Consider the following 125,232-nt stretch of genomic DNA (forward strand, 5'->3'; position numbering starts at 1 on the left):
TCATCTTTTCAGACTTGCTACAGTAGCAAAAAAATATGGGCATCACCAGAATGAACAGCATGAAAAAAATAAGGAATACAGAGTGTACACTATTAAGGAAGCACGCGGTGTTCATCATAGTGAAGCATGATCAACATCAGAGCATAAATAACGAAAAAGTGATAAACAGCATGAACAAAACAAGGCATGCATAGTGGATCGTATTCAAAGCCGATGCACTCACACGGCACCAAAATCAAAGCAAAGTATAGGCACACAGTCATATTTCACTGTAAGTTTGGTTATCATAAACTGTAACCATAGGAAACTACAACTCTAGCAATAACAGATCTTTGTAATAACTTAAACCAGAACACTAATGCCCTCCCTTGTGGCTAAATAACTCTCCTGATACATTCAGGCTCTGATAAATATGGTGGGTAGTTAGGATATCCTTGGCTCTGATACCATGTTGAATTGGCGCAACTACTCAAGCCTCTTGGGCTGTGTTCACGTATATATGGAGGTGTACAGCAGAAAGATATACATGACATGCAACAGCAATGCCGTGATTAGCAGGGGCGCAACCCCATGCCCAAGAGAATCAAGGGCGCAACCCAGGCCAGGCCCATGTAAAAAAAATGTAAACAAATAGCCCACATGCAGCCCTTGCCTACGGCCACCAGTATGCCTCTCCTATCTTCTCTGCATAATGAAAAGATATCACGCCGCGTCGCCCTTCCCTTTTATGGGTCCTTCGACCAGCCAATCCAATGATTCAACCACTAAGCAAACGTATTCTACTGTATCAATCCAAGGAAAGGAGTGCAAAAGAAACTTCAGACATCCATGGTCACTTCGAACAATGAAACATCTAATGAAGGAACTGGTGGTCACCAAATAGATTATTACAATCCCATTTGCAAACAGAAGTCGCACACATTACGTAGTTCTATCATAGAAGGTTTTTCATCCGGAAAGATAGGAGAACCAGGACCAAGTTTTCAAGAGTAACCCCATTAGCCAACAGAAGGCGCACACATTATATTCTTCATTCATCAGACATTTTCATCAACGCGCACTGCAGACGGCGCACGGAGATCTCCACCAGCCACACCGCCACAGGTTCGGCACTGCAGTTACGAATCATGAGATAGTTCAGGCATCAGTTGGACATGCAAATTCAGCAACAGGAATCAGAACACTGCTGGTAAACTCTACCCTTCAACATCATGCATCACGGCTCCAAACGAAACATTGAAACAAGGCATTGTGGTAAACAGTATATGCAGGGAACAAGCTTTCAGTTTGTTCAGTGGTCAAAACAAATACAGTTTGATGCTGCATGAACCAGTTGCACAAACAAGATATAGAGGTGCACGTATGTATACAAAATACTTGTGTTAAGCTACATGCATGGATCATCCATTTCATAGAAAACAATATATATAGTTCTTCAGAGATGTCAGATGAGGCTAACTAATCCAGTCGAGCAAACTAAGTATTATTCAGAGACATTGTCAAATCTGGTCATGGTTGCAAAATCTTCGCAAACAAATCAAGGCACGAGATGGGAAAAGATTTCAAATACCATCTCTGTTCCATCAGAAGCTGGGTTAGGAGATCTTCCGTTCACAGTGCCAGCTCCACAGGTCTCACACTGTAAAGCACACATCAGGAATTACATTATATTTTAGGAATCAGGTTCAAGCTCCAAGTTAGAATTACATACAAAAGGAAAGAAAAAGCAAGAAATCAGACAGATTTACTAACAGTCTGCTGATTGCCCCCAGCATTGTCATTAAGCTGGTCTCGACCACAAGCGCATACAACTCTCAAGCATTGCAAAGTTTACATCACTGCAGGGTTAGGCTAGTTTGATGATATAATCCACGAGATCTTTGAAAAAAAACTAATGGATATACAGACCTTTGGGTACGCACACACCCTGGGCCAGATGATCACAAGCACCACCAGTATAATTACAGTAACTGGCCACACAATGGAGGCACTAACATCTGCATGGACAAAGGTGACGAGGCCACTCATGATGATAAGGGACATCATCTCCCCAAGCAAGAAGCCGGCCGCGAAGCTAAGTAGACGCTGCCTTCTCTTGACAGCCATTGCAGCAGCCAGCCCAGCCAGGCCAGCAGGAAACAAGGAGTAAGGAATTGCAATCAGGAACTTCCTCAGAGCAGTGTGCTTTGCGCCATTTGCCAAAGGATCTTGGCCCTGGGTATTGCATAGCATATTTATCATACCCAAGAGTGTAGTAGTAGCCAACGGTACGATGTTATCCTTGAGGCTCTGTTGGAAAGCCAATCAGTCAGTTAAACAGTAATGGAATTGGCTGATATCAATCTAAGAGTGCATGGTCATGGAGCGAACGAACAGCAATCTGGCATTATCTAACAAAAGTGTTACCTCCTTGTCCAAAAGAGGAAAAAGGGAAACTTGGTCTTCCCTCTCCAGCGTTTCATCTTTTCAGACTTGCTACAGTAGCAAAAAAACATGGGCATCACCAGAATGAACAGCATGAAAAAAAATAAGGAATACAGAGTGTACACTATTAAGGAAGCACGCGGTGTTCATCATAGTGAAGCATGACCAACATCAGAGCATAAATAACGGAAAAGTGATAAACAGCATGAACAAAACAAGGCATGCACAGTGGATCGTATTCAAAGCCGATGCACTCAGACGCCATAAATATCGAAGCAAAGTATAGGCACACAGTCATATTTCACTGTAAGTTTGGTTATCATAAACAGTAACCATAGGAAACTACAACTCTAGCAATAACAGATCTTTGTAATAACTTAAACCAGAACACTAATGCCCTCCCTTCTGGCTAAATAACTGTCCTGATACATTCAGGCCGATCAACAAATCATCATGAACCAGCATATTTATCTAAACTTCAAATAGTTTACCCGAGGTAGATCAACCAAAATGGTCAATTCAAAAAGCATTAAGATAAAGCCACTGGACACAGCCAGCACACTTTTAGGATCGAAGGGATGCAGACAACTCATTGGCCTGTTCAGACAAATCTTGGCCTGAACAAGAACCAGTATGCAAAATTCGCAAACCTGCTCCATTGCCAACTTGAACCGTGTCACCACCGTGGTATTGCTCACGCATGGTAAGGCGATCAAGATCGCTCGTTATGTAGTCCGTGGCGCCTGTCTCACTGTACCAATTAGGATCCACCTGGTACGAGTGTGAAGATGCCACGGCCACTGATGGCCCTTCTTCCTGGTACGATTCATCCATCCGATAGCAGCATTTGATGGCGGTGTGGCCGACTATGCCGCAGATTTGGCACGTGGGCCGAGAGGCGTTGTCGTGGCGAGGACCAAGCCCAGGGGCGCCGCCACGAGAACGACCTCAACGACTACGGTGACCACGACCACGGTCACCACGATTGTGGCCGCCACGGCCCGCGTAGTGCGCGGAAGCACCGAACTGCAGTTGCGTGTCCGCCTGGTGTTGGAGACGACGAGCCTCGAAGGCAACAAGGTGCACGAACACTTCATCGAGGGAGAGGGCCTCACTCTTGGTCGTCATGGAGGTGATGAAGGGATCATACTCGGCCGGAAGACCTGCAAGCAAATAAGCAAGCACCTCGTCCTCGCGAAGTGGAGAGCCGGCGGCAGCGAGCTCGTTGGCGAGCCCCGTGATCTTGCGGAAGAAGTCAGCAGCAGAAAGGTCGCGCTTTTTGGAAGTCGCGAGTTCGACACGGATTTGCACCATGTGCGCCTTCGTGGACGAAGCGAATTTCGTTTGGAGGGAGTCCTAGACCTCCTTAGAAGATTGGGCAACGATGACGTCCCGAAGAACATCCTCGGTCATGGAAGAGAGGAGGCCACTGAGCAGTTGCTGGTCCAGATTGTACCAGCGCTCGTACTCCGGATTGGGTACTGTTCCGGCACCGGTGGCTGTGGATGCGGTAACCTCTTTGACCGGCGCTGGGTTGGAGCCATCAAGAAACCCCATCATCTTGGAGCTCCGAAGGTAGGGGAGGAACTGAGTACGCCATAGGAGATAATTGAGCTTAGTCTGTCTGATCGTGACGACTTGATGAATTGGAATAGGTGAAGCCATGGAAGATGGAGAAGGAGGAGGAGGAGAAAAAAATATGGTGGGTAGTTAGGATATCCTTGGCTCTGATACCATGTTGAATTGGCGCAACTACTCAAGCCTCTTGGGCTGTGTTCACGTATATATGGAGGTGTACAGCAGAAAGATATACATGACATGCAACAGCAATGCCGTGATTAGCAGGGGCGCAACCCCATGCCCAAGAGAATCAAGGGCGCAACCCAGGCCAAGCCCATGTAAGAAAAATGTAAACAAATAGCCCACATGCAGCCCTTGCCTACGGCCACCAGTATGCCTCTCCTATCTTCTCTGCATAACGAAAAGATATCACGCCGCGTCGCCCTTCCCTTTTATGGGTCCCTTCAACCAGCCAATCCAATGATTCAACCACTAAGCAAACGTATTCTAATGTATCAATCCAAGGAAAGGAGTGCAAAAGAAACTTCAGACATCCATGGTCACTTCGAACAATGAAACATCCAATGAAGGAACTGGTGGTCACCAAATAGATTATTACAATCCCATTTGCAAACAGAAGTCGCACACATTACGTAGTTCTATGATAGAAGGTTTTTCATCCGGAAAGACAGGAGAACCAGAACCAAGTTTTCAGGAGTAACCCCATTAGCCAACAGAAGGCGCACACATTATGTTCTTCATTCGTCAGACATTTTCATCAACGCGCACTGCAGACGGCGCACGGAGATCTCCACCAGCCCACCGCCACGGGTTCGGCACTGCAGTTACGAATCATGAGATAGTTCAGGCATCAGTTGGACATGCAAATTCAGCAACAGGAATCAGAACACTGCTGGTAAACTCTACCCTTCAACATCATGCATCACGGCTCCAAACCAAACATTGAAACAAGGCATTGTGGTAAACAGTATATGCAGGGAACAAGCTTTCAATTTGTTCAGTGGTCAAAACAAATACAGTTTGATGCTGCATGAACCAGTTGCACAAACAAGATACAAAGGTGCACGTATGTATACAAAATACTTGTGTTAAGCTACATGCATGGATCATCCATTTCATAGAAAACAGTATATATAGTTCTTCAGAGATGTCAGATGAGGCTAACTAATCCAGTCGAGCAAACTAAGTATTATTCAGAGACATTGTTAAATTTGATCATGTGGAAGGATCGATGGACCAAGAGGGGGGGGGTGAATTGGGCCTTTTTCAATTTCTAAAACAAGATAAAGCAACCTTAACCTATGCAAAACTAGAAAGGCACCAATTCACCAACCGGATAACTAAACAACCTACACAAGCTAGATAAGATGAAAAGAGATAAAGCCTAGCAAGGTAGAGCTAACTAGTGATCCCTAAATCAAGCACATGAACGAATTGCATGAAAGATAATGCTTGAAAAGGTAAAGTGGACAAGGGACAACCGGATTTTTCCCGTGGTATCGATGTGTTGGCACACACCCCTAATCCACGTTGTGACACTCTCAAAGAGTATTGTCACCTCCCAAGTCACCAAGACGAGGGCGCTCACTAAGAGTCTCCGTTCACCATCCCGGTGTGGTGGAGATCAAGCCACGTACAAATCTTATCTCCGGGCTTCCACAATCCTTGGCAAGCTCCGCGAGAATCACCTCGATCACCAAGATCGCCTAGGTGATGCCAATCACCAAGAGTAACAAGCTAAGGCCTTCACTTGAGCAAGAACCCAATCACCAAGAATGGATGCACACAAGCTTCTCTCTACTCAAGTCCTTAATCTTGCTTCTTGAATGATTGAATGAACAAGTGTATGAAATGTTGAAGCTCAAGGTGGCTCTTGACTATAGTATGTGTGTTTGGATGTTGCCTAGTGTCAAGAGTAGTAGAATGACCCATTGGAGGGGTATATATAGGCAGCTCACACGAATAGAGCCGTTGGAGAAAAAGCTGCCAGAAAAACTGCGTAGCGCCGGTTAATCCGACGTCCCTCCAATAGTCATCGTCGGTTTAACCGGTGAATGTAAAACTCCCCTTTTGAAAAACTAGCCGTTACTGTTTGGGAAGATTAACCGTCGTTGCATCGGTTTAACCGGTGAGTGTAATCATCCATTGATCAACAGAAATACCAAGTCACTGGACAACTGCACCGACGTCAAATTTCAAATAGCGTCGGTTTAACCGGTGAGTCTATTTGTCCAATGATCAACTGAAAACCGAGTCTCTGGACAACTGCACCGACGTCCAATTTCAAATAACGTCGGTTTAACCGGTGTATTGACTTGTCCAGACCAGCTGACCTCGTTTAACCGTCGTATAGAAAACTTGAGGCGTCGGTTAATCCGGTGATAAGAATTTTTCTGGTTTTGTCTTTTCTGACTTGAGTCTTGAATGAAATCCAAATATTTTTGAGATATAAGTTGAGAACCACTTATTTGAGCTTCTAGAAACCTGAGTGACCATTGTGTGCATCCATTTTCAAATGACCATGTCCATGCTCAAGTTACTAAGCCTAAACCCCTCTTAATAGTGCGATCACTACAAAACTATAAAACCTATACTAACCTAAGTGTCCTTCTCAACCTTATGACACTTAGGACTAGAAAGATCCTTAGTCTTGACATGTTATAGAGTTGAATGCCGAGATCGCCTTTTTGAATAATGAAAGTTAGGGGCCTCTTTTGACATATAACCAAATGAGCAATAATGATTTATAAAGCTGCACAAACTCATTAGTCACAATAATGGTTGTCATTAATCACCGAAACATACCTTAAGGGCCTAGATGCTTACAATCTCCCCCTTTTTGGTGATTGATGACAACATAAACATAGATATCGAGAGAGCGAGAAAGATAAGGCACGAATAAACACAAGCAAACTCGAAAAGAAAGGAACCAAACGAAATCCATAGATATGTCTCAAAAGCTCAGCATGCTCAAATGACAAATGTACATATCCATGAACTAACATCAAATATAATACAATAAGAAACATCAAAAGTCAGATCGAGCTCTCTCTAAAGCTACCCTCCCCCTGACTCCCTCTCCCCCTTTGGCATCAAAGCACAAAAAGGCTACTGATCTGAGTGCCGCGGGACGGCGAGGAAGCGATCCGGGTCATCGTCGTCGTCGTCGTCGTCGGACGGTGGATCCTCAGTGACTGCTGGTAGCTGCTGATCTGAAGGACCGGCTGGTGCTGAGCTGACGGGAGGTGTGGCTGTCGTCGAGGCAGTCGTCGAAGCCCTGGTGCTGGCACTGCCTGGGAGAGGGTCCGTGGAAGTAGTAGCCGGCTCAGCAGAAGATGTGTCAACATCTGAAGTGGTGAGTGCTGAAGCTGCCGGCTGTGAAGACTGCTGGGCTAAGGACACCTCTCCGCCTCCCCCTGAAGGTAATGACTGTGGTACTGCGGGGAGGCCAACTGACTGCACCGCTGTGGGTGACTCCTGGAAAAGTGAGGTCGCAGGCAGAGGAGAGAAGATAGGACGACTCGCAGACCCGAGAAGTGCTGACAGTGAGAACATGATCTCCGGGGTCGCAGAAGAAGCTGGAGCAGTGGAGGCCGGAGCTGGTGTAACTGCAAGTGGTGGTGCTCCGGCGCCCTGAAGGCCTGTCTGTCCTGGCTGCTGAGGGGCGAGTCCGGTGTGAGAATATAGCTGTGAAATCATCCCGAACATCGCCATCATGCCCTGCTGCATCTGCTGAAACTGAGCGTCCGTCCTCTGAGAGACTCTGTCAATAAGGCCGACGAAACGCTCCTCAGTAGCAGCTCGCTCTCGAGCGGCCTCCCTCTGGATCTGTGCAAGCTGTGCCTCATGGGCCCTCCTGGCCTCCTCCTGAGCACGACGATCCTCTCTCTGCTGTGTGACCAGCTGCTGTAGGAGTGCTGTGAGCTCAGACGGCTGAGACACCTGAGACTCAGAAACTGTAGCAGTAGCAGCTGTCACTAGAGCTGGCTCTCCTGAACCTCCTGCCTCATGATCATGTCTAGCTGGGGCTGGTGCAGGGAAGTACTCCTCATCCTCGGAGGAGTCTGACTCTAGGTCTGACCAGTGAATCTCATCATCTCCTCCGGGAAGCTGTGCCTCGGCAGCAAGTAATGCCTCGTCCTCCTGGGCCACTCGGGCCTGAACCTCCGGTGACAATCGTGCCATGGCAGCTCTATCAGCCTGCCTGCCTCTCCTCCGGTCCGAAGGTGCTGTCGGTCTGTAGACGGGAAACCATGGGACCTCGTCCTGTCTGTAAACTGCACTGACGGGGGACTCAGCTGGCACAATCATAGAACAAATGAAGCTGATCCAGTGAGCATATGGAAACTGACGCACGACACCCATCCCGTCAGTGATGACATCCTCAATCTCAGCCAAAATGAAGTCAACAATGTCGAACGGCTCATGAGTAAGGATGTGAAGAAGCAGTAGCTGCTGCAGACCTGTGAACCCCTCTGGGTAGCCACTCCTCGAGAGCAAAGTCCTACGGAGTGCCATGTGAACTGCGTAGGCCTCTGGGGTCAGCAGGCTAGGGACTCTGGCGTAGGAAGCAGGGAATGGCTGACGAAAACACTGAGAGATCGCCTCGTGAGAAGGTGCAATCCCGCCAATCATAGCCCTGCGTGGTGGATCTGCATCACCGTAGACCATCTCGTGCAGAGAGACGTCAACAAGGTCAACTCCAAGTATCCCAGCAAGTGTCGCTCTGGACAATCCAAATACCTGCCCCCCAAACATGAAGTGAACAGCTCTGCGCTCTGGGGCTATCCAAGCAGTGGCATAGAAAACTCTGACCCAGTCCTCAATGTATCTGTTCCTCTCAATCGAGAGCAACCTGGGCAGACCTCTGAAGTGCTCAAAGTGCTCGCGGACATCTGCTCCCCCTGCTGCTGTCCTCAGTGAAACCCAGTCAAGTACTCTGTGCGGAAATATCCTGTGGCCCCGCCTCTGGTAGGTCTCGTAGAAACTGGCCTGTAGAAGTGTCCAGAATCTGCGATCGACCCTGCTGTCTCGTGTCACAGGAAACCACTCCTCCTCCTGTACACTCCACCTGAGCCTCTTGACCTTCGCCGCATTGGCCTTGGTCAAGTTCTGGAGCAGTACGCCTGGCTCCAGACGCACGACAGTGTCCATGCGGAACACTGCGCGCTCGGCCGCTAGGGCCTCGGCTCGTCGAGCTGCTGCTGCTGCTGCTGTGGACCTGCGAGGCTCCTGTGGCTGGTGGCCTCCTCGCGTCCTAGGTCCGGTGCGACGCTCGGTCGCAGGTGAAGTCTCCTCTGGGGACGTCTGCCGGGTGCGGCCAGAACGTCGTAGAGCTGGTGACTGCTGTGTGGCCTGCCCCTGAGACTGCTCGGACTGGTCTGTCGCTGACTCTGACTCGGACTCTGCCGCTGAAGCTGACTGTGCTGACTCTGCTGCTGCTGCTGCTGCTCTGGTGGCCCTGGCTCCTCTGACTCTGCCCATGCCTCTGCCTCTGCCTCTGCCCCTGGCAGCTGGATCTCTGATCGCGAACGGACGAGCACGGCCAGATGCCTGCTCCTCGGCGGCCTTAGCCACCATCTCGGCCCTCTCGGCCTCTCTAGCTGCGCGAGTCCGCTTGCGCGCGGGCTCCTCAACCACGATCTCCTTACCCTTCCTCTTGTCACGACCCATCTCGATCACACAAGACGCGGCGCTGCGAACTGAGGCTAGCGAAAGGCAACCCGGCGTGAAGGCGGTGCAATGCGGCGGCGCGTGTGCGGCAGAAGAAGCGGTGGAGCAGTGCTTGCTGGTGCGGTGGCGTGCCAGTGGCGGCGGTGCGGTCGCAATGTGGTCGGCGCGCGGGCACGGCTGGGCGCGAGCGGCAGACGGCGGCGGCGCGGGCGCGGCTGGGCGCGAGCGGCAGACGGCGGCGGCGCGGGCGCGGCTGGGCGCGAGCGGCAGAAAGCGGCTGCGCACGGGCGGCGCAAGGTGAGGACGACGGCGGTGATGGTGCGAACGGCGAGCGGCGGTGGATGGCGACGGCGGCGGACGGCGACGGCGGTGGACGGCGATGGTGGTGGCGGGAGCGGGTGAAGGCGAGGAGTCGAGCACAACACGAGCGAGAATGAGGTCGTGACCGGTCAAGAGAGGAATATGACATGTGGACCCCGCAGATTTTCTTATCGCCGGTTGATCCGACGCTTAGGTTTTGAACACCGGTTGATTGCGTCGGTGCATTTTACCAGAAATCCTGCCAAATTTGTATCTGTACGCCGGTTGAACCGATGATCTGAAAAGTGAACTCGTCGGTTGAACGATGCAAATAACAGTTGATTTTCAGGTCAAAAACGTGTTCTGTTCATCGGTTGATCCGATGCCTCAAACTTTGCATACGCCGGTTGAACGCCTGAAATGACTGAGCTGTGGCTGACACTTAGTAACGCCGGTTAAACCGATGGTTAGAGATTCATTGGACGTCGGTTTAACCGGTGAACCCAAAAACCCTTTCTCAGCTCACTTTTCTATGCTAAGTCCGATGAACTTATAAGATTCAACTAAACTCAAGTTAATGGACCTGCATAGGCGACTTTACCCCTCAAAATACGATAGCTTAATAACTTAAATAGTTTTTCTTTTCAAAATCAAGGATAAGTCGCAAGAGAGACAAAGCGCCAATTTAAAATGTATGAGCCATGTCATAAGAATATTGAAGGAGGAAAGCTTCAAACCCACAATGACATTGCTCACTAGGCAATAACGCACCTAACACTTTACTCTCTTCACTTCTCATGAATTAAGATCTTGCATGTAAAACAAGTCTTATTTTCATCAAGTGATCTCCTTTGTGACTTTTACGCATGCAATGATAATGCAAATTACAAGCACATGCGAAAGAAAGGTAAACATGAGATGCACAACTATATGACAAGAAATGCATAACGAGAATTTAAGATCTACTTGTCAAGTTTGATCCCACGGAAAGCTTCATCATGACGAGCCTTTCTACAAGCCTAGAGGAAAACAAGTGGACCACCACCTCTAGCTAAACCTTTGCTCATCACTATCTCACCATGGTTAGACAAGTGTCCTATATGTATGCATTTTTCTATATGACATGGCAACTTACATGACGTTTGCCGCATCTAATACATTAAGCTCATTTCTTAGCCTAACAAAGGTACTCTCGTCTAAAGGTTTTGTGAAAATATCCGCCAATTGCTCCTCGGATCTCACACCTTGAAGGGAAATGTCCCCCTTGGCTTCGTGATCACGCAAGAAGTGATGGCGAATATCAATGTGCTTTGTGCGAGAGTGTTGAACCGGATTCTTGGCAATTTTTACGGCACTTTCATTGTCACAAAGGAGTGGAATTCTTCCTAGTTTCACACCAAAGTCCAAAAGGGTTTGCTTCATATATAGAATTTGGGCACAACATGCACCGGCAGCTATATATTCCGCTTCCGCGGTGGACAAAGCCACGGAATTTTGCTTCTTACTCGACCAAGAAACTAGAGAACGCCCAAGCAAATGGCAACCCTCGGAGGTACTCTTGCGATCGACACGGCTTCCGGCAAAATCTGAATCCGAGTATCCCAAGAGATCTAAGCTAGCGCCTTTGGGGTACCACAAGCCTATGCTAGGGGTGTGCTTGAGATACCGAAGGATCCTATTCACAGCCGAAAGATGTGATTCCTTAGGGTTAGCTTGAAAACGGGCACACAAGCACACGCTAAACATTATATCGGGCCTAGATGCGGTAAGGTAAAGCAAAGATCCTATCATAGAGCGATAGAGGGATTGGTCAACCGGTTTACCGTCCACATCCAAGTCGAGATGCCCATTGGTTGCCATGGGTGTCTTGATTGGCTTACATTCATCCATCTTGAACTTCTTCAAGATATCTTTAGTATATTTTTCTTAATAAATGAATGTCCCTTCCTTCATTTGTTTGACTTGAAAACCAAGGAAGAAGGTCAATTCGCCAATCATGGACATCTCGAATTCCCTAGACATCATGGTAGCAAACTCATGGCTTAGTAAATCATTAGTTGAGCCAAAGATAATATCGTCAACATAAATTTGACAAATGAAAAGATCCCCGTTGACGTCTTTTGTGAACAAGGTGGTGTCCACCCTCCCGATCTTGAACCCTTGCATGATTAGGAAGTCACGAAGCCTCTCATACCAAGCCCTTGGAGCTTGTTTGAGCCCATAGAGTGCCTTGTGCAACCTATAAACATGATTAGAATTCCTCGGATCTTCAAACCCGGGAGGTTGCTCAACATAAACAAGTTCGTTAATAAAGCCATTTAAGAACGCACTTTTCACATCCATTTGATATAACTTAATATTATGATGTGAAGAGTAAGCAAGAAAGATGCGGATAGCTTCAAGTCTTGCGACCGGAGCAAAAGTTTCACCGAAATCCAAACCTTCGACTTGAGAAAACCCTTTTGCCACAAGTCTTGCTTTGTTGCGTACCACCACCCCATGTTCATCTTGCTTGTTTCGAAAGACCCACTTTGTGCCGATGATGTTCTTGTCTTTCGGAGGAGCTTCGAGGACCCAAACTTCATTGCGGGTGAAATTGTTCAACTCTTCTTGCATGGCCATCACCCAATCCGAGTCCTCAAGTGCTTCCTCTATGCTAGTGGGTTCAATACAAGAAACAAACGAGTGATGTTCGCAAAATGAAGCATGCTTAGAACGAGTTCTTACTCCTTTGGAAGGACTACCAATGATTTGACCAATTGGATGATCCTTGGAGATGCGACCATGCTTCACTAGCGGTATTTGCGTGGATGCTTGTTGGGGTGGATCATGAGTGACTTGTGCTTGTGGTGGAACATTTTGCTCTTCTTGTTCTTGGACTTGGGGTGTTGGCGTTGACACATTTTCTTGAGGTAGTGGATCAATTTTATCTTGATCTTCATCCACTAGGGGTGCCGTGGAGGTGCTTGGTGTAGATGAGGAAGGTCCTCCCCCTTGATCATTGCCTTCATGCATCTCTTCCGGCTTGATATCCCCAATGGACATCTTCTTCAAGGCTTCTTCAATCTCTTCATCCCCTACATTCTCATAGCCAACAACCTCCTCTTGGGAGCCATTAGATTCATCAAACTCCACATCACATGTTTCTTCAACTAACCCGGAGGTTTGATTGAATACTCTATATGCTTTGGAGTTTGATGCATAACCAAGAAAGAAACCTTCATCACATCTACTTTCAAACTTACCGAGCCTTTTCTTCTTATAAATGAAGCATTTGCAACCAAAGACCCGAAAGTATGATATATTTGGTTTCTTCCCGGTGATGAGCTCATATGGAGTTTTCTTGAGGAGTCGGTGAGGATACACTCGGTTGGATGCATGACACGCCGTGTTGATTGCTTCCGCCCAAAACTTCTCGGACGTGCCATAATCATCCAACATTGCTCTTGCTAGGGTGATGAGTGTCTTATTCTTTCTTTCCACCACACCATTTTGTTGGGGCGTGTAGGTGGCGGAAAACTCATGTTTGACTCCTTCTTCATCGCACCATTCTTCAATCTTCATATTTTTGAACTCGGTGCCGTTGTCACTCCGAATCTTCACGATTGGGGAATTATATTCCCTTTGAGCTTTTCTTGCAAATGTCTTGAAGATTTCCGGAGTTTCACCCTTATCGCCTAGAAACATGACCCAAGTGTAACGTGAAAAATCATCAACGATTACTAGGCAATAGAGGTTACCACCAATGCTCTTGTATGAAGTTGGACCAAAGAGATCCATGTGTAGTAGCTCGAGCGGCTTGGAGGTAGACAACATCGTCTTGATAGGATGATGAGTTGCAACTTGCTTCCCGGCTTGACACGCTTTGCATAGCTTGTTCTTGTCAAAAGTGACGTCCTTTATGCCGGTGATCATCCCTCTCTTGTGGGCTTTCTTGAGGTTGCTCATGCCAATATGAGCAATTCTTCTATGCCAAAGCCACCCAAGAGACGACTTGGTGAAGAGGCAAGTCATGGTGCTTGTTTGCTTTGAAGAGAAATCCACCAAATAAATATTGCCATGCCTAAACCCCGTGAATACCAATGACTTGTCTTTTTCATAAGTCACTACAACACCATTCTTGTCAAAGGTACACGTTAGTCCAAGATCACACAATTGTGCAATAGAAATGAGGTTAAAACTAAGTGCTTCTACAAACAAAACATTTGAAATGGATAAATCTTTTGAGATTGCAATTCTACCCAAACCTAAGACTTTCCCCTTTGAGTTATCACCATAGGTGACATGTTCATGATCGCCGGGGTCTTCAAGTGAGGTGAACATGCTATCATTGCCGGTCATATGTTGAGAGCAACCGCTATCAAGTACCCAATGTTTTCCACCGGCTTTGTAGTTCACCTACACACATGAGAATTTATTTTTGAGTTTTCGGAACCCAAACAAGCTTTGGGCCTTGCACATGTGTGACAAGGGCTTTTGGGACCCAAAGTTGCTCGGGGAGCTTCTTCTTCGACTCCTTAGCAATTTTGCCAATGAACTTGGCCTTCACCTTGCCCTTCACTTTACTCAAGAGAAAATGATTATTTTGAAACATTGATGAGTAATTCTTGGGTAATTTAGGAAGAGGACGTGATGGTAAAGTGCACTCCCTAGTGTGGTGCCCGGTGACTTGGCAATGTTGGCAATATGAACCAACTTCCTTGATGAAGCTTGTCTTGATCTCCGGAGAAGGAGTTGTAGCCATGTTTGGCTCCGGAAATGAACCAAGACCTCTCTTACCATAGTCACGGGCATTGTTGAAGAGAATCTCCTTGTGGATGTATTCTCCCCTTGAGAGTTTCTCCACACTACTCTTGAGGCTTGCCACTTGATCCATCAATTCCTTTTCCCTAGAAGAGGCAAGCTTGGGCACAACATTAGTGGCATATGCATCAATGAGTAGGTCATCACATGAAGTAGAAGAATTGACCTTTTCATTAACAACTTTCTCAAGACTTGGGTCAATTACTTCATAAGCAAATTCAAGTTCTTGATACTTGTGAGCCAACTCCCTATGCTCTTGTTTAAGCTTTTTGTGGCTCTCTTCAACTTGCTTAGCAAGTACAAGTGACTCATTGTGCTTTTTGAGCAAGTCATTGTACTTACTAAGTAAGTCGGAGTGGGCAAGCTCTAACTTAGCATGAGTGCTCTCAAGAACTTTAACTTTGCCCTTTTCCCTCTTGATGACGGATGTGTACTCATTGATGAGGTTAGTAAATTCATTAGGATCAAGCTCTTCATCACTATCATCTTCACTATCTACCTCACATACCTTGGTGTTACCTTTTGCCATGAGGCACATAGGAGGCGGAGGTAGAGATGATTCTTCATTGGTGAGGGCGATGGTGACAATGTCTTCTTCATCACTTGAGTCTTCGCTTGATGAGACATCGGTCACCCATTCTTGTTTCTCCACCAAGAAACTTTTCTTGGTGTGCCCTTTCTTCTTTGGGAAGAGCTTGGTCTTCTTGTCATGGGTCTTCTTCTTCCCAAATCTCTTGTTTTTGTTCTTCCTCTCCTCTTCTTCATCATCGCTTGAATCATGGCGATGCTTACTCTTGTTGTCCTTGCTTCTTTTGTCCGGCTTGGGGCAATTTGGACGGATGTGTCCTTTTTCGCCACAATTGTAGCAAATCTTGTTCTTGACATCCATTGGCCGGAACATTCCCTTCTTGGAGTCAAAGTTGAAACCTTTCTTGTTGATCTTCTCATTCAAGCGTGTGAACTTTCTCATCATGAGAGCAAGTTCTCCATCATCTTCAATATCGGATGAGCTCTCATGATGATCATCTTCTTCATTGCTTGAGCTTGAGTCTTGTTTGACCATCTTGAGCTTGCGGGATTTGTTTGTCTTGGTTTTTAGAGCAATTGACTTGCTTGATGTTGGCTCTTCGGTCATACCAAGAATGCTCATTTCATGAGCGCGAATTTCCCCCACAAGTTCTCCTACTTCCATTGTGGCGAGATCCTCCTTTTGAAGCATAGCATTGATAATGTTATACTTGGGCTTTGGGAGGAGCATGAGGATCTTGCGGTTGATGGATGCACTGTCAATTTTGGATATTTCAAGTGCATTAATGTCCTTGACAATGACGTTTAAGCGAGAATACATATCATTGCAATTTTCATGAGCTAGCATTTTGAAGGAATCATACTTAGCTCTAAACAAGTGATATTTTTGTTCACGAACTTTGGTGGAGCCTTCATGTATTTCAATGAGTTCCTTCCAAATATCACTTGCTAGGTCCATGCCATTAACTCTAGCAAAGACCTCCTCACTAATAGCTTCGAAAATTGCATTTCTAGCTCTAGCATTCCATTTTAATTGGTCGGGGGTGGGTTCTCCGGTGAATCCGACTTTAGTTGCCAACCATACTTCGGGGGCAATCGCATCAAGGTATGCGGCCATGCGAACTTTCCAATAGGCAAAGTTCTTGCCCTCGAAGTGAGGCGGCGAACCACCCATCTTGGCCATAGCTCTAGGCGGTGAAGCCTAATGATCCAAATGAGCAACGAGGCTCTGATACCAATTGGAAGGATCGATGGACCAAGAGGGGGGGGGTGAATTGGGCCTTTTTCAATTTCTAAAACAAGATAAAGCAACCTTAACCTATGCAAAACTAGAAAGGCACCAATTCACCAACCGGATAACTAAACAACCTACACAAGCTAGATAAGATGAAAAGAGATAAAGCCTAGCAAGGTAGAGCTAACTAGTGATCCCTAAATCAAGCACATGAACGAATTGCATGAAAGATAATGCTTGAAAAGGTAAAGTGGACAAGGGACAACCGGATTTTTCCCGTGGTATCGATGTGTTGGCACACACCCCTAATCCACGTTGTGACACTCTCAAAGAGTATTGTCACCTCCCAAGTCACCAAGACGAGGGCGCTCACTAAGAGTCTCCGTTCACCATCCCGGTGTGGTGGAGATCAAGCCACGTACAAATCTTATCTCCGGGCTTCCACAATCCTTGGCAAGCTCCGCGAGAATCACCTCGATCACCAAGATCGCCTAGGTGATGCCAATCACCAAGAGTAACAAGCTAAGGCCTTCACTTGAGCAAGAACCCAATCACCAAGAATGGATGCACACAAGCTTCTCTCTACTCAAGTCCTTAATCTTGCTTCTTGAATGATTGAATGAACAAGTGTATGAAATGTTGAAGCTCAAGGTGGCTCTTGACTATAGTATGTGTGTTTGGATGTTGCCTAGTGTCAAGAGTAGTAGAATGACCCATTGGAGGGGTATATATAGGCAGCTCACACGAATAGAGCCGTTGGAGAAAAAGCTGCCAGAAAAACTGCGTAGCGCCGGTTAATCCGACGTCCCTCCAATAGTCATCGTCGGTTTAACCGGTGAATGTAAAACTCCCCTTTTGAAAAACTAGCCGTTACTGTTTGGGAAGATTAACCGTCGTTGCATCGGTTTAACCGGTGAGTGTAATCATCCATTGATCAACAGAAATACCAAGTCACTGGACAACTGCACCGACGTCAAATTTCAAATAGCGTCGGTTTAACCGGTGAGTCTATTTGTCCAATGATCAACTGAAAACCGAGTCTCTGGACAACTGCACCGACGTCCAATTTCAAATAACGTCGGTTTAACCGGTGTATTGACTTGTCCAGACCAGCTGACCTCGTTTAACCGTCGTATAGAAAACTTGAGGCGTCGGTTAATCCGGTGATAAGGATTTTTCTGGTTTTGTCTTTTCTGACTTGAGTCTTGAATGAAATCCAAATATTTTTGAGATATAAGTTGAGAACCACTTATTTGAGCTTCTAGAAACCTGAGTGACCATTGTGTGCATCCATTTTCAAATGACCATGTCCATGCTCAAGTTACTAAGCCTAAACCCCTCTTAATAGTGCGATCACTACAAAACTATAAAACCTATACTAACCTAAGTGTCCTTCTCAACCTTATGACACTTAGGACTAGAAAGATCCTTAGTCTTGACATGTTATAGAGTTGAATGCCGAGATCGCCTTTTTGAATAATGAAAGTTAGGGGCCTCTTTTGACATATAACCAAATGAGCAATAATGATTTATAAAGCTGCACAAACTCATTAGTCACAATAATGGTTGTCATTAATCACCGAAACATACCTTAAGGGCCTAGATGCTTACATCATGGTTGCAATATCTTCGCAAACAAATCAAGGCACGAGATGGGAAACGATTTTAAATACCATCTCTGTTCCATCAGAAGCTGGGTTAGGAGATCTTTCGTTCACAGTGGCAGCTCCACAGGTCACACAGTGTAAAGCACACATCAGGAATTACATTAAACTTTAGGAATCAGGTTCAAGCTCCAAGTCAGAATTATATACAAAAGGAAAGAAAAAGCAAGAAATCAGACAGATTTACTAACAGTCTGCTGATTGCCCCCAGCATTGTCATTAAGCTGGTCTCGACCACAAGCGCATACAACTCTCAAACCCTGCAATGTTTACATCACTGCAGGGTTAGGCTAGTTTGATGATATAATCCACGAGATCTTCGGAAAAAAACTAATGGATATACAAACCTTTGGGTACGCACACACCCTGGGCCAGATGATCAGAAGCACCACCAGTATAATTGCAGTAACTGGCCACACAATGGAGGCACTAACATCTGCACGGACAAAGGTGACGAGGCCACTCATGATGATAAGGGACATCATCTCCCCAAGCAAGAAGCCAGCTGCGAAGCCAAGTAGACGCTGCCTTCTCTTGACAGCCATTGCAGCAGCCAGCCCAGCCAGCCCAGCAGGAAACAAGGAGTAAGGAATTGCAATCAGGAACTTCGTCAGAGCAGTGTGCTTTGCGCCATTTGCCAAAGGATCTTGGCCCTGGGTATTGCTTAGCATATTTATCATACCCAAGAGTGCAGTAGTAGCCAACGATATGATATTTTCCTTGAGGCTCCGTTGGAAAGCCAATCAGTCAGTTAAACAGTAATGGAATTTGCTGATATCAATCTAAGAGTGCATGGCCATGGAGTGAACGAACAGCAATCTGGCATTATCTAACAAAAGTGTTACCTCCTTGTCCAAAAGAGGAAAAAGGGAAACATGCTCTTCCCTCTCCAGCGTTTCATCTCATCCGACTTGCTACAGAAGCAAAAAAAACATGGGCATCACCAGAATGAACAGCATGAAGAAAACAAGGAATGCAGAGTGTACACTATTACGGAAGCACGCGGTGTTCATCATAGTGAAGCATAACCAACATCAGAGCATAAAAAACGGAAAAGTAATAAACAACATGAACAAAACAAGGCATGCACAGTGGATCGTATTTAAAGCCGATGCACTCACACGCCACCAAAATCAAAGCAAAGTATAGGCACACAGTAAGTTTGGTTATCATAAACTGTAACCATAGGAAACTACAAGTCTAGTAATAACAGATCTTTATAATAACTTAAACCAGAACACTAATGCCCTCCCTTGTGACTAAATAACTCTCGTGATACCTAACTGTATAACTATATTCAGGCCGATCAACAAATCATCATGAACCAGCACATTTATCTAAACTTCAAATAGTTTATCCAAGGTAGATCCAACAAAACGGTCAATTCAAAAAACATTAATATAAAGCCACTGGACACGATTCTTTTTTTTGCAGGTAAAAATTAATTTAATTCATAAGAGACTCAAATCGGAAGCAAAGGAATAGAAAATGAGTGTGGGTGAGGCCTGGGAAGATAGGGAAAGGGTTCACACAAAACGAGGATGGAGCTCTCACCGGCGCTGGTGCGCTCATGGCGTCCAGGGCAAAGAGCGAGGTCGGAGCGCAAGAGCGAGAGGCTGGGATGCCAAGGGTTTGGGTGGAAGAGGAGAAAGGGGTTGGGGAGGGTGGCTATTTATGCCTGGTGCCTGGTGGTGGTGCTCTCTAGGCGACACCAGGCCTAGTAGGCCTCGGCCCTCACGCGATGCTCCATGCGGCCATGCCAGCTGCAAGGGCAGTTGCGTGGGCATGCATGGCGATGCCAGCGGTAATCCCGCGGGTGATCGTGCCGCGGCAGCTTTAGCTGCAAGCCCGAGAACGGGCGACGAACGTCACGGCTGGCGTTGGCCAACTTTAGTTCAAAGCAGCGTTGAACGACTGCATGCAAATTCTCTCTGTGTGTTCCCTACCGTTCTAGTGAAGTTAGGGAGAGAGAAAAAATATGTGGCTTGTAAGATTGTTCGTTCCGCTAACGATCAGAATGCAAAGTAGAGAACTGCCTAGTCCTCACAATTTGTGTGCTGCTGGTAGCCTAGTTGGAGAGACGTACATACTCCAGAAATCTGGATGAAAAGCATCGAAGAGATGGGGTTTGTGATCCATCTACAAGTTCACTTGCAGTTCAAACAAGAATCTGTGATCATATCCATGTACTGGATTTAAATGCCAACAGAAATGAACAGCCAGCAGGCAGCAAATCATTCCCGCCATCACCAACACAGACACAGGCACTCCTCTACGTGCGGTCGCCGGCCGGCTAGGAAGCCAGAGCGCGTGAGCGCGCGCACCGCAGGGCCAGGCCAGGCGGGCGCTTGCTGAGCCGAATAGCCCCCGGCGCGCGCCCTGCGGTGGTTCCGTGGGGAATCCATCTCAGTTGGGGCCAGTAGAACGTAGGATAGCAAGCATCCCCGCCCACCGCATGCGATTCGTGGCAAAAGAAGCAATTCGATCTCGGCTCCACTGCTGCCTTGAGGTTGGGCGCTCCACCACACCGTGCACACGTCCTGAGGACGCACACCACCACTCCACTCCCCGCGCCCGCGGTCGGCGTGCGCGCCATCGCCCGGCGTGTTCGGCCGGGGTGCAAACCGCGCCGTTCCGTCGATCGCCTGCGCCACTCGGGTAACGAACGGGACGCCGGGTGCCTCAGGCTGAGGGGCGCAAAGGTCACGTCACGTGGACGCGCGCACCATATGAGGGATGACCTGATGAGGTCCGGGGCCGGGCTCGCCGAGCGGATCCGAGGGGGCTGCAGCGCGCGGCCGCACGCCAACACGACCTGATGGAAATGGAGGAGGTGCAGGTGCGGCCGCCTGGAGACCGTCACGGCGTCGGCCAGCTTCGGCGATGCAGGCCGCGCCCTTTGCAATGAGCACTGTGGATGCATGGATGGACGCGCGCCCGCCTTCCATTGCTGAATGCTCTTGGAAAGTTTTTTTTCCCCACGAGAACTTGCATGGGCAAGCTCGCTCTTGTGTACAGCTTTTGCAGGGTACCAAAATCTTTTAGCCTGCTAGATAGCCTCGTTCGCTGTGTTGCACGTTAAGTTTGACAGCGTACAAGGCGCTTTAAACGAAATCTTTCTGGCTTCACGTTTTTGCCTATTATAATCTTTGCACGTCAGTTTTATTTTCTTTTAGTAAAAAGAGCTTTGTACTTCTAGTACAGTCTGTGATAAAAACACTAAAAAAGATAAAACTCGACGAGCAGGGAACAACCTCCAAGGGCATTATTTAGAGGTAGAAAATAACCTCAATGCCTACCGAGAAAATCTTTGAACCCCAACTTTATCGGTGAGGGGATTCTTTATTTAAACCTAACTCCCAAAATTTGTTCACACGGGGAGTCAGTCTGAGTTAGCTAAGGTGCTACTAAGAGAGAGCGGATGCATGGTGAGACGGTGATGGAGAAAAACATAAAAAATAAATGTTGAATCAGTTTTGAATATGTCCACGTGCTAGGAGAAAAATAAAAGATTAGAATTGAATGTTATTGTTGGAGTTAAAGCAAATTTTGATACCTTTATAAGATAGATGCAGACCATATTAGTCATTTGATGGCCTTGATTTGAGAGCCTGTCTATACATGAAGCACGTAACGGGCGACCGTCGACCGGGGGACCCACCTAGGGGCGCGGAGGACGCCCTGGGGTTTTGTTGGCGCTCCGCACCGGAGGGCTGCAAGCTCCACGCCAGCTGCAAGGTGGTGCGCTGCCACTGGTGCGTGCCCATGACCCGGCCTCGCGGTGCCAGCGGTGATCTCGGGGCCGATCATGGTGCCGAGGCAGATTTAGCTGCAATCCCGAGAGGGCGGCCGGACGTCATGGCCGGCGTTGGCCAACTTGTCCGCAGCGCTGAGCGGTTGCAAATCGCAGAGGAGAGCATCAGCTGGTTGCAGCATGGTGAAGAGTACCTAGAAGTGCTAATGATACGGGTATACGGGAGACTAAAGCTGCGAAGTCCTTAGAATTTTTGTGGTACCTGTTCTACGGAACAGTGTGTAGGTTGAGAGGTACATGCAATGTTTCTTTCTCCGTTGCCTAATCTTACTGAAAAGAAAATTCAGCCTGTGGTGGTATGTATGGCAAAACTGATGCACAGGACACATGGACAATTGGTTTTGGTTCGGACTCCATGCATCCGGATGAAAAGCGTCAAAGAGATGCGATTTGTCATTTTGTGTTAGATAAACATGTTAGATGAACACATGCTATGTCTCCACAAGTTCACATGCCGTTCAAATAAGAATTTGTGATCCGCGTATATAGAATTATTGGTGCTGATAAAAATTCAAAATTAGGCAACAATGGTTCCTGAAGAAGCCAGCACCAAGACACCAACACAGCTTGGGTTGGTGATGGCTTTTTCCAGGGGTTGCTTCGCATGGTGTGCCGCGTATGCGTGCACGGCCGCTATCCACGCGCCCTGCAGATCTTTCGTCTTCCAGACCGAGCGAGTACACGAGAGCAGAGCACCTAAGGACCAGGAGGCTAGGAGCCTAGGAGGCCGGAGCACGTGAGCGCGCCCACCGCTGCACCGCATGATCAGGTCAGGGCGTCGGGCCGGCGCTCACCGGAGGGCTGCACTTTTGTGATTTCTGCATTTCGCTGTTCCCCCCGTCTCGCCTTCCTCGTGAACATGTTGATTGCGATTCATTTTGACGCCAACTAGCTGAGGCTGAGCCTGGTCAGTTTTAATTAGATAGATGTGTTTTAGTTTGGTTTCCCCCATTTTTGTTCAGACTTGTGAGCTCTGTGTTGGTTCTTCTTTTTTTTTAACTTCCCAGTCAGTCGCATCACTCCTCGGCCACATTGGATTCTCTTGTTCGAGTCAATTCACCCAGGCAAGTGATCGATCAAGATACGGTTGTGGACGCCCAGCAGAAACACGCGACCGAGGAGGCACACGAACGAACATACTGCAGGTATCATCATACGGGTACTACTGCTACTGCTAGATCAACCATATGTTCACTCTTATTCCGATTCCACAGATCAAGTGCCAAATGATACTACTAAGATGCAAAGTACTAGTAGTAACACTACCGATGATGATACTACTCTACTACTGCTGAAGATAAAATAGTGCTCTTGGACTTGGTGATGTCAACTTCGTCCCCTTGAAGTGTGCTTAGACTTCTGGATCGATCCCGCCGCAGATGTTACACTACATAATGCACATAAACACCATAAATTCACAGATAACGAACAGCCTCATGCTAATCCATAATAAGCAATTTCAACCGGAAACTAAATAAATCGCAGATTAGGCCAATCTCAATGGAAATGCTATAGGAGTGTCATGAGCATTAAATAACATGCCACATCAGCAAATTTGCTGATATACCAAAGTTATCTATTAGGAGAGGAGGGAAAGTTTTATGAAATGAGAGAAGAGTATCATCACCATGACACTCCTCCGGCAGAGTTACCAAATCCTCAGTCTGCGATGACACTCCCCACTGACTCGCCTTATAAAGACCTGCTTGTCCCCTTCCCCTGCGTGGACCACCGGAGCTCTCCCCACCCTGGTAGCAGCATCACATGCTAGGCACTAGAGATACCAGAGTCTGAACACAGTTTATACAATGTTGAAAATAATAATGCATACGGAGAAGGTTCTAGAAGAATTTAGAAACGGCAAGATAGAGCAGTTGCCGTGCTTCATGGCAAGATAAGAATTCTTAGAATAAGATATGGCAAGATAAGAGTTCTCTAGAATGAGATATTTAGTATGGTTGGATAAGGATGAGAAAATTCTAGAGTTAGATATTTTATAAAGAAAAGTGTAGAAGTTGCCACATGGCAACACCACAACAACTATGAGCACCTATAAATAGAGGTGTCCCCGCTACCATCTTTCCATACCATGGCATATGAGATCTCAAGTAGGAGGTGGTATGGTAGGCATATAAATAGTAGAATCAATAAATAAAACTGTATAGGACGGTAACACCCAGTAAGCTAATACAGTGACAGTGTGAAATCTAGAAAACTAAGAAAAAATTAATTTAATTCTTTTTTTGCGGGTAAAAATTAATTTAATTCATAAGAGACTCAAATAGGAAGCAAATGAATAGAAAATGAGTGTGGGTGAGGCCTGAGAAGATAGGGAAGGGGTTCACACAAAACAAACACCAGACACTAGTAGGCCAGCCATCGCACATAAAAACCCAAACAAACAAATCGAGTATTTGGCTAAATAGCAAAATAGTTGATAAGAGATACAAACTAAATTATTCCATCAGGAATATCAACATTCAGAAGTTACCCAATAATAGTTGATAAGAAGACGATTTGGATTGTACATAACAAAAACATGAAAATCGGTACAATTTGGCTAAATAGCAGTTTCAAAACTACTATGGACAGTACAAGATCCAACTCATTTGTTATTTCCTTCCTACACAACAATAACTGGTATATAAGTAAAATTTAGGCTAATGCCTAATGCTATCATTTGTCACAATCAAAATTCATGCATAAACATATGCCAGAGTAACAGTACATGCTACAGTCATTGCAAAAGTTACATGAGAACGGCACTGAAGTGTATAAATTTTGTACTATAATTAAGATGAAATGAGTATACAACTGGATGTAAGTTATCTATATACAACTGGATGTAAGTTATCTGGCACTGAAGTGTATAAATTTTGTACTATAATTAACATGCGACGCATATGTAACTAATCCATTAGGAGAGGAGTGTGGGCGACGCGCATGTTAATTATAGTACAAAATTTATACACTTCAGTGCCAGATAACTTACATCCAGTTGTATATAGATAACTTACATCCAGTTGTATACTCATTTCATCTTAATTATAGTACAAAATTTATACACTTCAGTGCCGTTCTCATGTAACTTTTGCAATGACTGTAGCATGTACTGTTACTCTGGCATATGTTTATGCGTGAATTTTGATTGTGACAAATGATAGCATTAGGCATTAGCCTAAATTTTACTTATATACCAGTTATTGTTGTGTAGGAAGGAAATAACAAATGAGTTGGATCTTGTACTGTCCATAGTAGTTTTGAAACTGCTATTTAGCCAAATTGTACCGATTTTCATGTTTTTGTTATGTACAATCCAAATCGTCTTCTTATCAACTATTATTGGGTAACTTCTGAATGTTGATATTCCTGATGGAATAATTTAGTTTGTATCTCTTATCAACTATTTTGCTATTTAGCCAAATACTCGATTTGTTTGTTTGGGTTTTTATGTGCGATGGCTGGCCTACTAGTGTCTGGTGTTTGTTTTGTGTGAACCCCTTCCCTATCTTCTCAGGCCTCACCCACACTCATTTTCTATTCATTTGCTTCCTATTTGAGTCTCTTATGAATTAAATTAATTTTTACCCGCAAAAAAAGAATTAAATTAATTTTTTCTTAGTTTTCTAGATTTCACACTGTCACTGTATTAGCTTACTGGGTGTTACCGTCCTATACAGTTTTATTTATTGATTCTACTATTTATATGCCTACCATACCACCTCCTACTTGAGATCTCATATGCCATGGTATGGAAAGATGGTAGCGGGGACACCTCTATTTATAGGTGCTCATAGTTGTTGTGGTGTTGCCATGTGGCAACTTCTACACTTTTCTTTATAAAATATCTAACTCTAGAATTTTCTCATCCTTATCCAACCATACTAAATATCTCATTCTAGAGAACTCTTATCTTGCCATATCTTATTCTAAGAATTCTTATCTTGCCATGAAGCACGGCAACTGCTCTATCTTGCCGTTTCTAAATTCTTCTAGAACCTTCTCCGTATGCATTATTATTTTCAACATTGTATAAACTGTGTTCAGACTCTGGTATCTCTAGTGCCTAGCATGTGATGCTGCTACCAGGGTGGGGAGAGCTCCGGTGGTCCACGCAGGGGAAGGGGACAAGCAGGTCTTTATAAGGCGAGTCAGTGGGGAGTGTCATCGCAGACTGAGGATTTGGTAACTCTGCCGGAGGAGTGTCATGGTGATGATACTCTTCTCTCATTTCATAAAACTTTCCCTCCTCTCCTAATAGATAACTTTGGTATATCAGCAAATTTGCTGATGTGGCATGTTATTTAATGCTCATGACACTCCTATAGCATTTCCATTGAGATTGGCCTAATCTGCGATTTATTTAGTTTCCGGTTGAAATTGCTTATTATGGATTAGCATGAGGCTGTTCGTTATCTGTGAATTTATGGTGTTTATGTGCATTATGTAGTGTAACATCTGCGGCGGGATCGATCCAGAAGTCTAAGCACACTTCAAGGGGACGAAGTTGACATCACCAAGTCCAAGAGCACTATTTTATCTTCAGCAGTAGTAGAGTAGTATCATCATCGGTAGTGTTACTACTAGTACTTTGCATCTTAGTAGTATCATTTGGCACTTGATCTGTGGAATCGGAATAAGAGTGAACATATGGTTGATCTAGCAGTAGCAGTAGTACCCGTATGATGATACCTGCAGTATGTTCGTTCGTGTGCCTCCTCGGTCGCGTGTTTCTGCTGGGCGTCCACAACCGTATCTTGATCGATCACTTGCCTGGGTGAATTGACTCGAACAAGAGAATCCAATGTGGCCGAGGAGTGATGCGACTGACTGGGAAGTTAAAAAAAAAGAAGAACCAACACAGAGCTCACAAGTCTGAACAAAAATGGGGGAAACCAAACTAAAACACATCTATCTAATTAAAACTGACCAGGCTCAGCCTCAGCTAGTTGGCGTCAAAATGAATCGCAATCAACATGTTCATGAGGAAGGCGAGACGGGGGGAACAGCGAAATGCAGAAATCACAAAAGTGGGGGAGGGCCGAAACCCTAAGCGAGCGCATCTCGCTCGTTTCATTTCGTCTCCAAATCTTTTATTGGGCCGTCCAACGCGAGAAACAAAATCTTACAGAGCGATGAGACGGCCTGCTACGGCCCAACCCGAAACAACAGCCCGAAATATACCATCAGGAATATTTTCCCTTGCAAACCCAGCCCAGAGAGAGACTGCGCATGGCGATGGGCACATGAAAACCCAAACGAACAAATCGAGTCGCGCACGCTCCACACCCACCGCAAGGAAATATCGAATCCCGCATGAATCTGGGGTGAAAACAAGCGGATCGGAGGAACTCCGTCGTCAGCATACCAGAGAACTCGCTCGGGAAAAAGAAAAAGAAAAAGAAAACTCCGAACGCTAAGGGCACAGGCAAAACAAAAGGAGAATGAGGATGGAGCTCTCACCGGCGCCGGTGCGCTCATGGCGTCCAGGGCAAAGAGCGAGGTCGGAGCGCAAGAGCGAGAGGCTGGGATGCCAAGGGTTTGGGGGGAAGAGGAGAAGGGGGTTGGGGAGGGTGGCTATTTATGCCTGGTGCCTGGTGGTGGTGCTCTCTAGACGACGCCGGTGGAGCGCGCCTGGGCAGGGGTAGCTGCTGGAAAAGTTGGCGTGCACGTCCACCGCTGTTCGTACGTACGCGACCGGCTAGGATTGGAGCTCGGCATACGGACCTGCTCTGCTCCATTGCTGGGGGAGGGACTTTACGGCGCGCCCCGCACCCGTTGTCGGTCAAAACCCACCGACGAGTAGCGACAGGCAACACGAGGAGCCGGGAGGCTCCCGGGACTGCTGGTGGGCCCCGGTCCCTCAGTCAATGGCTGGAAATCCGGCACACGTCCTGGCGTCTGGGTTGCTAGGCGTGCCACCTGACCTTGTACCTGATCAGGAAGGTGTTATGTGTTAGTTTCCTGCATGCACAGATATGTGTAAACGTTAGTCCGAGCCGTGATCGGCTCATCGGATGTTTCCCGGTATCGGCTGTAAAGAGCCGATTGTGTTCAGTACTGGATCGGATCTATAAAATAAAGCAAATATATCCGATGGTAATATAAATCTTGCTCTGTAATCGTTAAGCTAATTCAATTTATGATGATTAAAGCTTTCACCACATAATCGGAATGTCCTACGTGTAACTGAGCCTAACAGATACTGAAGGCAACAAAACAACAACCTAAACAGAAGCCTAAGAACCAACTAAAAGCCGATTCCCGGAACAATCCCCTTTTCAAGCTTTTATAAGATACCCAGACTACTGTCGGAACATGCAATCCGTTTGAAGGGCCTAATCATGCAGATATTAAACTAAATCCCCGATTGACAAAAACTAACCATAACAGATTGGATCTACTAAACAAGTATGAAGCAAGGCACTGCCCTTATACCCGAGATCGAGTACATGGGCAGCCGGACGTTTACAGGTAACAAGCAAAGCACAATTAACACATGGAAAAACCGATGTTACTCTATAAACGTTAAGATAACTGGTGTTACCCACCATCTACAATGCTTCAGAACGAGAAACACGAAAAGTAAATAAGTAAGAACGATGCTGCCCCGGGCGTGATCGGGACCGCACGGCGCTTACCCGAGAAACCCTAGAACAGGTGTGGCGATGCGCCGAGAGTTGTTGGTGAATGATTGATTCTCTTATTGTTTTTCCAAGATACATATTTATAGTCCGTAGACTTACCTTTCCTAACAATCCTAACCAAACACGACACAAATCTTAACTATCTATATCTAAACTGTTTAAACAAACATACTATCTAAATACACGGCCAACCTTGGCCCAAAACATCTGCAAATGGTCCGATTCGCAAGCCCATTATACATATCCTTTAAACCCATCTTGCTCTACGGCCCACCTTTCTGGCCCGCCTAAATTATGGCGATAACACATGCCCCCCTGGTTTTGGCAATAATTATTCCGAAACCATTTCCCTTTTAATCGCCTCGTCTCTTCGACTTCCGAAATCCTTACAGGCGCGCCTCCTCAACTTCCAGGGGATGTGACTGCTTTGCATCAGGCTCCTTGGAAACCGTTATGGTGCCGATTCACCTTCCACTTCACCTTTATAAACCTATCCCCGGCAACTTTTCTTAATTGTCTTCTCCCTTGAGACATTAGTAACCACATCTAGCCCGATTTTTCTTCCTCTTGCAATGGCTTCTTCCTCTTCCTCTGCCTCTTCCGCCATCTCCTTTGAATCTGAATCCTTCCGAGAGCCTACTCCGGAATATGATCCGATAGCCGCCTACGAGATCCTTGCCCCCCTGCATTGGGATGCGGGGAATGGGACTTCCAATCTTGGTCAGAGGATGATGAGTCCCTGACCGACGGCGAGGATCTCCTGCTACTCCTCGGTGATGAGCTGGAGGAAGATGACGAAGACGACACATCTTGGGAAGAAGAGCTCTCCTCTTCAGAAGAAAAAGCCGATTCTCCTCAACCGAGGAAGATTCAATAGCAGGAAACTTCCTCCTTAGCGGATCATCAGAAGATGTCAACGAGGACTATGAAGAAACCGAAGACGACGGCAGCTTCACCAGTAGCAGCAGCGGAGATGATGATATTGATGAGAAAAGCAGCGGCGACGATAGCGACGTCAGCTCAGCTCTGCCAACCAAGCATCACAAGACCTCCGGTGTCTACAGGTGGTAAACTGTAGCACCAAGCCGATAGATCGGCTCTAGGAGCAATTGGCTCCCCTTTTATACTTACTCTCTTATGGTAAATAATATCTTCTTTTTAATTGCAACGTCTGTCAAGAACCGATGGCAACGCATCGGTCCCCTTCCTCCAAATATGCCGATCTGGATTCGAACCGGTTCTTAAATTCATTTTATTTTCTGCCTGAATCCAGATCCCTCTCCAAAATAGATCTCTGAAGATTTCCCAAATCCAGGTTACTTTCCAAAACCCCTTTGCTCATCAACCCTAGCCACAAAATTCACCCCTGAGCCTTAGAACACACACTCGATCTTGCGCCGCCAACCCTGGATCCACTCCTCGAGTCCTCAACTTCATCGAGGTTTCCGATGGTGGAGTCTTTGAACACTGACGCAAATGTCTTTGGTCTGAAGGTAAAACTCCGACCTCTGTTAATTTAATGCAGTAATCATAAGATTCCTTGCGCTGTTAAATGACCTTTCTTCGATTACTTTGTCTTTCGCGGGTTTCGTCAGGCTTCCGATATCCTCTTACCGCATCCTTCTTCCCCCAATTCTTTCTGTCTTGGGGCCCGTTCTTACGAGAAGCCCATAGATCTAATTTCTTGCGAGGCTAATCGAATCCCATTTGTGAGCCAAAATATAGATCTAGACTCCTGGTCCGACAGCCTTCGTGCTTGGCCGAATCCTCCCGAGGGCTGGGTAACTTGGTATAACAGAGTGGCGAACACCTACCAGCCTACATGGGAATCCATAGGGATAGCCGATGCTCTGTCTCTATCTCTTTCCCCTCTCGAAAAGGATGAGAACCTTCCGAAGACCATCGGCTATTTTTGGTCCGATGCCTTAAACTGTTTTCTCTTTGGACATAGTCCAATGACTCCAACCCTTCTGGACGTAATGATTATCACTGGTCTAGACATCTCATCAACCTGTCCCTCTGCTTATAGACTATCTGAAAATCCTTTCAAACTGTCTTCCAAAGCAGAGTGCACGAACTGGGGTGCATATTTGAATCAACATCTGAAAACTAAAGGGCCTGTGACAGAGAAGGAACACACAGCCTTCTTGAATCTTTGGCTAGAACACTTCTCTTCTGTGGTCCTTCACTTGCTCCAACCAGGAACTATCTTCCTCTGGCGTATGAGCTGGCCAAAGGTCATATTGCTGGCCTTGATAAATTATTCCTTGGAGAAATTTACAGATACCTTCATCTGATATCCTCAAGCCTCCTTTCCTAGAAAAAACTTAGGACTGGTGGTCCCTGGTGGTTCATCCAGCTGTGGGCCCACCTTTACTTTCAAAATTTCATCCCAAACTTCCCTCCTCTGGCCAACGATTCTTTTCCGAACCAAAGTGGGAGGCAAATCCGATGCACCAGCTTCGGCCAGGCCTTGTACAGTCTCTCTGGCGGCAAGTTGAATCCTTCAGACGCCTCACGATGCATAATGAGAAGGTTCTAGAAGAATTTAGAAATGGCAAGATAGAGGAGTTGCCGTGCTTCATGGCAAGACAAGAATTCTTAGAATAAGATATGGGAAGATAAGAATTCTCTAGAATGAGATATTTAGTATGGTTAGGTAAGGATGAAAAAATTCTAGAACTAGATATTTTGTAAAGAAGAGTGTAGAAGTTGCCATATGGCAACACCACAACACCTATGAGCATCTATAAATAGAGGTGTCCCCCCTACTATCTTTCCATACCATGGCATATGAGATCTCAAGTAGAAGGTGGCATGGTAGCCATATAGTGTAGTTGTGTCATGGTACTCCAGACTCGCACTTCATCTACCTCACCGGCGGTTCTGGTGCTCTGAACTTGCAGGTAAGATGGCCTTCCTCCTCTTCCGGTCTTTCTTTTCTTTCTTTCTCTTCTTTCTTAATTTCTACCTGATTTTCTTGTTTTTATGGCTCTGGCTGGATATGCAGTGCCATTGAGGAACTAGAGCGCCGGTGATGGAGGACGACGAGCACTCCATCAATGATTATATTCATATGATGGGGGGGATGGGTCGAAGATGATGAAGAAGACTTGCTCGTGAGATAGGAGGAGCTCTTCGGCTGCAGTGTTGATGCGCCTATCGACCTTGCTGTTGATTGCGAGGGAGATGGTGCTGTTGCTAATGCCGGTGCTAGTGTTGAGAATACACTGAGAGCACTGGGGCCAAGAGGAACCGGCCATGCACCTCTGACGTCTAGGAAGACTACGAGAAGATCTTCAAGGTGGTGAATGGCAAGAAAGTCCGCGCTAAGTGTCTTCATTGTGGTAAGATCTACTCTGCTCTTTCTACTTTTGGCACTACAACTGTCAAGCGGCATAGGAAAGTATGCTCTGTTAGGAAGCAAAAGTCTCCTTTGTCTCGGTCCTTGATCCAATTCAACTTAGACGGTAGTGTAGGTCACTGGGAGTACAGTCTCAAGGTTGCACGCATACAACTTTATCGTTTGATTGCTAGACTTGATCTTCCTCTAGGTTTTGGTGATTGTGATGCATTTGAAGAATACATTAAAGTTGCACATAACCCTCGGTTTGCTACTGTCTCACGGCAAAACACCACTAGAGATCTTGGAAAGTACTATTCTGATCGCCGTGGTAAAATTATTAAGACTTTGGTTGCTGCTTCCTTTGTTGATTTTACATCTGACATTTGGTCTGGTAATGCCAAGAAAGACTACCTTAGTGGTGGTTGCTCACTTTGTTAGTTCTGATTAGCAATTAGAGAAGAGGATCTTAGGTCGGAGGCTCATTGATATTTCCCACAATGGTGATAACATTGTTGAGCGTGTGCTGTCTGTGTTGGAAGATTTTAGTTTAACTGAAAAAATAGTATCTATTACTTTGGACAACGCATCAGATATGTGCTTGCCATATAATTAATCTTATTGTAAAGTCTGGCTTGAAGAGGCTATCCCCTTACATTGAAGCATTTGGAACAGCAATCTCTTTCTTGAATTCTTCTAACCAGCGCATTGCAGCATACAAAACTTATTGCATTGCTGTCAATCAGCATCTTAGGAAGTTTGCTTTAGATATGGATGTGAGGTGGAACTCGACCTACCTCATGCTTAAGCATCCTATCCCTCATAAGCAGAGCTTTAGTGTGTTTATCCAATCTTACTACCCTAGTTAGGCTGGTGATCCTATGCTACTGACAAACTCACATTGGTATGTTGCTGAACACATCCAGATATTTCTTGAGCTTTTTTATGATTCAACTTGTGCACTATCTGTTGTATATGATCCTACATCTCCATTAATATTGCATCCTATAATTGAGATAGCTGCACACCTAAACATTTATGAAAATGATAACTTGCTTAGATCAGTGGTTGTTCCTATGAAAGATAAATTTCTTAAATATTGGAGGGACATACCTATACTTTACTCAGTTGCATTTATCATGGATCCTAGAGCTAAGGTAAGAGGTTTGAACAAATCAAGCTCTAATTCTGTTATCTAACCTCTCTGGTACCGATTAGTCCCCTTATCTAACTGAGGTAAGAGCTGAACTTTCTACCATGTTTAACAAATGTGATGAGAAGTTCGGTGCAGTGAGAATGCAGAGGCCTTCACAACCAGTGAGTTCTGGTAAGAAAAAATTGCTTGGGGTAAGATTTTTGGTGCTGATACTGCTGGTGCTGGTTCATCCAATTTTGGTTTCGGTAGTTCTTCTTCCACTCCAACCTCTTTGAAATTCTGCAAGTGCATTGCTGCAAGCAGCAACAAGTGGTGTTGGTATTGGTGTTGGTTCTGAACTATCTTCCTACTTGGACAGTGACACTGTAAACTAGTTTGATGATGATTTCAACATCTTGAATTGGTGGCATGAGCATAAACTAACCTATCCAATGCTTTCGATCCTTGCTAAAAATGTTTTGTCTATGCCTGTGTCTATTATATCTTTCGAGTCTGCTTTCAGTCTTACTGGCAGGATCATCGAGGAGCGCCGCCGCCGATTGACTCCTGAAATAGTGGAGATGCTCTCCTGCATCAAGGACTGGGAGGCTGGTGAAGCAAGAGCGCAGCATTCTGTGGAGGACAAGGAACTTGAAGCCTCTTTTGAAGATCTATACCTTGATGGATCCAATGTGTAACTGATTATGTACGTGTTGGTCGGTTGGAAACTTGGAACATCTGAACATTGTAATATTGAAACTTTATATATTGATTGAGCTGTGCTGCACTCTTTTTTCCTATCTAGGTAAAACTCACATCTTGTGAGAACTAGATAGGTTTTTAATGAGGCAGCTATTGCACCAGCTCAAAATTTAAAAATGTGTGTCACTATCTCTATGTGTTTGTGAAAAAAATTAAACTTAGCCGTTTATTCTGATCTGATTAAGTGGTCATTTTGTCTATAGTGCCTGGGTCGGCACTAGCACTATGGGAGGTGTGGTGATAGGCCAGCACGGTACGACTAAACCATCATGCCTAGTCTTGCCGTGCCGATTAGGGTTAGGTCGGATCGTGCCGTGCCGGCCCATTTGACCGTCTATAGGTGGGGGTGGGAAGGGTGGTGCGTCTGCGTGCGCTTCTGCTGATATTTATTGGGTAGGCAGGGCCAGCTAGCTTTTTTTTTTTGAGTAACAGGTAGCTTCATTCATCAGATAATATGGTTAGAATCTTGCTAAGCAGGCTTTCCACGTAGGTCAGGGCTAGCTAGCTGGTGCGGGCTGGCGGACGGGCGCCCGGCCCGTCACCGTCACGGCGCCCGTGGCGACGGGCCTCGCGACGGTTGCATTGCTCCACTGCCGATGGCTAGGAGGCCAGAGCACGTGAGCGCGCGCACCGCATCGGCTCATCAGGCCGCCGCCGGAGGGCTGCAACCGGCAAGCGTGCAACCGCGTCATCCCGTGGCCGTGGCCTTTGCGCGGATGGGGTGCGAGATGCCGCCTACCGGGCTGCGACCCGCGGTGATTCCGGGGGGACCGTGTCGGCAGCTTGGCTCCGCGAACGAGGACGGACGGAGCGGGGGCAAGGCGGTTAGCAGGGTGTCAGGTGAGGTGATACGACGGACGTTACAGCCACGGCGGCGTCTGCCAGCCAGCTTCGGCGATGCCGGCGGCCGTCTGCAAACGCGACGGGACTCGTCAGAACCAGATCGACGTGATGCTCCGTTTGCTACTGCTGCCGGATGATCTTGTACGCTGTCGACTACGGCGCGGCCAGAAAGAAAAAAAAAAGGACAATCATATACAGTTTTGGATCGATTTCATCGAGAGGTTCTGCGCTCATGATCCTTAATTGGAACTGTGATCCAACTGTTTGCTGCGTGGTTAATGAGTTAATCTGAGAGAGAGAGAGAGAGAAATACGTTCAGTAACATTTTCTAGTTGGTGAAGCGAACATCCAGGTGAAAACAGTGAACTGTGACATGGAGAGCCGATGTCAGTTCAGAATTCAGAACTGCTACACTGTACAGCTGTTGGAACGACGTGAACGATTCATATTTTGGTGTACTCTTAAATCTATATGAAGAGAGCATCAATTAAAAGTGCCATAATCTCTGAAACTAGTAACTGTCTCTAGTCTCTACAAGTTTTCAGTCTCTTAGTCTCTACAAGTTTTCAGGCAGTTTAGAACTTCAGATAGGAATTAGGGATCCACACATGAGACAGCTAAAGACAAGTGCACAACTAGCTAGGCAACAACCATTGCTGATAAAATCATTAGTAGTGCACATGAGATTCATAAAGACAACTTCATAGTTAGGTAACAACATTACTGATCTATCACCAGACAACAATACAAATTATGCAGGAATTTTAAGCTACCACTACAGAACTAGACACCATTTTTAACTGATAAAACCAACGCAATTACTTGCATGTAAATCATCTACAGACTCATACAGAACAATGATCAGGCATAACTTTTAGGCGGAGTCAAAATCCTCCCCACCAAAATATTTACGGCAACTCAAGACCAGAAACAGAAAGAGTAAAACAAACATGTCACATCCATCCAAGTTACCATTCCATCACCAGCAAGCAAAATTAACAAGGCAGCCAGAGTACGAAGAAACCATCCGAGATTCCATCACCATTCATCAGATTGAAAGCACAGTTCAACTACATAGACAAGATTAACAAAAAAAAAAGGCAGTGTTCTCCTCGGCCACATTGGATCTCTTGTTCGAGTCACTTCAACCAGGCAAGTGATCGATCAAGACACGGTGGACGCCCAGCAGAAACACGCGACCGAGGAGGCACACGAACGAAGAACATACTGCAGGTATCATCGTACGGGTACTGCTAGACCAACCATCACGTCCGCCCTTCTGGCGATTCCACCGATCAAGTACCAAACGATACTACTAATAAGAGGCAACAGAACTGCGAAGGGTGCACTACTACTGCTACTAATGATGATACTACTCTACTACTACTGCTGAAGCAAAATCGGGAAGACGAGTAGTACTACTGCTGCTGCCGCTACGAGCTCAAGTCAGGCACCGGCGATGGTTGGCGGCCGTCCGGGGAGGCGCCGCGGCTCATCAGTCGAGGGCGATGATGATGGCGACGAAGAGGAAGAAGACGAGCGAGGAGTGGCGGCGCCTCTTGTCTGAGCCGGAGGTAGGCGGCGTGGGCGCAGCGGCCGGCGCCAGCGGCGAGGATGCGGCGGCCGGGCTGGCGGAGATGGCCTTGCCGTGGGCGGCGGTTCCACCTGGCTGCTGCGGCTGGGGAGGCGGGGACGGCTTTTCGCTCGTCGGCGGTGGGGGAGGGGCCTCGCCGTCTGCGCAACAACACAACAAAAACACACAGAAACCAGCACATGCATCAGTTCATCGCTCGCATCGATCAAACAGAGCACGCGAAAAGTTAAAGCGGAAAGTAGCAGGAGCAGAGCGGGTTCGTACGTGCTGGCAGCTTGTGGCGAGGCGCGGGGGGCGGCGGGGCGATGACGGGGACGGTTGCAGGGGGTGACGGACCTGCATGCAAGAGGACAGGAGAGATTAGCGGCGTTAGTCCAAAACTTGCGATAAGTCGCAGATTCAAAAGGCAAACAGCAGAAAATATTTCCACTAAAAAAGCAGGAGATATTTATTGCAGGGGCAGTATCGTCTTTCGGGCAGAAAAGGCATGCGCCCCGGCGCCATTTCGTGAGGGCCAAGAAACCAAACGGCAAGAGAAACTGATGAGCCAAACGGGGTCTTGCCTGAAAGGCTGCAGCGCTGCTGCAGGCTGTGCAGCTGTCTGCTGCAGAGGCCAGAGGGCGGTTGCTCTCTCTGTTCAGAACTCAGAAGGCTCAAACGCAACAACCCTTTTCACGCAGCCGGAACAAGCAGACAAAAACGCAAAAAGGAAGCGGTGAAAAAGCAAAAAGGAAACGCAGCATTTCTAGCATCGCTTGAGCAGTTGAACAGATTCTGAGCAAAAAGCATTAGAAACGGGTCAAATCATCAGGCGATCCCTGGCTAAAAGCCCACACAGATCGAAACCAACGCCTCGAAACCCAGAGAGCTCGCTTCCAGACCAGAACGAAAGGCACAGAGAGATCAGGAAACGCGAGCGCATACGGAGCCACGGGTACATCTGACCCGAAATATGCCCAACTAGTAGTAGCACTCGTGTGATCCGAAAACACATCCAAAATCTGGAAGAGAAAACGCAGTAAAAACGTTCGAACAAACGGGAACAGGACGAACGGGTTCGTCGCCACTGCGGAAGACGAGAACTCGCAACGAAACACCATCACCGAAAAGCGCAACCGCGAACAGCCCAAGAGCCAAACCAGAGAGCAGCAGAACACACCCATCTCGGAAGGCTGAAACCACCATCTCGCAAAACCACCATCTCTCCTAACACACCCATCTCGCGCCAGGCACAGACGCAGATCTAGAGAGAGAGGAGAGACGCGGGCGCTGGTTTCACGTACCCTGGCAGGCGGCGGCGAGGTGGGCTCCCCCGGTGCGCAGCCCCCCGCAGGCGGTGTAGAGCGCGAGGAGGTGGGAGGCGTTGAGGCGGGCGAGGACGAGCTGCGGCTGGGCGGCGACGCGGCAGAGGCAGGGAACGCCGCCGCCGAGGTCGACGGAGGCGACGACCGGCTCGCAGCAGGGCGCCGTGGGCATGTCGGGCATGCAGAAGAGCGTGATCTGGGTGGCGAGGTTGGAGGGCTCGCACGCCGGCTGCGCCCCGGCCCTCGTGGCGGCCGCCGCGGCCAAGGCGAGGAGGCCGAGCAGCAGCGCGAGGCGGCGGAGGGGGCGCTCCATGGGTGGCGGTGGGGGCGGGGGCCTCTCGTTAGGGTTTGGGGGTGGAGGGCTCGGCGCCGGGTGGTGGGAAGGCCCTGGATGGAGAAGGCTGGTGCGAGTGGGGAAGAAGGGGGCGGCTTTTATAGCAAGCGGAAGCAGCCGAGGCGGGTTGGTGCCAGCTGCCGGTGTGGCGTACTGGCGTGGCGAGGGCGGCGTGGTGTGCGTGCGTGCGTGGTGGGCTGGGCTAAGTAGCCGGTGTGAGTCGAGTTCGATTGTGGGTTGGGCCGTTTGATGGGCCCAGACGCTGCTCGGAATCTACGGCCCACTGTGCCTCGTTTGGCTGGGTTTCTTGCTCGGGCTTGCAGCGACGTGACGGCTCGATCGGACTTGTGTTGATCAAGTTGATGGTTCGCCTCGTTTGCCGGACGACACGAGGCTCGCGTCAACCCGGCACGAGTCGTCCAGGTGGATGAGGTGATCGGTACGCGCTTGTTACGTTACGTGGTGGGCTCGGTCTCGATCTCCAGTGGTAGCGTGGTGTCCAAGTCGAATTCGATCCGTCCGTTGCTTCTAATCCTGACGGCGAGGCTCACGCCTCTGCAAACGACGTCGATCCAACCGGAGCATCCGCATGCAGCAGGTCCCACGCACGCACACATGCACGTCCGCGAGCGTAACGGGCGGCGCACGGGCGCGCCGTGGTCGCGCGGGTACATGTCCGGCGACGAAACACATCGGCCGGGCCGCCGCCGTCCGCCGGCATCGACGCCCTCCCCGGCGATATCCAAGCTGATGAGGTCCTGCGCCGCCTCCGCGCGCATTCCCTCGCCAGGTGTCGGTGCGTGTGCGCGCTCTGGCGCGCCCTCATGGACGGCCGCGGCCTCCTCCCGCACGCGCTGCCCCCGCGCGCGTTCCCGGGCTTCTTCGCCAACGCGCGCGTCAAACCGCGGAGGAGACCCGGCCTCGGCTTCGGCTTCCTGCCCCCGCCGGCCTCGCGTCCTCCCGCGCCCGACAGGCTCGCCTTCCTGCGCGCGCACATCCCGCGCGTCGGCGCCGAGGCCGCCGTGCGGCACCAGTGCAACGGCCTCGTGCTCTGCTTCGTGTGCAACCCGACCACGGAGCGGTGGGCGCGCCTGCCGCCCCCGCCGACGTGGTGGCCGCGCGGGCACGAGGGCCTGTTCCTCGCGTTCGACCCGGCGGTGTCGCTGGACTACGAGGTGCTCCTCCTCCCGGTGCCGCCGCCTCGGCAGAGCAACGGCGACGCCGGCCTCCCCGCCGAGGCTCCCAGGCAAGGGCGCGTGACGCTGGGCATGTTCGTGCCGGAATCGTTTGGGAAACAGCAGGAGGCTAATGAGGAGAAGCTGCTGCCTTTGCTCGTGTTCTCGTCGGCTACCAGGCAGTGGACGAAGAGGCTGCTCGCGCCGGGTCGGTGCGCCCCGCCCCGCCTCTTCGACAGGGTGATGCGGCGGCGCAGGCGGAGCGCGGAGGGCGACTCGTGGGTGCGGACGTGGCGGTCGGCCGTGTACTGCCGCGGCGCGCTCTACGTGAACTGCGAGAAGCGCATCCTGGTGGTGCTCCGCAGCTCGTCGGAGGGGACCTACGATATGGTCATGCTCCCGGCCGACGCCGGCGCCGGCGCCGGGCAGGGAGAGCGCTACGCCGCAGGGCACGTCCTGTCGAGCCTCCCCGAAGACTCGACCTTCCCGAGCACCGAGGACGGGGTGCTGCTGCGGTACGCGAGCGTCGACGCGTTCCGGGTCAAAGCATGGGCGCTGCGCGAATCGGCGGGCGATGGCGGCGGGCCGCTGCTGGAGTGGACGCTGACGCACGACATGGACCTCGCGGCGCACGCGCGCATGCTGGACCTGCTACACCACGCGCCGTCCAATTGCGTCCCGCTCGCGGCGGAGGAACCCACTGGCCGCGGCGGCCGCGGCGGCAAGTCCGTGTGGTTCTCCGACGAGGACGGCGAGGAAGCTGCTGGCAATGGTGGCGCGGGGAGATGGGTGCTCCGGGCGGTCGTGGAGCTGGGACGACGCTAGCCTGCTCGACATAGAGATCGGCGAGCACGAGCTCCCCGACGTCGGGGCCGGTGCGCCGTCCCCGTTCTCGGTCCTGGGGTGCCACCCGGACAAGGAGGTGATCTTCCTCGCCGCCGGCGCGTTCCACGTCGTGGCGTACCATCTCGGCAGCGGCAAGGTGCAGTACCTGGGGCGTGATGCCGCCGGGCGACGGTGACCGCCTCGAGAGCGTGCTCCCTTACCGCCTGTGCATCGTCAACGTGCTCCCTCACGATAGCTGGCGAGTCTTCTCCTTGCCTGAGCAGATGTTAATCTTTGCATTGAGTTCCCGCTTGAACTTTTCACGTCAGCATCCATTAGGCCCATTTGCAATTCACGTTGAGCTTTGGCCAATACTCCCTCCGTTTCAAAATATACATCGTTTCAAGAACCATGAAATAAGCACCATAAAATCTAGGTAGCGATCTTTTGTTTACGGATCTAACAGCATCATTGTTGAACTACATGATTGGATATTTGATTAACAAAATATTGCTAGTCAACCAGAGATAATAGTTGAAAATACTTCCAAGTCGAATCTCGTGTGAGCTTGTACGTGGCAAATTTCTATAAGTCTTTATAATCACTGATCAAAACTCTGCATATCAGAAGCTAATAATCTTGCACTTGGAACTAATCCAGTTTAATCCTCATTCATTTTCAGCCTGTTCCCAAGCTTGAAGAGCGCCGTCAAGAGTCGATGATTCACGGTTCGGTAAAGAACTAAAGATGCTAGGATTTCATTCCCACTTTGCCAGGAATAGTAGATAGGTTAATTTGCTGTGTAATTCTAGATTCAGATACTGTATCTTGTCGTGCTGCTTGATGCCAGCACAGAGCATAATATTATACTAATAAAGTTCATTATCAACTATCGATGTTTTTTTTCTAGTCTTTTTTTTATTTTTTTGATGGGATTTTTTATTATTTGTTAGTGATATACTATTTTACAAGTTAAAATGAATGGCGAAGAAAACGTTTCTTACTTGTAGTTGGTTTACCGTGAACTCACCAAGTCACAAGTGCGCGGCCCGTGCGTTCGGCGCTGCCCTCCTGCGCGCGAGGCGAGAGCCCTCTGCACACGCGCGCAGCTGCGCACTGCGCTCCTTCACTTCGTCCCGGGATCCCGGCCAATCCTCCCGGACGCGTTCCCACGAGAGCCGCCTCAGCCTCCCATGCGCGCGCACTGTTCTCGCCTCAACCGCACGAGCTATGCAGCAGCATCAGCCCACGCTTCTTCCGGCAAGGCGGCGCGACGCGCGCTCCACGCGGCGGCGCCCGCTCCCGATCACAGGCAGAGCGGCGGCACGCCGCCCGGGCTCGGTGCGCCCGCCGCGCAGCCCCTCGGGTCAATGTTCGGAGAGGTCCTCCGGCCGGGCGCGCTCGAGCTCGCCGCGGCGATCAGGTCGACCTCGGCGCTCCCGGACGGCGGCCGCGCCCTCGGGAGGTGCCTCCACGGGCTCGCCGTGAAGGCCGGGCGCGTGGCGAGCAGCGCGGCGGTGGCGAAGGCGGTCATGGACATGTACGGTCGGTCGGGAGCCCTCGCGGACGCCCGCCTGCTGTTCGACGAAATGGCGCACCCCGACGCGGTGTGCTGGAACATCCTCATCGCCGCGTCCTCTCGCGGCGGGCCCTTCGACGACGCGTTCGGCCTGTTCAGGTCGATGCTCGCTTGTGGCGCTGCGCAGAGCATGCCGACCGCGGTGACCGTGGCTGTGATTGTTCCGGCGTGCGCCAAGTGGAGGCGTTTGCAGACTGGCAGGAGCGTCCATGGGTACGTGATCAAAACCGGCTTGGAATCAGATACTCTGTGTGGGAATGCTTTGGTGTCTATGTATGCAAAGTGTGGTGGAAGCAGGGCAATGGATGATGCACGCAGAGCATTTTCCTCTATTCGCAGTAAGGATGTTGTTTCTTGGAATTCGATCATTGCAGGGTACATAGAGAACGGGTTATTTCATGAGGCACTTGTGCTGTTCGGCCAGATGATCTCACAGGGATTTCTTCCGAATTATTCAACAGTTGCTAACATTCTTCCCGTGTGCTCATTCACAGAGTTCGGGAGGTATTATGGGAAAGAAGTTCACAGTTTCGTGGTCCGGCATGGTTTGGACATGGATATTTCTGTTTGCAATGCACTGATGACACATTATTCCAGAGTGTTTGAAACAAAGGCTTTGGAGTCTGTATTTTCAAGTATGGATGTGAGGGATATCGTTACTTGGAACACCATTATTGCCGGATATGTGATGAATGGGTATCACTCTAGGGCGCTAGACCTATTTCAGGGGCTTCTGTCCACAGGAATTGCTCCCGATTCTGTTTCTTTTATCAGTCTGCTCACTGCCTGTGCTCAATTATGTGATGTCAAAGCAGGGATTGGGGTTCACGGTTATATCTTTCAAAGGCCAGTGCTTCTTCAAGAAACATCGTTAATGAATGCTCTTGTCACATTCTATAGCCAGTGTGACAGGTTTGATGATGCTTTCCGTGCTTTCACGGGTATTCTGAACAAAGATTTAATATCATGGAATGCAATTCTGTCTGCTTGTGCTAACAGTGAACAGCACATTGAGGAGTTCTTTGGGCTGTTGTGTGAAATGTGCCATCAGTGGGACTCAGTCACAGTCTTGAATGTTATACGGATGAGTGCCTTCAGTGGGATTAAGATGGTTCGTGAAGCTCATGGCTGGTCCCTACGAGTCGGTTACACAGGTGAAACTTCAGTAGCAAATGCTATTCTGGATGCTTATGTGAAGTGTGGCTACTCACAGGATGCAAGTATACTTTTCAGAAACCTTGCTGGGCGAAACATTGTAACTGACAATACAATGATTTCTTGCTACATGAAGAATAAATGTATAGAGGATGCCGAGGTGATCTTCAACCATATGGCTGAGAAAGACTTGACTTCATGGAATCTGATGATCCAGTTGTATGCGGAAAATGACATGGATGATCAAGCGGTCAGTATGTTTAACCACTTGCAGTCTGAAGGATTGAAACCTGATATTGTCAGCATTACAGGCATTCTTGAGGCTTGCATCCATTTGTGCTCTGTACAGCTTGTGAGACAATGCCATACCTACATGCTCAGAGCAACCCTAGAAGACATCCATCTTGAAGGAGCTCTTCTTGATGCATACTCGAAGTGTGGCAACATAACCAATGCATACAACATCTTCCAAGTCAGCCCAAAAAAGGACCTTGTCACATTCACTGCCATGATCGGATGTTATGCGATGCATGGAATGGCAGAAGAAGCAGTAGAGCTGTTCTCTAAAATGCTTAATCTTGACATTAGACCGGACCATGTAGTTCTCACCACACTGCTGTCAGCATGCAGTCATGCTGGGCTAGTTGATGCAGGCATAAAGATTTTCAAGTCCATCAGAGAGATTCACAGAATTGAGCCTACAGCTGAACACTATGCATGTATGGTTGATCTTCTTGCCCGTAACGGACGTCTTCAAGATGCATATATGTTTGCCTTGGATATGCCCCCTCACGCAGTCAATGCGAATGCATGGGGCTCCCTTCTAGGGGCATGCAAGGTCCATGGAGAAGTCGAACTTGGCCAGCTTGCAGCTGATCACTTGTTCGCCATGGAGGCGGGGAACATCGGGAACTACGTCATTATGTCAAACATCTATGCAGCTGATGAGAAATGGGATGGTGTTGAGCATGTCAGGAAACTTATGAAGTCCAAGGATATGAAGAAACCTGCAGGATGCAGCTGGATTGAGGTTGAGAAGACCAGGCATTTATTCATTGCCAGTGATGTTAAGCACCAAGATAGGTCTTGTATCTATGATATGCTAGGAAGTTTGTATCAGCAGATCAAAGATACACAAACGCAGAGCATGACAATGGTACAATCTATGTGACTGCCAATTGCAGTCTTGCAGAAACTAGAAGCGGAGTGCTCTTTATCAAAGATGTGCTCATTGGCTTGCCTGACTCGGGTTGCAAGACTTCCACTTCCTGTCTGCAAATTAGTGATGAAAGTGTGTTTGTCTGACTGAGGTATGCAGTAGCCTAGGCATGTAAATTGATGTGTATGATGCATTCTAGTTTGTCTCCTGACTGCTGGTGCTATTGGTCTGTGCGTGAAACTAATACTTTGTAGTTGTAGGCCTTAATGTTTTGTATTACATCAATACAGTTGTACTAATAAATTCATCCTATTGGCAGAGCCAATAATCAGGATTTACAGTTAGGTCTATTGAGCTTCAGTTGCTTAGAAGGCAATTGTTGTATTCTGTCCAGGAACAGTATGCATCTTCATGTCTTAGCAGATGGTAATTTAATAGCATCCCATGCCATCTTAATAAAGCCTTTCTAAACCCAGGTATAATTAATTTTCATTTTATTCATGAATTTCGTTTCTGGCATTTTGTTATCTTTTATAACTTTAAAATATGTCATAAGTCTGTGCCTGCTTTTACTTAGATCCAGAGGCAATAATGTATTCTGCTCTAAGTAAAATAAAGTTCCTTTTCTCTTGACTGCAATAGGCCTATACCTCACGGTAGTCTCATGCTCATACATGTACGAAAATCCTTCACGTGGCTTATTGTTACCTTTTCCTGTTATCCTTTCTCTCCTACTGATGTAATCTATCATGGTGATTGAAGTAGGATTTAAGCCTTTAACATGAGAGAGATTTGTTTCCTTTTTTAAAACGAGTAAAAAGAAACTTATATGCGCTTTCAATTTGTTTCTTGAGCAGGTTGACTTTTGTATGCATTGGTGAATGAGGCCAAGGTGAATGAGGTTCTAAAGTGAATTTCAAGGTAAATGGGGTTCTTAGAAAGTATAACTTGTGATTTGCTGTTAAAAAAAGTTGACATTTCCTTCATTCCAACCATATAGGTGCATACCGTACACACTTCTCCCCTTGTTGAGGACAAGTTTAGTGTAGCAGTTGTTGGTATTGGCACTTGGCAATGTGTCAATTGTCAACACGGTCAATAGCATCTCCGTGGGCAGACTCTGACCAAAGGAGCCGAAGGTAAAAAAACATTTAGTTTTGAAGGGTTGATTATAATAATTTTCTCCGCATAATGCTCATGGTGACCATTAATTGTCCACGTTCTATTGTTTGTCTTCCACATCAAAAATTTTCATTGTAAATGTTGCCAGTCCTGGTGCCTGAGCCTTCATGTGAATGAAGTTTCTATGGGAAACTTTATCCAATTGCTCCAGAAAGCCACTTCGAGAAATAAGCATGCAGACTCCTGCACCTGCTACGGTTCAGAACTTCCTGCAATTTTGGTAAGAATCTGATTAAACTTCGTTGTGGATTGATTCCTGATTTTTGAATTTGGGGATATATGTTATGGCGTCATTTTTGTGCTATTGTGATGTCTGCGTATCCGTTCCAGGTTCCACTGCTGTTAAATGTTAATCTCAACTCTTAAGGATTCTGGAAATCCCTGACCCAACTAACCGAGTTTTCATTTTCAGGATCAGATTGGAGAGGGGCATCATCGCAATGTGTTTCTTCAGGCCCAAGGTCGAATTGCTCAAGTTTACCATCAACTGCTGGACCCAGTTCAAACAGCAAGCCAAAAGGCAACTTGTTGCGGTCAGTGGTCTGTATGGCTCTCAATAGCTGCTCATCATATTCTGCACTGCTATTAGCACGATATCCTCCCAGTTAAGCGGAAGCAGGAACTAACTGCTGCAGGCTGCGTCGTGAGAAGAGCTGGATGTTTTTAGAAGAAAGAAGGAGCTGGATGTTTGGGAAGGAAGCTGCAGCTGCAGACTGCAGAGCATAGCTCTCGAGAGTCAAAGCATAGCTCTGAAGCCGAACCCACCACAGTCACAACTCACCAACCCAACCAGGGGTCCAGGCTTGCAACCGTGCAGGGCACGCGTTTTTTACCAGAAATACACTGGGCGCCGTCCACGAAATTCCGAGCCCGAACAGGTCACCAACCAAACTCGGGGTCGGCCGGGCGGGGGACCGTTCGGCCGTACTGCTATAATAGCGTCCTCTGCGCCCACGAAGCCGTTCCCCTTCGCGCCGCGCGGAGAAAAAGAGAAGAAAATCGATTCCCCTTTGCTTTGCTCGCCGGAACCTCCGCCGCCCGTTGATGGATTTCGGAAGGACCAAATCCGCCGCCGCCGTAGCACTGCTCAAAGCGACCTCCCGCCCGTCCGGACTGCCCTTCTCGGCCGCCGCCACGCCGTGGTTCCGGGAGCTGTGGGTCAACACCTCCAAATAACGGGTCTCCGAGAGGTACGCTCACTGACTCGATTCGGCTGAATACGCGCTTTTGGAATTTCTGGGGTGGATTGGGATGTTCAATGCGTGTTAATTTTGATGGCCTTGGTGTTAAGCCGGCTTGGTTGCTGTTGACTTTTGCAACCAGTAGGATGTTCATTCGAACTACTTCACCATTTGCTTCTCCAGCATACAAAGATGATTCCGATTCTCCGAATCGTACTGATAACAAGTCCTGATAGTTGTGACAATGGTTAATCCAAACATGGTAGATAGAAGTGGAGCCTGATTGTAATTAATCCCTTTTCAGCTTTCACTCTTCTAAAGCCTAGTATGAGGAGCCTGTGTTGGGTTAAGTGAGCTGACCCTTTTCCCCTGTGTTATTTTAGGAGAACATTGGTGGATTTCTCAACTGGTGGTGGGAAATAAACCGAAGGGACCAGCATCCTTGTGATAGGAATCACAACATTGGGGCCTTCTTCAGTTCACAGTTTTACACTGAAACCAGACTGTTCAAGAAGGCGTCCAACAGTCAAAATGCATAGACAGAAGATCCCAAACTCTGGGTGGGCTGCGTTTGATCGCAAGTGGCGCAACGCAGATGGCAGAGGGGATGAAGGTGGGGCCGATTCTTTTCCAGCCCTCTCAGATTTTGGGGCCCCCGATCCTGCTAGCAGCTCCATTAGAGGAAACAATGGGCCAAAACCAAAGCCTTTTGCTTCAGTGGTTCGCCCTTCTGTTGATTATGCTGCTGTTAGCGATGGGGACAGAAGTAAGCATTCAGCAGATCATGTGGGTATTGTGAATCATGGTGCGAGCACTGCATCTGATAATAAAATTAAGCTGTTGAAAGATGCACATAGTTGGGCTGACAGTAATTTAATCGAGGATATATTGGCAGCTGTGAATAATGATGTCACCCAAGCATCTGATTTGTTGAAAACTATGGTCTCTCCTGACTTGCAGACAGGAGAGGACAGAACATGTGGCCAACTTGCTGCTGAGATGAATAAAACTCATAGTTTACCATCAGAAGATTCTAGAGCAGACAATAGAAAGCCAGATAGCTCACATTTGTTGCCGCTGCCGATGAATTTGTCCTCCATACCTTTGGAGCCTGAATTGGAGGAGCTTGATGATGATTACTTGAACTACCGGAAAGATGCATTGAAGATGATGAGGTATGCTAAACTCATGGTTTGTCAAGTTGTCTGCTCTTAGCAAAGAATTTGATCTCGGTTATGCATAGGAGAAGTGTATCTACTCTTTCTTTATCCACCGGGAGTCACAGGATGATCATGTCTATTTCTACTCATTGCGTATCTGTTAAGCATAGAACCTGCATATGTTCATTTTATTAGTTACTCTTATGGTTCCAAACTTGCTTGAGCATTCAAAGTCATTAATTTGTAATGTATCCTAGATAGAATTTGAGAACCATGAATTATAGGGCTGACTTGAGTCCTTGAAGATTGTTTGGCTACTAAGAATTTGAAGATGGCCATATTTTTATTTAAAGCATAATGGGTATCCTAACTATTTACTGCATTCTTATAGCGGAGGTTTGTACACTTGTTTTTTTTTTGTGATGACCAAAGTCAACTCTTGTCAAGTGAACTAAGGAACCTCTTTCTTTCCTTTTGGTCACAGAGCTGCCACAAAGCATTCCCAGTCCGCCAGTAATGCATTCTTGAGAGGTGATCATGCTGCTGCCAAGGAACTTTCTCTCAGAGCTCAGGAAGAGTGGGTGGCTGCTGAAAAACTGAATAATAAGGCAGCAGAAGAAATATTTCGTCTCAGGAATAGTAGTAACGACATCTGGAAGATAGACATGCATGGTCTTCATGCATCAGAGGCTGTAGCAGTATTGGCGAGGCATCTCTACATGATAGAGTTCCAGCAACCTGGGAATAACTCAACTTCAACTGAGGACTTAGCTAAGTTGGAAGCTGCATATTCTAAATCAACCACTGGTTCAAATGTTGAGCTTACTGCTGAGAAGGTGGTGTTACGGAGACCTAAGCAGGCTATTTTACATGTGATCACAGGTATTATGTTGTTCCTTTATGCATTACTTGCTATTGCATATAGGTGGTGGTTTCATAGCAAAGCTTTAACAGTTTACATTCATAAAATTTTCTTGCCACTATCTTTGGAATTATGATCTGCCAATGTGTAATTTAATGGACGAGAGTATCTCTGTTACAAATAATGTATTTATTTGGTTTGTTTAACACCATAGAAGAGAGAATACTTTATTTCATTTCATTATTAGCAACACAAGCTTTGGTGAGAACTCATTTCTGTTTGCACTTCACACAGGGATCGGCAAACATAGCAAGGGGCAGGCTTCACTGCCTGTTGCAGTTAGGAGCTTCCTTATTGAGAACGGGTAACAGTCTATGCCATTTGTACAACCAAGTATAAGTGTATAACACACAATTATGATTGACAGCTTTCTGTGCTTGCAGGTATCGATTTGATGAGCTGAGGCCTGGTGTTTTTGCTGTTCGCCCCAAATTCCGCCGCCGGTGAACCTGCAGAATCTTTTACAATTGTAACATGATGCATCAGTTGTGCCGGCATAGCTGCTGCCTGTGAAACTAGAATGGCAGGAGGGAATAGCATAAATTCCGGCAATTGTCTATTTATCTTGAATGTTGCAAAGTTGAACATGTATTGATGTTATTTAGTCTCACTGAACTGTAATTTCGTAGTCACTTGAGAAAAGGCACATAATTCGTTTGTAATGTTCTGTAACTGTACAAGTGTACAGCTTGACATGCAACATTGTACCACAGAATTCGGTTGTAATTGTCTGTAACCAGTATTTGGTCACTCTATAGTCTAAGGCTCTGCGCTGGTAAACACTACCTATTGTCACAAGTAACTAGTATACGGCTACTCTTTATCTTCTTTGCAGTATGGCAATAGACACAGAGCTCCAGATCACCTTCTCCGCTCTAATATTTGACGGCGATGTAATGCATCTGTCCTCCAAGCTCCAAGCGTGTGGAGAGAGGAGCTTTGAAAAGGAAATCGAAATGGAATCGAGAAGATAAAGCAGCAGCAGAGCACTTCCTCGCTGCGCAGCTTGCCACGTGGCAGCCGTTTCCACGGCACACCCCTCTCTGATCCTCTGTGGCCTTGGTGCCGCGTGCACGCTTCCATTTTCGTGCAGTCTCGTGGTTCACAAATCACAAATGCCCGTGGCCACAGCGCCACACCCACACCACGGTTAGTTGGGTCGCGGGAGGCGGGACCCAGGCGTCAGTGTCACACCGCACGCTGCCGAAGCCTGCGTGTCTCCTCGGCGCTCGGAGGCTGGTGCGAGCCGGCGGCGCGCGGGCAAGCAAGCGATGGCCTCCCCGGCGGCGGCGACGCGGCACCCTTCCCCCACCGTCCTCCCCTCCGCCCCTCGCCACCCGCTTCGCCTCCGCCGCCGTGTGAGTGCTCGTTGGCCCCCTGTCGCCAGCCCTTGCCACCGCACAGCTACTTGCGGACTTGCCTAGTGTTCGTTTGCGCCGCGTGCTTGTTTTGTGAGCGGTGACTTGGTCCGATTCCATCGGGGGCCTTGTCCTATTCATTCCTGGGATTTTATGTAGAGTCGCGTATTCTGACGGTGGAACTCTGTAATTTCGTTGATGGAATCCCCGTCCAGCGCCGCGGACAGTGGGCGCCCGGCACTGTAGGATCTGAACGCTGCACCTCGTCCTGAAGCAGCGGGAGACGATGGGACATTTAGGGGAACTAGTTTAATATTGATTATCCGGATCTAATTAACATGAAACAGTATAGTTGAATTACATGTTCACTGTGAGTGTTTGATTTGGAGGTTGATTAAGATGGTAACAATAGTTTGGATCAAATGTGCGAATGTGTTTACTGAAGGGCCAAATTGATGGTTTGGATCTTCAGTATATGGCTATATGGTATACACGGAAATCATGATATCTGCTTGTAGCATATACTGACCAGTGGGTCCATAATTCGCCCATTTCTAAGGTTTGGGTCATACTTCAATAATTAGGAGAGAAATGGATATATCACACCGCATGTGTGTGCCTTTAGCATGTGTTACACTTAATGCTGCAAACTGCCCAGGTTATTCATGAATGAGTTTGGTCACTAACGATAAGGTTTATGCCCATTCTGGCATCTGTTTAGTTTCCTTTCTCTGCCTATTTTCTGTTGTGTATAATGTTTGTTCATACTGCTACAGAATTTTATTCTAAAAGTTAAGTTTATTCACTCCAGTGATGTTCGTTTGCAGGGACATCCACCTTTGAAACTGGGCTACCAAACATCACGCTTAAAGGTCAATGCCCTGTTTGGGTGGTTTAGGGGAGACACGACAACACGTGAATTGATCCCTCCTGCTGAATCATATACACTCTCAGGGTCAGCCTCAGAGGTGTTTTGTGTTTCTTGGGTGAAATCTGTTTCCAGGATCTATGCACCTAATTCATGATTACCTTAATCATTACTTTGTTTCAGGACGGTGCAAAACCACGTGAGGTGTCTATTTCTGTTGCTTCTTCTATCATGGACATTCCTGCTGCGGATTGGGATGCCTGTGCGTGTGATCCAGCTGGTCCTGAAGAGTTCAACCCCTTCCTTACCCATGCATTTCTCTCAAGCTTGGAGGAATCTGGTTCTGCAGTGAAGGTATGCACATGAAGCATTACTGTTGATTCCTTGCTGAGAATGGACAGTTGGACACCTCACACTCACAGTGTGATATCTGTGCTAACCCATTTGTAAATTTATTGAAGCATTGATGTGAGTATTTTCCTTTGCCCTGTAGGTTAGTTTTCTTGTTGAATCGTACAATGGCATTTCAGTTTTAATTGTTAAGCACTCAAGCCAACTACAAACATTTGTAATGCTGTGCACATTGTTGTTGACAATAAATTTTCCACATTTAATTGAGAACAGAACAGCGGACCAGATTTGTGCTGCAGTGTTGCCAGACATATTGATGAATCACAAATTTATGTGTTACCTATGACGATTGAGTTGCTTGTTCCATGTGCTTAGCCTGGCCCCCACATGATTAAGTGTGATGCATAATAAGTTACTGTCTTTGTGAAATTTACTCCCGTAGATTGGACAACGATTAGCTGTAGCTTTTGTTCTGTACTAGTATGCATGGTTGCACACTTTATTATCTTATGGACCTCCTTTGAGACCTTACCTCCTCGACTAATTTCAGGAAACAGGTTGGTTACCTTTCCATGTTGTTGCACGGGATGGGACTGGACATATTATAGGTGTTGTTCCACTTTACCTGAAAAGGTTTAACATCATTAACAGAATATCATCTCTTGTTTTCCTTTTATCTTTAACAGAATACTTGCTGTGTACAGTATGCTCCTTTCATCTTATTCAATGGCTGAGCAACAGTAATGTGAACTTGCAGCCATTCTAGAGGAGAGTTTGTGTTTGATCAGTCATGGGCAGAAGCTTACTACAGCTATGGCCTTGAATACTATCCAAAGCTCCAGTCTTGTGTGCCATTTACTCCAGTAACTGGCCAAAGAATATTACTTCGAAGTACACCATACCGAGATCAAGTTTTTGATGCACTAGTCAAAGGTTTGAAGGGCCTGACTACCAAGGTATCAGAGTTAGGATTTTTTTTGCAAGTATTGGTTTGGTAGTAATTTGCTTGAATGCTGAATTATAACAAACATCTTATAATGTATATGTTCTGCTGTTAATCAATTCCACTTCCCCCTTTTTCTTGGGTTGTTTTCTTTTTTAATTGGCGAGTTCGTTGGTGTGTGTTGTACTGAGTGCTGAGGTTCTCTAACCTCTGCACTCCCCCCTTTTTCTTCCTTAAATGAAATGACACGCAGTTCTCCTGTGTTGTTCGAGAAAAAAAAATCAATTCCGCTTCCGCCTATCAGCTCTTTATTTCATATGGCATTGTGATATCCTCTAGGACCCGCCATTTCTTGACTCTTGACTCATTTGTTCTCATTTTGTTTCTCTTGACATGTACAATTTATATCAAGTCTGCTTCATTGAACTAGAAGAACTATGTTGTCTGCTTGCAGCTACAAAGTTCCCAAATCTGCACTAGGTCACTACTGAATTTGTCTGGTGGCAATAAGTCTACGATGAAGTAATTAGAGTTTTCAAGATATGGCTTTCTTTAGAATCATTTCTCTTCATGGTGTTACTGGTTTAAGTTTTTGTATATGTGAAGTAGCAATAACTTTTTAGAGCTGCTATGTTCATTTACTAATAACTTCTGTGTAGCTCTAGAGGAGACAACCTTTGGACGTATTGAACTAATTAAATCTTTTGGTTTCTGCTGCGTTTCAGATGAATGTGTCATCATTGCATATTACTTTTCCATCTGAAGGTGAATTCAGCAAACTGAAGGATAGTGGGCTGTTACAAAGAATTGGGTTGCAATATCACTGGAGAAATCGGAATTACAAAAGGTATGCTAATATAAGATGTGATTACTAGCATTTCCTTATGGATGGTTCAATGCTTGAAGGTGGGACTTCTAAGATATAACCATATTATACTGTAACTTGGGGCCAATGCCCCTTTTAATACTTGGATGGAACATTTAGTTTTTGGTAAAGCTTAATGGATCTACCCACAAACAAACTCACAGCTTGGGTGCATCTACAGTTTCCAGTACATATAACACTAAAGTCCAGTCATTTTTTCTCTTCTTTTCCTTAACCTCACATGTTTCGTAAAAATCATGACACTCGGTTGTTTATATACTCTCTGCCATTTTTTGATGTACTAGTTTATCTTGAAATAATGGTGAGCCAGAAAATTTTAGCATTCTGATTAGACTTTCTTTGTAGGCTATGATGTCTTATTTGCTTATTTTGATTAGTTGCTTCCTGTATGAGCGCCAAAATAAAATGCTTGTCTTGAACAAATTGCTGTAGCTAAGAGAACACATATAAGCTAAAACATATCTAGAGGTGCGTGTACCACCATTTTAAAACAGTGGACTTTCCATGTTGTGAACTTTTTGATGGAATAATTGCGCTGATATATTGATTTTGCAAAACTTTCTGAGTGTACATGCTCTGGTTAACTAGTTTCTTGTAATATCTCTATATGTCTGATACTTTCTGTTAACCCCTTTTTCAGTTTTGATGAGTTTCTGATGGATTTGAAGCAGCCCAAAAGGAAGAATATCAGACAAGAACGTAAAAAGGTTTTCCTCCTTTTTGACTTGTTGATTCAAATGTGATTGTCAATTGAGGATAATTTTTTATAAAATTTGCCAGATTCCTGCTCAAAATTTGCAAATGAAGCGACTTCGTGGAGACGAAATAAAGGTAATTATCAGGCAGAGATAGTTATTTATTGTCACTCCATTCATTTCCTTCCCACCGTCAGATTCTTTCACCAATATTTTATTAGCTTTGTTGCTTTCTGGGCAACTTATAGTTGTTTTCGTTTACATTGCAGGGCAGCCACTGGGACACATTCTATAAATTCTACCGTAACACAACTGATAATCAGTTTGGTTCTGCATTCCTCATTTGATACATAACATTATATGATTCCCTTGGGGTTCTTGAAATGGCTGTCCATCTTCTGTGAGCATTACTATTTTACTATATATCATAGTCCGGCACCATTCTTATTCGCCCACTTTATTAGACATGAATGACTTTGTTAAAGGAATAATATTTTGAGTGTGCTACCGTGTAATAACTAATAAGAACTAAGAGTAATAAAAGCAAGAAAGTAGTAAAAGCAAGTATTGGAGCTTGAAGTTTACTGATAAGCTGCATGTAGCGGCTAACACATAGGCTTCTACCTGGATACGAAGAGATGAAGTTTTAAGAATAATCATAACATAATCACTCACTTTGTGGCACTTCTTTTTGTTCGATAGGTACGGATTGTGTGGAGTTTGTTTGGCAGTAATATTTGCTTGCTGTATTTCCCCTCATAGCTTATTTTTCTTTGCAGCTGGGGCAGACCATACTTGACGAGGGAATTCTTTCATCTCTTAGGAGAAAAGATGGGGGACAATGTGATGCTTATTGTTGCTGAAAATGACGATAAACTTGTTGCTGGTGCTCTTAACCTTATTGGAGGCGATACGCTGTTTGGTCGACTATGGGGATGCCTGCCAGATGCTTATTTTCCCAACTTGCATTTTGAAGCTTGTTATTATCAGGTAATTTGCACGTCTTTGGAACCATATAATCCTGAAAACGCCATTATTTAGTTCGCTTATGGAAATACTCGGTCCAGGCAATTGAAGCAGCCATAGAATTAAACCTGGGTAAGGTGGAGGCAGGTGCTCAGGGAGAGCACAAGATCCAGCGTGGTTACCTCCCAGTGACAACTTACAGCTGCCACTACTTCTCAGATCCTGGTTTTGGGGCAGCTATTGGAAATTTTCTTACACGTGAGACAGCTCAGGTATTTTTTGTGTCAATACTTTCAACCAGTTTCCCGCCAAAACCATGAGCACTGCTGTATCACTGTTCCAATCTATGTATGCCTGACAATAATCTTTTTTTGTTCGCATCTACAACTCTGCCATCTGAGTACATATTATCTGTAGCTAATCAGTGTACCTTTTGCCGTCCAAATGCCAAACTCACTGCAGGTTGAGTACTTCATCTTGCATCCTTAACTGTGAAACTTGGTTTCCTGTTTTCAGGTCAATATGTAGCAATGTGCACAGTATCGTTACCAATGAACTTGCATAGCATTCCTTTTTTCCCACCCCCTATTTGTACACGTCGCACAGCTATGAGTTTTGTGTATGAAAATAATTTGTTGTTACCGTCATCAGCCACACTTTTTGGAGCTAAATGCTAATCAATGTTTGCTGGTGCTCAAAACGTGCACAATATTTTTTCCCCCGGTAGCTAGATGATTTGTTCTATTTGTCCTCCTAGTGATGCGCAAATGCTGATATTACTAGTATGGCATATATCTGATGTCACGCGGATCAAAAATTTAAAAAATGTGAAAATACAGTGTATTCTGATAGATGTTTTGCCTGCCTGCCTTCCTTTTACTGAATAATGCTCTTTTCTTGTGTAAATATCAGGTTAAGCATGTTATTAAGGTCTTACATGATTCTGGTCCATACAAGGATGACATATTGAAAGAATTTGCACCTGAACAAGAGGATAACAAGTAGAACATTGAAAGGACTAGCTGCTCTGCACACTGTATCATAGAACTAGAATCTTGTATAGCGAAGTAGGAAAGTAGGAATACAAAGAGCTGATATTGTTGAAGTCAAAGAACCCCACATCTGTACATTGCTTGGAATGTAAATATTTGAGATTTAAATCTGAAATCATTGCCTCTGAGGTGCCACGTCTGAACTGTTTCCAAGACAGCATGTAGTTCAGATGTGGCATCCAACTCACATCTGCGTATTGGAAATTTTCTTGCACGCGAGACAGCTGTGGTATTTTTGCGTGAATATTTACAACCAGTTTGTAGAAATTATTCCAAAACTATTCCAGTTTGTGGAGTCACTATTAGATGCCGGGCAAGAATCTTTCCTGCTCCTCATTTGCCACTCTGCCATCTGCATAGTATCAGTTGTTAATCAATGTACCTTTCGCCGTCCAAATGCCAAACTCATTGCAGATTGTTGAAGTACCACTACATCTAGCGTCCTTAAATGTGAAGCTTGTTTCTCCTGTTTCCGGTTCAATAGTTGCACACTTGCACTGTTATGGCGTCAAGTCATGATGGCTGATGCGTCTCTGCGGTGCAGATTGACTGCTCTTGTGTGCAGCAGCATCACCAATGAAATCGTAGAGACCAAAGAATTTATTGTTACTTTTTCATCAGTCTCACACTTTCTGCTACTTTACTTTACAGTTGATGCTTTCATTACTAAAATCAGAACATCTTCTCATTTTTTGTGCCATACTGCCAGTATCATGTTAATAATGTCATTAAGGTCCAGCACTCCAGCATGATTCGGGTCGATACAAGAAAAGCATACTGAAAGAATTTGCACCTCAACAAGAGGAAGACTAGAGGATACTAACAGGTAGAACAATGAAATGAAGGGTAATGCAATTCCACAGCTCAATCTTACAGAAGTAATAAACATCATGATCATTGAGTTGGGAGGTACCTATTTCTACCTTTCCCCATCAGAAGGATCTGGTGCTACATCTAGTCAACCTGTGTTGCCCTCTTTCTCATGGGATCCGATCGTCTGAGCTACAAAACCGGTGAGCAGTTGCCATCACCAGGACTAAAGGCAGGAAAAGACGCCCCCCGGTGTCGCATCAGCGTATCACCCCCAAGATCCAGGCCAAAAAGGACGCCAGGCACCTGCTCAGATCGATCACGCACTGCATTTTGATTCTGTACAAGGATACAAGGGGTTCGTTCCTCCTCCCTATGTCTCTCCCACCGAACGAAGGCCACGAAGCAGCCACCATGTCCGGCTCATCGTCAAAACCCCGGTAAGAATCTCAAAGCAAACAATCTACCTAAACTAAGGCTAGCTAAAAATCTCCGCGGCTGTTGGAGCCTGAAAACGTCCAGTGATCGGTGCAGCAGAGGCTGCAGGAGAAGAGCTTTGGGTTTGCATCAGTCTCCTGTTGGGCCCTGCACTGCGGCTGGCCGCTGCTCAGGCGCACCAGAGGGCGAGCGAGCAGCCGCCGCGCGATGACCATCTGTGCAGGAGCTCGCCCACGCACAGCACGGCGTAGACCAACACGACGAGCTTGAGCAGCAGCGGGAAGTACTGCGAGAGCTCCACGCGCGACGAGTGCAGGACCTGGACAGAGAGACGGCAACAATAAGTGAAACCGATCGGCGATCAGCGTCTCTGCAAACTGATTTTTTTTTTATCCTTTTCTCTTGTGCTGTGAAGTGTGAGCCTGTGACGAAGCATCTGGGGCGTGGCAGTGACGTACCATGGCGACTCCGGCGAAGTTCGCGCGCCGTCCCGACGGCGACGCGTCGGCGGCGGAGGGCGGCAGCACCAGCGGCTTCCTCTTGGCCGCGGCGTCGCACTCGCACGGCGGGGAGCCCTTGTTGGGCCTGCCGGTGGAGCAGTTCCGGAGGCGCTGCACGTCCTTGCTCTGCAGGGGCTTCACGATGAAGTCCTCAGCACCAGCGCTCAAGCATCTGTTTCAGAGTGAAAAAAAAATCGTTACAATCTAGTCGCATTGCCTTCAGGATCGTACTACAGTTCTGCTGCGCAATTGATGGCCAAGATCGTGCATGAATGCGCCGAGCAAAGGCGAAATCTTTGTCTCGTCCTGCCGCCGTCCTTGGAGACCCATAATAGGAGAAAGGCCTGTACAGGACTACAGCCTCCAGGTACAGTCACGGGCCGAGTGAATGTCTACTGACTACTGCTCAGGCACCGGGGACACACTACGGCGAGCTTTGTAAGGGCTGGGCTTTAACCCACCGGTACTGTTCGAGCAGGCGCAGGCATTCAGAGGGACCTCAACAAAGGCACCTCTTTTCTTTCTTCCCCTTTTCTCAATGTAACTTTGCACAAGAACTGATTGATGCTGGAAGGAGAGGAGAACAGGAGCTACAAGGCTCACCTGCTGATCCGCTGGGGCTCGTCCTCTGACGACATGACGATCACCGGGATCGGCTTCAGGGGGTTCAGCGCCTGCGAGGTTCGGTTTGCAGCGTGTGAGATCGGCACCGAATGCAGGAATGGAGCAGACACATTACACATACAATGCAGTGACGATTCTGCAGTACCTTGACGGCCTTGAGCAGGTCGTAGCCGGTCATCTCGGGCATGCAGTAGTCGGTGAGCACCATGTCGATGGCCTGCTCCTGCGAAGACGCCACGGGCTTATTAGCTTTAGCCAAAACGTATTACCTACCGGTACATTAAACAACTGTTGGAGGCACAGAAATAAAGGAAAAGGAGGAGCGAAAAGAAAGGTAGGGAAACAAAAGGCAGGGAGGAACAGGATTCCGTTGGAGTCTGTACTGCAGAGTGCAGCGCAGACACCCACACTGTACTGTCCCTACCGTGCCGAGCTTTTACAGGGCAATGAGCAGTCGAGTCAGTGTTAACAGTGCCACTGCCTGTAATGCAGCATCAGGCCACTAATGCTCTATCTTAAGCAGGGCATTATGTTAGGGGAGTAGCAGTAGCAGCAGCACTGAACTAGAACAGGACAGCTTTCTTCAGGCTACGGTCTGTGGCTGTGAGAGGCGGCAGGGTTAATTTTCTTTTCTTTTATTCCTTTGCCCGCCATGAAAAGCGGTGACCTTTTGCTTCCAAAAGAGGGGCGGAGAACAGAAGCCGTCACGCGAGCATGCGCGCACGCGAACGCGTGGCCCGTACGGTACGGCGGGGCGCTGGGCGGCGCGGCGCCGGCCGGCGGGTCGCCGACAGGTGGCGCAGGCGCCCATGCCCGGTGGAGTGCCCGCCACGGGATGGGATGCCGGCCGGGTGCCTTTGCTTCCTGGTAGTTTTAATACTGCCATGCTAATGCTACTACACTATCCGTGTTCTGAAACTGAATTGAGCATGGCGATCGATGTGAGGCCGGGCAGGGTTGGTCGTGTTACCTTGCCGTCCTTGAGGCCGAGGAACTCCATGGCCTTCTTTGCGCTGTCGACGGCGATGACTGCACGGGAAATTGCAGGAGATGTTTAGAGTCTTGCAGAGCAGCAGTGACACCAGCGAATTGAGATACCACGATGAATGAACGGTAAACGGTGACACCAGATGGAAACCAGAAATGAATCGCTCGAACTATGCGATCAATTGCCCGCATAGGAGTTTCAGAGTTCGGAAGCAGAGGAAGCATTATTCGGGTTGGCAGTGCTAGCGAGCGAGGATGAGAATTCAGGGCAAGGTCTGAGCTGAGAGCGGCGGGGGCTGACCGTGGAATGAGCCGGCGCAGGAGGCGCTGCTGAGCAGGAGCTGCGCCACCCGGCGGTCGACGGGGGAGTCGTCCACCAGCAGCACCCTCGTCACCCCCTCCTCCACCTCCACTCCTCCTCCTACTGCCATCTCAACCTCTCCCTGCTCCTCCTCTGCCTCGGCGTCCTCTGCTCTTCCTCCCCAACCGGCGCAGCGGCAGCGAAGGGCAAAAGCTTTCGACTCGTGGCGTGGGTAAGGACGGGGATTGCCGGTCGGGTGCTCTTATAAAGCGTGACGCCACAGGTGACCGGGCGGAAGACACACACACACACACAGAGGCGGGGGGGGGGGTGAGGAAGACGAGGAGGCGGCAACCCTCTGAGGGCTCGCCAGGACAGGGCTCAGGGAGGTTGTAGCATGTGTCAGGCAACAGGCAGGCGTGTCTGTGTGAGCGGGAGACGGGGAGAGAGCCCCGAACCCCAAGACGAAGAAGAGGGAGCGAGGAGAGCGGGGCCCATCCCCGCCCCCGGCCCACCGCCGAGTGGGACCCGCGGGAGTGGTAGCTCGCGGGGCACGGGGATTGCTTTTCCCTCTAGATTTTGCTGTCGGGGAATCTCTCCACACCACTCCACTCCTACGCTTCTCGCTTCTTCCTCTCCCCTCTGTGTTTTTTTTTTCCCTCTCATCATCTTCGTCTCTTTTCTCATTCTCTCTCCATGGCTTCTCTTTCCTTTTCCTCTATCGCCAGAAAGATTACGCGCCAAAAGAAAGGGGAAACAAATAGGAAATCGGCCGCGGGTTGGGCTGATCCTAACCGCTACCGCTGAGGCTGCTGGAGAAGAAATAGAGTTGTCATCTGAGAGTGCGATTTGATTTGATTCGTGGGAGCGGGCGACGGCGACCCCTAGCGTGCGGGCGGGGGGCTTCTTTTCACGGTGGCACGCAGCTAGATATGGCGGGGGACTAGGAAAAAAAAAGGCAGCACGTGGATTCGAATTCGATCCGGCTGCCATTTCAAGCGATCGGAGCGGCCCCGTCCGGCGCTGGTTGATTGATCTGCCCCGGCGCGGCGGCAACTTGCGCCGTGTAAACAAGCATGGTCTCGGGTCCGGGGAGTATGTAAGCATCGTGTGCGGCATTTCCTACGTTGCTTCTTGTATCTTTTTTTCTTCCATCTTCAGATTGTATCTTGATTCTAAGGCACAGCGACTTGCCAAGGGTATGTTTGATTCCTCGAGCGAACCCGTGTGATCTGACGAGATCTTTTGCACGGTTATCTCCTCGCGAAAATGGCCTCGGATTTGAAGATGATCCGGTGCGAGCTATCAAAATGTCCATGGAGATTACGAAGATCGCTCGCTCGGCAGAGGCCATCGCATCGATCCCGCCGTTTTGGATGGTTGTTCCCCTTGTTGGCATCCCCCGGCGGCTGCCTCCCCTGACGCCGGCGTACCTGAACATAGCCGGACTTGATGATACGAGATACGGCGGCAGTGACCGACCACCGCGCCTGCTACGTTTCAATAAGAGGAGGAGCACCGTTTCAATACATGCACCTGCTACGTGCATGGGGGCGCGGCTTCGTTTGATGCAAAGCCTGCCCGTCTGAATACCGAACATCTATCTGTACGGGACCCGCGGGTCTATCCGCTGCGATCGTCAAATACGATTGCGTTGGACGATCACGAGCCAGCGGCGGACCACTTGTTGAGCGTACGGCTCGCGCGGCGTCAACAGCAGCGTGAGATCTGGCCGGGGCTTGCGGCGGTGGCTGCGTCCGCCGTAACTCCGCTACCCTTCGTGCGCAGGCGGACAAGCCGTCGCGGGCAGCCATGCGCGCCGAGACCACGCCGTGCATGCATGCAGGGCCCGGTGACAACAGCAACCTGGAGCGCGTGGCGTCAGCCTCAGCGCTGGCCGAGCGCAGCGATCCCCGAGGCCGCCGCGCGGGGCTCTGATCTGCCCGTAGGCGTACGGCGGCCGGGTTCACGCGTGGCGCTGTATGTACGAGCATGCATGCAAAGACGGGCAGGGCCCCTGCCCGTCCGGCCGTAGGTGCAGCAGCCGCGTCGGCCGCCAGCCGGCGCGGGCAAACGCGGATTGAAGTCGAGGGCCAGGAGAGGAGCGGCGCCGATCGAGGTGTGCGTATCTGGCGGAGGAGCTAGCTCTCGTTTTGTTTGGCTGCGAGCGCGCGGACGCTTGCGGGGGGAGTGGAATCTCCGGCGGCGGCGGCGAGTCGAGCCAGGCGGTACGCGGCGGCGGCCTTGAATGCGTTCTTGCCGCCGATCGCGTGAGCGCGTGGACCGCAGCAACGTTGCTCCTGGGACCATGCATGGAGCAGCGGAACATCTCTGTAGACTTTGTTTGTACCAAGACTGTCGAGTCTCCAAACTGTACAAGAAGGAAAAAAATATCTAAAGATCCAAGGTCTGAATACAAGTTTGTTATTGTTTTATAACAAAAAAAAAACGGAGACGTGGAAGTAGAGGGCGAAGCGGCTTAGCTTCTGAAGCTGCAAGTACGTAGTGCAAGCTGGCTCTCTGTCCTCCTTTAAAACAGGCACTGTTTGTGAAGTTAATAGGGCGGCGGAGGAAATGAGCTGCTCGTGTTTACTATGGCTTTCACGCCCGTCGTGATGGCACTGTTTGCGGCCTAAATAAAAAATACACGAGGAAAATAAAATAATACGTAGTATTCAGGTTTCGCGGTGAGCGCGTGGCTGCCGCTGGCGCTGACTGGACAGATTTGCATACGATCCGGGCGTCAAGGCCGCTGATCCGCTCCGGGATCTCGCCATTCGGCTTCAACGATCGCGGCGGATCTCCCCAACACTGACCGACCGACCCTTTCATCGACGAACCCGTACGTAGGTCGGCCCCGGGCGCGAATCTGCTCGGCAGCCCACAGCGACCATGCCCCCGGCCCCTCGTTCCGCACTGCATCAGTGGCGCTGCTGGCTGCCGATACGCTGGACGGAGTTGCAGTTCCTGTTGGAGCTGACGAGCATGGGATGGATGGAGGGGAGGCAGCGAGGCATGGATTGGCCTGCAAAGAGCTCGATGCGTGTACGACGCCACTGCGGCCGATCCAAGATTTTGGGCCGGCCCCCGGATCGCATGGTTCTCCGAACAGAAATGCGTCACCAGAAAAGAAAAGGAGGTGCCGGCACTGTTAGCGGGGGGCGGAAGATCACGTCGCTGTTCCCGGGATCGTATCGCCGGGCGGCAGGATTTTTCCCGTCAGGAAATCCCGAGAAAACGATCGCGCGTACTACGTGGGATCCGATCCCCTGCAGAGATTTTTCGTTGATGGGGGAGCGGCGGAGGAGGGACAAAAGCAGGCTTGCAAGACGGGCGGGTTTTGCCGCATGCCCGTTGGGCTAACCCGCATAGCTCCGCAAATTAGCCCGCGTAGCTGGAGCGGCATCTTACGGACAGCCCGCGGGGCCCAACGGCGCCGTAGAGCCCCAGCCAGGAGCGAGGCGGAGGAAGAGACGGCGTCCGCTGTTACAGTGCCACACCTTCCGTGCACTATCCATATCCATGGCATCTCATAGCTCCATGGCCGCCGCCACCGGTAGCCGGCGGATCCACTACTGCACAGACCACAGAGGGGTATCAGCAGCACTAATTGTTGTTGGTGACTTGGTGTTCAGTACTAGGAGCAGGAGCAGGAGGACCCATAGTTGAATTGACCTGCATGACTCCATCCAGTATACTCGAGAGATCCTACGAGGAAATGGAGTGCATGCGTCGCGCAGCTTTCTGACGGATGGACACATACACGGTGTCCTCCGCTCCCTCGTCCTCTTCCCAGCATCGCTGGCCCAGACACTGAACAGGGAAGAAGAGCCATGGCCGTGTATTCACAGAGACCGCTAGGTTTCAGATCGTTACCAGCAAGTCCATCGAAACCGATGGAGATGGAGACATGGAGTCCGACGCCACACGGGCACACACGCTCACGATGTGCCGGCTGGCGTCTCTACAGAGAGATTCGAGGAAAGCCACGCTCGCGCCTCGGAGTGGCGGACGGAGTCCAGGCGGGGACAGATTGGTCGCTCGCGCCTCCGGGCACCCCCCGTACAGAGTAGTGGATAGACAGACCCATGGGGTTCGGATCGGAGGAGCGGAGGTCTCTGGCGAGCCGAGCCGAGCCGAGCGTTGATCGGGAGATGGGGAGAAGCGACCAAATTCCAAATCTGCGCGGCTGGCAGGGTGGTACCGGGGGGTGTTCCAAACGCCGGGAGATCTCGGCGAGATCCTTGATGGAACGGAGCGGGTGGATGGCCCGGGCGACCGTCCTGTGCCGCCCGGAGAAGGTGGACACGTCGTCACGGGCCTCGTGGATTCGCTTCTTGTCGTCTCTGTCTCTCCCGCGAGCTCGCCGGACCACCAGGGACCAGTCCGCCACCAACAAGGCCGCCTAGGTTTCCTCTCAAGCATGTAAACAGCGGACTATAAAGTTTAGCGGCAGTTTTATCTAAAAATTATATAGAAAGCTATAACAACGGGTTACAGCGAAAACTAAATTACTTAACGAAATGATAAAATAATCAATAATCACTTTTAAAAATATAATCATTATTGGTCTAACACCAAAAAATAAAATCTAGCATATCTCCTAACTGCCCAACGGTGTCCATGCTACGGTCCATACCATATTCATTTACTTCTATCGGTTCTTTTGATTGTGTCTTTGAGAAATCACACCACTAAAATCTACTTGCACCGTGACATTTAGTGCTACTAAATCCCCACAAAAACCACTTTAGCAAACATTTAGCGCTGTTAAATCTCGTAAAACCCGTTTAGTGGACATAGCGGAGCTAATAGCGGAGTTATTTCCAACATTGCTCTCGCGTCACGGGGCTCAGCAGAGTCAGTTCCAGGTTGGCCCCCTGGTCGTCGTTCGTAGCTAAGGTCACCCTCGTCTTCTAGAATGGGCGCGAGGCACTAACGCTCTCGGCTTAGTGACTTGTTACTGGGAAGTAAACTGTCATTGTGCCTAATCAACAATGAAATCGACCTCAGGAGTACTACAGGCAAACTGTTACCAGTGAGGCTAATTTCCTTAAGTTTGCTGCTAGAGGGCTAGTGGAAGTACTACTCGATCGGGCGGCTCAAACTTTGAGGCGAACTGCTTCGAACTTGATAATTCGTCAGCTGCGTGCCATCTTCCCCCGTGTGTCAGGCCAAAACCGTGCCCCCGATGCAGTAGCGCCGCCGTGTGCCGTTCGTCCGGCACCGTGGTGCCCGTGCGCCGTGCGCGGGCGCGACCGAAGCCGGGCGGCAAAGCCAGCCAGCGTAGCGTACCCCGGCTCGCGTCCTCCCGCGGGCAGGGGAACCCGAGGCCGGTCGCTTGACCCGACCGCGGCGAGCGGCCGCCGGATCTCCTGGCCGGTCGACCCTCTCCTCTCCTCCAGATGCCCCCACGCCACGGCCACGCGCGCGCATTGAAGCGCCGAAAACCGGAGTGGTGGGCTGGGCCACAGACTGCCCGGGATCCGGCGGTACGCTCCGGCGTCGGTGGGGGAAGGCCGGAAGGGGGATCCGGACGCGGCGCGAGCGACCAGCGTACCGGCGGGTTCGGTCCGCGGGGGGCCGCGGGGGGCGTACAGGCACTGCGACCGGCGTACGAGCGGGCACGGAAGCGGAGTCTGGGTGGGTTGGCGCGGCGCGTCCGGGTCGGCGGATCCCCGAGGCGGATCCCGGCGATCTGAGGGCAGGCGCACGCATCAGAGTCAGATCCTTGACGCGGGCTGGCTGGTCTGGTGGCGAGCGAGCGCGCCCCGGCGCGGCGGGTACGGTGGCGCGGCAGCTTTGTCCGGCTCTCCCTGCGCCCTGCCGGCCGGCCCTGCTGCTCCGGGCACGGGGTCCACGAGATCCACTTGGCAGAGCTGCAGTTTATCCCTTTCTGAGCGGTGGTATGTGTATCCGATATCCACGGCGGGCGCCTTGGTTTCAGCTTTTGACGATCTCTTGGGGGAGGTAATTGAAGTGGAGTACGGCGCTGCCACTGTACTGTGCGGTACACATGTCGAAGCGATGCCACATGCCAGCGCCCGGCTCAGCTTGCCCAGCATGCGGACCAGCACCAGCTGATTCTACGCAAAGGAGCACAAGGACTCGCTCGCACGCTCCAGGCGCTGATAAAGCTACAGAAAGAAAGAAACGAACGGGCGAAAATTCACAGAGGAAAAACTACAGTACTTGCCTGAACGGAAAAGCTACAGTACCCGGCTGCACGGTGAACACCCTATCTTTCCTCCCTCTTTTTTTCAAACAAAAAAAAGACACGAAGCACATCGTGATCGAGCACTGCATCTCGAGGTTAATTGAAAACCTCGATATTATCATCAAAAGTGGATAAAAAAGCGAGCTTGCTTTTCTGATCTGATTTATGGCGCCTGGCAGCCTTTTCCTTTCCGTTTGGTGTGATCGATCTTTTGCCGGATACGGTGGCTTTGAGCGTCAGGGAAGAGGCGTGCGTACGCGTTGGCAGTTGCCGGTGTCAATGAAGGTAGGTAGCTGCTGCTGCGCGGCCGCTAGCACCAGGACGCGCGCGGTGCACTTGCTTGCTCAGCGTTTCATCTGTACTGTACGCTTGCAAGAAAAGGTGTACTCCTATTTACTGTCTGTAAGTGAGATTTGTCCACCATAATTATGCAATGGGTTGTTCGTTACAAAAAAAAAATGCAACGTGGTTGGCTTTGTCTGACCATTTATGTTTGTTGCTGCCTTGCATAGCTGCGGTTTTGTTTGTAGGTTGTTCATTACTCCCGGTAGCTACTTGACTTGCTACTGTATTGTAATTTGTTAGTGCTGCAGCCTAGTACGGCTAGGGAAGGAGGCGAGCTCCAATTCCAAGACAGGAAACCGCAAGGATCTTTTGCCTGGCTGCCTGCCCTGGCGTGGAAGGCAAGACAAGCAAGCAAAGCAATGCTGCCCCCCAGTATCAAGCTATCAAAAATCTTCTCACAGGGTAGATGCACTCATGGCCGCATAGATTATAGATACTAGCAACAGAAATGCTACTACTACTCGCATGATGGCCGCGCAGTCTGGTTTGCTCACATGGGCTGTAACCCTGCCAGTGAACCAGCCATTCCCCTGGACCAAGGCCAAGTAAGGGGGCAGAGAAAGAGAACAGACAATACCAAAGCTCAAACATTCTCCACAGACCACAGACACAGAATCTAACTCGACCATGTAAACTAGTACTAAAGTGATGGACGATTGAGGAGCTTGTCATTAAGAAAAAGTTGCCATTAGTGCCATTGCCATGCTGATGCGTGCCACCGCCACAGAGAGAAGAAGAGAAAGAAAATAAATACAAAGAAAAGGGCATGGTCCACTGAGAGCGATGGGTTTCTCAAAAAGAAAAAAAAAAGATACACAAGCTTTTCCGGCAGCAGGTGAGGCACCACCACATGCCGGGATACACAGGGGCAGCAAGCATCATGGTGTCTCCCTTGCCATTGTTCTCCCCCTTTCTGCTCGTGTCTGGTGGGCTGCCTCGCATGAGCCGCTGCCATGTGGGCCAGGCGATGTTTCGGTTGCTGGGTAGACGCCACCGCCGGCGTCGCCGTCGAAGGATCCCGGCGAATTTCCGGGGATCTCGAGAGATCATGGGGGTGTGACAGCAACAAAAACGTTGTCGTCTCTCGCCGGCATGTTGACAGCCGATCCGTTCGCCCTGCAAGCAACGGCGTTTTCGTGGCAGATAAGGTTTCAGACTTTCAGTTTCTAGCTGCATCTTTCTACTTGGAAATCAACATGCTAAGATTTGACAAATTGCGCAGGAAAGTAATGCCATCCGAGTTATTTGCACAAGGTAACAAATTTGACGCTGACGTGAAGTTCAAATTTCAGGGCCCTCTGCTGAAGAAGGTACGAGTGCGTTGGAAGACTGTTGCTGAGAAATTCAGTGAGCACGGACCGCAAAAGTCCGCTGAGTAGCTGATCGGGTGTCAGCACTTTACAGTGAACGCAATCTTATTCAGCGATTTAAAGAATTCTGAGTGCTCCAGAAGAAACAAAAAGGACAAACAAACGGATTACGCTGGACAACAGGGTAAACTCTTTTCCATGTCACAAGCTCCCGATGCAGGCAGATCCTTTCTTTTCCATGTCTAGGAAGTACTAGGAGCTATATAATGGCGTACTGTGCAAAAGGGGAAAAAATGGGAGATCCTTTAGACCTTTCCATTGGCATTGCTCTCCACAAAAAGGTGCCCTAATCGATGCCACATGCATGCATGCGTGCGTGCGTGCCAAGCCCTGCATCGGGGCATCATAAACATACACCAGATTTTTTTTTTCCTTCTAAAAGGGTACCCCTGCTGCTACTACAGAGCATCGAAACCTTTGCCGCTTTGAGATCTCGCCGTTTGACCTGAGCACAATCTCTAGAGATCTCGAAACTGATCCCTCTTTCTTTCCACCCCGTCGATTGTGAACCTGACCTGCTGCAACAACTATACACACGCAGCGCCCACCATGCCCCACCTGTTGCCTGCGAATCACGCTGTGCCAGGGTTTGATGAGGCTGAGCGTACGCGCATGCGAGGCAACGGCGATTAGTAGCAGCCTCAGACAGTGATGGTGGCACGAATTGTGGCTTCAGAGTTCAGAGTTGCAGACGGCGGAACAAGGTGGCGTGGACGCCGGCGCCCTGCCCGCATCCGGCCGTGCCCGTCCGTCGTCACGTACGTCCGTACGCGGGCGCACGGCTCGCCCATGAAAACCTCGGCCACGTACTGGTCGGTGGCAAAGGCGGCACCGCACGGGCCGTGGCGCCGTGCGCGCGGCGACTAGGCCGAGCCCGCAGCCGCGAGGGGGGCCGGGTGGTGGAAGTGGAAAGCACATTGAAGCGCCGAAGAAACGGGCGGGATGGGGCCATCTTTACTCCCCCGGGATCCTGCGCAGCGACGGCAAGCGACGCCGACCGGCGTACGTACGAGCGGGTCCGGCAGCCGGCAGCGGCAGGGCCGCCGTGGGGGGAGCGGGGAGAGATCGCGTCCGAGTCGCCGGATCACCGGCGCCGGGCGGATCGCGAGAAGGATCCGGCGATCTGAGGACAGGCGCATCACACCCATGAGGATTGAGGTCGGTCGATGCCTGCTTGGGGCGCTACTGTGACGGTGCAGCTTTGTTCCCCTGCCGGTGCCGGTCTGTTCCCGTCCGTCCGGCCTGCCCGTCAGGGTTTTCGGGGTCCACAGGATCTATACATGGCAGGATGGCACTTCCTCCTTTTCCTTTTTCCTTTTCTCCACAGGCGTAGATCTTCCGCTGGATCCTGCAACCGGCGACGCCCGCGCCGGCACGCCGTGGCGATCACAAGCAGAGTACGGCGCTGCTGTAACACGCGCCGTGCTCGTCATGTCGAAGGCTCGAAGCAATGGCTGTGCCGGTGCCGGCCGAGATGCTCAGCAGGCATGCGTCGATGATCCCTCTCGCTGGCGATCTTCCGCCGGATCCCGCGCTGCACGGCGTGGGGTGGGGTACCACCTATCGGACCGTACAGCAGGCCTCGTTCGTACGCTCGGCATAGGAAGATTTCCTACCGCGGCTGATGCATGAAGGTTCGAAATCTGCTCCAGTTACATCGTGGTCGAGCACTTGACCTCGAGGTCATTCAGTTGCCGGTACACGGTTATGATTGTCATGTAAAAGGGTAGAATTGCAAAGAATATAGTTCTGTTTGGGATATAAAACAATATATTGAAAGATATTTTTTGACCAAAAAAAGTTGGTCAAGGTAGCCTGGTTGCAATTTTAGTTTTGAATGATGGAATTCAGCAGAACTTTGAAGGAAATGTACTCATCATAACGACCCCTTGGAAAAACCTGCAGTAGGCTCAAACTGGAAGCGAGGAGAAAGAGGAAAAGGACTAATAATATCCTAGTGCCTAAGCTAAGCATGGAGGCCAGCTCCAACTCGAGGACAACAAACTGCCTGGATCTTTTGCTTGGCTGTCTGCCCTCGCGTGGAAGGCAAGGCAAGCAGGCAAATCTTTTTTTATAAAAAACTAGGCAGGCAAGCAAGCAGAGCAATGCTGCAGCCTGATATCAATATACTACTCCGTCCTAAAATATAATATAAAATATTTTGGTTTGTCCTATGTTCAAATTTATAGAAAAAATAATAATATTTTGAGTGTCAAATAAGAATAATCAAATCAAATATAAAATATATTTTTATAATTTATCTATTTAATGCGTTAGATGTTAATATTTTTCTCTATAAATTGATAAAATAAAATGCTTTATATTTTAGAATTGAGGGAGCATCGTCGGCGAAAATCTTCTCAACATAATGTGAACCTGACCCAATGGGCACAAAACATAATCAAAGGTCAGAGCCTCAACACACAGCAGTTTCTCATGCTGATGCATTCCAGATAAGAGAAAAATAAAAGAAGAAAAAAAAACAGATGAAGGGCATGGTCCATTGGCAATGATGGGTTTCTCGGCGAAACAGATGGTCTTTTTGGCAGGCGAAATACCCCGCATGCCGGAACATACAGTAGCAGCATCATGGCGTCTACGGTCTACCCTGTCACTATCCCCCCCCCCCCCCCCCCCCCCGGTGTCCTGGGCCACTGGCGTGTGGTGCCGCGTGTTGCTGCGGTGGTTGGATCGGTGGATGCTGCCGCAGTCGCTGTCGACGGATCCCGGCGAATTTCCGGGGATCTTGAGAGATTGTGGACATGTGACAGCAACAAATACGATGTTTCTTGCCCGCCTTGTGGACAGGGACAGCCGATCCGTAGGCAACGGCAGTTTTTGGGACAGATGTCCTGTCCATCTCTCCTCTGAATGGACACGCCTGCATCTTTTAGCTTGGCAACATGTTGATATACGCACAACAAAGAAGTGAAAAAAATCGAAATTATCTGCACAAGAGAACAAATTTTACAGTGATAGATCATAGATGGACTGATGGCTGCAGGAGCATGATAGCGCATGAAAGGCAGAGCTGAACACAACATGAGAGTACACTGCGAGGTTTCTAGGGCTATTCGTTTCTTACCCTCTAAACTTTAGACCCATCACATCAAAGAAAATCTTACTATTTAGAAGTATTAAATAAAATCTGTTTATAAAACTTTTTGCATAGGGTGCTAATTCGCGAGACAAATTTAATGAGGCTAATTAATCCATAATTTGCCACAGTGATGCTACAGTAACATCCACTAATCATGGACTAATATACCTTATTAGATTCGTCTCGCGAATTAGCACTGGGTTCTGCAATTAGTTTTATAATTAGACTTTATTTAATACTTCTAAATGATAAGATTCTCTTTGATATGACCCCTCTAAACTTTTAAGCCCCAGAAAACGAACGCACCCTTTGTTGAAGTTAGACAGTACCATGAACTACAAAAATCCACTCAGTCGATGGTTGGGGAATCGGCTCTTTACAGCAAATACAGCATTGTTCAATGATTTCAAGATTTTGGAGTACTAGTCTAGAAGGAACAGAAAGGAAAACAAAAGGGCAGACGGGGGAGGCAGATACTGCACAATCCAGCTTCCTTTCCACACAGCTAGCTAGTACAGGCCTAGAGCTACAAGGCAACAGAAAACAAAACATGATGCTGAACGCCTTCCTCAATGTGCCCTGTGGAGATCTGGGAGGAGTCCATGAATATGCTCTGGCATGAACTCGTGCCTCGTCAGGATTCCAATGCAACAATGGGAGGTCTCTGTAACGAGCAAGAAAGAAATTAGTTGCAGGCACAGGTTTGTCAAAAAAAGCATGACTAGTTATGCAACAACATGAACTCAGAAGAATGCCCAGCGCTGCCATGTTTTGATCACTGGAGCAAGACGTGGAGGGAAGGGAACTCACCTCTGGGATCTTCGGCACAACCAAGTCACCAATATGTGCGTCAATCCTATGTCCTCGAAAAGGACGGCGGCCTTTGCAAGTGTCATTTTTCTGCAGCACGAAGCCAGCTCTCACAGGTTTTCACCTTCTCTGTCATGAAGCACTTGCCTTTCAGCAAAACTTCACCGCACCGTCGCTGCAGGCAGGCGCGTCACAGGGAGAGCGAGCGGCCGCCGCCGCCGCCTGACGACCATCTGTGCAGGATCTCGCCCAGGCACAGCACGGCGTACGCCAGCAGGACGAGCTTGACGAGCAGCGGGAAGTACTGCGAGAGCTCCGCGCTCGACGAGTGCAGGATCTGCAGCCACAGCAGCAAAGCGCATGAAGCCGATCAGCGTTGCGCTAAAAAAGATTTCGCCTTCTCGACTTTCTTCTGCAGGTGCGGGCGCAGGTGCCGTACGTACCATCGCGACTCCGGCGAAATGTCCCCGCCGCCCCGATGCCGACGCGGCGCCGCCGGCGGCGTGGTGGCCGGAGGGCGGCGGCGGCGTCCTCTTGGTCGCGGCCTCGCACGGCGCGGAGCCCTTGTTGGGCCTGGCGGTGGAGCAGCTCCGGATGCGCTGCACGTCCTTGCTCTGCAGGGGCTTCACGATGAAGTCCTCGGCGCCAGCGTTCAAGCATCTGTTGTTGTCAGTAACAGAGAGTTAAGAGCTCGCTACGATCTATCGCCTGCCGGGTCGTATGGTTCCATTACACGATCAAGGGTCAAGATTCTGTATGAAATGCACAAATGAAGACGAAATCTCTGTCTGGTACCATCACCGGTCGTCCTTGAGAACTCATAATTAGAGAAATGCAGGTCCAGGACTGCAGTCACAGGATGGGCGAATTTTTACTGAACAACCATGATGATGCATTACAGACAAGATTACTGGCAAACGTTTTCAAGCAGGCATTCAGAGAGAACAGAAAGGCAGCTTTTCCTTTTTATTCAACTGCATCAACTTTGCACAAAAACTGGTACTGAAAAACGGAAGAAACTGAGAAGGACGAGTCACCTGCTGATCCGCTGGGGCTCGTTCTCTGAAGACATGACGACCACTGGTATCGGCTTCAGGAGGTTCATCGCCTGGAAAACACCCGTGAAATTTGCAGTGTGTGAGGATGAGCGCCGCAATTCAGAAAATGCAGTGGTTTGTTGCATGTCAGCATGTGTGCGTACCTTGATGGCCTTGAGAAGCTCATAGCCGGTCATGTCAGGCATGGAGTAGTCGGTGAGCACCATGTCGACGGCCTGCCCCTGCAAAAATGCCCGGTATTTTTAACCACTGTTGGATCGCCTTCAGCGCAGTGATTCCTGCTCAGCACAGAATCGCGTTGGAGTCTGTAGCACCGTCCCTACTCTCCCATCCGGTGCTGAGCTTTTGCAGGACATGAAGGCGAGATGTCACTGGGGCACTGACCCAGACATGCTTCCCCGAATGCAGCACTAACACTATCTTAATCATGACATTTTTTACTATATATTAGAGCGGTGGTGCTACACTAGACAGCTTTTTCTCAGGCTGCTGTGAGACGGCCCCTTTTGGACGCCATGAAAAGTGGTGACCATGTGCTTCAATATGTGTGTGTGTGTGAGAGAGAGAAGTGGAGAACAGAAGCCGTCACGCGTATGGTACGGCGCGCCACCAGGCGCTCGCTCAGTGTGTGGTGCGGTGTAAACTGTAAACCAGCACGGCATGCCAGGTCTGCCTGCTGCTAGTCACAGCAAGGTTGAATTCGTCTTGGCATCAGCTAGCGAGAGAAGCATGCATGATCCCGAAACTGGTTGTGATGAGAGCAGGGGTCTTTACCTTGCCGTCCATGAGGTTGAGGCCGAGGAACTCCATGGCCTTCTTCGCGCTGTCGACGGCGATCACTGGAACAAAATCGGAGCTAGTCAGACCCCAGCAGCAGCGTCAACAAGATAATTCCATCGACTCTGTACTCTGCAATCAGAGCCAGGAAAGAGCAAGAAACTAGTAGAGTGCTACTGTGAGGAGGTTCGTGCTGACCGTGGAAGGAGCCGGCGCAGGAGCTGCTGCTGAGCAGGAGCTGCGCCACCCGGCGGTCGACGGGGGAGTCGTCGACCACCAGCACCCTCGTCACCCCCTCCGCCGCCTCCGCTCTTCCAACCTCCATGTCACTCTCTTCCTCTGTCGCAGTGTCCTCCTCTTTCTCTCTACAATCTGAGCAGCGGCAGCAGCGGCGCAAGCTTCTAGTCGTGGTAGAGGAAGAGGACTGCCGGGTGCTCCTCTTATAAGCTTGACGCCGCACCACGCCACCAGGGAATGAGACGGTGAGGAAGAAGACTAGAGGAGGGAGCGTGCGGGCCCCACTCCCGGGGGAACTGGATCCTCTGACACACAAGTCACCGTGACGTTCCCCCACCGACAACGGGGCCCACAGGCGCGAGCCCACATGTCGGCGACGGAACGTCTCGCGCGGCGCGGGGAGGGAAAGTGCCTTTTGCTCTAGATTTTGCTGTCGGGGAATCTCCCCAGTCCACGCTCCCCTCCCTCCTCCGGTTCTTTTTTCCTCCGCGCTTTTCTCTCTCTCAAATCTTTTCTTTGAAAATACCATTTTCTAAAATCTCCGAGACCCTTTTCCTGGATCGCCCAACAAACAGAAAAATCATGCGTCGAAAAGAAAGTTTCGCTTCTGATTAATCTTAGCCGTTGACGTTGCTGGAAAGGGCCATTTCGATTTCGAGTGACTGATGAAGCGGGGCGATCGATGTGATTCGGTTCGCCGCAGCGGCGATCCTGACATTTTGTTTTCTTGAGGGCTGCTAGATATGGTGGGGTTAGAAAAAGGCAGCACGTGGATCCGATCCTTCATTGCTTCCTTTTGGTTTGTCCCGGCGCCACGACTTGCAACGCGTAACGAACGACGACGATGCAAGCATGGCCGGGGCCAAACGGGGGACGGGGAAAGGAGTAGCACCTTTTTTTGATAAGCATCATTAGCAGTGATTGTGGTATTTTCTGTTCGAGGCACACTCCGGGCGCAAATGCTTGCACACACACACGCAACTTGGTACTTCGTTTTCCCCCTTTATTTACATGTACTAGGAAATATGAATAGCTCCGCTCTCAAAAGCTTTTATGCAAGTACCTAGGCTCGAGTCCCACCACACATGTTGATTTGCTGATGAGTATTTCAAGAAGACTAACTTGAGGTGGCACAACAAAGTAACTTCCTTTGTTATACCCTGTAGACACAGGTTGGTGTATAAGCACTTCTTCGATCTAGTGTAACTGACTATATATGTTGATGTATTTGATGATGCAATGAACAGGCTGAGGTTTTGTTTGGATCCTAGTGCGGGCGTCTAGCCTCTGTCCTGCAGGTATCTACTCCTAGAATAAGTCTTCCAATCGCAGATGCAGTCGCTTCTCGACCCTGGTCGGTGGCGAGCCTATAGCCTTCGACCTCGCCGCCCTAACCTTCTCCTCGCCCCTGCTGCCGGCCGCCGCCCACCGGTGGTCCAACCCCGCGCCGGCCGGTGGCGCTCCCGCGCCGTATCGCCGCCGACGCCGACCTCCTCCTCTAAGGCCAACGGTCATTGGAAAGCCTGGCAACCTCAAACTCTAACCCCCGCCACATCGACCACCACCCCCACCACATCGACCTCGCCCCCCAACCTCCCACCATTTGCCGGCGGCCGCTTCACCCCCTCCCCCCTACCCTAACCATCTCGAGCTCAGAAGGAAGACAAACAGTGCTTGTGGGTCCACCTGCAGCGATGAGGTATCTCCTTGTGCGATAGATCGGCGGCCAGCAGCACCGTGCCATGAATAGATTTCCCCCCTGTCCTTCTACCTCCATTGCTGCTGCATGCATCCATTCATCCGTCTGCGACGGTGTATCCAATGCGCTGCCCGCTGAATCGGACCACGTTACGCTAGCTAGATTTGCTGACACGCACGCGAGTGAGTTTACTCGGCGATACGCTAGCTAGATTTGCTGGCAGCAGGTACGAAGCAGGGGGGGAGAAAGAGAGAGGCGCTCGCTCTGTACGTGAATGGTGGAGCTTCTTCATTCAACCAAAACTTGTTTGAATGAACAGCACGACCGAATCGTTTGCCCCCTGTTCTTTTCGCAAGTCGATGGCTAGAGTCGTACGACGTACAAATGGATCGTGTATCTGAATACGAACGTGACCGATCGCTCAGCACAGCACTGCCCCCAAGATTTTGCCGCGTAGACGTACGGGGCCGGCCCTGGTCGTCGTCGCAGGCCGGCGGTACGAGCGAGCAGCCAGGCAGCCTCGTCGCAGCCCTGACACCGTCTTATCGAGTTTCGTGTGGATAATGACTGGTTATCCTTCCGGTGCATTGCAATGCAAGTCTGTGAAGCGTAGCTGCCGCTGCTGCTTGTTCTTCCGCCTCCTGAAAAAAAAAAATTGGTGGAAGTAGAGGACGAACGGAGATCGATCGATTGCTTGTACGGCTGTACCAATGTACCACCGCAATTCACAAGGCACGGTACCCCGTGTCCTCTGAAAAAAAAACAGGCACTGCCGTAGGCGCTTTGAGTTTTCTAATTAAATTCGTAGTAAAATTTATATATCTAGACATAGCGTACGTTTTGGTGCATAGCATGGCGAAATTTATGAATTTAGAAAAACTAAAATACCTTACGTGATCGATGGACAAGTGACCAGTGGATAGTGTCTTTTCCATCTTCCGAAAAGAAAGCTAGTATCTCATCGCATCTCAAAACAACCGTTAAACTGGATTTCCAAGCCACTGTTAGCCGGCCTCGAGTTAAGAGGCCTCCTAGCTCATGCGGGCATGCATTGCATGCCGACACTCGGTTCGCATATTGGCTTGCATTCAGTGCCTTTTGGCTTTGCCTCATGTCCGCCTACACTCATATGCAAGAGGGGGAAAGAAAAAGGTCATCTAGGCCTTTCTACTGCTTCTGCTCCCCAAAAGACGATGCCCTGAGATACACTGACACAGCATCGATGCCACATGCTCACGCCAGGCCTGCTATCAAAGCCGCGCAGTCATCACAGGGCCTGGAAAGCTTTGAGACCTCGCCAGCCATCACTGACCGGCCGGCCCTCCTTTCGAATTTGACCGGAGTTTCTTTTCTCTTTTTTGATGATGGGCCAAGGGGTTGTTTGGAAGAACTGGTGAGTAGTGAGTGGCCCTGCACTGCAGCCGCGGCGAGGAGATCGGGGGCGTCTGGCCTGGCCCGGGTGTCGTCGTCATCAGGGGTAGGGGCCGGGCTGGGCTTAAACGCCGGGAGATCTCGGCAAGATCCTCGATGGATCGAATAATGGAGCTGCTGGTGGCCGGGCGTCACTGTCCGGGCAGGGAGCTGAGCCCCACGACGCGCGGAGACACGTCGACGACGGTCGTCACGGATCGGATGGATCTGTCCGTTCGTTCGCATGCAGTTGATGGCCAGCCAGCCACTCAGGTAGGTCTCCTGGTCACGTGGCGAGGTTAAGCTCCAGCATGGCCCCTTCTGGTCAGCTCGTGCTCGTGCTCGTGCTGGTCGGTCTTCTTTTACGAGTAGCTAGGGAAACGTATTGCCTACTGCTATATACTGACGCTAGCTCTCGGCCTACCTTGCCTTTACTGTCACCTGCACATGCGCAGTGAACGATCTTGGTAGTCAGACGATACGGTCAGCAAGGAGCAGAAAAAAAAACCAGTACGTGTACGATGGTAGCACGCAGAACTAGCTACTCCTCTCCTGCCACGCCGCCAACAACCTGGCTGGACGCCGTGCCGGGGGCGCGCGGGCGAAGCCGCATTGAAGGGCCGTAAACGGGGGTGGGCCTCAGCCCCCGGGATCCGGGGCTCCTGCGCTGCGCTGCTTGCTTGGGGTCCGTCCGGGATCCCGATCGCGAGGAGGATCCGGCGATCCGTGGACAGCAGGCGCCACACCAGGCCGATGGCTGCTAGGCCCGGCGCGGCGCTGCAGGACTTGGAGTCCGCCGAGATCTCACTGGCAGGTGGGCAGTTTCTATCCGTGTCTTTTGAGGGATCCCGGATCCCCATGACCAGCGGCACGGTCGAGCTCGCCCTCCCGGCGGCGGCGGCGGGGGGCCTCGATCGCGGGGTGGTGCAAGCGCGACGGGGGGGGCCGTCGGATCGCGGGCAGGATACGGGGTCCGGCGGGGGATCGATGGCAGGACCGCCGCCGCAGGAGCAGGAGGAAACGCGGCGGCTTTCAAACAGCCTCCGTCAAGAGAAATTAAAACTCGTACGGCGGCGGCAGGCCTTATTTTGTGCTACCACTGCTTCCTCCCTCGGCTAAAAGCAATATTTTTGGCGAGCGAGCGCCGGGACGCACCGGCGACGAACGAGCGCTGCGGTCTACTAGCGGCGCACGAGCACAACGAATTAGTAGTTGGCAGCGTGTGCGTAGACAATAACTGATGGTGCATGTTGATTAGACGTCTCCTGTTTCTCATGTCTATAAATTTTCATTTCTCGTGTCGAGCTTTTGTGTGCACTTTTCACTTCCCATTCGGGACAACGGGTGCGTAGGAGATAAAATTGGCGGGGATTACTTCAACAAAAAAAAATATTTTCCCTTATATCATGGTGATTATTTAAGAAAGAAACTCACAAATGAACATGTGGTATTTTTTTTTCCTTTGTAATTGGAAGTGAAAGACTGACTCCCAACTTTACACTCCAAATTCAATAAACTCTACTAACATGTTTCAAATATTATACTATAAAATGATCCAAAAAACTTTGAACTCCATACCTCTACTCAAAATTTATGAACTTTCTACTAGCACATTATAAACTTTGTACACCTAGTTTCAAAACTTTGCAACTCCAAACTTTTCACTCCCGTGTCTAGGAATTTTGTACTAGCACATTAAAAACTTTGCACTCCAATATACAAAACTTTATAAATCACATAACTTTTCACTATTTTTTCTTCCAATGAATCGAAAACTTCATATAAATAACAGCTCTAGGCACTTTGTAACAGCCCATCTCAAACTTTGTGCTCTGTAGGTCCAAAACTTTATAAGCACATGTTAAAAACTTTTAACTAATTTTTATTTAAGGGTGAATCAAAAACTTCATATATAGTGCTTAAATACATATATACGTCTCTAACTTTAAAATCATAAATGTTATAAACTATAAATCCATAATTCTAGACTTGAAAACATATATTCAAAGCATTTTGAAACTAAACTTTTTCGCATCCAATAGTCTTATAGTCATGTAGGGTTATATCTGTCGTACAACACTAAAAAAGTAAAACAAATACTGTAATTGCTTTTTATGATTCGGAGCAATATTGTAAAATATACGTTTTGCAAATAAAAACATGCCGCTTCATAAAAAGTTGGGTTTCAGTGGAAGAATTTTCACCGTTTTTTAAAAGGAATTGTACTACTCGTTGGGACTCGTAGTGTTTCCTAGATTTCTAGCTAGGGTACTAGATTTCTAGCAAGTAGTGTTTGGTTGCTACTTCCTAGTTCCTACAACTAGGCTAGGTGGTCAGCTCTGAGACAAGAAACCGCAAGGATCTTTTGCTCACCTGCCTGCCCTCGCGTGAAAGGCAAGGCAATGCAATACAAAAGGATTGTGTGTTGCCTCCCATATCAACATACTATCAATATCATCATCAACAAAAATCTTTTTCGCGGAGTAGCTGCGGACATGCTCGTGTAGGATGTGTAGGAGCTCATTGGGCAGCAGTCTCAGGCTCTCAGCATGATGGCCTAGTCCTGTTTGCGCACATGGGCTGTAACCCTGCAACTGAACCAGCAGCCATCAGCCCATAAACAAAGGCACAATGACAATGGATACAGAGCAAACCAAATCAAAGCCCAAAAAGTCAGTGCAGACACAGAATTTCCATCCAATAATTAAAACCTACTCCCGCCATCTCATAAAAAGTGCAATCCTATGTTTAAAAAAAAATCCTACAAAGAGCGCAAATCTCTAGACTGGATCTCAACAACCTACCTACCTAATTAAGCGATCAAATTTGATTTGCATACCAAAACTAACCACATGTAGCAAACAAATAAGGGCATTTGAGTCTTTTCACGCCACCACTATTGTATCTACGAATAATTAGAATTGCACTCTTCATGGGATGGAGGGAATACTACTTAAGCCGATAAAGAGTTTGTTGAATTAAATTTCTTGGTGCAACCGGCATGCTGTGCAAGATGCAACCCGCACAGAAAACACCAAAAAAGGCCATGGCTGGTCCATGGTCTCAATAAAAAAAGGGCATTTTGGGCAGCTGAGACGCCACATGCCAGAATATACAGGGGCAGCATCATGGCGCCCACCTGTCACTGTCCTCAGGACCCATTCTGTTCGTGTCCAGGGCCACTGGCATGTGGGGCCGCGTGATGCTTTGGTAGTTGATAGATACTGTAGGTGCCACCGGGGGCCGCTGTGGAAGGATCCCGGCAAATTTCCGGGGATCTCCAGAGATCGGAGACGTGATAGCAACAAGTACGATGCCGTCCCTCGCCGGCATGTCGACAGCCGACCCGTTTGCTCTACATGCAACAACATTTTCGTGGCAGATAGGGTTTTCTTTAACAAGCCACAAATTAAGGTTTGAACTTTAGCCAATTCTCTTCAAGTACTTGTAACTCTGGAGATCAACATGCCAGTTAACATGCACAACACAGTACTTAAAACTCCGAATTATCTGCACAAAAAAGACTAACAGAAATTGACAGTTGTTAGGGCAGAACTAAGCGCCCTCTGCTCCGTGCAGGAGCGTGAGAAGCAGGGCCGGGCCAGATGGGTGTGCTGCCTGCACGACGGAACAGGCTCCCACGCCCAGCACTTTTGCATGATTTCAGTTTAGCTTAGCACATGCTTCCTGCTAAAAAACAAACCAGGTATGGTAATTTTACTATCTCTACTGAATTCTTATCTACCCCCTCCGGACCGATTTCTAAGACGCACGGAGAAGAATCCCATACCAAAACAAGATAAACTCAAGCATTAACTTTCATCGTTTCCACACCTCATTCATTTTGCATGCCCATGCAGGCATGCAGTGCGACTCCATTTTCCACACTACTATCTTGCCAGGTTACTGTTGTAAATCTACAAGATGATGGGCTGCAAAAATCCATTCAATTGCTGATGTGAGGGATCAGCTCTTTACAACGAATACAATATTATTCCACAGTTTTAAGATTTTGGAGTACTCCGTAAAAAATACAAAAGGGCAAACAAAATGCCAGGTGGGGGCACCAAATATTGCGCAAGGCAGCTTTCTCTGCATACAGCTAAGCTACAAGGCAAGAAATAGCAAACAAACATATACTGAATGCTTCCTTAGTGTGACTTGTGGAGGTTCGGGAACACCCCGTGAATGTGCTCCGGCATGAAATCGTGCCTCGTCAGGATCCCAACGATAGGTGGTCTCTGCAATGAAACAAAATAGAAATTAGTTACCGGCGTTAAGTTTGACGAAAAAATTCGACGGGTTGTGCTACAGCATGGACTCAAATGTCAGGCCCCTTCCAAATTTTTGGCAGTCAAGAGTGAAGCGTGGAGAAAGAGAGCTCACCCCTGGGGTCTTCGGCACAACCAACAGGTGTCTCAATCCTAGTGCCCGGAAAAGGACTGCAGCCTTCGCAAGTGACATGGTCTCAACCACCGTGTACGGTGAGGTATTTGTAATTGGATGGAGATCAACATACATATCCATTTCCTCGTCTGTGAAATCCAGGTCCTCGATCTTCAAACCTTTTCCAGACCCAGCCTTGGCAAAATCAAAGGCACCAAACTTTTTTAGCACGAAGCTACCGCTGGTTTTCACCTTATCTTTCATGAAGCCCTTGCCTTTCAGCAGGACCAGCAGATGGGACCTAAGCACGAGTCCAACGAGCTCTGGAGCCTCTGATAGGGGTGGCTCATCCACCACTGGAAATCCATTGTGGCCTGTGATCCTCAACGCCTGAACAATGTTCCCCACTCTCTCAACGCCTGAAAAGGAGATCAGTGGCCCGGATACAACATCACCAGCAACCAAGTGCCTCATGTAGGGTTCGGCATGAGCCTCCAGGAATGGCATGCCTTTCATCACTATGATCTGGTCATAAACTCCTTTGTTGAAGCTGTCGGCTATAGTCTTCGATATCAGAAGAACGAGCATGACCAACGGGAGCATAAGGAGGTCATTTGTGAGCTCCAGAAGTATCACACAAACTGAGACGGTCATCCTCATTGTTCCACCGAGGAAAGATGCCGCACCGAGAAGTGCAAAGAGTCCAGGATCAAGGTCTGATATTGGACCAAGAAGCGTCCCCACTATGCGCCCATATGTAGCCCCAGCAAGTATAACAGGGATGAAAAGACCAGATGGGACAGCAATACCGTATGTCACAAGACCAAGGCAGTAAATGGCAGTGAAGAAGACAAACAGAGTGGACATGTGGAATTCTTTCTCGGTGCCACTGCTGAACAGATTGCGGATGGCATCGTCATTTGTGTTGAAGAAAAGTGATGCAAGACCGTTGTAGTGACCTGGTGGGCACTGAAAATTCTTATAATTCCCAGAGCGTCCAATGGTGGGGCATTGCTCCATGGCATCAGCTGGGCACGGAGTGCATGGAGCGAGCCAAGGGAGCCCATAGGAGCATGCTGATGTGATAATCGATATTGTGATTGTAAGAAGGATCTTGTATGGAGCACCTTTCCTGCAGGCAGACAACCAGTGGGAATAATGTAAATGACATTGCATCTTGAAGGAAAATTTGAGAGCGTAAACTAAATGCACACGATGGATTCCATACTCATTGATAAAACTGTAGGCGCGGAGAATCCTATCCAAGAGAAAGTTGAACAAGCCTCCAAATACCCCTCCGATGATCCCAAGAACAATAATTGCAATGATATCTTGGGTACTGTAAGTAGGTATCGTTGCGCTAAGATCAAACATAATCAACCCTCCTTGACCAAAGAGACCACATTTTCCACTACGGCAGAACCCGATCAGGCCCCTCAATACAACAGCAACAACAGCAGTTGTAAAGAATGTTCTCCACAGGAGAGCACTTCGCCACCTGAAAAATGGAGGAGAGAGCCCTTTAGCCATGGGCAAAAGCTGGATAAGAAAATGCAGCAAAATAATGTCCACATCACCCATCTACTGCAGTTGCAATCAGATTCGTCCATTCTCAAACAGTTCTCCAGTCAGTGTACTAACCCAATGTAAACTATGATGATTCCTACCTACAAGATGTGCCAATATGGTGGAAGTCATATCTCTATGGGATACAGCTACTGCAATTGTGATCAAGATCTGCATTTTTTTGCTTGGTCCTTGGTGATGAGGTTCTTATAAATCCAAGGGCATATGGCAAGATTATAGTGCCTCCTAAAATATGAGTTAACAATTGCAACGAGAGAAAAGAGATTATACCAAGATGCTGCTTCCTCAAGAGCAAAGAGCACACCGCCAACAGGTGCACGGAATGCTGCTGCAACTCCAGCAGCAGACCCACAAGTAATCAAATCCCGCCTATCTCTATCGTTCTTAAAATATCTGAGCCAGTTACATGTAAGATGGTACTTGCGTGACCCCCCTTGACCAAGCAAGTTTGCAATGCATGCTCCTGTATGTACCATCGGACCTTCCTTTCCAAGTACAAAACCAGCTGAAACTCCAAGTATTGAACCAAATATCTGCAGAGATATAGAAGTTTTTCAGAGCTTGTTCTACTCTAACAACAATTAGACAAACATGTGCTCATGACTCATGATAGAACTAGTACGTGTCAGCCACAAACACAATGATTCTGAACATTATCGGTCATAAACACTATAAGCTGTACTAAATTCTAATGGAAAATTTCGGCCTATAAGCATAACGAATTGTTAACTATCCAAAGTAACAGACTCCCTTTGGCAACACATATCTAAAGAAATACTAACAACGACACTCTTTTGAATTTGTTGTAGCTCAAGGTAGTATGGCTGCTCTCCAAGCAAAACATAGTTTGCCTGTCGATTCAGCTTCATAATGGCCTAGTAGTCCTTGAATGGGAATTTTACAACATTTTTCAAGGGTGCTTCATGAGCTGTAATGCAAATGATAGAAAATAGTAATTCAAGTTAGCTCTAAAAGTTAATATAGGAAAGAAATGGTCGGAGAGTAAGAAATCAAACATAAACGATCGAAGAGTAAGAAATAAAAAATTGTTTCCCTGTAAAAAAAATCTCCAACATGGCTGCATGTATTTCATGCTGAGCTGGACTTTACCTTCACAAAGAGTGTACTAGGAGCTAGTATAGCGTAAGCATCAATTCCGTTAAGGTATGCTTTAACTTCAGGGATACCAGACCCAGCAGCAGCAGGAGCTATGTAAGCGCAGATTGCTGCAGCACTGGCTGCCAAGACTAAATTGCAGCCTCCATATGCCAGAAAGGCTGTGAAGTACCTGCACTGGAAGCAACAAACCATTTACGCTTCACATTATTTAATTGAACCCCTTCTTTGTTATTAATATAAATCTGGCAAATATCTTGCCAGTTTTATGTTTCAAAAAACATTATTTAATTGATGTAAGCCAGATAAACCTTATGCAAGTTGGTCTCTGTGTTTTACACTGAATTGATGACAGGTTATGTAGAGCAGCTGGGGGAACCAACTAACTTTTTTCAGCGAATCAAACTAACTTCTAGTAAATTGTAAAATGCAAAAGCACCAGAGTGAAGCTTTACCTCTTCTTGAGCATTAGATCACCTGTGAGCAACAGTTTGAACCCAGCAATGTTTTCAACCGCAAGGTTGTTGAAGAAGCCAACAAGTCCCGTACACAAGCCAATGAGAAGAACTAAAGACCATTTCAGAACAATATACTGGAATATTTGCTTCTTCTTTCTTGATCTCCAATCTTGCTTGATAAGGTCGTTTTCCACAATTCTAAAACATGCAATTGAAGAATTCTAGACCGTAAGTAATAATCTTGCTAAAGTTTACAGAATTTTTTTTAGGAATCTACAGTCTGCAATTTACTTTTGCCAGTTTTAAACCAACTGATGAACTTTAGCAGTCGACATCTTCTAAATTTATTAGCAGATATCCTACTTATGCATGCTGCAGCCCGATTTAAAAGCATATAAGTTCATTACTACTAATTCATACCGGATACCACAAGATTGAAACGTGTTGTTGGTGTGTGTTCTCATATATTTCAAAAGCCACTGGAGCAGTGCACGGTTCAGACCCCAAATAGTTAGTTTATTTCTTCTTCTACACCCCCATACTTTATACTAAGTGTTCATTAAAATATAATATATGCATAATGTGAACTATGGAAGATCCTGCAATGGACGACTTAAAATTCGATGAATTTACCGATAAGCCTCCCTCGACCCTATTCAGTAATACCATCAGCACAAAAAGAACATAATAAACACTATATTGTCATCATGGCTGTATGAATTCTTTAGAAACTTCAACGGAGAAAAGGCCGCATCCGTGATCACACTTTCTTGAAACAATATTTATCAGTTTCTCGTCTTCCCAACGCATCACAAGATCCTAGCTTTCTTCTAGTGGTCGTTCCAAACAATAAACTAATAACAACCATCCCTCGTCAAGATCACCACCATGGTCCTTGAAACACTAAAGATCACACTTTTTTCTCGAATTGGAATCAATCTGCAAAGCTCTCGAGGAGCCGAGAATATGAACGGAGGGGGATACAGACTACAGAGAGTAGAGTGTTTGCGGGGGTAATGAACGTACTCATAGTCGAGGCTCTCGATGGGGCAGACGTTGGCCCCGACGATGGCGATCTGGGAGGTAGTGTTCGTGGTGCGCTTCCGCAGCAGCGGCTCCCGCGGGCCGTCGTCGTCGTACCGCAGCAGCGCCTCCGACGCCGTGTGCGCGCCGCGCCATGCGGCGTCCGTGCTCTCGATGTCGTAGTTGAAGCTGCCGCGCCGCTCCGGCTGCGCCGGCGGCGATTGGTGGGAGGGCGGCAAGTGGTGGCCGTCCATTACTGCGTGGGTGGCGGCGTCGCTGAAGCTGCCTCAGTGACTCTTCCTTCTCCTGCGCCTCTGGCTGCACTACGTGAGGTGCAGAGGAAACCAAAATGGTCAGGAAATAAATTAGACGAAAAAAAGAAAATGGGAAATGGAACCATGTTGAATTGTTTGAGCACAGATTACCCTTGACTTAGCAGTGAAGAATTACTTGTTTTTTCTAAAAAAAACCCCCTGCCTAGTTTTGTGGTGGTTTGGATCAAATCATCAGGATTCAATCCAAATCCAAATTGAATCATCAGTGTAGAGCAAATCTAATTTGACATAACCTTTCTGAATTCTTGGAGTCGTGTTGGTCTGCATTTCTAACTCTAGCTCTAGTACCTAGGAATCTAAACACAGGTGGATCAGCATAAAAGTTTTGTGGCGAACTGCTTCAGAGTTTCAGAACCCCAGAGGGCCCTCCTTGTCCCGAGACCGGTGCAGAAGAATCAGGAAAGTGGGAGCAAAGCGATGCGGCAACGCGACAATCAGAGCGCACTGTGCGGGGTCGACCCCGGCCTACCACCTGCCGCCACTTGTCACAGCCAGTCCACCGACCGGCGTGGAATTTCGCTTCCGGTGGTCGCGAAGCGGAGGGAGGGAGTTGATGCCTCATTCCATTGCCTGGCTGCGACTGCGAGAAGAGCCGTGAGCTTTCGCGTGCCCCACATGAAGATGACCCCCGGGTAGCAACATGAAGATGACCCCCGGGTAGCCATGCTCCCCTGTCCTTATCACCTTCATCTATTGGCCACACATTCCGACCAGAATTTTTTCCCCCTCCAGGTGTTCTCCGGAAAGTGAGAAACAAAACAGAATGATTGACGCCTCCGGACCATCGTCGCCGGCGGAAATAGTGCCTGGTTTGGTGGGAGTGGGGCAGGGAGAGCCGCCGCCGCCGCCGTTTCTGCAGGCTCCTGATCGGGAAACGCTTGGGGCGGCACAGAGATGTACTAGTACAGTGCAGGCTCCATGACCCCCGTGCCATTAAGCCGACCCCGCCTAGCGTTCACGTGCCTTGTCGTGATGCCAGCGCCCAGCGGCCGCAGTAATCAGCGTGGTTTCCGTTCGAGATGGATGATGGAAAGAGCAGTGACGCTGACGCGCACGACTCACCTGAGAATCAGTTTCGCTCGACGCAGAAACCTGCTTGCTACCCTGATATTCCTCCTCACTCCGCTTCTTGCCAAGGCAAAAGGCAAATTGCTTTGGTCCAGCGCCACTACATTTACCGAGCAACAACTGGACCAATTCCTTCGTTGATTCTAGCCCAAATCACCAGCGGCTTTCCGGCGCCGGCAGCACACTCTCGTCCACCAAATAAAAAAAATGATTCGAAACGCAAGCCCGGCACTCCGCAACCACTCCCCGTCCAATTCCGATGATCCGGACCACGTGTAAAGTCAATGCAATTCCTCCCGCTCCCACGGCACAAATAATCCGAGAGCCCACATGGCGCGGCGGCAGGCTCGTCCGGCAGCCATTTCCCTGCCTGATCCTGATCCTGATCCTGACCCCGATTCCACTTGGCATTTCGATTGGTAATAAATAGATTTGCTTGGCCTCTCGGAAAGGGGTTGTCAATTCCAGCTGATCTTCTACTTCCTTCCCACAAGTGGACTAGAAGACAAGAGGGGAGGGCTGCCGCGGGGAAAAGGGCACCTCCTAGTTGGTTCCAGAGATTGTTTATTTATCACGCTCGATGCCCGACCACGTGCTCATCCTCTTCCCTCCCTCCCTCCCTCTCTACGGGTTTCGGGTGTGATCAGTCAGATACTCGGATCAGAACGTGCATGATCCCTTGTCCTTTCCCTAGTGCCATTGGAGTGTCCGTGCCCCTCACGTTTCTGCACCAACTCACGTGAACGCCATGAGGCGAAGGGAAATCAACCCAACCCAGTTAATTAGCTGCTCAGCAAATCAACATTTCACTAACTACTTCCTTGATGACGATGGCGATACACAGTGCTAAACTGCCAACCAGCTTGGCCTATATGCGGCCTGTCTGCTGGCAACGATCTAAACCGCAGGAAATGGAAGGGGACGGGACGTACTGCACTCAAAATCTGGCTACCTTATCACTTGATTTTTTTTCATCAGGTTAGAAATTCACTAATCCATTCCACAGCTGAACATCTAGTTGAGCGCCTTCCCACTTATATATTCCACCGCCCTAGTTAAGGTCAACTACTCTACAGCATGGTCTGAGTCCTGGAAAGGAAAATTGAAATTGGTTGCGATCCTGCCGCTACAGGAACAGAACATGATCCTCTGCAGTATCGGCAAAGAGAGAGAGAGAAAAAAAATGCGAGCCGAAACAAGCGCGCAGCGGCTCGGAGCGGTGATTTCGAACGATGGAGCAGCGGGGGTTGGGCGCGCACCTTAGCAGCAGCGATCCCGGCTCGACGGACGAACTGGTCCGGCCGCCACGAGCATGGAAGGAGGCCGAGGGATCAGCCAACCGCCCGGCCCCGGCCGCGCGCTCCCGGGCGGCTCCTCGCTCCCCGCGAGCGAGCGATCGAGATCCTCGCGTCAGCGGAGACTTCCCCGATCGATCCGGGAGCTCCACCCGCTCGCTTGGCCCTCTCCCCGCTCCTCCGGTCGGGCCCGTGCGGCGCCTCGTGACCGGGGCGCAAACCGCCTGGCCGGGTGGGTGGAGAAGCTTCCAAAGAGAAAGGAAGGGGAGAGGGAGAGGAGGAGGAGTGGTTCGAGAGACGGGGGAGGGCGCACGCCTCCCTCGCTTTATAAATGAGACGACCCCCCCTCCATCTCGAGCAAGGCGGGTGGGCCTCTCGCCTCGGGGGGCCGCTGGGCTGGACCGGACGGCGGGGTACGCGCCCAGGCCCACCTGCCAGCGTGCTAGTGATGACGACGTCCAGTCCGGACGGGGGGACACGTGGGGCGCGCCGGTGACCTTGCCAAGCGGACGGCAGAGCCGTGACAGCAACTGCAGGCCAGCTGGTTTCTCTTCTTCTTGTCCAGCGCTTCTTATCCCCACAAATGGTAAGGATAAAAAAAAACACGCTTCTTTTATCGGGTTATTTTTATTTGCGGCTGGCTGGCTGGATACCTCGGTGAGCTAGATCAAAGACGATCGTGCACTCGATCGCCCCTGTGCTGGCCAGCCGACCCCATCCGATCCTTAGGCGAGGGGCATCATCCGACGTGCATCATGTGATCCTGATGCAACGCGCGGCGGCGTGCATCCCGGGGAGGCTGCAACTGTCCTAGCTGGCCCTGACAGCGACCAATGTACCGTAGCATGTGTGGATGTTCAATTTTGCCTCTCTAACGAGGTAATCCCAGGCGAACCAATCACTGCAGAGCATACCGGATACCAACACGCGAGGGGGCGATGCAGAGCAATCGACGCATGTTTCAGAACAAGAGCAGAGCTACACACAGTTAAACAATAAATGTCGCTGCTCCGTTGCACTTGCATATATATACGATTCTTCCTTCACACGCTGTTCATATATATATATATATATATATATATATATGAGAGAGAGAGGGGGACGGCTAACTAATAATGATGATATTTCGGTGTATCTACTCATGCTTACAGCTACTCTTACACGTGTATCTCAGATGTAGAACGTATCTCAGATGTAGAACGTAGGACAGCTGTATATTTCGGTGTCGGCCCTTCCGCGGATCCAACATCGGGTCCTTGTCTTCTCTTTCCCCTTGCACGAGATCCGTCGATCAAGCACCTGAGTCGATCTACACGGCGTGTGATGTGGCTTTCCGTTGACCGCAGTCGCTAGCTAGGGCCCATTCCGCTGCCGCCATTGGCCCAATACGGGATCTTCACTACTCACGAGAAGGGAACCCTCCTAATTTCGATAATTTAGTGCATTCTGATTCAGCCTATGTAGATGCTTAAGTTTTGCTCTAAGATAAGTTATGTTATCGAGGTTGAGTCGATGCGCTACAGCGGTTATTGATTAGAGTTTTTCTGATCATTGTTTGTAATCTTCATGGCGGAGTTAGAACGCAAATCAAGAGGGGATCATGAAGGGCAATGTATTATTACTAATCTGTTGCTTAACGTGCTTATTTTTTAATTTCCAAGTATTGGTTAGTGGCTAGCTGATGGATCTTGCAATTGGCAAAGGGGATCCATGACCCTCTTTGACCTACATGTAGCTTCGCCAGTGTTCATTGGTCCTTTAATCACCCAGGATCCTTATCAATGGGGACGCATATGCTTGTTCTTGGAGTATCTCGTGGCACTCCGTCTGTTGTGGTCTCACACAACAGCATCACTACCATTTATTTTAAAACAATCTTCGTTGAGTTTTTGAAATGTTGCATCTATTTGCAAATTGGTGGGAGCTGCTAGTCATCCCGTGGGGGCGTTTTGGTTGATCAGGGCCACTAGCCTCACAATAGTGATTTCTTTTTTTTGAGAAAGACACCAAAATTGTGTCTCATATCTGATTCGTATCGACGAAAATAATTGGAGGTATAAAAGGACAACTTGACATAAATGACATGAAGAAAATAAAATTACATCAAAGAGTTCTCTGGCCATCTTTTTAGTTCGATTGTTCGTCGTCCACCGGAGCTTAAAAAATGCATTGGAAATGCAGCAAAGGAAAGGGACACCTGCAAACGCCATCACCGCACAAAGCTTTAAAGACTGTAAAAACCACTCGCTGCTTACAACGAGATCTAGCAACCACTGAAAGAACATCGGCAGGGGGAACACCCCAAACAACGCAGGCTTGCAATCCTTCACCACCAAAACAGAGGTTTAAAGAATTCGGATCTTGTCGCAGAACAAATCGAAAGAAGAGGTTGAAGTCGCCATAATAAAAGATAGCCAACTGCATCTCCTGATTGACACACCAACTGCAAAGATCTGGAGAGAACCTTCCATATCTGGCAGAACCAACTCTCACTGGCCCTTCGTCGGCGCCGGATCAGCCCTTGTCGAGGTAGGGAGAGGCCGGAGAGATCTTATTCTACAGCGTCATCGTCGCCACCACCACGCCGATGTCGCTAGAGAACCAAACTTGAAAGAAAACTAAAAGACTGGATCTATGAAGAGGACGGATCCTCGTTTCTCCGCATACCGGCTAGGCCATCGGAAGGATAGAGGAGGGGGACCGAGAGGGCGGCGACGAGAGGGTTTGGCGGCGGTGGCTGTTGCGGCGTAAGAAAAAACAGTTTGTGCCGTTGGTCTTAGGTTGACAGCAAATACTATTACCGGTTCGGGAAAAAATTCTTCTGAGAAAGGAGGCGCTTGGGTTGAGATTCATGTGGTGCATGCAGATGGCAAGACGGTTGCTTATGCTCCGATTCATCATAGATTTAGGTATGTGTTTTAATGAAGTGAACTTTTTAGAGTAGTGTATCTTGTGGGATATCTCGAGTCTTTGGATAGAAGGATTGTTGTGTGTCTATGGTATTCTAGGTTGTCTTATCCAAAGCACCGTGTATAGAAGGTACTAACAGATTAAACACGAAAAATCTCCAAAGTTTTTCTAATGCATTTTCTTTTTTTCGGGTTTATTCATATAATCTAAGGAGAACAATAGTTTATGTTTAACATAACTCTCTCCCATTCGGTTATAAAAAAAAAACAGCTACACCAATCTCACTCCATTATCCGAGACCGTGCCCGCGCCACTGCCGGCATGTGGCCGTGCTCCGCAGGGCCGCCTCGATCGCGCGGCGCGCGCAGATGCATGGTAAGGGCAAGCGGAACAGGCTGCCCGGATGCATGGTGCGCCACTGCACATGGGCCCGTCCGTAGATGCAGCTGCACCACCCCCGACGCCTGCAGGCGATCCCAGATCGGGAGATCGGCACATGGAGACGGCCATGTGACCCCCAAGATGCGCGTACGTACTGCTGTACTAGGATCCGACTAGCTGCTTTGACCAGCTTGCAGTTGCAAGTAAACGTGCGTAGGTTGATCCTCCGGCTGTTGGCATCTGCCGCCAGGACCCGAGAGTACAACATCAACCTGGCACTGCATCCTACTCATGTTCTTTATTTGTTTTTTTTTGTTTTTTTCCCTTTCAGCCGGAGCTTTTGGAAGGCAGGAGAACGAAGCTGGCATCGAGCACGCTTCACCACTGGACGGTGCGAAGTTGTTACCGAGAGTTTCGGTGAAATTGTTGGAGAAAGAAAAATGATGCACGAGGTGCCACGTGTCTCCGTGGTTGTGATCGTGCGTTTCTTCTTGAGCAACCAAAGCCCACAAGATGTTTCGAGGCGCCATCAAGGCCCAAGCTATTACTACTAGGCTTTTCGTGGGCCCGGATCAGCTTCGGACGTGGTTAGCACCCGGCTAGCGCTCCGAACAGACACCGGGTTTTATTATACAGGCACCACCGTATTTAGTCCCGTACCGGAAACTAACCACCAAGGGGGCGGACGCGCTGGCCATACATGCAACTCATGGTGCAGCGTTGAAACATACTTACCTGGACGGGGTCTATGGGCGATCAAAGAGGCTTGTGACCTGGACCAATGGCCTGCATTGCACTTGGCAGGCACGCTGGTCTACCATCTCCCCGGGCGGGAGAGTGGACGTCATAATTTGTGGAAGAGGGGGTACGGCGCGGTCCCTACCCATACAATTCAAGTTTCAAAATTTGTTGAAACATTTGTTATATGCAAGTACAAATACAAAATGTAGTATTTAGAATTTGTTGGAAGTTTGATATTGCTGATTATTTGTTCCCTCGGTTTTTGGGTTCAAGTCGAGCAGGTATCCCACACCATGGAGGATCTGAGGATCTCAATTCCAAGTTTGAATTCACCAAAGATGCAAACAATCATCTGCAGAACATTGCCTGGATCTGGATGTGTACGGCTTCGGTTCAGCACAACAAGATATTTGGTGATGTTGTTGTGTTTGACACCACACCACTCATCGGTTATCTGCACTCGACATGGCCCTTGGAATATGAGTTGGATCGAACAATTATGGAATGCCTTGCCTCCTTGCTTGCGTGCTTCTGAGCGGAGAGAACCAGGAACATTTTGCATGGGCATTTCAGGAAAAAGTTCAGGGTGAAAACTCAAATGTTCCTCACTGGAACTGTTCTCTTTGGCAGCATTTCCTGCTGGCAGGCATTTCTCAACTTCATGAATAGGAAAGCTCCTCAGACGGTTGTCAAAACGTGTGTCTCAAGGAAGCAATTGAAAAGGAACTTCCTAGCACAAAGCATGCCCTCTGCATATGGCTACTTGCAGCCAGGTTGTCATATTGGTTTAATGCAAATCTTGGGGAGTGTTACTACAACGACTGGAAAAATGAATTCGATAGGGTGTATAACATGGACAACACAGCGGCCTTTGATCTTGGGTGGAATGATATGGCGGTTTGATCTAACCATCAGCTACTCTCTATTTACTGTAATGAAAGCGACTCTTGCATTTGTGCCATTTTGGAGTGAAGTTTTTGTGCCATGTGGCTTTTAGCCGTAAGAACCTTCTGGAAAAACATACATCGCACAAGCCGTCTTAGCTCAGTCGGTAGAGCGCACGGCTTTTAACCGTGTGGTCGTGGGTTCGAATCCCACAGACGGCGCCTTGTCCTTTTTTATTTAGTTTTACGTTATTTTTTTCCAGACAATTTCACTACCGCAGCATTTAGCACGGGTACCCTTTTTAAGCCGTTGGTACATTCTCTCTCTCTTGATGATTGGGCAGTGCATTACAAGTCAACGGACACAATAAGATGCTCCATAAATTCGTTTAGCTATTTTTTTTCTTCTTGACCGTTTTTTATTTTGTTTTACTTATCTGTAAATTTTAATTTTTGCCGGATTTGAGTTGAGATGTACTAGTATTGATTTCTGTTGGGAAAGACCAAAAGGCACCTGCAGGCTGCAGAGCAGGAGAAAAAGCTTTATCTTTTTGAAATAAAAGGAAAACTTATGCATGGTGTTTCCTCGCGAAAGAGGAACAGATAGTCCCAATAAAAATGCAATCTGAAGCCTGTTACAGACTAACCGTGCGTACTTCAATAAACTGAACACCAGTGAAGGAAGTTTCCAGCGCAAAATACGATTCACAATGAGAAATTAAAATAAATCGTAGCATGAACACAATCTTCGTCTAATAAATCCTAACAAATCGCGACCAGCTGACTACTCTACCAGAGGAAGCGAAGCATCGACCGCCGCCGCCGCCGCCAATCCGGCGATGCACCGGGGGCTTGACTTGAACCCGACGACCGGGAACGACTTGGTGATGGGCCCGATGTGGACGGTGACCTCGCCGCCGGCCACCTCGACGCCGGTGATGGGCAGCCAGGCGAACAGGACGCGCACGCGCACGCCCTCGAGCCCCGCGACCGCCCCGTGGGACACGGTGCCGGAGAGCTTGATGTCGTAGCCGACGCGGTAGCCCCCCACCTCGACCACGCAGCCGTCGTCGAGGAAGAGCTCGAAGGTGCCGTCGTTGTGGAGGAGGTACCGCCGGGCGGTCTCCGGGAGGAGCGCGCGCGGGAGGCCGAACCGGTCCATCAGCTCCGGCACGGTCGGCGGTTGGTACGGCGCCGCGGCCGAGGTGGAGGCGGCGGGGCCGAGCATCAGCAGGAGGAGGAGGAGGGCGGAGGCTGCGGCAGCCATCGCCATGTTGACCAATTGGAGTTGTGGTGGTTCTTGGTTTTGGGCGTTGCCTCTTGGAAGGATGGGAAAGGTCAGGACAGCTCTTTTACCAGTTGGGTTTAGAAGTGGGAATAAAGATGAGGAATATTCTATTAGGTTGAAAGAAGAGTGAGACATGCAATGTACTACTCCAGATATTTTTTTTAAAGATCAATACTCCATCGGTTCTAGACCGATGAAAAGGAGAACTAATCGAGGTCCCGATCCTGAATATAAACTTTTAAACATAAGTAATTACTTTTGAATATGAGCCTAACAGCACCAGATTATATCAGAAAACTTGCATAGTAACAAAGTAATTGTTGATCAAAGTTGTATCCTATAACAAAATAAAATACATTTTGCATTCTTAGATAGAGTGCGTACTTCATAGTAGTTGTATTTCCAACAAGTTAACTTAAAATTTGGGCAATGTCAAATTGAAGGAAAGAAAACAAAAACAATCGGTCATTGGCGATCCTTCTACATGGATCTGAACGTATTTATCCTTTTCTTCGAATTGTATTTTGACGGACATGTTATTCCAATACAAAACCATCAATAATGTTAAACCTCGCCCTCCTGTCATACCTAGGGGGTGATAAAAGCTCTAAATTTTAGCCTAAATAATATAAGGATTGGATTCTAAAAGGGTTGGGCTCTAATCTTATTCAATTTTAAGCTAAATATATGGGATCATGATCCGTTACCACGCCTAGTCATACCCCACCAGTCCTTCCATCCCCGGCGATGCTCTCCGTGGGCGCTAGATTCATGATCGTATGTACCACCTCAAAAACATGTTTTTCACCTTCACGGCGCTGATCATCATTTACTAAAGAAATACCTATTTTCAAGATACAGGATAATATAAAGTGAGAAGCTAATGTCTTTTTTTTTGACCAAGCTAAACTTTTGTTCAGCCGGAATTCAGGTCGTGTCTCAACCCCAAGTTAAATTTTCCCCTTTTGGCTGTCCGTTTTTTAGAGAATGGTCAAACTTCAAGGCCAAGCGAAATAAGAATAAATTCCATTCGTGGATCTCATTCTAAGTTACGGATGTAGCGCGCTAGTCCAAAATATAATACTCTGCCGAAGAAAAGCACGTTTTAGGGCCCTTTGTGCCATGTGAATCTCACACTTGAAAAATGTTCAAGACTTTCATATGAATTAGTTTAATCTTTTTACATGAATTAGAAAAATAGGACCCGAGTTGCAAATGGGCCTCTTGGACAAGTTGAACTGAACAAAGTCAACTCCATTATTTTTCCCAAGCACTCGTAATTTTCATTGCATCATAGAACTTATAAGTCCAAGCAAAAAAAAATGCATCTGGACCAGTCATCGAATGGCATCTTTGCAACAAAAATCTGGAAAACGGTAGTAGTTTTACAAATGGCCCTTTATCTTCCATCAATTGTTTCATAATGGAAGAACATGATCCAAATTTCTTTCGAAGCAAACTGCTGCTTACACGATCCTAACCGTTCATTTTCAACTCCAGCGCGGACCACAGTCATTCTCAGTAACGTTTTGCTGCAATGGTTGCACAGATTTTTTTTCTTCTGAACAATTATTGGTCACAGATCTTGAGCATGGGTTATGGCACTACCACTACAGCAACCGTGAAATTGCTTCACATGATTCCATTTCCACCCCTGGATTCTCCCAAATTGAAAAAAAACATACTTCCTCCGTCCCAAATTATTACTCGTTTTGATTTTTCTAGATACATGTATTTTAATATACATCCAGATATAACGTATATGTAGAAAAACTATGCACTTAGAGAAATCAAAACAATTGATAATTTGGACAGAGGGGGTAGTTAAAATTTTGTGAAAAAAAGGGACGAAAAATATCCGCTTCTACTAGCAAGCGCAGTGTAGCTCATGCTATCATCTGCTACTGCCCGCAAGGGCAATTTCTTTCTCCCCATCTACACATCAGCAAGATACATAGTTCAGCGATCATCGCCGTGGTCAGTGTGGCCAGCCGACTTAGCTCTTGTAAGCGCCAGCGAGGTAGGCGAGGCAGCCGACGAGGGGCGCGTTGGTGTACGTGGTCGGCTCGGACCGCGCGTAGTCGCTGCGGTCGTCCGGGAACGCGTCGTTCTCGTCCGGCCCGCCGACGACGGCGCCCGTGTGCACGTTGGGGTTGGCCGCGCCGGAGTAGAAGTAGCTCTGGAACCCCTCCTGGCACCCGATGTGGGCCGAGTGGCTGGCCACCGGCGGCAGGGACGACGCCCGGTGGTGGATCCGCTGCGGCCACCGCGCGCCGAAGTTCACCATGTACGACATGCCCTGGGGGTTCACGCCCAGGATGTAGTCCACCTGTTTCTTGGCGAGGGCCCTGAGGGACCTGGGGGTGACGGCGAGGCTCCCGCAGGAGAAGGTGTGCTTGGAGACGGCCATGTACTTGGCGTAGGTGGCGAGCAGGAAGCTGGCCGAGGCCACGTACTGCAGGTTGGCGTAGCCGGACTTGTGCATCAGGCCGCCGGCCGTGTACCGCGTCGTGGAGGACGGCGAGCCGGGCAGGATCCGGCAGAAGAAGTCCTCGGCCTGCTGCCGGAACGGCTCCAGCGTCTTGTCCCCGTTCACCAGAGCTCTCTGCATGCGCGCGTGCAACAATGCGGAATTCAGCAGATGAGCATGCCGCAGCATCTTACGTGTTCGACCCTTGTCCGTGCTCAGACACAGTTGATGGCCAGTGTGGTTTCGCCGTGTTACGTACCCGTGACAGGAGCACGCGCGCTCCGGCGAGCTTGTTGTCCCAGCTGAACATGTCGACGCTGTCGCTCTCGCCCAGGGAGTAGAGGTAGCCGAGGTACGAGGAGTTCTTCGTCGCCCAGAGCAGCCACGCCGACCCCCACAAGAGCTCGTCCTGCACAATCACGCGTTCAGTTAGCTGAGCACGTGCACGTACAGATTCGAGCTCGTGCGAGCGCGTTGCGTTCCGGCTTCCGGGAGCAGATCGACCTTGTAGCCGGAGTAGGACTGGTAGTAGGCGCCGATGTTGCCCCCGACGACGTCGCTGTACTTCCCCTGGTTCCGCACGGCGAACTCCATCACGTCCCGCGCCGCGGCGAGGAGCCTCCGGGAGTAGGCCCGGTCGGCGGCCTTGAACACCATGCTCGCCGCGGCGAGCGCGGCGGCAGTCTCGCCCGCGACGTCGGACCCGGGCGCCGACGCGGACACTGCGTACACGGTCCGGGGCGTGTCCATGTCCTCGGGCCGCTCCCAGCACCGGTGGTCCGCGTCGGGGTCGCCCACGCCGACGTAAAGCGCGCCCGGGGTCTGCGTCGCCGCCTTGAGGAGGTAGTCCGCGCCCCACCGCACGGCGGCGCGCGCGTCGCGCACGCGCGCCCCCATCTTCCCGCCGTGCTCCAGGACGCTCCACGACAGCATGGTCGTGGTGAAGGCCATCGGGAAGCCGAACTTGGCGTTGTCGCCGCCGTCGTAGTACCCGCCGGTGAGGTCGACCTGCCAGTGCCAGCCACGCACGTGTCAGAGCCGGGTATGGTCAACGGAAGTCAGAGCCGCAGGTCAACATGCCGACCATGGTCAAAACAGACACGTCTTCTACAACAGGGAGTATCAGAGGAGTTTGCAGTGCAGCACTGTGGCAACTGTTTAGGCCGGCGTACGTTTGCGGACGAGCCGTCGGAGAGGCCGGAGTTGGACCTCCACGTGACGGCCTGGTCCGGCGGGAGCTGGCCGGACCTCTGCCCCTGGAAGAAGAGTATCGCCTTCCCGAGCGCGTCGGCGTAATCGGGGTGCCCGCCGGCAGCGACATGGCTGGAGCCTGAAAGGAGGGAGAGGACGAGGCCGGCGATAAGCACGAGGCCCCGCGGCGATGATGGCGGCGGCATCGCCCTCGGTCGCGCTGCCGCCAATGCCGCTCGGTTCGACGTGGCGGAGCTCATCGCCATCTTCTCCTCCACCGCGACCGCTTGCGGCGCATGCCAATTTATACGACGTGCTCATCGCCATCTTCTCCTCCACCGCGAAGGCTAATTTGATCTTGCAAATTGCATGGGGCGGCTTTGTTAATGTTATCTCGAGATCGACCTTGCTCCGGGCCGCGCGCGGGTCAGAGCGGCCGATCACCCAAGATTGGGTCCTAGTCCACGGTTGGTCATCATGATGGCGCCTGGATATAGCTCCATTACCAGTGCTTGGAGTATTGTTCTGAAGCTAATCATGCTGCAAGTGAGCTCTGCTGGTTCTATAAACTGCTGCTGCGATCGGGGTACCCGAATTTTCTTTTGGAGGAACGATACCGCAAGAGCATTTAAACGGATGATCTCGTTCGGCGCGACCTCCTCTCGGATCCGGATGGTGCCTCGGAATTTGTGGTCACCGCAGGCGGCGCTTCGGTGTTGGTTGCTTGAGTGCCACGTAAAGGTGCAGGCAGGGCAATGGTGGAATCAGGCAGTGGCAGTTACAGTTACTGGTGATCATGTGGAGGATGGAAGTGCCTGTACGTGATCGGTGATTCTGTCAGTAAACTGGAGGATGCAGTTGCCAAGTAAAAAGGCTTTGAGCGATACCGCAACGCAGGGGACGCTAAATTGGATGTTGTGTGAGTTTGTCGTAGCTGAAGTCCGAAGATTGAGCGATAGGCTAAGGCCCCGTTGGGTTGATGACGGTTAGACTTTAGTCCCATCGTATTAAAAAGAATTTTATCATTTAGAAATTTTAAATAAAATTAGTTTATTTTTTTTTTCACAGATGGATGCTTATTCACGAGACGAATTTAATGAGTCTAATTAATCTATGATTTGCAACAGTGATGCTACAGTAACCATCCGCTAATTATGAATTAACATACCTCATTCGATTCGTCTCGCGAATTACTCTAGAGGTTTTGCCCCAGGTGGTTTTATAATTAAACTTTATTTAATACTCATAAATGATAAGAATATTTTTGATGTGACAGGACTAAAGTTTAGCCTGTAGGAACAGAACCCCCCCTAATTATGAATATGAATGCAAGGTCCGGAGAATAGGAAAACTGGATAGAAGGAAGTCACACCACCTTGTCGAGAGATAGAATGCACACCTTGATCTCACGCATAATCTGGATTCTAAATACTCAATCCGTCTCAAAATAAGTGTAGGATTAGGAGTTGGACGTGAGAATTAAAGAGGAGTAAAAAATAGAGATGGCACATGAAACGAGGAGGGGTAGAGAAAGGGAGAGATAGAGATAGTTGTATTGGAAAGTGAGAATTGTACTTATTTCGGGATAAATTTTGAATCTTCAAATTATATTTATTTTGTCCCACTATATTTATTTTGGGACAGAGGGATTAGTAAATTTCTGCTGCATGACCATGACGTATATAGCTATTACTGAAAAAGAAAGAACTGTGGAACTAAAAAGAAAAGGCAACTGTGGAACTGAAAAAGAAAAAAGAAAACGAAACAAGAGGAAAAAAAGCGTGGACGGTAGGATTCGAACCTACGCGGGCGAAACCCACATGATTTCTAGTCATGCCCAATAACCACTCTGGCACGTTCACGAATTGGTCGATCTTTCTCCATAAATTTATTTATTCGAAAACATCTTCCGGTTGCTGTATGCCTCCCCCAGCTGCTGGCAAGCTGTTGTTGGTCTGTTTATGTTCGCCTCATTTCGTGCATCTCCTGGCTCATTGGGGACCTTCCTAAAAACTCGAGCAAACACGAAGTCAGAGAAGGCGGGCGGGACTGGCCTGTGGTTGTGAGGCTGCGAGTCGCCGACGTCCAAGACTCCAAGCCGTCCTCGCCGTACGTGTGCCAAGCCCCGTCCGCATCAGGAGGCGACACGCGCGCGGCCTAGTGCTGGCAGTGGCCGCACGGACGCGCAGGCCAACCGCGGCTCCACGGCGCTGCGTCCTGCGGCGGACCGGCGGTGTGGCCGGCCACCAGCGACGCGACCGGCTCCGGTGGCCGCCGTGCCATCCGCCACCTGCTCCGCCGGTCTGACTCCGGCTCCAGGCCCGCCGTCTGACATCTCACATCTGTCACGCGCACGGCACTTGCCTACGGATCTAGCTTACCCAGGAAACGAAGAAAGCGGCCGTGCGAAAAACCGCCTCCGTGCGGACAAAGCGTACTCCTCTTCCGAATCGCCCGTTCCCGTCTTCCCCTCGCCACGTCCTGCTCCGTAGTGTTCCGTTCCCCCCTCTCGCGGCTTCTTCTCGCGAACACCACCACCGGCATACTCGCCAGCGCAGCCGCAGCCGCAAGCGCCGTCCATGGAGCCCGCGCCGCTCTCGTCGCTGCAGGAGGAAGGCGAGGGGGATCCCGCCGGGGAGGACTCGTCCGCCTTCTCCCCCGCCGCCGTCCCGCCCCGCCCGGCCACGCAGTGAGCCACCCGCCCCTCCCCCCATTTCTCCCGCGCCGCGCCTCCCGGATCTCCTTCCCTTCCTCCCTGTCCCCTGACTCGGTGCCTCCGCCGCAGCCACTCGCTCCAAAAGTACGCGCCGCTGGACTGGTCCGCCTACTTCGACGAGGAGCGCCGCGTCGCCATCCCCGGCACCGATGACGTGCGTGCGCTTGACGAACAAAATCTCTGGGTGGCTTTCTGTTCCGCACTCCTGCGTTGATGCGTTCTAAATGCTGGGCCGTTTGTTTTGGTTTCTCTTCCCCCTTTTGGGTTTTCTTCCAGGTCTTCAATGTGTACACAGCCGGATCGGAGGGCCCCGTCGTGTTCTGTCTGCACGGAGGCGGCTACTCGGGGTAAGCCCGCGCCACGATGTATCTATCTGTGAATCCTCTACATGTTTGGGTGCTGAATTGCGCTAAAATTCATGCCTTGGGACTTGCTGGAAATGCTTATCACTGAGGTTGATTGGACTGGGTGTAACCTAAGTGGTAGTATTTACTTGTACACTGTAAAGATACTGGTGAGGATATATCGTAAACGAATTTTTAACAAAAACTGCTATTTGTAACATTCAAATTTGTGGGAATCTAGTGCTTCAGGGCTGCATTCGAATAACCCAGTGTGGAGTGCTTGCTTTGTCTAATGAAGGGTTGCGTGCATCTTGCTGAATTTCCAGAGCACGCCTTCTGGAGTTTTTTGTTTGTCCTGGGTGCTACTGAAAATGTAGCAATAGCATCGTCTGCTGCAGTTGTGAAAGTTTTTTGTCGAATTTCGTTTCTGGTTAATGATTAATAGGACGAATGTAGAATGCTGCAATCAAATTGCTTTTGTTCCTGAAAATGTTCGCAATTGATCTTGATTCACGGTAAGGTTCTAATTTCTAAATAGCTAGCTATAGCTGTGTGAGACATGCCGCTGTTAGTGCTGTTGCGTATTTTGGCGTCTTGCCACTGCAAAGACTATTTAAAACCTTGCTTGGTAGGGAAGCATGCGAAGACAAAATTCGCCTTTTATTTCTGCTAATCTTGTAGCGCCTGCACTAATAACTTGACCTTCTTATGCAATTTTACCAGAGCAAAATTGTTTATTAAACAAAGATGTACTTACGTTACTGTGATTATTCTTTGATCTCTTAGGCTTTCATTTGCTCTAGCAGCACGTCAAATGAAGGAAAAAGCCCGTGTTGTTGCCATGGATCTACGGGGACACGGGAAGTCAACAACAAGCAATGATTTGGATTTGTCCATCGAAGTATGCAAACTTGTTTGTTATAATTGATGGTTACAGTCTAATACTTACGAGTTGATGATTGATGGTTACACTTCCATTACTGAAGTTGTTTCATGACTTGTTGCCCACTGCTGGACACAATTTCAGTCTTTAAAAGTGTTTTTTCGCCACTGCAGACTCTTACCAATGATGTCATAGCCGTGATACGTGCCATGTATGGAGATTCACCACCAGCAATTATACTTGTTGGACATAGGTGAGTCAGCATCATGCATTTTCCTCTCTTCATTTTCTTCTGTGCATGCATCCCAGGTTAACAGAAAGTTTTAGCTTGGTATAGCTGAGGCTTTCTAAAAGATATATCAGCTGAGGAGGGAATGGTCCTGAAAAGTTACTTTTCGTCGTTTTGAAACTACCACCAAAACACCATGCTCTTAATCACTTCCAGCTTCATTTACTATTTTTCTGCTTTATAGAACGCCTCTTTTATCTTTTAGCTGTTTATTTAGAATATTTCGACCAATATCTCTAAGTATTCAAAAACCTTTTACATGGAATGCTCGAACTTCCTTTTTAGCATGGGTGGTTCAGTGGCTGTACATGTGGCTGCAAGAAGAGAAATTCGAAATCTTCATGGGCTTGTCGTCATTGATGTTGTTGAGGTTTGTAACAGTTGTTCCTTATGCAGCATCTTACGTTTCTATATAACAATCTTAATCATTGCTGATTTTGGGCGCATTTCCTTTTTAAACAGGGAACAGCAATGGCATCACTGGTTCATATGCAGAAGATCTTATCCAATCGGGCACAGCATTTCCCTAGCATTGAAAAAGCAGTACGTTAATTTTGTCTACATTGTTTCTGATAGGCCTTTCTGGTAACATCAAATAACATGTATAATTGCTCATTACTCTCAGCATCTGAAAAGATATCTTGTTCATCTCCTTAAGCTGAAATGAGTTACTAACAGATAATTTGATTTGTGCACGACATCACAACAAACGTGGAAAGGATGAACAAAAATGAAGAGCAATTGTTGGATGTAACTAAATTCAGTTTTGAATCAATGTCATGTGTGCTAAGCCATGTGATCATAACCATTCTTACTAAGGAAGCAGTAGTTATTAAGCCATGCGATTACAATTGTTCTTACTAAGGCAGCAGGAGATATTGTTAAATTTATCCCCCTACCTTGTTTCTTGTTTGATCAATTTTGAAATTATGCAGATTGAATGGAGTGTCAAAGGTGGGCCATTAAGAAACATTGAGTCTGCTCGTGTGTCCATTCCGTCTACCTTGAAATATGATGAATCACGGGAATGGTGAGCAGTAACTTGCATGGTGTATGTTTGTAGAATTGTGCCTCTCAGGTTTGCCCTTCAAACGTAGTATTGGTTATTTAAGTATACCCGTTGTACTTTGTTTCAGCTATACATATCGCACTCCTCTTGAGCAAACAGAAAAGTACTGGAAAGGATGGTATGCTTTCAATCTGATTATTTTATTTAAAACGTTTCTTTCATTTTAGTAAAATCATTTAGTCTTCTGATGCCTTTTTTTTACTAAATACGCTAATGTTTCTTTGTTAGGTATGAAGGTCTTTCAGACAAGTTCTTATCTTGTCCAGTGCAAAAGATCCTGTTATTAGCTGGCACTGACAGACTGGACAGGTTTATTATTCCTGAGTATTCGAAATTCTCTATTTTCTAGTCCATGTCCATGAGTTTTACCCAACTTCTAAATATTGCCACCTTTTGCTAGTGACATAACTTAGTGTCATTCATCTTTTGCTGCTTCTCAGTTGCAAGTTGCATCAGGATGGGTTGCAAAGCGAGCTCCTGGCATATTCTATGGTTTATAATCTGTTTATTTAAAGAGATTGCATTAGCAATCACATGATTGTGACTGGCAAAATACAGAAATTTCTTGCCAGGCTTGGTCGCAAGAGCTTTTGAATGGCAAATCGGATGGTGGTAATCCACTACCGTAATGCTGCTTTCATTGAAACCAGACCTATTGTAAATTGTTTGTCATGTTCTGAAATGCTTCTTTCATTGGATGTCCAATGCTAATATCCTATTGCCTTCATAGTTAGTACTTTTCTGTAATGTGAAACACCTCCTATAACTCCATGATACACTATGGATGACAAATTGTGTAATGTATTAGTTAATACATTTTGCAGAGCTTTAACAATTGGTCAAATGCAAGGAAAGTTTCAAATGGTGGTGGTTCGGCACACTGGGCATGCCATACAGGTTAGCTCTTAATATGTTCGCATTAAGATATTTTAATATGTGGCGCTTGGGCTAGCTTTTATGGCTAGGGCCTTTTGCGCCATTCTCACCAGTGGTTATTTGTAGAAGCTTGTAATCATCCTGCTCTGCCTTGATGATCTAGGGCCACTTAAAAGAAATTTCTCAGATTCTCTGACATGTTGCTATAGCTGGAATTAGCAACAAAAGGTTCATTTGCTGAGCACTGTTTGTTGTGTTGTGCTATAGTTTGTCAACTTCTTTTCTTTAGAAAGCATTGGTTTTGGTAGTATTTTTAACCAACAAATTACAAAAATTTATGAGTTTTGACACATTATAGAAATCATTATTTTCAGGAAGATGTACCTGAAGAGTTTGCATCGCACATACTGAACTTCATATCTCGCAACAAAATAGGACCTAACGGTGTTGAGGTCAGTAATTAACCCTACCATAATCTCTCATCCTATATTTGATATATGTACAATTTCCCCTCAATTTTTTTTCCTTTCTCCATGCCTTAACCCAATTTTTGGTACTTTTCTTTTCTCAGATACCTGGCCTTATTAAAAAATGGGGACACTAGATGGGATGCACAAGGAACTGTTCCAGTATTGACAATATTTAGAAAAATGATGAGTAGATCTGCCTAAGCTAGGTCTTTTAATATGGAAGAAAAGTTCTGAGATAAAGGTCCGTGATGATCATGCAGGCATGAGCAATCAATCGTTGGTTTCATCATTTGGAGGCGACTCCAGCGTCGCACGAATTGCTTTTTCCGTGACATGTTTTTGCGACGTGTGGGTGCCTTTTGTACTAGGTTTCTTATATGTTTGTAAGTAAAGCTGAGTGGATTATAATGCTTTGCATGAAGTTTCACTCATACCAAGCAGGATAATCTCGTCACGGATAAGCTCATAACATGAATCTTCGCAGGAATAATCTGTGAGACGATAAAAAGAAAGGAATAATCTGTGCCAATAGGGTAAAACCCAAATGAAAACATCGACGGCATGGTTAACAGTTGATTAGCTGAAGATATCCCAAAATGCAAACGAGTTTTACTGATGATATATGTTTTGAGTCTTTAAAAAAAAACGAGTATGTCTATCATCCAGTATGCTTAAACATTTAACACATGGTGAACAATTCAGCTACAAGGTACAAGGTCTACGAACAGCCAAGGCCCTACTTTTCTGCATTTCTGCTCCATGAAACTAATCGGCGTAAACATATTGCATGTATGCAAAACTTAAATAGGTGAATTACTAATGTGCGAACTAGACTTACTGTTGACGATAGACTTCAGCTGCCGAAAACAATGCCAAGTAATTATAGATACCGAAGTATATTGAAGCTAGAAAATCAAATGAATGCGCCGGAGACATCTCTTATCTGCCAAAATGGTGGACATCGCGCTAAAGGATATAAGATCAGTCGTCTTAACTGCCAAAATGGTGGACTTCGCTAGGATATGAGCTCAGTCGAGAGGCTGATAGTACAAGATTTACCTCAATGTACAGAGTAAACTTTCACTAAGGAGCTAATTTACAGGAGTTCTCATGCTACATGAAGATGAAGGGGGAAAAGTAAATACGAGAATGCCATCCCTACTTTAATCTGTTCTACACAAAATTCCGGAGTAAAGTCACAGCTGCAGTTGCAAGACTAAATATGGCCACAGCCAAGGGAAGCAGAACGGGAAACCCCCTCAGTTAGTCCTTGAACAAAAAAGCTGGACATTAAGTCAAAAGGCCATCATAGGATCATGTCACGACTTGCTTGCATCTCAATATGCTCCTGATCACCTATGGCAAAGGTATCAGAAACCGGAAAATAGACCAGAATAACAATACCGACCATGGCAGCAAACATCAGCACAAGGAAGGAGACAAACACAAGAGCCTCATGGACTTCACCAGGCCAAGGAAGAACTGTTAACCCAAGAAGTGTCGCCCGGGGAAGTAATATTCCAGTGGCGACAATCAGCATATATATCCTTCGTCGGAGTCCCTTGTTGATCACCAGAGACAGCATTTGACCACCGACAAACATGACATAGATAGTCAAAATGCTGTAGAATGCCCCAAGGAATATGCTGCTCAACAATGGATATGTGCATGTAATATCGCCGTTGTGGATTGCAGAGGCAGAATACCAGTACTTTGCAATCTTTGATGGTTGATCATCATCTGAAGAAATGTGAGCACCAACGAAAATAACACAAGCCTCCCAGATGAGAGAAGGCGAGCAGAGAATGAATGCTGCACGTATGGTCTTCCGATTCCATTTCCGGTTCAAGGTACCAAGCTCTTGCTTCTGCAAAGCTGCGCTAAGAAGGAAAGAGAGCAAGAGGAACAATCCTGGTTCTGCAAACCCCAGATTTGAGATGATGTAGAATTTGCACACATTCACTTGCCATGCCCGGTCAGAAATTAGCCTCCCCTCCCCGTTCACAAAGGTGAGCCGGAGTACCTCACCGATACCCCACCAGAATGCAACCAGCATCAATGCTATCCGAGTCAGCCATGGCCCGTTGAAGTAGCTAAGCCTCTGGTAACCTCTTCTTTTGATCCACAGTTGGAAGTACACTGAGCGGCACAGGCAGATCAGGCCCAAGATGGAGACTATGGAGATGAGAGCAATGGTCACCACACCAATGATATTGGTGAAATATGTGATCAAGTGCATTACATAAAGCACCACAACTTGAGACCTCCAAACATTCTCACTTTTATCATCAACACAGGGGCTGTTCTAACATCCTACAAACCGAACAAAACACTAAGACAGGAAACCTGCAAGGAATGGGGAGCAAGACAAATTATCAACAGATGGAACTTGGAAGATATGCACAGGTAGGTGCCAGCAACACTGCTACTTATATGGAACAATAGATGAAAGACAATACTTGTCAACGGTAGACCTCAAATGGACAACACTAACAAATGAAGCTTCCAATCTACTTCATGCTTATCTTCCACATGGCACCAAATATTGGACGTGTTCAGCATCACACATTCACACGGGTCCATTACAGTTTTGCTACACCCCTTTTAATTTTCTAACAAAGCTTCATCTCACTTCTCATCCACAAATGACTTTTTACAAACATCCAAAAATGACTTTTATAAACAGAACTCTCTCCAGATCCACCAACTATTGCGTTATGATTAGGTGATCATCGCCCATTACCTAATCACATATGCAACACCAACACGACAGGGGAAAAGTGAAGAAACCGACAAGAAGTCTAACAAGAAAACTTATGCAGATTGACGCAGGAACGCTGACCAATTCAGAGGGGTAAATCAACTACATGATCTCAACCTAAAGCTCACGGGCATATAGAAGCGAAATTCCCGAATATCACTGCAGAACTAAAACCGAATTCTAAAGCACACAATCTATACCTTACCATACTATCCCCAAGTTTTAGCAGAAAAAAAATCCATCATACGGTCCGCAAAATTGAAGCCCTAACCGTACGATTGGAAAAATTCAACTAATGCTAATAAATTGAATCTTTAGGTCATCAATCAATAACCATACATCGAAATTAATTCGAGAGAGTAAAAGAAGCTGGAAGGTAAATTACCAAACGAATTTTCGAGATTGAGCAGCCGAGGAAGCGGTCGGTTGAGCCGGGCGGCAGAACAATGCGCCGGAGAGCCGAGGCGGAGCAGCGGGAGACCACCGGGGGGACGGTAGCGCGAGCCCCCCAAGCCCCCGGCGTTTCGGCCGTCGGCGATCGGCGACAGGGCGCGCGCCCGCGGGTGCACCGTGCCGCCGCTGGGATCGGTCTCTGCGTCCTCCTCCCGCAAGGCTCGATGTCTGTCCTCGTGGGAATCAGAATTGCAACGGAAAAGGAGGACAGACGGAGAGGGGGAGAGGTGGTTGGTCGAAAGAGGACAATTGCTTACAGCTGTATTTTATTTTGTTTTCTAACAACATATACATTTTTTCCGGAAACAGTAAAGTTTCGTTTCAAGGGTCATAAAAAAACCCAAAGAAGATATTCGCGAGATTCCTGTATCCAACTGTTTACTTTGTACTTTTTTTACTAATAACTATGAAAATCCGGTATGTTTGTCTCAAAATCGTAATATTTACAAAGTTGCTCGCAGCGGTGCTAGCGAAGCAATGCAACTAGCCGTTATTGATTTTTTTCGAGTGTCATAACCAGTATTTTAAAGGCGTCGCCTAGGCGCCTAGGTAGACATAGCTCGCCTTAGGCAACAGCAACAGCCACATCTTGTCATCTAGGTGTCCTTACCCAACTTGCTTTGGATCGCCTTGTTGTCTTTAAAACACTGAATACAACCAACTAGTTACCTAACTAAACCTCAGATACTGGCAAACCGATTTGGTGTGCAAGTATTTCTAAAAGTATTAACGGTTTTCACTTTTTTCACTATGTAAAGGATCGGGTGAAAGACTATTTGACACTTCTCGCGCACTCCCTTTCTTACCTCCTCTGCTAGTCCAAACAACTAAGTATACTTTGCTACTTTTAATGTTGGATCAAAGTCGAGGGAGGGTGGACCACCAATCTAGAATCCTGACAAATATAACCTAGTTCTCTCATATGATACACATCTACCATTTTCAAATCTCCTCTCATAATACTCACTATTACTGCTATAATTAGTGTCAAGAGTGTGAGCCAACCTAGCAATGATCTAGAAAACTCCAATCTAAATCGCTAACGCTATCAAAGCGAGACGATACATGTTACCAGATAAGATGTTATGCAACTATATTTTGAACCCAACCAAACAGCTGTGCTGACTATTTGATCAATTTTCAGGGTTTGATGAGCTTTTTTTTTCTCTCGAATATCCCATGCCTTATTCTCATCATTTGCATATAACCCTTCTGTGTACAGCATTGTACAACCACAAGCCGCAAGAACATGCGCAGGACTCAGGTCAACGCTACATAGCAGAGCCACATCACGGATTGTGAAACGCACGTTGACTCCTCTCCTCACGTGAGCACCCATCGTGAGTTTGTTGAGCATGTTACCCCGTTCCTTCGAGTTTTTTCCTTAGTAGCCAATTTTTATGACTGCCTTCTTCTCGGATACTGCTTCTCCGTGTGCACATGCTTGGTTCAGATTCGAGCAGCAGTTCTTTTCCTGCACCAAAAGTAGTCCCTGCATGCCACCGTGGCGAAAAATATCGTTTGCTCTACTGTACTCTGATGTGGGTAGTACGGCATGGACTAGGAAGTGTAAGCAGATGATCAGAGTGTTTTGGCTTATCACCCTCGAATGAGTCGTTTTGGGTATGAATACATACGATTCTCATAATGTATGACTGGCCAAAAACAGACCATTAACATATTAAACAAAATCTATGTACAGCATCAGTTAGCTGCGACTTGTGTGAGTACTTGCATGCATGGTCACCTCCAATGTGACAGAACACAGAGGCAGTGCAACTGCACGACAAATCAAACCATACTATCAGTAGTGGCTTTTTGTCCCAATGACCAATGCAAGATTACCATCATTTGCCTAATACAGGTGGCTAGATAACACGAACCAAAACGGCAAGCCCAGCAGCAGAAAACCAAGACACACAGGGAGGATTAAGCAATCAAGACGCGCTCACATCGGCACACACCAAAAGCACTGTGACACTTGTGAGGTTAGCAGCGTCCAGTGGCCATGGCCACGGCCAAACACTTGCAGCCAAGCCAGATTCCGGCTGGGAGCGGGAGAGAGCTTCAGAGGTAGCACCTAGCAGGCGTCCCACAGGGAGCCGTGCGACCAGCACTGGGCCACCTCCGCGTCGCCGATGCCCGTGGCCCAGCCCGGCGGGTCCAGGAGCATGGCCTCCGCCATCTCGGCCCACAGCCTGGGCGAGCCCAGGTCCAGCTCGAACTCCTCGTCGCTCCCGCCGAGGAGCTCGGCCCCCGGCCCGGGGGCGGCCCCAACGAGGTCGTCGAGCTCGTCGTGGCGGCACCGCGCCGCGGCCGCCTGCTGCTGCAGCAGCAGCAGCGCTGGGTCGCAGCGCACCCGGTCGGCGGCCTCGGCGGCCGCGGCGCGCACGTCGCCCGGGCGCGCGCTGGCGGGGCGCGGCAGCCAGCCGACGCAGCCGGGGAAGTTGAGCTGCGCGTCGCGGCCCCGCAGGCGCAGCGCGGCCACGTCGTGCGCCACCGCCGCCATCTCCGCCGACTCGAAGCTGCCCAGCCAGATGCGCGTCTTGGTGCCCGGCTGCCGGATCTCCGACACCCACTTGCCCCACTTCCGCTTCCGCACGCCCCGGTACTGCTGCTGCTGCGGCGGCGACGACGACGACGAGGTGCTGCTCGTCACCGAAGGCATCAGCAGCTTCTTGCCCATTCGGTCCATCGTTATATATATATATATATACAAATCACTTCTTGAAAATTAGCAAATAAAGGATGTATGCGAGTGAACGATGAGGAATTGGATATGATGATCGTGATCATGGCGCCCGCCTTATATATAGGCCGGCCGCGCGCGATGGGGGCACCGGCCGGGTCGCAGCAAGTCGCTTCAAGAGGCCAGCTACTATGTTAAGCTCATGATTTGATCCATGATTGGGGGGCGCAATAATGCCTGCGCCCGCGTCCTGGCGGCACTGTGCGCGCGCAGTTGCCGTGGGCGCTTCACGGCTGTTGGTTCGTGCACCACCGCTACGATCGATCCAAGCTCTAAGCTCCAGCGCAAAGGACACTACTACTACTGCTACTGTTTGGACGACGAACAGCAAAGGACACATAATAATATAATGGAGCTAGCACTGCAAGTGTACATGGACTGTCATCCTTTGTTTGTCCCATCGATTTGTCAAGGAGAATGATGAAGAGTCTACAGTATTGTGGAAATGAGGCACCAACTATAGGTCCAATTGCTTAGAAGTACGTTTTCGCTTTGAAATCGCTTTCGCATGTATTGCTATCTCCTCATTTGCTGATCTGCACGTTTGGTTTCTCCAGTACCTTCTCCAAATTCAGTGTGCTTTCCTAGGGAAGACGAAGAAGCAGCTTTGGTCGCTGGTCGCCTTGTGCCCTGGCCCATTCTCCATTGTGGGCATGGGGTCTAGTAACAGCCTGGACCTGGACTGTTCCTGACTACTCCAGAGATCCAGAGAGACGCATGGCCCGGGAGAGGACGGAGAAGCTGGCGACGAACAGTGCCGCCGGGATCTCTCGGCTCGATCTGAAGGCACACTGATGGCTAGCTCTGCATGCACACGCGCGTACGGTTGGAGAGGCACGCAGCAGCAGCACATAAAGGCTCTAGCTAGCATGGAGCCATGGTCCCATGGACGACGATGCCCTCCCTGGATGATTGGATCTTTTGTTGAAGACGGGTCGAGTCCCAAATCGGGGAAGGAGGGCATGTATCCGTGTGGGCGCCACAGAGGTAGGGCGCCACGTGTCTGTTCGGGGACGTACGTACGGTACGGGGGGGGGGGGGTCACGGGGGCCGTACCCACCGTGCCCTACCAATCATGTCTCTGTGCTCATTGCGGCGAGTGTAATCATCAACGGCATCCAGCCCACAGATAGATCGATCTGGAGTTCTGGACGGAGTCTTTTTTTTTTCTTTCATGAATTCGCTCCCAGTGGTGCAGAGCTACCCTGAAACGTTCTGGGGATTCACCTGGACAGGGGCCGGGGCCTGCTGATCGTATAGCAGCTGAAGTGTCGGAGAGATTGGCACGGAAGAAAGACCTGCGAGTTGAGCAGTGTGTGGCTGCTTGCATTGCAGCTGGTGGCTAATAAGCTACCAGTAGTAGCTATTAGCAGGACTCGCATTCGTTTCAAAAAGGCTAGCTAGTACTAGCGCTGCACCCAATCATGTAATCGTGTTTGTTTGTTATGATCTGCAGCAGGCTACACCAAAAGGGGGAAAATGCTGCTGAAGCTAACTAGAGTATTAGTTTAAGAAAAAAAACTAACTAGAGTAATGGAGAACATAATATGTAGTTAAACTATCTAGGAACAGTGAAGCGTGAGCAGTGCGTGAACAGTGCCGAGGATCAGGCTTATGGCTACTGACGAGCGCGGTGGATCCCCACGCGCGGCTGTCGCGTGTGGATTGGCATTTTCTAGGCTATACGTACAGCCGTACAGGGATCTTGCAATCATTGCCTGAGTAGTTGCAAGATCAGGGCGCCGCCGCACGGTGACCTTTAAACGGGCAAACGGCCGTGGCTGCACCTCGTAACCTGGGTTTGGCGCCGCAGCGATGACACACCCAACCGTGCATCCACAGGTCCACGATGACACGTCCAAACAATGAAGCTTATTTCCTCCGGAATAGCTGCGCATCATTAAATGAAGAAGAAAATACGCAGGGATAGTTTGATATTTCAAATAAGTGTATCCGCTTCTGAACGAGGTATTTTTCTCTTCTATGTTCGGTATTTACAGAAGAGAGACCTTTTTACCAGGAAGAAGAATCCACTTGCCTAGTGGGGTTTCATAGACGAATGGAGCCTTCTTTGGCCTTTGGTTACCAGGAGGGATGCATCACCTGCGTGCGAGATAAAGCTTAAGGCAACATATTAGGCACTGGTGCGCTAATTGTCGTCGCTCCATTTTCAACTAAGCGTCGTCGATCAATAGATCCCCGGCCCGGCTGTACGTGCGCGCGAACCCCGGGCATGTCGGCCGAAAGAGAGCCACACACGGTGGCGGCAGCCGCGCTTGCGGCCGCGGCGCGCGCTGCGTCACCCCGCCTCCGGGAGATGGGGCCCCTCGTCGACCCTCCTGACCTGACCTCGGTCGGATTTGACCAGTCGGCGTCGGCCCGCGCCGCGCCTGGTGGAGCTGGAGCGCATGCACTGCGCTGCTCTGCACGGCCGCCGGCGGGCCAGCAGGGCGCAGGACGCCAGCCGGGAGGTAGGCCACCCCCGCCGCGCCCGTGCGCGGCGGCGGCGACGCGAGGCCTACCTAGCTATCCGCAGCTGCGGATGGATGGGATCAGGAGGGCGCGGTGGGTGGATGGGCGCGGTTCGTTGTGTGTTCGTGGTACGGGCCCTCCGTGCGCGCGGCCGGGCGGGATCTATCAGAGCGCGTACGATCGAGAGCGCGTGAGCTGGCCGGCCTTAACGCCGCCTTGATCCGGCGGGCCGGCGGAATCAATCATGGATGCGCGTACCGCCGGGACGTGACTGACGACGGACCGGCCGGCGGCCGGTCAAGGAAAGGGATCGGCCGGCCGGCCGGAGGGTCGCCGCGCGCACGAGCCAGCCAGCAGCCAGCACATCGGAGGCGTCCCATCAGTACCAGACTACCGGTACGTCGATCGCCCATCCCCTTTCTCTCCTGGTCTACGCCTTTTCGGTTTGCTCGTACTAGCTTGTACCTGTACAGTGTACACGATGTCACGATCCGAGGTGGCCGCAGCTCAGAACGGCAGAAATGGATCCGCCCAGGCCTAGCTAGAGCCTATATATAGCCTGGTACCTTGTACTCCGCCACAGTCGTCGAGACATGGGGCCGTGCGCGTGCGTAGGAGTATGATGGAGCGTGTACTCTCGCGGCTGCAGCATCGGAAAGCTAGTCCACGTTTGCCTTTTTGATCACGAGAGAAGCCACACGCACACAAGTGTCGAGATCGACGCCAGCTGATGCAGTAGAAGAGACTAGACCAAGTGACCGACTAGACGGCTTTGTTAGTTGGACGCCGGGTCGATCCTTTTTATTACCGTGATGTTTTGTTTATGATTTGCCGACAGTCGCCAATGAATGCATCGGGATGCATGGAGAGATCGGATCGACCTCTCAGCAGTCAGCACTGATGGTAACAAGCAATGCAAGTTGGCCAGGCAGGCGGTCGATCGATCGGCATCGTCGTGCGTCCAATGCCTCTCCCCGCACTGCGCCCCCGCGTTCGTCGTCAGGCCACCAGCCCGCCCGCCACCGCGCGCCAGCGACAGCTAGAAGCCATGGCGAGAGAGACGCGCGAACAGCGAGCGCCACGGCCCCCGGCCCCGCCGCAGCCGGTGGCTGACGCGCACGTATCGCCGTCGACGTCCATGATTGGGTTGGGTGGTCCCCACGCGCGGCATGAACAGCACGGCCGATCCGTCGATTTAGCGCCAGCTGTTGCTGATTTGATCGCTGGAGAGAGGCGGCCGGCCGGCCTGATCGAGCGCGACGGAAGAGGACTCACGGAGGCTCGATGGTGGTGGCGCAGGTCGATCGAGATGTTTGTTTTCAGGTCGTCGGTAAGTAGAAGTTCGGTTGGGCATGGCGTCGCCTTGCACGCGCGGCCGAGGGCCGGATGCTGTTGGAGTGGACGTGCGCCGCTGGTCATCTGGATGGCGCGCGGTGGAAAGGACGGCCTAAAATTGGTTAAGGTTCCGAGGTCGGGGAGGCCTTCCGCGCTTGGAGACCCACAGCGCCGCCGCCGCGGCGGATACAACGTCTCACCAACTTCCATCGGCCGCCGCCGCCGCCGGCCAACGTTATACATCTCTCGCGCCACTGTCGCTTGAAGATCGCATTCGGCCCATATTCAATTTTCCCAGCCCACGGCAGCCTTCTTCCTCGTCTCGCGCCGCGGCGTAGACGAGGCAACCAACCATTCATGGATCGCTCTGGAGCACGTCCGCGGTGGCGGGCTCGGCGGGCCATTCCCAGAGCCTGACGGGCTGACGGCTCGGCCACACGTGTGGGCCCAACAAGCCGTCTGCGCGAATCGACCCAAGAGGCCCATCCAAAATTCGCACCTACCGACCACCGTACGCCTCCCGCGACGGCAACCACACACACGCCGGCGAGAGGCGGTGACGCCAGCTCCCAGCTCCCAGTCCCAGGCGCCCTCTCCTTCTCGCTCGCGCTGGCTGCCATGCTGCCCTTCGCTCACCCTGCGCGCCACCCCAGCCTCGGCCCCCTGCCTCCGCGGTGCGCTCCCTCTCGCGCTCGAGCCCGAGCTCGCCTACCCAACCGCGCCCGTACCCGGACGCGCGCCCGAGCGCGCCCTCCCAGCGCGGGGGCGGCCGAAACCGAGACCGCCTCTACGAGCGGCGGCGGCGGAAGCGTCCTGTCATTCCTGTGCCCGCTCCTCAAGCTCCTCGGGGTAACTAATTGATTCGTCGCATTTGTCGGTCGCCCAATTTTGTGCTTGGTTATTAGGCAGGCGGTTGCTAAAATTGGTGTGGTGCTGTGAATTGCCGCGCAGGGAGGCGATCCTTCGCAGGAGCGGAACGACGTCGTGGAGGTAAACCCCGAGGCTCAGCACACGCGAACCATGAATTAGTAACTTGGATTAGAGTCTGGAATTCTGAACTGAATCGGATGGCTAGATTCAGTGCATTCCTTATTACAGTATAAATTCGCTAAACGAATCTCTGACCGATGTATTTACTGCTGCTGATATGGTAATATGTTCGTTGGTTTTCATTTGATGCGTTGTCTGGTTCATCTATAGCAAATGCAAGTGCTGCTGTTCATGCTGGTTGTTCCCTTGTTGAGTAAACCCTTTTTGCCTGTCCTTGATGACTATATGTGGTTGCTACTCCCCCCCAGGTCACGACATCTTCAATTTCAAGTTTGGCCAGACTGCCATGGGGATCAAAAGTGGCTACTACCAGTGGAGAGAACACTGGTTCAGCAACAAGCGCTCCTACTCTGCAATTGTACGAGTTTGGTAAAAACATTAAGTTCTGTTGGCTATGACTTGTAGCACAAGGATTTCTGGCTTTCATAACATACTGATTGAATCCTTTGTTCTCCTTCCTACAGAGGCATGCCCCTTCTGTAGGAGAGTCCGGGAGGCCATGACCGAGCTTGATCTTTCCGCGGAGGTGCTCAACCATGTCTTACAGCGATTCAAGTTTTGCAAATGTAGTACGATATCATAAATTAATACCTTGGAAAACCATGCAAACGGACATAATTGTCTCATAGGCTATCCATGTAGCGTTACAACGATGTCTTCTTTTTCCCCCCTTAACTTTGCATTTTTAATGTTTCAGGTCTATCCATGTCCAAAAGGATCACGAAGGCACAGGGAAATGGTCAAGAAAATTGGAGGGAAAGAGCAGTATGTCTTTGCCTGCTAAGTATTTGCTAACAGATATCGCAATACTAGAGTTGAATATAATTGTGGATGTCTGGAAAAACTATGAATTCTATCTTTCTTCGTGGTTAACATTGCTTGCACGGTTGCACCCTTAGCACAGTCATGTATCTTTATGATATTCTCCTTACTTTCACTGAACTGTAGTTTTCTATACAGGTTTCCCCTGCTTGTTGATGCTAGCACTGGTGTCACAATGTATGAAAGTGGTAAGTTCCTATGAATCTTTCGGTTAACTTTGTGTGTTTTAGCAGTTTCAGTTTGCTAGCTGCTACAATTCCATCTCCAGGGTCTCTGAAACTTTTTGGTTGCAGCCACAAAACAGTGTCTTTAACAGTTAATTTTTTTATGAAGTGGTTCTTGTCTGGATAGCTTAGTTAAAGCTCGCTGATTGACTGCAAAATAAATATGGATGCTAATATGTGCTTGGACATGCAGGAGATATTGTGAACTACCTGTTCAGACAGTATGGACAAGGAAGGAGTCCTTCTTCTGGACTTCTTGAGAGGTATCCAGCTTTGCTTGTTTCGACAAGCTTATGTTACCTAAGTAACAGAAGTGAAATACTTCATACTTGTCGTTGATGTTGAAATGTTTTTTCCAAGGATGAAGTCTGATACTGAGTTGACTGCAACAATGAAAAATAATTTATAAAATGGGGCTAGACAAAATTCCTTTTGCTGTATGCAATTCTGAAGCCTTCCCATATCTCTGCAGTACAATTTTCACAGGATGGGTGCCCACTCTTCTTAGAGCTGGAAGAGGAATGACACTGTGGAACAAAGCTGGTGTTGTACCTTCAGAGAAGTTGGAGCTCTTCTCGTATGAGAATAATTCTGTAAGAACACGTATTTTCTTGTCCCCTTGTTAGGACTTAGGAGTTAGCTCTGTTATCTGTCTCTGATGTGGCCTTAACACATTATGATTCAGTATGCAAGGATTGTTCGAGAGGCTCTCTGTGAATTGGAGCTTCCTTATGTCCTCCAGAACGTGGGAGAGGGATCGTCTAAAATGGATGCGCTTCTAAGGATTTCGGGTTCTAAACAGGTCAGTCTAGCAATATGCCACGTCATGAGAAGCAGTAACTTGTTGCAGGATAACTTCTAACACTGGAGTAATCTTGTTGCAGGTGCCGTATTTAATTGACCTTAACACCGGATTCCAATCGGGGGACTATAAGAAGATACTATCCTACTTATTCCAGCAATACTCGATTGGTAGTTAATCCCTGTATCTCAACCAACACCCCTAGTCTCGGAAGTTTGTTGCTCAGTAGAAAGCAAAACATCCGCGACCCAGCTGTATATGCACCGTGCTGTGATCTTAGCTTCTGAAACTTCAGCGGCTTGGGTTCTTGCCAGGCAGAATTCACCAGCTATTGTTTGGCATCTTTCATGCAGAGGCTACCCAGACTACTAGTCCAATGTATCGGACATGGTTTTGTACATATATGCTCGGATACTATACTCCCTTTCACATGATGCTCGCTACATTTCTCTCTAGCTGAAACCTGAAAGCGGTATTGTTTGCAAGGGACCTGCGCAACGGGATCGTGGATCGTGATCATCTTCGGCAGGCGCGGCGGCGCACCCGTGAGCCCCTCCTGTCATCTCGTAGAAAAAAAAGGGGGAGCCGGACGCAGGGCAGGGAGCAGTTCGACGTCACGACGCTGCCGCGTTCGATAAAAACAAACGCGTCGCCGGATCGCTTTGCTTTGTTTATACACCTGCGAGCCTGCGACTTCTCGAGCCGCGTGACGGAGGCGACTCGCCCGCGGGGGGGTGGGGGTGCGGGTTTGCATCTCCTCACGAGCCGTCCGTCACCTTCTCCCTCGCGGAAGCATCTTCTCCACAGCCTCGTTCTTGGTCTCGCCCTCTCGGGGAATCGAAGGCAGGAAGGAGGAGCCATGAGCAACGAGTTGTGAGTGCCCCCCTTCGCTTCCTCCCCTTTCCATCCCCCGCTTCAATGTGCTGCTGAAGTTTCCCCTTTGATTTGGTTGGCAGTGACTACCTGTTCAAGCTTCTCCTGATCGGCGACTCCTCCGTCGGCAAGTCCTGCTTCCTCCTCCGGTTCGCTGTGAGTAGGCAACCAACGCGTGCCGTGCGTTTGCTGCAGATTAGGCCAGATACGGCAGTCTCTTACCCCTTGTGTGCTCATCCAGGATGACTCCTACGTCGACAGCTACATCAGCACCATCGGTGTTGACTTTGTGAGTGGGCGGGAGCTCCTCTTGGAAAGTTGGAATCCTCCTGATTTTTTCAGGGGGCTGCTTTTCCTGCATTTTGGCTGGTCGATCTACTGACCATCCTTTTCCCCTCGTTCTGTTTGGGCAGAAAATTCGCACCATTGAGATGGATGGGAAGACCATAAAGCTGCAGATTGTAAGTTCACCATTTTCACATGTAACGTTTGTGAAACAAATTTGTGCAATAGAACATATTACTTGTTCACAATGTTTGGATACCAGACTACCAGAGAAGCCTGGCACTGAAAAACTGGACTGCGGTCCACTTTTACCATACAGTTCCCCTGTTTGAGGCAGCCAATTCAGGGTTTGGTTAGAACACACAATGACATGGCCGTAGGGACATAACAGAACATTATATGAATATGCATAAGATCATTTACATCAATGTGAAAATATACTCTTCCCTGTTTTTGTGCCAAACTTCGATCAAGCAAGGATCTAAGTATGTTTTGAACGAAAATGCACCTTTGCTTGTATTCTTCTATTTTTCACCTTAGCTTCTCATCTTCTATTTCTGGCAAATGTAACGCTCAAACCGGTGACTTTAATGTTTGTTTTGGTCTGATACTAGCGACACCTGATGGCTGTTGCATGTTTAACAGTGGGACACAGCCGGGCAGGAACGATTCAGAACAATCACAAGTAGCTACTACCGTGGAGCTCATGGGATAATTGTAAGCAAGATCTCTCAGACTGCGAAGAAATTATCATTTGGATGTGCATTCCACTCATTCGTACATTTGCTGCTTGGGTATGCCCAGATCGTTTACGACATCACGGACATTGAGAGCTTCAACAATGTGAAGCAGTGGCTGAGCGAGATTGACAGATACGCCAATGACAGTGTATGCAAGCTTCTCGTTGGCAACAAGTGCGATCTGGCTGAGAGTAGGGCTGTTGAAACTGCAGTAGCACAGGTCAAACTTTCAATTAACCTACATGCTTCCAGATGATTATTGATGTAATCATCGGTAGTTTATCGAATGTTCATCAAATGATCGTTCACTGTGGTGCAGGCTTATGCTGATGAGATAGGCATTCCGTTCCTGGAAACGAGTGCTAAAGAATCCATCAACGTGGAGGAAGCTTTCTTGGCAATGTCTGCAGCGATCAAGAAAAGGTATGCCAGAGAAGTTTCTGATTTTTTTCTTCTTCTGAAAAGGGTTCTCCTGATGGAATTCAGGCTTGGGCATCTGATGTGCAGCAAAGTTGGGAGTCAGGCAGCCCTGGATAGGAAGCCCTCCAATCTAGTTCAGATGAAAGGCCAGCCACTTCAGCAGCAGCAACAGCAGCAGAAGAGCAGATGCTGTTCGACGTGAAGGCATAACGACCCTGTCTTGGTGTTTTTCAGGAATCAGGAAGATGGTATATCTGCTATATGTGTTTGTCTGCCTGATCTTTTATCATCAGACACTTATACAGTTGCAAAAATGTACTAGCAAGAAACTCGAGATATTTAGGTGCTGCAAACATCTAATGTAATCTGTGTCAGAACTAAGTGCCGAAATTTGATATTGCATCCGAAGAGTTCTACCATGTTAAACAGAGTGATGCATCAAGTCTTCAAAGTAAATCTTTTTACATACGCAGAACCTGCACAGATACAAACACTGGTTTCCCCAAAGACGATAGATATGAACGATCTGAGGTCCCAGTATGATAGCTTGGTTGAACTGGAAACAGCGTTGATGAGATGACTTGATCACTTGGTAGGACAGCAGCTTTGCCTATAAATAGCAGTTACTCTCCATGGTTAGCTGGAATGGTGCTTGCGGTATCATCACGGTGCCGCTGAAATTCAGAATCCCATTCTGCTCAATTATCTACAGGCACAAGATCAAGCCAGTGAGGTATGTGCTGATATCTCCCAAGACACCTTCCCCATAGAAAATCTCTCCGAATATCACGTTGAGTTAAAGAGCCTTTGAAGACTAGATCACTAGAAAGAAAAAGATATACAGTCCCTTAAAGTATGTTTGGACTCGTGTATAGATGTAGGGGCATGCAGGGAAGTTTTGAACTTAGTCCATCCCTAACTCCTAACGCAATATTTCAAACTGTGTGCCTTTTTTTTATGTTAAAGGATAGGAAATACAGATTAAGTACCCTTTCTTGAAGTATGTCATTGGCAGCCTGCAATATGCCTTCCTGCAAAATATAAACACAAAGAAGGGAATAATAGCCATGCTAGTCTCTTCTCTGTATGTAAATCTTGGTTAGATGCATGAACAGAGTGACAGATGCTGAACCAACCTTGTTCCGGAGCATCTCAATCTCCCTAGACATGATCTGCATCTGTTTGACATAAAAGATCCGTATATCAAAACTTGCAGGTGCTACTATTTTTTTAAAAAGATTCCACTTGTATCGGGAAGAGCATGAAGCCATGAACCTCACCTTCTGGGAGCGAATGTTATGTACCCACATTTCAAGATTATTTTCAAGGGCTTGGAGCTCACCAAGATTCATGTGGTTTATATCTTTCTCTCCATGAATGTACCTGCATGGATGTGCACCTTTCTCATCAGTCCCGTACTCTACTATAGCTGGTTACCAAACACTGGAAAATGCCACGATTTGTGCATTCTTGGTAGTACAACATGACCCCTCAGTTCATACCAGTAAGTTGTTCGACCATAATATAACTATGAAGCTGCATCCTCTCTAAAAATTACACAACTATATAGTGGTATGGTTTTTCTATGAGTTTTAGAAAAGAAAAGAAACACGAAGATAATGAAAGAAACATCTTTCTAGCTAATATAAAGCTACAACTGCTCTCCTGAATACACTATATGAAAGATGACATGCACCATGTGTTACTCTTGTACCATCTTTGTGCTATTATGAAGACTTTCAGTTTCTTTTCTGATTTGCATGTTTTACGCTTTATTATTTGTAAAAGCACGTGCATGCAGGATAATCAAATTCATGATTCTTCTCTAAGAAAATAAGTTTGTGACTTCTTCATGTAGAGTCCATTATGTTTTTTACTGCATGCATGTAATGCAGCTACTTTACCTTAAGCCCTTTTGAAAGAGGTCAATTTCACGCGTTAATGCTAATACCTCTTGTTGTATTGCCTGCATAAACAAGAGAATATCAGCATACAGTACCATAGTTAATGCTAACATATCTCTTCAATCAGTATGAAGTAAATCAAAATAGGTTTCCATAGAAATAATAATGCCTTATGAAGTTCTGTTAGCATCACTGAAAAACAAAAAAGAACAGGTGCGCTAAGCAAAAGTTTCCTTGTTAATCATGCACACAAAGTTTCATAGAAATTCACCATTTCTAAGCACAGGTTTATTCTGTTGATTGTTTTAAATTGCAGAGTCGCATCACTTGATGCGTACTGTCAGTCCCTGACCTGAGTTTTGTTCTGTTCACTACTTTCACCATGCATTTCTGAATAGGTTCTTCTGTACCTCTCGATCAAGCCTTGCATGTTCCTAACATCAAAAGAAATTCAAAGAAATGAAAAGGGATCACTTTGCACAGAAAAGTTTGAAATAGTAAACAAGAAAGATATACAAACCCATTGGTGGCTAAGTCATAAATCCTGCCATGAGGGGAGACCACAATGACACCAATATCAGCATCACATAAAACAGACAACTCCTTAGCTTTCTTGAGCAGGCCCATTCGCCGCTTGCAGAAGGTGACCTGCCGGTGCACCGGGTTTTCTATCCTCCTCATCTGGACCTTACCACGGGCCATCACTGATTTCTTGTTTGTGCACACAACCTCCCACTAGTTTGGACTAGCTTCTGAGACTGTTGACGAATTTGATCTCCCTCTTGCACTTGAGGCAAATGGCAACTTGGATCCGCAATGGAAGTGAGCATTTTATTGTGGCTCCTGAGGACAAGGAATAATTGGTAGGCCAGTCCTTCCACTTTGCAAAAGACTACATACAGAGATCTAAACTGTTGCCCTTGTATAAATCTACCGTCTTCGTTGTTGTTCTCAAGATCAAGTTGACTCTTAAATACCCTAGTTGCATAATAAATGCTGTTTTCAAAAAGGAGCAAAAGAAATATATTAGAGATTGTCGTCCACTGAGCACCTGAACCAAAAATATTGTTTTCATAAAAGCAATAGAGAGTCTGACACTGACACATGAATCCTGCTTGTAGGGAAGAAGCCAAAACCACTGGTAAAAACGTTCTGTCCTTCAAATGTCAGACATCAAGTTAAAGCTTGTTTCATGATGACTCCCAACTGCCTTAGGAGTCACACAGACTGTAGTTATAATAGCTTGCTAGTAGAAGGGCTTAGGTAAATACTAACAGGTTCTAAATTATTTTCTAAGTAAATAGATAACTCATGTAGCTTGTGCTGCCCCAACCTAATCAATCAAGATGTCTATGATCAAAATGAATATTTAGTCAGGAATATGTCCCATGTAAAGGCATTTACACTTTGTATGGTTAAGAATATGTTCTATTTTGAAAGGCCAGACTAAAATTTTAAAATCTACACCTACCTTTGTTCTAAGCGCATATTCTCTATGCCGCCATCTGATTCAAATTATAGGAAACAAAAAAGCCATGCTGTATGCTCTAAAGTCTAAACTTATTTCTGTAAAGCACAAAAGAAAAGAAAAGTGTGCACACTTAGCTGTTAAGGCTCCACTAAACATACCACACAGTTCTGGTTTCACAAAAACTATTTGTTTGTCAACTTGTTCTCCAGACCTCTCCCTTCTATATAAATTCAAACACTAACCAAAAGTCTCAAATGGAGCTGTCAGCGACACAACCTGTTCTTTTGGCATACCCACTTGGAAACCAAACTGCTGGTTGGCGCTACAATGTTTTTTTTAATCGAGAGTGGAATTGCTCACTCAACAGATCCACAACCTGTCATTTCCACACTCCCAAATAGGCAAGTACTAAAAGAATAAAGCAATACCCAGTACACAGCAAAGCATGCGTTGGTCTATTACTTCAGGACCACTCGTTTTCTTGCTAGTAAGAAGCTTTCGGCAGGAATACACATAATCAATTTGTGCATGCACAGCTGAAACAAATCTTAATTGACCAAAGTACCAAACTAATTAAAGAAAAACTATATACCATGTGGACCATGATTGCAGTTTACCAGGACCACCCCTTTAATGAATTCTTTAATATTGCTTTAGATCCACATTACAAACCAGTTATCTTCAAGTATAGTGGAAGTTGAGGTGATAAATCACAGTAGCGAGGCACAGCTATGCAATCATATCAATCATTCAGAAAATCCTGGGAACTCCAATGAAACCTTAGAATCAACAACTTGAGTTAAAGGCGACACATGGATTTGAGCATTTCAAAATGCAGCTGTGTTCCTCTATTATCAACCTTTTACATATGTTGGTTTTATAGCCTTTTATTTTGATTGGCTATGTTGATTTTGAAGTATGTATTGCTTACCCATAAAAGGTATATCTTATATGCGAATGTTTGGCTTAGCAAGGAAGATTTCCTTTCGAGTGTTCTATCCATCCAGTTCAAATGTATTTGTTCATTTCTCCGTTGCTAAGCCAAACATGCGCATATACGATGTGCCTTTTATTAACATCCACAATGAGTGTTTCACCGTTGTTTCATCTTACAGCCATGTTATTAACATTGTGGATGATGTTGAGAGAAAACAATAGCATTTAAAGGGACTAGGTACCCCATCAATAGATATAGGTCAAGATTCTGAAATTTTGACCTGTAATACATGCAAGAGTACAACATAAACATGTGAAAAATTAGGGCATTAGATTTGTATTGAAATATACCTTCACAGACATATTTCTTGCTTTTTACTAATATATTTTATCTAAAAAACAAAAAACGACCTATATAACTATATTTAGTGACAAGGGGCTTATTACTTAAAATCTGTCCCTGGTCTTTAGCACATGGTAGTTGGACTCAATTTTGAAGAACAAGGAGTAGAAATGCATTAATCATAGGGGACAGAAAAATTTTGGAAATAAATGAGATTCATAAAATAGAATAAAGATGCAACATACATGCATAAAAATGAAGAAATAGTACTGTAACAAGCCTGTCCAAATGATGTTTTAGATGATATGCACAGTGTTATGGGCGTGAATCAAGAGTTTGCTACTTAATCAGTAGGGATTATGTTTTGACAGGGAGTCCATGGCCCACCCTGGCCTCAACAGCTAAGCTCCGCCCCTGCACATGTAAACAACTAGATAGACCAAACAGACATGCTGATGATAGATAAGGTAAAACAATATATAATGTAAGGGAGAAACTTTGTGCCTATCCTTTGGATAGTTTGTTTACTTCAGTGATCGACTGGGAGCAAGTGGAAAGCATCACAACAACAAAAAGAACAGAAAGAATAAAAACTACCGGTATAAAAGTACAATACAAAGGCAAAGCTGGTGTTCTTATTTCATTTCTATACCTTTTGCAAGTCTAACCAATATTGTTTAGGTAATACCATACACTGATGAAGCATAAACCTATGTTGCAATATATCACTGTACCAATGCTCTCTCGGACTCTTAACTCTGCAGACCAGTTGAGCAAAACATTCAGTTCTTCACAAGCTTTAAGTAAGAAACGTGCCTACAACTCAGATTTCCTTCTCTTCGTTCCAAGTAACGAATGAAAGGTGTTAGAACCAAATAAACGGTGCAAAATCTAGCCAAAAAGAATGCGTGAATGAGAAACCCAAGTGAAACATATGTCAGACACCTAATGTTTATCCTCGCTAATAAATCAAGAATCACAGTAATATGCTAACTCTGAACCATATAGTGCGCGCGGTAGCCAGGAACTGGTAAAACAATTTCCAGTCCACCGGATGATCTAATATGTAACTCTGAACTAGATTTCCGGATATGTAGTTTCTGATAGAGAAAAACTGAAGAAAAACAGCAGGCATCTAGAAACTACAAGAATAATTTATATAGAACATGTTCTTTTGCGAAGCTATTGGTGCTCAGTTGCTCACCAACAAATAAAACTCCAAGTTGATGGTGTGCATCTGACATACATTTTAATTAGAAGATATTTTATACAGAAAATGGAAGTGGCAGCTATAAGCCTATAAGACCACGTAAAAGCTTCAGGAAATTAACATACGAAATTCGAGCACTTCCAAGATGCTAAAGTTGCCACGCAACAAACACTAGCCATTATATAGCTTTTATTTTAGATGGGAATAATAACGATGCATTTTTACTGTTCCCTCAAAAAAGATCGTGTTTTGAAGTAGATATGATCAAACTCCTAAATTTATACTGCTTATATTAAATTGGTGATACAAAAATGATATGTGCAGATTTGTCTGATTTTTTTTCATATATTACATTGCCACTAGGTTTTAAAAATCATCATGCAGGACAGAGTGGTCAAAGGTGTCCTCTGTAACTGTGTTGACGTCCAAAACATCACTTACTACTGTCAAATATATGTGTTAGAATTGTGTTGATGTCA

At 48.2% G+C, this 125,232-nt stretch overlaps 13 protein-coding genes and 3 non-coding genes across 31 annotated transcripts; 6 read left to right on the forward strand and 10 right to left on the reverse strand.

The window, feature by feature from the left end:
- Positions 1-35,836: 35,836 nt before the first annotated feature.
- LOC112901636 (protein SCARECROW 1-like) lies at positions 35,837-37,964 on the reverse strand. The gene is made up of 3 exons (XM_025970589.1): positions 37,629-37,964; positions 36,610-36,681; positions 35,837-36,485 (listed from the first exon to the last, which is right to left on the reverse strand). Exons 1-3 carry the CDS (start codon positions 37,960-37,962, stop codon positions 36,247-36,249), a joined length of 645 nt encoding a protein of 214 aa, XP_025826374.1. The 5' UTR covers positions 37,963-37,964; the 3' UTR covers positions 35,837-36,246.
- A 3,133-nt stretch (positions 37,965-41,097) lies between these two features.
- On the forward strand, positions 41,098-49,119 carry LOC112899946 (polyadenylate-binding protein-interacting protein 7). Of its 9 annotated transcripts, XM_025968615.1 has the most exons (8): positions 44,734-44,797; positions 44,877-45,015; positions 45,147-45,278; positions 45,471-46,248; positions 46,623-47,414; positions 47,884-48,281; positions 48,556-48,625; positions 48,705-49,119. In XM_025968615.1, the coding sequence occupies exons 5-8, from the start codon at positions 46,771-46,773 to the stop codon at positions 48,766-48,768; spliced, it is 1,176 nt and encodes a 391-aa protein (XP_025824400.1). In that variant the 5' UTR covers positions 44,734-44,797; positions 44,877-45,015; positions 45,147-45,278; positions 45,471-46,248; positions 46,623-46,770; the 3' UTR covers positions 48,769-49,119. The 9 variants fall into 9 exon arrangements, 1 of the variants encoding a protein (XP_025824400.1); XR_003230140.1 differs by lacking the exons at positions 46,623-47,414; positions 47,884-48,281; positions 48,556-48,625; positions 48,705-49,119 and adding exons at positions 41,098-41,900; positions 42,057-44,027 and having other exon boundaries at positions 45,471-46,243; XR_003230134.1 differs by lacking the exons at positions 46,623-47,414; positions 47,884-48,281; positions 48,556-48,625; positions 48,705-49,119 and adding exons at positions 41,099-44,027; positions 44,271-44,352 and having other exon boundaries at positions 45,471-46,243.
- Positions 49,120-49,429: 310 nt separating this feature from the next.
- On the forward strand, positions 49,430-55,644 carry LOC112900187. Of its 3 annotated transcripts, none has more exons than XM_025968965.1 (12): positions 49,430-49,679; positions 50,507-50,647; positions 50,731-50,901; positions 51,449-51,531; positions 51,656-51,854; positions 52,567-52,688; positions 53,368-53,434; positions 53,508-53,558; positions 53,692-53,744; positions 54,202-54,412; positions 54,490-54,660; positions 54,905-55,239. In XM_025968965.1, exons 1-12 carry the CDS (start codon positions 49,593-49,595, stop codon positions 54,914-54,916), a joined length of 1,368 nt encoding a protein of 455 aa, XP_025824750.1. In that variant the 5' UTR covers positions 49,430-49,592; the 3' UTR covers positions 54,917-55,239. The 3 variants fall into 3 exon arrangements, with proteins under 3 accessions (XP_025824750.1, XP_025824749.1, XP_025824751.1); XM_025968964.1 differs by lacking the exon at positions 54,905-55,239 and adding an exon at positions 55,301-55,644 and having other exon boundaries at positions 49,431-49,679; XM_025968966.1 differs by lacking the exons at positions 49,430-49,679; positions 54,905-55,239 and adding an exon at positions 55,301-55,644 and having other exon boundaries at positions 50,507-50,634.
- A 616-nt stretch (positions 55,645-56,260) lies between these two features.
- Positions 56,261-59,722, reverse strand: LOC112901717 (two-component response regulator ORR1-like). Its single transcript, XM_025970685.1, has 6 exons — positions 59,101-59,722; positions 58,783-58,841; positions 57,958-58,035; positions 57,792-57,862; positions 57,147-57,360; positions 56,261-57,007 (listed from the first exon to the last, which is right to left on the reverse strand). The coding sequence occupies exons 1-6, from the start codon at positions 59,228-59,230 to the stop codon at positions 56,858-56,860; spliced, it is 702 nt and encodes a 233-aa protein (XP_025826470.1). The 5' UTR covers positions 59,231-59,722; the 3' UTR covers positions 56,261-56,857.
- A 10,619-nt stretch (positions 59,723-70,341) lies between these two features.
- On the reverse strand, positions 70,342-73,237 carry LOC112899015 (two-component response regulator ORR1-like). The gene is made up of 7 exons (XM_025967348.1): positions 72,976-73,237; positions 72,775-72,839; positions 72,144-72,221; positions 71,980-72,050; positions 71,386-71,602; positions 70,943-71,279; positions 70,342-70,796 (listed from the first exon to the last, which is right to left on the reverse strand). The coding sequence occupies exons 1-6, from the start codon at positions 73,100-73,102 to the stop codon at positions 71,133-71,135; spliced, it is 705 nt and encodes a 234-aa protein (XP_025823133.1). The 5' UTR covers positions 73,103-73,237; the 3' UTR covers positions 70,342-70,796; positions 70,943-71,132.
- Positions 73,238-80,041: 6,804 nt separating this feature from the next.
- LOC112899294 (chloride channel protein CLC-c-like) lies at positions 80,042-87,679 on the reverse strand. Of its 4 annotated transcripts, none has more exons than XM_025967708.1 (8): positions 87,356-87,679; positions 84,697-85,011; positions 83,668-83,868; positions 83,207-83,384; positions 82,367-82,629; positions 81,738-82,007; positions 80,510-81,641; positions 80,042-80,364 (listed from the first exon to the last, which is right to left on the reverse strand). In XM_025967708.1, the coding sequence occupies exons 2-8, from the start codon at positions 84,945-84,947 to the stop codon at positions 80,275-80,277; spliced, it is 2,385 nt and encodes a 794-aa protein (XP_025823493.1). In that variant the 5' UTR covers positions 84,948-85,011; positions 87,356-87,679; the 3' UTR covers positions 80,042-80,274. The 4 variants fall into 4 exon arrangements, with proteins under 4 accessions (XP_025823493.1, XP_025823494.1, XP_025823495.1 ...); XM_025967709.1 differs by having other exon boundaries at positions 84,697-85,016; XM_025967710.1 differs by lacking the exon at positions 87,356-87,679 and adding an exon at positions 85,119-85,139.
- A 3,730-nt stretch (positions 87,680-91,409) lies between these two features.
- LOC112901769 lies at positions 91,410-91,565 on the forward strand. Its single transcript, XR_003230357.1, has one exon. It is a non-coding gene; the product is annotated as a U1 spliceosomal RNA (small nuclear RNA).
- An 891-nt stretch (positions 91,566-92,456) lies between these two features.
- On the forward strand, positions 92,457-92,529 carry TRNAK-UUU. Its single transcript has one exon. It is a non-coding gene; the product is annotated as a tRNA-Lys (tRNA).
- A 335-nt stretch (positions 92,530-92,864) lies between these two features.
- On the reverse strand, positions 92,865-93,686 carry LOC112900992. Its single transcript, XM_025969791.1, has one exon. It carries the CDS (start codon positions 93,578-93,580, stop codon positions 93,092-93,094), a length of 489 nt encoding a protein of 162 aa, XP_025825576.1. The 5' UTR covers positions 93,581-93,686; the 3' UTR covers positions 92,865-93,091.
- Positions 93,687-95,380: 1,694 nt separating this feature from the next.
- Positions 95,381-97,429, reverse strand: LOC112901265 (endoglucanase 11-like). Its single transcript, XM_025970138.1, has 4 exons — positions 97,238-97,429; positions 96,570-97,073; positions 96,325-96,474; positions 95,381-96,200 (listed from the first exon to the last, which is right to left on the reverse strand). The coding sequence occupies exons 2-4, from the start codon at positions 97,014-97,016 to the stop codon at positions 95,592-95,594; spliced, it is 1,206 nt and encodes a 401-aa protein (XP_025825923.1). The 5' UTR covers positions 97,017-97,073; positions 97,238-97,429; the 3' UTR covers positions 95,381-95,591.
- Positions 97,430-99,036: 1,607 nt separating this feature from the next.
- TRNAS-AGA lies at positions 99,037-99,118 on the reverse strand. The gene has a single exon. It is a non-coding gene; the product is annotated as a tRNA-Ser (tRNA).
- Positions 99,119-99,687: 569 nt separating this feature from the next.
- Positions 99,688-104,334, forward strand: LOC112901264 (protein phosphatase methylesterase 1). Its single transcript, XM_025970137.1, has 13 exons — positions 99,688-99,945; positions 100,042-100,126; positions 100,249-100,319; positions 101,103-101,217; positions 101,373-101,452; positions 101,774-101,858; positions 101,951-102,031; positions 102,424-102,518; positions 102,625-102,675; positions 102,786-102,866; positions 103,382-103,454; positions 103,808-103,885; positions 104,005-104,334. Exons 1-13 carry the CDS (start codon positions 99,836-99,838, stop codon positions 104,035-104,037), a joined length of 1,038 nt encoding a protein of 345 aa, XP_025825922.1. The 5' UTR covers positions 99,688-99,835; the 3' UTR covers positions 104,038-104,334.
- Positions 104,335-104,893: 559 nt separating this feature from the next.
- Positions 104,894-107,358, reverse strand: LOC112901601. Its single transcript, XM_025970551.1, has 2 exons — positions 107,050-107,358; positions 104,894-106,249 (listed from the first exon to the last, which is right to left on the reverse strand). The coding sequence occupies exon 2, from the start codon at positions 106,140-106,142 to the stop codon at positions 105,210-105,212; it is 933 nt and encodes a 310-aa protein (XP_025826336.1). The 5' UTR covers positions 106,143-106,249; positions 107,050-107,358; the 3' UTR covers positions 104,894-105,209.
- A 1,839-nt stretch (positions 107,359-109,197) lies between these two features.
- On the reverse strand, positions 109,198-109,812 carry LOC112898960 (ethylene-responsive transcription factor ERF027-like). The gene has a single exon (XM_025967287.1). It carries the CDS (start codon positions 109,810-109,812, stop codon positions 109,198-109,200), a length of 615 nt encoding a protein of 204 aa, XP_025823072.1.
- A 4,389-nt stretch (positions 109,813-114,201) lies between these two features.
- On the forward strand, positions 114,202-119,308 carry LOC112899950. 3 transcript variants are annotated; one of them, XM_025968619.1, is made up of 18 exons: positions 114,202-114,522; positions 114,625-114,663; positions 114,972-115,092; positions 115,188-115,249; positions 115,421-115,488; positions 115,684-115,733; positions 115,963-116,032; positions 116,242-116,362; positions 116,455-116,571; positions 116,654-116,741; positions 117,042-117,444; positions 117,528-117,600; positions 117,686-117,733; positions 117,858-117,905; positions 118,375-118,446; positions 118,534-118,689; positions 118,789-118,892; positions 118,956-119,308. In XM_025968619.1, exons 1-18 carry the CDS (start codon positions 114,292-114,294, stop codon positions 119,089-119,091), a joined length of 2,007 nt encoding a protein of 668 aa, XP_025824404.1. In that variant the 5' UTR covers positions 114,202-114,291; the 3' UTR covers positions 119,092-119,308. The 3 variants fall into 3 exon arrangements, with proteins under 3 accessions (XP_025824404.1, XP_025824405.1, XP_025824406.1); XM_025968620.1 differs by having other exon boundaries at positions 114,205-114,522; positions 118,977-119,308; XM_025968621.1 differs by lacking the exon at positions 114,202-114,522 and having other exon boundaries at positions 114,648-114,663; positions 114,972-115,081.
- A 15-nt stretch (positions 119,309-119,323) lies between these two features.
- Positions 119,324-121,621, reverse strand: LOC112899952 (MADS-box transcription factor 26-like). The gene is made up of 7 exons (XM_025968622.1): positions 121,314-121,621; positions 121,146-121,227; positions 120,794-120,855; positions 120,170-120,272; positions 120,026-120,067; positions 119,879-119,920; positions 119,324-119,595 (listed from the first exon to the last, which is right to left on the reverse strand). Exons 1-7 carry the CDS (start codon positions 121,493-121,495, stop codon positions 119,500-119,502), a joined length of 609 nt encoding a protein of 202 aa, XP_025824407.1. The 5' UTR covers positions 121,496-121,621; the 3' UTR covers positions 119,324-119,499.
- Positions 121,622-125,232: the final 3,611 nt, after the last annotated feature.

This window comes from Panicum hallii, chromosome 7 (assembly GCF_002211085.1).
Source record: "Panicum hallii strain FIL2 chromosome 7, PHallii_v3.1, whole genome shotgun sequence".
In the NCBI taxonomy this organism is placed as follows: domain Eukaryota; kingdom Viridiplantae; phylum Streptophyta; class Magnoliopsida; order Poales; family Poaceae; genus Panicum; species Panicum hallii.

Bases quoted from the DNA above. Each gene is read 5' to 3' on its own strand.
- LOC112901636 (XM_025970589.1), bottom strand. From the start codon at position 37,962: ATGGAGCGCCCCCTCCGCCGCCTCGCGCTGCTGCTCGGCCTCCTCGCC. The intron at 36,682-37,628 runs GTACGTGAAACC...TCTTGCATGCAG, and splicing joins CCTCGCCGCCGCCTGCCAGG to GTCCGTCACCCCCTGCAACC. The intron at 36,486-36,609 runs GTACGAACCCGC...GTTGTTGCGCAG, and splicing joins TCGCCACAAGCTGCCAGCAC to ACGGCGAGGCCCCTCCCCCA.
- LOC112899952 (XM_025968622.1), bottom strand. From the start codon at position 121,495: ATGGCCCGTGGTAAGGTCCAGATGAGGAGGATAGAAAACCCGGTGCAC. The intron at 120,856-121,145 runs GTCAGGGACTGA...TTGTTTATGCAG, and splicing joins GTGAACAGAACAAAACTCAG to GCAATACAACAAGAGGTATT. The intron at 120,068-120,169 runs GTGAGGTTCATG...TATGTCAAACAG, and splicing joins ATAACATTCGCTCCCAGAAG to ATGCAGATCATGTCTAGGGA.
- LOC112899294 (XM_025967708.1), bottom strand. From the start codon at position 84,947: ATGGACGGCCACCACTTGCCGCCCTCCCACCAATCGCCGCCGGCGCAG. The intron at 82,630-83,206 runs GTAAAGTCCAGC...ATATCTCTGCAG, and splicing joins CTAGTACACTCTTTGTGAAG to ATATTTGGTTCAATACTTGG. The intron at 82,008-82,366 runs GTATAATCTCTT...TCCATTTTTCAG, and splicing joins CTTGAGGAAGCAGCATCTTG to GTGGCGAAGTGCTCTCCTGT.
- LOC112901265 (XM_025970138.1), bottom strand. From the start codon at position 97,016: ATGGCCTTCACCACGACCATGCTGTCGTGGAGCGTCCTGGAGCACGGC. The intron at 96,475-96,569 runs GTCGATCTGCTC...GTGATTGTGCAG, and splicing joins AGTCCTACTCCGGCTACAAG to GACGAGCTCTTGTGGGGGTC. The intron at 96,201-96,324 runs GTACGTAACACG...GCGCGCATGCAG, and splicing joins CGCGCGTGCTCCTGTCACGG to AGAGCTCTGGTGAACGGGGA.
- LOC112901264 (XM_025970137.1), top strand. From the start codon at position 99,836: ATGGAGCCCGCGCCGCTCTCGTCGCTGCAGGAGGAAGGCGAGGGGGAT. The intron at 100,127-100,248 runs GTGCGTGCGCTT...GTTTTCTTCCAG, and splicing joins CCATCCCCGGCACCGATGAC to GTCTTCAATGTGTACACAGC. The intron at 103,455-103,807 runs GTTAGCTCTTAA...CATTATTTTCAG, and splicing joins ACACTGGGCATGCCATACAG to GAAGATGTACCTGAAGAGTT.
- LOC112900187 (XM_025968964.1), top strand. From the start codon at position 49,593: ATGGCCTCCCCGGCGGCGGCGACGCGGCACCCTTCCCCCACCGTCCTC. The intron at 51,532-51,655 runs GTTTAACATCAT...GTGAACTTGCAG, and splicing joins GTTCCACTTTACCTGAAAAG to CCATTCTAGAGGAGAGTTTG. The intron at 51,855-52,566 runs GTATCAGAGTTA...GCTGCGTTTCAG, and splicing joins TGAAGGGCCTGACTACCAAG to ATGAATGTGTCATCATTGCA.
- LOC112900992 (XM_025969791.1), bottom strand. From the start codon at position 93,580: ATGGCGATGGCTGCCGCAGCCTCCGCCCTCCTCCTCCTCCTGCTGATG.
- LOC112899946 (XM_025968615.1), top strand. From the start codon at position 46,771: ATGCATAGACAGAAGATCCCAAACTCTGGGTGGGCTGCGTTTGATCGC. The intron at 47,415-47,883 runs GTATGCTAAACT...TTTTGGTCACAG, and splicing joins GATGCATTGAAGATGATGAG to AGCTGCCACAAAGCATTCCC. The intron at 48,626-48,704 runs GTAACAGTCTAT...CTGTGCTTGCAG, and splicing joins AGCTTCCTTATTGAGAACGG to GTATCGATTTGATGAGCTGA.
- LOC112901717 (XM_025970685.1), bottom strand. From the start codon at position 59,230: ATGGCAGTAGGAGGAGGAGTGGAGGTGGAGGAGGGGGTGACGAGGGTG. The intron at 58,842-59,100 runs GTCAGCCCCCGC...TTTCCCGTGCAG, and splicing joins CTGCGCCGGCTCATTCCACG to TCATCGCCGTCGACAGCGCA. The intron at 57,008-57,146 runs GTACGTCACTGC...CTCTCTGTCCAG, and splicing joins ACTTCGCCGGAGTCGCCATG to GTCCTGCACTCGTCGCGCGT.
- LOC112899015 (XM_025967348.1), bottom strand. From the start codon at position 73,102: ATGGAGGTTGGAAGAGCGGAGGCGGCGGAGGGGGTGACGAGGGTGCTG. The intron at 72,840-72,975 runs GTCAGCACGAAC...ATTTTGTTCCAG, and splicing joins CTGCGCCGGCTCCTTCCACG to TGATCGCCGTCGACAGCGCG. The intron at 72,051-72,143 runs GTACGCACACAT...GGTGTTTTCCAG, and splicing joins AGCTTCTCAAGGCCATCAAG to GCGATGAACCTCCTGAAGCC.
- LOC112898960 (XM_025967287.1), bottom strand. From the start codon at position 109,812: ATGGACCGAATGGGCAAGAAGCTGCTGATGCCTTCGGTGACGAGCAGC.
- LOC112901601 (XM_025970551.1), bottom strand. From the start codon at position 106,142: ATGCACTTGATCACATATTTCACCAATATCATTGGTGTGGTGACCATT.
- LOC112899950 (XM_025968619.1), top strand. From the start codon at position 114,292: ATGCTGCCCTTCGCTCACCCTGCGCGCCACCCCAGCCTCGGCCCCCTG. The intron at 116,742-117,041 runs GTAGTTAATCCC...GAAACCTGAAAG, and splicing joins ATTCCAGCAATACTCGATTG to CGGTATTGTTTGCAAGGGAC. The intron at 117,601-117,685 runs GTGAGTAGGCAA...GTGCTCATCCAG, and splicing joins GCTTCCTCCTCCGGTTCGCT to GATGACTCCTACGTCGACAG.